This window comes from Melanostigma gelatinosum, assembly GCF_949748355.1.
Source record: "Melanostigma gelatinosum genome assembly, chromosome: 3".
NCBI lineage: Eukaryota > Metazoa > Chordata > Actinopteri > Perciformes > Zoarcidae > Melanostigma > Melanostigma gelatinosum.
Genome location: NC_136636.1, coordinates 19,998,040 through 20,142,218, shown reverse-complemented (window position 1 = coordinate 20,142,218; position 144,179 = coordinate 19,998,040). Strand labels below are relative to the sequence as shown.

Below are 144,179 nucleotides of genomic sequence, written 5' to 3'. Positions count from 1 at the left end.
TTTGAACACGACGCTCAATGTCCAGCAGGTACTGTGTTTCCTCCAGAGCTGCTGCGATCCTCTTTGTCTCCGCTCTCTGTTCATCTAGCTGGGCTTGATAGGAAGCCTTGGCTTGAGACAAAGCCTCAGCTTGATAGAGAGACTTCTCCTTTTGCCATGGTAGTTGACCATTTGTCAGCTCCTGCCTGGCCTTGTCAAGATCCTCTATGAGCTTACTGCTGACATCAAATTGTTCATCAAGAGTAGCCTGACAGAGGTACAGGTCCTCCTTGGTGGTAGTTTGAATGAGACACTCAGTCTCCAGCAGGTCCTGTGTTTTTTCCAGAGCTGCTGCGATCCTGCTTGTCTCCGCTCTCTGTTCGGCCATCTGGGCTTTATAGAAAGCCTTGGCTTGACAGAAAGCCTTGGCGTGATAGAGAGACTTCTCCTTTTGCCATTGTAGTTGACCATTTGTCAGCTCCTGCCTGGCCTTGTCAAGAGCCTCCTTGAGCTGAAATACCTCCATCTCCTCCTTGGTGGTAGTTTTAGGTGGTAGTTGGTGGTAGTTAGTGGCAGTTTTAGGCTGACGCTCAGACTCCAGCTTCTTATGATGATCCTTCACCAACTGTTTGTTTCTTCTCATTTGTTCCATTGCAATTGTCAAATTGTTTCTGAACCAACTTGATGAGTGCTGTGAAAACTGTGAGAGTGTGAGAGTTTTCAATGTAACTGTCAAGTGTGACTGTTAATGTCTGCTCTCAAATGTGTGAAGGTGTGTGAGGGACAAACTGGCATAACACCAAAGCCACAGAATATCGTGATGTCTATTCTGATGATGAATTCAGGAATTCAATGACATCACGAATTCTATCCATGGAGTCCTCCATGGCATGGTTACTATGGATACCAGATTGAATGTTTATCTTTGAATTTATGAATATAATGATTTCTCATGATCCTTAAAATATGGCAAAGAAATGAAACTATATGTAACCATATATATATATAAAAAATAAAAAATATAAATCCTCTTAAAATACTGATATAAATGATCGTGTAATGTTTTATGTAGTGGGGCAGATAGTAGATTAATCGTGCAATTTATGATACAAGCATGACATTTGGTGGAGTTGTTCTGCAGAGGTATCTGGTTAAACCTGCCTGATTGGCCATTAAAAAATCCAAGATGGCCGCTAATTGGGCCTCCCGAAAATTTGTTTTCTTAATAAAACTTTGTATTTTCCCGATTTGAATGATCTTGGTGTCTATTTGTAGGTAATACAAGATGCAAGAAACCAGTGGCCCAGTCATTCCAAGTCATTCGCTGAACATCGTTTTCCGCAGATTAAATCTGTTCTTCACATTTACAAGTGTATTTTTTCCACATGAAACAAATATTTTGACACCTAAATGCCATGGATAATAATCCTATTTGTCCTAGTAATTAATGCGGTACTGTAGTTTACTTTTAACAGACACTGCCTTTCGCAGGAGCGAGCTGCATTCACAACTTGGAGAGATTTATATTTAAAAATCTTGTGAGGATTTATACGCAGTTGTGTGCTGCACCAAATGATACAAAAGGGTTCCTCCCCCTTGAGTGAAAAATGAAGATGAAAGAAAATTGCAGTGCTTTCCAGGTGCCCAAAGTACTTTACTCTCATCTGTAGCTCCTTCTGGACTCAAACAAACCTGTTCCCCATTTCTAAGCACATCACAATTAACCTCAAGTAAAACCAGGTCAGAACAAAGTCATTTCAGTCATTTCTACAACTCTGATGATGCCACTGCCCCTAATTCTTCCTGAAAACCCACTCTGTGATTGGTTCAGCCAAAAGCTAGATTAATGTGTGTTTATAGCCACAGGCGAGCAAACGTAATTGCAAAAAGAAATGTACAAACGCAAATCACCACTACAGCCCAGTATTATATCCCGCGCAAGGACGTGTGTGTCCAAGATGAAAAGGTGAAAACTAAGATTGTGTTCATCAATGGTTAGCCATAATCCTGAATTGTGTTTGCTATGCACAGAAGTTCTTGACGCAGCACGTTTCTATAGCCTGTGTTAATTTCCAAGGCAGATTAATTGACTTTCCCACTCTGAATTATCCAAATGAACTACGCGTGAGACAGTGAACGCATTTGGAGGATATATTATACTTTACTGTATAGTACGGTGGCCCTGTGAGCTCAACATACTGTAAGTTAAGAAAACAGATGCAGGTGTATATATATATATATATATATATATATATATATATATATTGGGTTTTATTTTTTTATTTTTTGTGTATTTTTTACTATTTACTATTTTTCTGGCCGGACAACCAATTGAAACCCACTTACATGCATACATGAACATCCATATGCACACATACTTACCTGTTTTTCATTTTTTAATTTATTTTTTTTTGGTTTGTTGTGTTTTTTTAATTTATTTTTTATTATTATTATTATTTTTATATATTTTTCCCTCCATCTCAAAAGGCTCAAGGACATTCTCACACACCCACACACACACACACACACACACACACACACACACACACTCACTGACTACATGATATTTGTTGGCTTTTATCCCACTGTTCTTGTCATCCTCTTGTTGTTATGTCTATGTATTGTCTTAATATTGTCTCGTGTCTTTCAATAAAAAACTTATAAAAAAACCAAAACAAAAAAAAAAGAAAACAGATGCAACAGAAGCCAATGAAGAAACATCCTCCCACCTTGACGACACACGTGCAGCATTCAGAAAAAGCATTCAGAAGCTCACAACACGACGGAAACTGTTGTTAGTATTAGTACACTTTGTTATTTGAAGGATCACTGGAGAAGGATCCTAAAGATGTGATCATTAAGTATTTACTGACTTACAGATGAACAAGATGAACTTCTAAAAAGCTCAAAACAGGAACAAGAATCCCTTCTTCAAAGCCTGACCGCTGCAGAGCAGCACTCTAAAGACACGGAGGTGAGTGCGTTCACATTCTTGCCATTTTCACTGAAACTTGGCTCTCTCGTGCGTTATCTGCTTTGATTAAAAATGAGTCTCGTCCCTCAGAAAAATGGTGAAGCTATTGCTGCGATGCTGGCCCAAAGCAAAGAAGAATATGGACAGATGATTGAAAACAAAGACCTGAGCTTGCAGGAGCTCACTAGAGTTAAACACCAGCAAGCAGACAAGCTGGAGGAGATTCAGACAACCCTTCAGGAGCTCCAGAGTCCACAAGCAGCAGAGATACAGAGGTAGAAATAACTCGAGTCAATTCAGAGCATTTTACTGACCAAACAGTTTCTCCTCATACCACTTTGTTGCTGTCATGACCCACCTTAAAGGACCAAAGACCTGGAGGAGAATCTTACGGCAAGCAACAAAGAACTTGAGAGGAGAAACACTTTTAGGTAAGCCTCACTGAGGGAAGTGTGTAGATATTTTATTTGCTGCTCTTTCACGCTAATAAATACACTAATACTATATAAACATGTTTTCCTCAACAGGAGAGAGCCGAGAGCAGAGTGCAGACAAAGATGAGCAGATCAAAATCCTTGAAGATAAACTGGTAGGGTGGATTTTAGTTTGTTTCTCAACCAGTCGTCATAGCTCCAACACAAAGGACGAGAACTTGAAGGCACTCATCGTACGCTTTCCTTGTTCTTAGGAGAGAGAATCCAAATCCGTTGAGTCCATGAAGGCTACGAATGAAACCACTGAACTCAGAGTGGAGGAACTCACAGCTGAGCTGTCGAGGAGAACTGAAGAAGTCCAGCTCTTTAAGGTGATACACATAGATCGCTCATCTCAGAAGGAAAAGTTATGTTCAGTCTAATACAGAAGCCCGAGGTATCATTTTTTGTCTGTAAAGGTTGAAGCAGAGATTGAGAACGCTGAACTGGATCGACTGAAGAAGACCTTAGAAGCTGCTGAAAACGCACAAGAGGATTTAAAGAAGAAGGCCACAGTGACAGAGGCTTTTATTTGGTTTACTTCTCATCATGTTTGTTTGTATGGAGGCGTGGCTTCAAATCTCACTTCTGACTGCCAGTGATTTTAATTCACTGCCGCTGTTATTCTATATACTGCCTCTGAACAGCAGATCAACCACTATACTAATTGAGTCACAATTGTATGTGTATATATATATATATATATATATATATATATATATATATATATATATATATATATATATATATATATATATATATATATACACAGTATATGATACCTAAGTTTTTAAATCTACGTATGTAAACATAAATGTATAAATAAACACAGTAATCAATAAATACATGAAATACACAAATGAATAAATACAGATACAAGGATCTGAATTTTTCCGTCCCTATACCGATAATGAAACCTGGGTTTTGTGTATCGGCCGATACCGAGTACCGATCTGATACCGGTGTTATTAATTAACTGTATGCCTCACTGTGGAAGTTCCTATGATCATTATTTTATGTCTGAGGTAAAATCAGGCTTGACTTAAACATTGCTTTCCTAACTTTTAAAAACAAAATTAGACAAATAAATACATGGATGAAAATGTACTGAATTGTTATTTATTTAAATATTGGTATCCAACACCGGATCTGCATGTCGTCACCGATAGCTGATTCAGCTATTTGAGTCAGTTTTGGACTGATATCAGAAATATGTTTCGGTATCGATGCATCTGAATAAATAAATAATATTAACGATAATTAATGCAATACAAGTGTTGGCGCTCTGTGCAGCAGCGTGGGCGGGGCTTCAGGTCTCTTCAGACAGTTGATGATGTCGTCAGCGGGTCTTTACAGCCCTCTGCTCACTTCTGCTGCTGGATGCTGGATATATTAACCTTTCTAATGCATTTGCTTGCAATAAAACCTTGAATTGCAGCTGTGTTTGAAAGGTGCTGTGACATCAAATGAATCTTCTTGCCTTAAGTTCTCAAGTCACTTTAGACTCGTACTAAACCAGCAAAATGTTGCAGAAAGTAATGTTCAGGTGTTTTTAATTGAATTATTGTCTTCAGATGACCAACTCACCACCAGGTGGTGATCAGTTGACAGCTCTGCTCCTCTCTTCGCCCGAGTGTCCAAGACATACGGCCGCAAATCAAATGATACGATTACAAAGTCGATCATTGATCTCCGGCCTAAGGTGTTCTGGTACCAGGTACACTTATGAGCCACCTTATGTTCGAACATAGTGTTCGTTATGGCAAAACCGTGGCAAGCACAGAAGTCCAATAACGAAACACCATTCGGGTTCAGATCGGGCAAGCCATTCCTCCCAATTACCCCCCGCCAGGTTTCTCCGTCATTGCCCACGTGCGCGTTGAAGTCCACCAGGAGAACTATGGAGTCGGTAGGCGGCGCCCTTTCCAGGACCCCTCCCACCGACTCCAAGAAGGCCGGATACTCCGAACTGCTGTTTGGTGCATAAGCACAAACCACAGTCAGAGCCTTGCTCCCCGCAACCCGTAGGCGCATGGAGGCGACCCTCTCGTTCTCCGGGGAGAACTCCAACACAGTGGCGCTCAGCCGGGAGCTCGTGAGTATCCCCACTCCCGCCCGGCGCCTCTCACCCTGGGCAACTCCGGAAAAGGACAAAGTCCAACCCCTCTCCAGGAACTTGGTTCCAGGGCCAACGCTGTGTGTGGAGGTGAGTCCAACTATATCTAGCTGGTATCGCTCCAGCTCCTGCACCAGCTCCGGCTCTTTCCCCGCCAGCGAGGTGACGTTCCACGTCCCTAGAGCTAGTCTATGCTGCCGGCGATCGGCATGCCCAGGCCTCCCGCCTGACCCGCCTCCCGGTCTGCATTGCACCCGACCCCGATGCTTGTCCCTGCGGGTGGTGGGTCCACAGGGTGACTGCTCCATGCTGTTTATTCGGGCTGAGCATTCTGATTACATCACGAATTCTATCCATGGAGTCTTCCATGGCTTCGTTACTATGGATACCAGATTGAATGTTTATCTTTGAATTTATGAATGTAATGATTTCTCATGATCCTTAAAATATGGAAAAGAAATGAAACTATATGTAACCATATATAGATATAAAAAATATAAATCCTCTTAAAATACTGATATAAATGATCGTGTCATGTTTTATGTAGTGGGGCAGATAGTAGATTAATCGTGCAATTTATGATACAAGCATGAAATTTGGTGGAGTTGTTCTGCAGAGGTATCTGGTTAAACCTGCCTGATTGGCCATTCAAAACCAAACCGCACATCTAACAGGGTTTTGTGAGCATCTTTAACTTCTCACTGACATTTTAAAATGAAAGAAAGCTAAATTTATAGACACACAAATGATAAAAAATAACATTTGCAGTCCAATTGTAATCCATACAGGAATATTAGATTAGAGTGTTCATTGTGTAGAGGTAAAAAACAATCACTGTCAGACATGTACATTTTACATATCCTTTATTATAACATAAGAACATACAGAAAAATAGGTGGGTGCTCCATGCTGTTTATTCGGGCTGAGCCCGACCGGGCCCCATGGGCGAAGGCCCGGCCACCAGACACTCGCCTACGAGCTCCCCTCCTGGGTCTGGCTCCGGGAGGGTGCCCCGGTTTCCCTGGTCCGGGCGAGGTGGCTGAAGTCCGTGGGCTACTTCTCATAAGGGTCGTTTTGAACCGCTCTTAGTCTGGGCTCTCCCCTGAAACCTGTTTGCCATGGGAGACCCTACCAGGGGCTAATGCCCCGGACAACATAGCTCCCAGGATCACTGAGCCACTCAAACTCCTCCACCACGTTAAGGTGGCGATTCGCGGAGGAGGTGGATCAGTGTGTCAGTGTGTCTGTGTGTCTGTGTCAGTGTGTCTGTGTGCGTGTCTGTGTCAGTGTGTCTGTGTGCGTGTCAGTGTGTCTGTGTGCGTGTGTCTGTGTCTGTGTGTGTGTGTGTGTGTGTGTGTGTGTGTGCGGGGGGGAGGGGGGGGGGGATAGGGTAGAAGTGTGTGTGTGTGTGTGTGTGTGTGTGTGTGTATGTGCATCAGTGTTTTACTGTCTGTTTTGACAGTAGGGAGCCGGGCATTAGAAGAATTTGAACCATTTTTTCTTCTTCTGCTTGTTCTTTATCTGGCTCTGAAGATCTTTTTCAGTGACCTGAAGTTCTTCGGTGGCCTGAAGGAGGGAAGACTTCTCCTGATGCCAAAGAAAACGTTCAGTTTCTGACAGATCTTCTGTCTTTTTCCGGGCTGCTTTGATCCGGTTTATCTCAGTTCTCTGTTCCTCCAGCTGGGCTTGGGACACCTGGTTTATTTTGACGATGGAAGATTTCTCCTCTTGCCACAGTAGGTGTCTGTTCTTCAGCTCATTCTCAGCCTTGAGAAAGGCTGCCTTGAGCTTACTATTGACATCCAACTGTTCGTCAACTGTAGCTTGACAGAGATTCTTAAGTGTCTCCATCTCCTCCTTGGTGGTAGTTTGAACGTGACGCTCAGTGTCCAGCAGGTCCTGTGTTACTTTCAGAGCTGCTGCGATCCTGTTAGTCTCCGCTCTCTGTTCTTCCATCTGGGCTTCATGGAAAGCCTGGGCTTTTTCCAGCGTCTGTTTTGCTGCTTGCTGGTCATGTGCTCGATAGGAAGTGATGAGACGCCCCTGTGATTGAAGATATTCACGGGCTTTTTGCTGGCGTGCTTTGAGGGAGGACCTCTCCTCTTGCCATTGTAGATTCCCATTTTTCAGCTCCCTTTCGGCCTTATGAAGAGCCTCCTTGAGCTTACTGCGGAAACATAACTGTTTATCAAGAGTAGCCTCACAGCGGTGCAGCTGCTCCTGGGTGGTAGTTTGAACACGACGCTCAATGTCCAGCAGGTACTGTGTTTCCTCCAGAGCTGCTGCGATCCTCTTTGTCTCCGCTCTCTGTTCATCTAGCTGGGCTTGATAGGAAGCCTTGGCTTGAGACAAAGCCTCAGCTTGATAGAGAGACTTCTCCTTTTGCCATGGTAGTTGACCATTTGTCAGCTCCTGCCTGGCCTTGTCAAGATCCTCTATGAGCTTACTGCTGACATCAAATTGTTCATCAAGAGTAGCCTGACAGAGGTACAGGTCCTCCTTGGTGGTAGTTTGAATGAGACACTCAGTCTCCAGCAGGTCCTGTGTTTTTTCCAGAGCTGCTGCGATCCTGCTTGTCTCCGCTCTCTGTTCGGCCATCTGGGCTTTATAGAAAGCCTTGGCTTGACAGAAAGCCTTGGCGTGATAGAGAGACTTCTCCTTTTGCCATTGTAGTTGACCATTTGTCAGCTCCTGCCTGGCCTTGTCAAGAGCCTCCTTGAGCTGAAATACCTCCATCTCCTCCTTGGTGGTAGTTTTAGGTGGTAGTTGGTGGTAGTTAGTGGCAGTTTTAGGCTGACGCTCAGACTCCAGCTTCTTATGATGATCCTTCACCAACTGTTTGTTTCTTCTCATTTGTTCCATTGCAATTGTCAAATTGTTTCTGAACCAACTTGATGAGTGCTGTGAAAACTGTGAGAGTGTGAGAGTTTTCAATGTAACTGTCAAGTGTGACTGTTAATGTCTGCTCTCAAATGTGTGAAGGTGTGTGAGGGACAAACTGGCATAACACCAAAGCCACAGAATATCGTGATGTCTATTCTGATGATGAATTCAGGAATTCAATGACATCACGAATTCTATCCATGGAGTCCTCCATGGCATGGTTACTATGGATACCAGATTGAATGTTTATCTTTGAATTTATGAATATAATGATTTCTCATGATCCTTAAAATATGGCAAAGAAATGAAACTATATGTAACCATATATATATATAAAAAATAAAAAATATAAATCCTCTTAAAATACTGATATAAATGATCGTGTAATGTTTTATGTAGTGGGGCAGATAGTAGATTAATCGTGCAATTTATGATACAAGCATGACATTTGGTGGAGTTGTTCTGCAGAGGTATCTGGTTAAACCTGCCTGATTGGCCATTAAAAAATCCAAGATGGCCGCTAATTGGGCCTCCCGAAAATTTGTTTTCTTAATAAAACTTTGTATTTTCCCGATTTGAATGATCTTGGTGTCTATTTGTAGGTAATACAAGATGCTTTAATAATTACCCACAACTATAACACTGGAATAATGAATGTGCTGATGTCATTGGACATTTAGTGGAAAAATTAACGAATATATGTGTCAATTAATAATTCAACTCTTTTATTAAAATCATTTCCTTCAACTATGTTCAAATTGAACATGACAAGAATATGATGTCAAACTGGACAAAACAAACTGTATGGCACTGGACACTTAATTCATCTAACAATAATACATTTGATATTAAAGATAAATGTGTAACTTATCAGTCAGCATGGACGGTACAAAAGTTGTAACTCATTCAATAAATGAAACAACTGTACTTCACATTTTCAACATTGTAAAAGATGCTACATTTTCATGTAAGATCGACAATATTATTCTAAAGACGAAATCAAAGCAGCTAAATTCACATGTACAACATTATAAGACTAGTTGCTAGGATATATCTGCACCGTTGGAAAGTAGTTGAGATTCTTTATGGAGATTATAACTATACATAACATATGAAACATTGCTAGACTAGTCAATTTGGACGGAAACTAATTATCTTACAGCACTAGATTCTGAACTGATATGAAAATCAACAATTTTGCAGTTGCCATGAAGTGATTATAACCAATTGTAACAAACATTCTTTTTTGGTTTTATCATTTTTCAGTTCTTTAAATGCAATTTTACTTCCAATTGCTGAGGACTTAGCCTCAAACTAATATGTCGCACCATTTGTAGGTGCATTAATGTCAATGTCACTGTTCAGGGGGTATCATTTCGATCTGAATGTCTGCAGTAACTCCGCACAAAGGTACGGTCATCGGGCACATTCATCTTCCAACTGCTACTGCTCACATATGCAGCTGCAGAGTGCTGTCCATGGAAGTCCCAACTGAAAGCACTTGCACCTCCCATGGCTACTTTTCTTCCAGGAACACTTGGCCAGTTCCTGACAGCTGGCTGCGATGGGGGATAACGTCGACCAACATACCTGCCATTTCTCTCCTTTCTGTGTCCAACCCCAATCAGTAGGACTGCCGATGTCTGGCCTGGAGATAGTTGTCTGGCCCCAGATGATCCCAGCCTGATAAGCAGCACGCTTTGCATGTTCTCTCAGGGCTGCCTGAGTTGGTGGAATCGAGTTGTGGGGCCTTTGTTTGCAGGCAAAGATATCCAGTCTTGCTTCATCCACACCAGTAACTGCACTTGATCTATCGTACATGAGGACAACAAATCTCTCTAACTGTTGCAGGTCCAGGTCACTCATTGATGTTGGATGCTGGCTGAGAATGGTCAAGGTTTCAGAAACTTCATCACAAATGTTCCAAGTCTGCCATGCTGTCTTCTTCCCTTTCCCATGAAATGCAGACGCAATGTGTGACAGGAAATGTGGTTGTGCTAGTACATTTCTACTGTGATTTAGTTTATGTGCCTTACTCACTCGCACAACTATATATGTGACATATGATTGTAAACTAGGAGAGTGGTAACAGGACCATATGGGTTATCTCTGCCTTTGCTTTGATAAGGGGAAGTAACCAAATGGGAGTTGCAGTTTAACCAGAGAATGTTGAGGTGTGAAGATTCCCAGAGATAATCAAAGGTAATAAAGACACATGTCTTCATGTGACAAGGCTCAGAAGAGGAAGGGAATGACTGGAGGGGTCAATTGGGAGCTTGAAACTGCTGATCTATTGTTGTAATGTAAATGCCTGATGCCCCCCCCCCCCTGCTGTGTGCTGAGATGTTTAAGAGCAGGAGACAAACTGAACTCTTGGATCATCCTCTGCGGACTGTGTTGCAGTCAGTATGATGGTGAAGCCTTCTCTGCGCAGAGAATAAATACTTTAAAGACAAACTTCTTCTCTCAATGTTTCTTGTTTCAGTATTATAGGACTCACTCGGTACTATTGAATAGTTTTTCCACCACAAACTTGCCATCACGAACAGGATCCCTTGAAAGATCATCGGGAACCGACTGCAGATGGGGACTGATCATCCAGGAGGCTTCTCCTCCTGCCTCTGTGCCTCCACACATTCTGGAGAGGACCGTTCAGTTGATCCTGAGCATCTTCACTGGGATCCTAAAGGACCTGATTGAGTCCAGATAGACTTCTAAACATCCGGTGAGATACTGAAATTTGGAAGATTGACTCTGAAGGTTTGTTTTGGGTTTTTGGGGGTTTTTGTTCAATTAATGTCAAATTGGGATTTTAAAAGTGCACTGATTTTAGGAAATTGAATATTTTTGTTGTCAATATTCATATTAGCATTTAACATGTGTGGATATTTGTTGACATCTCATATAAATGCTGTTGTTCGTGAAAGGTTGGGTAGATACGGCAGATACACCAGAAGTGGACGAGGACCATGAACAGTCATTGCCCACGTGAGCGTTGAAGTCCCCCAGGAGAACTATGGAGTCGGTAGGCGGCGCCCTTTCCAGGACCCCTCCCACCGACTCCAAGAAGGCCGGATACTCCGAACTGCTGTTTGGTGCATAAGCACAAACCACAGTCAGAGCCTTGCTCCCCGCAACCCGTAGGCGCATGGAGGCGACCCTCTCGTTCTCCGGGGAGAACTCCAACACAGTGGCGCTCAGCCGGGAGCTCGTGAGTATCCCCACTCCCGCCCGGCGCCTCTCACCCTGGGCAACTCCGGAAAAGGACAAAGTCCAACCCCTCTCCAGGAACTTGGTTCCAGGGCCAACGCTGTGTGTGGAGGTGAGTCCAACTATATCTAGCTGGTATCGCTCCAGCTCCTGCACCAGCTCCGGCTCTTTCCCCGCCAGCGAGGTGACGTTCCACGTCCCTAGAGCTAGTCTATGCTGCCGGCGATCGGCATGCCCAGGCCTCCCGCCTGACCCGCCTCCCGGTCTGCATTGCACCCGACCCCGATGCTTGTCCCTGCGGGTGGTGGGTCCACAGGGTGACTGCTCCATGCTGTTTATTCGGGCTGAGCATTCTGATGACATCACGAATTCTATCCATGGAGTCTTCCATGGCTTCGTTACTATGGATACCAGATTGAATGTTTATCTTTGAATTTATGAATGTAATGATTTCTCATGATCCTTAAAATATGGAAAAGAAATGAAACTATATGTAACCATATATAGATATAAAAAATATAAATCCTCTTAAAATACTGATATAAATGATCGTGTCATGTTTTATGTAGTGGGGCAGATAGTAGATTAATCGTGCAATTTATGATACAAGCATGAAATTTGGTGGAGTTGTTCTGCAGAGGTATCTGGTTAAACCTGCCTGATTGGCCATTCAAAACCAAACCGCACATCTAACAGGGTTTTGTGAGCATCTTTAACTTCTCACTGACATTTTAAAATGAAAGAAAGCTAAATTTATAGACACACAAATGATAAAAAATAACATTTGCAGTCCAATTGTAATCCATACAGGAATATTAGATTAGAGTGTTCATTGTGTAGAGGTAAAAAACAATCACTGTCAGACATGTACATTTTACATATCCTTTATTATAACATAAGAACATACAGAAAAATAGGTGGGTGCTCCATGCTGTTTATTCGGGCTGAGCCCGACCGGGCCCCATGGGCGAAGGCCCGGCCACCAGACACTCGCCTACGAGCTCCCCTCCTGGGTCTGGCTCCGGGAGGGTGCCCCGGTTTCCCTGGTCCGGGCGAGGTGGCTGAAGTCCGTGGGCTACTTCTCATAAGGGTCGTTTTGAACCGCTCTTAGTCTGGGCTCTCCCCTGAAACCTGTTTGCCATGGGAGACCCTACCAGGGGCTAATGCCCCGGACAACATAGCTCCCAGGATCACTGAGCCACTCAAACTCCTCCACCACGTTAAGGTGGCGATTCACGGAGGAGGTGGATCAGTGTGTCAGTGTGTCTGTGTGTCTGTGTCAGTGTGTCTGTGTGCGTGTCTGTGTCAGTGTGTCTGTGTGCGTGTCAGTGTGTCTGTGTGCGTGTGTCTGTGTCTGTGTGTGTGTGTGTGTGTGTGTGTGCGGGGGGGAGGGGGGGGGGGGATAGGGTAGAAGTGTGTGTGTGTGTGTGTGTGTGTATGTGCATCAGTGTTTTACTGTCTGTTTTGACAGTAGGGAGCCGGGCATTAGAAGAATTTGAACCATTTTTTCTTCTTCTGCTTGTTCTTTATCTGGCTCTGAAGATCTTTTTCAGTGACCTGAAGTTCTTCGGTGGCCTGAAGGAGGGAAGACTTCTCCTGATGCCAAAGAAAACGTTCAGTTTCTGACAGATCTTCTGTCTTTTTCCGGGCTGCTTTGATCCGGTTTATCTCAGTTCTCTGTTCCTCCAGCTGGGCTTGGGACACCTGGTTTATTTTGACGATGGAAGATTTCTCCTCTTGCCACAGTAGGTGTCTGTTCTTCAGCTCATTCTCAGCCTTGAGAAAGGCTGCCTTGAGCTTACTATTGACATCCAACTGTTCGTCAACTGTAGCTTGACAGAGATTCTTAAGTGTCTCCATCTCCTCCTTGGTGGTAGTTTGAACGTGACGCTCAGTGTCCAGCAGGTCCTGTGTTACTTTCAGAGCTGCTGCGATCCTGTTAGTCTCCGCTCTCTGTTCTTCCATCTGGGCTTCATGGAAAGCCTGGGCTTTTTCCAGCGTCTGTTTTGCTGCTTGCTGGTCATGTGCTCGATAGGAAGTGATGAGACGCCCCTGTGATTGAAGATATTCACGGGCTTTTTGCTGGCGTGCTTTGAGGGAGGACCTCTCCTCTTGCCATTGTAGATTCCCATTTTTCAGCTCCCTTTCGGCCTTATGAAGAGCCTCCTTGAGCTTACTGCGGAAACATAACTGTTTATCAAGAGTAGCCTCACAGCGGTGCAGCTGCTCCTGGGTGGTAGTTTGAACACGACGCTCAATGTCCAGCAGGTACTGTGTTTCCTCCAGAGCTGCTGCGATCCTCTTTGTCTCCGCTCTCTGTTCATCTAGCTGGGCTTGATAGGAAGCCTTGGCTTGAGACAAAGCCTCAGCTTGATAGAGAGACTTCTCCTTTTGCCATGGTAGTTGACCATTTGTCAGCTCCTGCCTGGCCTTGTCAAGATCCTCTATGAGCTTACTGCTGACATCAAATTGTTCATCAAGAGTAGCCTGACAGAGGTACAGGTCCTCCTTGGTGGTAGTTTGAATGAGACACTCAGTCTCCAGCAGGTCCTGTGTTTTTTCCAGAGCTGCTGCGATCCTGCTTGTCTCCGCTCTCTGTTCGGCCATCTGGGCTTTATAGAAAGCCTTGGCTTGACAGAAAGCCTTGGCGTGATAGAGAGACTTCTCCTTTTGCCATTGTAGTTGACCATTTGTCAGCTCCTGCCTGGCCTTGTCAAGAGCCTCCTTGAGCTGAAATACCTCCATCTCCTCCTTGGTGGTAGTTTTAGGTGGTAGTTGGTGGTAGTTAGTGGCAGTTTTAGGCTGACGCTCAGACTCCAGCTTCCTATGATGATCCTTCACCAACTGTTTGTTTCTTCTCATTTGTTCCATTGCAATTGTCAAATTGTTTCTGAACCAACTTGATGAGTGCTGTGAAAACTGTGAGAGTGTGAGAGTTTTCAATGTAACTGTCAAGTGTGACTGTTAATGTCTGCTCTCAAATGTGTGAAGGTGTGTGAGGGACAAACTGGCATAACACCAAAGCCACAGAATATCGTGATGTCTATTCTGATGATGAATTCAGGAATTCAATGACATCACGAATTCTATCCATGGAGTCCTCCATGGCATGGTTACTATGGATACCAGATTGAATGTTTATCTTTGAATTTATGAATATAATGATTTCTCATGATCCTTAAAATATGGCAAAGAAATGAAACTATATGTAACCATATATATATATAAAAAATAAAAAATATAAATCCTCTTAAAATACTGATATAAATGATCGTGTAATGTTTTATGTAGTGGGGCAGATAGTAGATTAATCGTGCAATTTATGATACAAGCATGACATTTGGTGGAGTTGTTCTGCAGAGGTATCTGGTTAAACCTGCCTGATTGGCCATTAAAAAATCCAAGATGGCCGCTAATTGGGCCTCCCGAAAATTTGTTTTCTTAATAAAACTTTGTATTTTCCCGATTTGAATGATCTTGGTGTCTATTTGTAGGTAATACAAGATGCTTTAATAATTACCCACAACTATAACACTGGAATAATGAATGTGCTGATGTCATTGGACATTTAGTGGAAAAATTAACGAATATATGTGTCAATTAATAATTCAACTCTTTTATTAAAATCATTTCCTTCAACTATGTTCAAATTGAACATGACAAGAATATGATGTCAAACTGGACAAAACAAACTGTATGGCACTGGACACTTAATTCATCTAACAATAATACATTTGATATTAAAGATAAATGTGTAACTTATCAGTCAGCATGGACGGTACAAAAGTTGTAACTCATTCAATAAATGAAACAACTGTACTTCACATTTTCAACATTGTAAAAGATGCTACATTTTCATGTAAGATCGACAATATTATTCTAAAGACGAAATCAAAGCAGCTAAATTCACATGTACAACATTATAAGACTAGTTGCTAGGATATATCTGCACCGTTGGAAAGTAGTTGAGATTCTTTATGGAGATTATAACTATACATAACATATGAAACATTGCTAGACTAGTCAATTTGGACGGAAACTAATTATCTTACAGCACTAGATTCTGAACTGATATGAAAATCAACAATTTTGCAGTTGCCATGAAGTGATTATAACCAATTGTAACAAACATTCTTTTTTGGTTTTATCATTTTTCAGTTCTTTAAATGCAATTTTACTTCCAATTGCTGAGGACTTAGCCTCAAACTAATATGTCGCACCATTTGTAGGTGCATTAATGTCAATGTCACTGTTCAGGGGGTATCATTTCGATCTGAATGTCTGCAGTAACTCCGCACAAAGGTACGGTCATCGGGCACATTCATCTTCCAACTGCTACTGCTCACATATGCAGCTGCAGAGTGCTGTCCATGGAAGTCCCAACTGAAAGCACTTGCACCTCCCATGGCTACTTTTCTTCCAGGAACACTTGGCCAGTTCCTGACAGCTGGCTGCGATGGGGGATAACGTCGACCAACATACCTGCCATTTCTCTCCTTTCTGTGTCCAACCCCAATCAGTAGGACTGCCGATGTCTGGCCTGGAGATAGTTGTCTGGCCCCAGATGATCCCAGCCTGATAAGCAGCACGCTTTGCATGTTCTCTCAGGGCTGCCTGAGTTGGTGGAATCGAGTTGTGGGGCCTTTGTTTGCAGGCAAAGATATCCAGTCTTGCTTCATCCACACCAGTAACTGCACTTGATCTATCGTACATGAGGACAACAAATCTCTCTAACTGTTGCAGGTCCAGGTCACTCATTGATGTTGGATGCTGGCTGAGATTGGTCAAGGTTTCAGAAACTTCATCACAAATGTTCCAAGTCTGCCATGCTGTCTTCTTCCCTTTCCCATGAAATGCAGACGCAATGTGTGACAGGAAATGTGGTTGTGCTAGTACATTTCTACTGTGATTTAGTTTGTGTGCCTTACTCACTAGCACAACTATGTGACATATGATTGTAAACTAGGAGAGTGGTAACAGGACCATATGGGTTATCTCTGCCTTTGCTTTGATAAGGGGAAGTAACCAAATGGGAGTTGCAGTTTAACCAGAGAATGTTGAATGTGAAGATTCCCAGAGATAATCAAAGGTAATAAAGACACATGTCTTCATGTGACAAGGCTCAGAAGAGGAAGGGGATGACTGGAGGGTTCAATGGGGAGCTTGAAACTGTTGTAATGTAAATACCTGATGCCCCCCCCCCTGCTGTGTGCTGAGATGTTAGATAGACTTCTAAACATCCGGTGAGATACTGAAATTTGGAAGATTGACTCTGAAGGTTTGTTTTGGGTTTTTTGTTTAATTAATGTCAAATTGGGATTTCAAAAGTGCACTGATTTAGGAAATTTTATATTTTTGTCAATATTCATATTAGCATTTAACATGTGTGGATATTTGTTGACATCTCATATAAATGCTGTTGTTCGTGAAAGGTTGGGTGGATACGGTAATATAGGATACTACTTTTAGGAGTGTTCGAAGAATATTGCTGAGTAAAGGAGGACGGGGAGAAAAGGGTGAGTGTTTGATTGTCACGTTAAATGCCTTAAAGGTTGAATATCTGACAGGTAGACATTAAACACTGGAGTCCTTTAACCTAAGACGAAGAATCCGTAAGGAGACTGGAAAGAAAAAGATTAGACTTAGACTTTGAATCTGTAAGGATAAATCTATCTCGGTAACTGCTTAACTTTGATTGTGCCCTAAACTAATCCAGAGACTCACGGTGACGACTGTATTTAAAGTATAAGTGTACACTGACTGTGCCTCAAAATGGGTGCACAGGGAAGTAACCAGGTTCCTCCACCTGAAGGGCCTAATGTCATTTTCATGAAGAAAAAGTATGGTGAAGTGAGTTGTTAACATCTGAATGAATGGGTTAATGAATGTGGGTTTCCTCAAGGAGGATCATTTAACAGATCAGGTTAACAAAGTTACAGAAATGATAGAAAGTCACAAAAGAACTTTGAAAATGTGGAAGGACGAATCTGAAAGTAGGGAAAGAAAGAAACAGTGTAAAAAGATGTCTAAAGTAGACAAACCACATGAGAAAGAGGCAGATAAAGCTTCTCAGAAATCTTCTTCTCTCTATCCCTCACTGCACAGGGTGGATCCTGAACTGGACGCATGTCCTCCCCCACCTCCACCATATGTGGCCCCTCCACCCGGTCCAGCAGCACAGCAAGGCCCGCCCACACCAAGACAGTCTGACTTCGACCCATCTCCAACCAGCACTCCTGCCAGCAACCTCACGAGCACGATCTCCTCCGTCGCCAACCTCATGCAGCAGGCCATGGCCCAACTAGGCAGCCCAGCCAAGTCACATGAGGACCTGGGAACAACTGGAGACGCAGTGAGAGGTTCCTACAACCACTCGTGTGACACCAGAAGTGGACGAGGACCATGAACCGACGACGACGAGGAAAGACCTGAACTCTCATTCCCGATGATCCAAGTGGCAGGTCCAGATGGAGCAATGATGGTCCACAGACCCTGGACTGACAGAGACATGACCGACGCCCTGGCACATCTGCCTGACCCCCAAGCATCAGGCACAAAGTTTGGTGATGAAGTTATCGTATTCTGCCGTGAGTTTAGCCCCACTGAAGGAGAACTCAGACGCCTCCTCATGAAGAAGCTTTGCCCAGCCAACTATGCCAAGGTTCAAGCAGCCTGTCAAGGAAATGCCAGACAGATACAAACCAACTGGGATCACGCTGACAACGCTGCATATCGAGAGATGATTACCTACTGGTTACAGCTTTGACAATTGCTTTCCCGCCGAGAATCAACATGACAAAAATAACATCATGCAAGCAAAAGCCTGGTGAAACTGTAGCAGACTATTACGCCAGACTCCATGCTATTTTCAAGCGGTCTAAGGGATAAGAAGCACCTGCAAATGGAAATATAGTTATAAATAAATAATAATATATATATATATATATATATATTATTATATTATACTGAATTGCTTGTGAGGGGGACAAAAATACGATGGCCTGATGTGTCCTGATGTGTTTGTTTAAGTGTTAAGTGTTATTTACTGCTTTCTTTCATGTTGGAATAAATGTTAAATATTTAACTGCAAAGTAGTAATGCGTGTTTGATACCTTCATTTTTTTGCATTAAATCATTCTGGTATGTTTGCTGAAATTGATTGGATGTGGCACAGCCCTACCTCGAACATTTTCCACCAGCCGCCACTGCAGGGGATACTAGAAAGTGATGATCGAAATGTGTCATCAAATTGATCAACAGGACAGAACATCGGTCACTGACCGGTCTGACAGAGGACTTTTCAAAGGCCTCTCTCCTGGATCCAGTTTTGCTGTTGCCGCACATTGTGAGAATCTGTGCCTTTTTACAGCTGTCCAAATTTTCAGAAAGAAAGAGACCACGGCAAGGCCTTCAAATAAAGGTCCATGGTTCAAGTACTAGAAGTACATGGTACTAGAACCATGGACTTCGAATGGTTTACTGCTGTAGGCCTCTAAATATTAGCCACACCGTTCTGCCACGTTAAGGTATGAAAGTAATAGGAGACTTGAACAAATTTCAGGCACCATTTGAGGCTTTCCTCCTAATGTATTCAAATTGAATCAACTTTGACTCTTTGACTCCACTCAGTGTCTTCACCGATGCTTGCAGAATTAATTTTAGTTCACCTTGCATCACCTCCAAATTCTAAAGCTGATCTGAGGTACAGCCATGTTACTCATGTTGCACAATATTTGTCTAAAAATGTGCAAAATTATCAAATAGTACAGATTGTAGCCTAGTATGGAGCCTCTTTCACAACATACAATTTACAGATTCAATTAAAGAGAAAGAAGGAATTAAGGAGAAGTCAATTAATTTTAAAAACAAGGACAAGTGTACAATTGGACCAATGTAAAAGCCATTAAGAGTACAAAGTTATGAAGTCATTTAAATGTCAAAGAAAACAAGTGCCTTTTTAAGATGCCTTTAAAAGATCTTCGCTGATCTGCTTCTCTCAGCCTTTGCAAGAGGCTGTTCCAATGTCGAGGGTATGTTTCCTCAAACCCCACTGCCTGGCATGAATCCTAATGAACATGGCTCCCCACACAGTAAACAAATATTGCCTTTACAAGAAAAACGTTAGTTGATGATTTTCAGCATGGCATGTTTTTAAATCATCAGCACACCAGTACATGAACGTTTCTTGGTTTAAATTGTTCACATAAAGGGTTCTCGTGCTCATAAGAGACTAAAAATACATTTAACTGCAGGCATTCTTTGTTTTTCCCACATCGGTAGCTGGAACCCATCCAGGGTGGGAATGACGCTTTTGCCAGTTTAAATTACCAACAAATGCAGCATGAACTTTTGTACTGTAATTTTACGCGTAAATATCTTGTTTAATTAGGGAAACGCAACCTATAATTTGCATTGCATTTGACATAATAAGCCAAAGGAATGAGGACGACCCCACGGTACAAACATTTAAATGTACCCAGCGGAGCATAAAAGTGTGAACAAGACAATGGTGTGTCCTCCCTGCTGGGAAAGGAGCAGGCAGGCAAGGTAAGGCTGACTGAACACTGACAGAAGTAATCATATCTGGATCTCTTGTCTCTGTAAGTGATTCTACTTCACAGAAACTTCACTGAAGACTGCTTTCAAATATTTTTTTTCAAGCATGTCTTACATGCTTGGTAAGACCATTGAGAAACTATGGACATAGTCTCCGGCCATCACCATCCTGGCAGTGACGACACTCCCAGCTAATCCAAAAATTGGCAAAGAGGTGGTGAGGCAGACCCGAGTGACAGTGGAGCAGTGAGCAACCTGAGAGGGCACCCACCTGTCACTTAAAGAGACCACACCCTTAATCAGGCAATCCATCAAAATAACAGCTACAATCTGCATTGTAGACACTTAAAAGCTTCGAAATTCATGAGACTGGTATCTACTGATGTATTTTTTATCGAACATATCTGAAGCTGGTGTTAACCATAGACTTTATTTCAGAGATTTCACCAAAAACCGATGAAAAAACAGCCATTGACTTTGAGACGAGGGAGCCGGAAGTGCAAAAAAACACGAACTCTCTTGGGGTGCGACAGCCATAATACCGTGTTTCTGAACTGGAGTGGATCAATGAGCGTGCTGGTGCACAAATCATAGAGCCGCACAGGCTTACAAAAAGCTTGCCGAGGACAGAGTGTGTGCTGCTCTGGACTAACACAAATACCCATTCAACTTCTCTGGCAGATTCAGCTGTGCTGGGCGGGCACCAGGGGGTGTGCATCTTTGCCGAATGCCGTCCCTCCATGGAGCACAAACATAGTTTGTTTTGGGCCTGGCATGGCGCTTTGGGGCTCGATGGTGAGATGTCTTAATATATATTGATAATCATACACTGATGGTAATGATAATAAACCACATTTGTCACAGCACTCACGCTCAGGAGAGTAGGATGGATTAGCCCGGGTATTTTTTTCCCCTTTCTTAGCCATATTTCACTGCTGCTCTGAAACACCAAGCCAAGTTCATTGCATGTTGTTGCAAAGCACATATGGTGTTGTATTGAGATTTGGAGGTAAATCCAGAGTTATGAAGCGGCAGGAGCAGCACTTGGAGGCCCAATGCAGCAAAACAACTTAATGTCAGTCACTAATCTAGTTGCAGGTGTTCAGAAGAGCAGAGCGCAATTAAATCAAATTGGCTTTCACACAGTTATTCAAATTAATTTAGAAATCAAACGCTCAAAAACTACACATGCTTACCTGGGCAGAATCGCTTCACTTCAACTCCCTCATTGCTCCCATACCAAGACGCTGTCGAGGGGGGGAGCTGAAACAAAACTCAATTTACATGTAAATCAGCTTGGAAGCGGAACAAAAATGTGATCAGGGTCCAAGCTTTTCCCTCTGCCTTCATCAAAGTTTTGATGCGATGACTCACAACCCGCGGGAAGTTGCCTGGCTAGTATCTCAAGAGAGGGCCATGGTAATAAGCTATTAATGTACTGCCCCACGCTGCAATTAAGCACCAATTAAAACCACAGGTTGTGTGTCTGACATACAATTAGAGTCTGTTAAAGGTCCTCCTGGATTCCAGTTCACTTCTACCTGAGTCTCATCAAGTACATGTCATGTCCTGGTTCAAAACGAGTGAAGGGTATATGCGTGTGTCTCGGACTCCAAAAAAACAATTAAAAGAACACACAAAGTTTTGCGTTTTCTTCAATTATTTTGCTTCTAATATAGAGAGACTCAAACAAACCCTCCTTATTAAAAACATTTCAAGTTTATCCAGAAAGTTCATCAGTCATTGCTTCTGTGCAATCTAGCATCGGTACAATGATGCTGCTATCCAGGACCATGTGTGTATCTGCTGTGTGTGTTGATCTAGATGGCAGGCTGCCTGACAGCGCTAAATAAATAGTTGTATTAGAGTTAATGACCGTGTGGGGGCATGAGTTGTTTTGATTTGGAGCTATCGGTAAATTATCGGTATTATTGTTGTAAATTAGCTGTCACTTTTCTTTGAATGGAATAATGTAAATTTGGCGAAAAGTCTTCATTGCTGGTATGATTATTTATTCCTGGAGACAAAATCATCAGTCTTCTCCTGTGGTTGACTCTGCAAAATGCTGAGCAAGCCTCTGCATCGCAAACAACAGCAGCTGCTTTGTAAATCGTAATTGCAAGATTCATATATTTCTCTCGGACTAAAGAAAAATGGAACATGATTAAGTGGATGGGTTGAATTAATAACATCAGTTCAAAATAGTTGAGTCCAGATTTGTTGGCTGGTGAGTTATTGCCACTGACTTTCATTCAAAACACAACCGATCAGTGAGATACAGTAGTTTCTTTCAGTAGATTCAGCCATCAAAGTACACAACAAAAGTGTGTTACCATAGATGTTAAGAATACTGTATTTCCACTGTAAAGATGTTCTTACGGTGAGGACGACACAATAGGACGTTTGATAATGTATAGCTGAGTCTGACAACCTGAATCTGAGATGTCAGCCTCCCGTTTTTTAGTTCCTCCTCAATTTTTAAACTCCCTTCAAATGTTCTCTCCCTTTCGCCATATGCCTTCATTTTCATCTTGTTATCTTACTTTTCTCTTCCTGTCTGTCTGTGTATCTCACTGGTCCAGTGGAGTGGAGGATCGGTCAAACTCCTCAATTCCCTTCATATGAATCCGGGTCTATTCTCCCTCCATATCATCTCTCTGTGTGTTGTCTTCCCTATATCAGCAGAGTCTCTGGTGGACTGAAAGCAGGTCAGTCAATCACACTATCACATCTCATCCCGGTCCAATCGGACAATTTTTCTGACTGATGTTTTTATTAAGTCCGTCTTGTTTTGTCCATGTGATTGTGTGTGTGTGTGTGTGTGTGTGTGTGTGTGTGTGTGTGTGTGTGTGTGTACGTTCGAGCCAGTCTTTCCATCCTTCTCTTTGTGTGTCTTTCTCTGTTTCTCCGGTCCAGTACATGGGGATCAGTCAAATCCAGTGGGAAGTGAGCAAGCATGTTAACAGAGCTCAAAGCATCCGTTGGAATCGTGGCCAGGGATGGAAGGCCAGTTGAGGCTAAGTGAGAGTGCCACTGAGGACTTGGGGGAGAAAAGGGCCGGTCTTCCGCTCAGTCAGGAACTCACACCCGAGGGTCCTGACAAAATGTGAAGGAAATAAGGGCCAGTGGGGCGGTTGAGACAAAAGAGATGTAACGTGCGTTAATAAGTAGTTCCTGAATAACTCCAAAATCGATGACTATAGAGCGGCGAAAGGTGGTTAAGATGGGTCCAGTGCAGAATATCATGACGGGGCCTATTGCACCTTATACCAGTTATGAAACACACACATAACATTGTATCGCCTCGTCACATGATCAGATAGAGACTGGAAATTGGACAACATCAACATTCCTATTACCAGGCAGTCATGATTTTGTTATCTCTGACTATTCAAACAAAACAAAACACAAAAGACATGATGAGATGGGTTTTCCTTTTTGCCGGCATATTTAACAAATGGCACCATTTTAAGTTTTTAGCGATGATCCATATGATGCAGCCCACGGGGCCAAAGTGCAACCGCACAGTCTACTACGCCCCTGACTATATATTAGATAATGATGAGTGAGAACAAACTGGGAGATACTATATTACTGTAATGAATCATTAGGTAATGATTAGTTCATAAATATATGTAAATCGACTTTCTTCATGAGTCATTCCTGATGAACTATGAATGAGCTGCTGAGCGGCACAAAACTATGAACAACTCATTAATTACTTATTACTTAGAGGTGCAAGATTCCAAATTCAAAGCATTTATACAGCAGCAAACAACTGTTTGCTGTATAAAGATGTAGTGGAGTAATGGCGTCCTGAGCAGTGTGTTCAGTTTCAATCATCAATCTTCAATCATTAGTTACTGTTTGTGTGCCCCCTCAAGTAAAGTGATTCATCATACTGACTAGTTACTAAATACACACTAAATGGATTTCACCAGTTCCTCCTTATTCTGCTTGATGGTTTTTATTTTGCATTAGCGCCACCAACTGGTATTGTGGATCTGACCCTCAATGTGAGGCACAAACACTAATAATGAATCAAATAAAAATAAAGTAAAAAGAACCAAGAGTACGACGTTATCAAATCCTGTCAATCACATTCATTCTCCTCAGATAATAAAACCAAAATAGATAATATTCATCTCCTGAACGTCTTTGGAAAATATCACGTCTATCAAAGTTCCATTCGATCTCCGTATCTTGGAAAATGAAATCATTACATATTCTTGAGTGTTTTTTCTTACAGGAAGTCACATCTTCCTGTATTGTGTTAAAGAATATGCTGTTTACCATATATCAATCAGGATATCAGTGTCTCCTCTCCTGCTCCTTCCTGTGCTTCTCATCCCTCAGACTTTTCTTTCAATTCTATGAACCATCACTCCGTTCTCTCTTCCTCCCACCGCTTCTGGCACCTTATCTTCAATCTGGGCACGCATTACACTCTTCATTTATATATTACGAAAGTTATCCATCAATTTTTTTTTTTCATTTGTGTTTTTTTTATCTTCATACTGCACTGCATAATGGCAGTGGCTGCTTTTAAAAAGGTATCTGCTTATTCATGTCCTTCTATTCCAGTAGGTGCTGGTATCCATAGAAATAGCACACTCAGTCCCATCATTTCAGTGCTGTATGGCTGTTGCTATCTAGAGATGAACATGAATTTGAACAACAACTTCTCTCAGTGTGGTCTGAATGCAATTTTATCTGCGCCCCATTCTCTTCCAACCAGACATCTTAGTGCCTGCAGATGTGCAAAACAGAACAGAGAAATAAAGCTTTGCATATTGGGAGAATTTGCAAGAAAACAGAGGATTCTGGATGAAAATTGTCTGTCCCTGGAAGTGATTACAGGATAGGAGGATGTGGAAAGACTAACATGGAGTATTCAAGTAGAGGTGGGGAGGATAGGGATACTGTTAAAAACAATAAATTGTCAGAGATTACAAAGTCTGTCGCTGTTTCTGGAATCACCGAGCTTTTCAGTCAGGCCTTCTAATCCACCTCCTCTTCACGGTTATGGCACAGAAAAATGTGGCAAGTGTGGCGATCACAAATGTGAAGGTTGTGAAGATGAAGAAAATTCAAGTGGAGATTCAAGTGTGAGAACAGGAAGTAACAAAAGCAATGCAGAGGCAGTGAAGATTTAGCATCGACATGGAGAGTCAGAGGACAGAGATCAACTGATGTGGTGTGGGTAAACGGATTCATTGCTCGTGTATGTAATTCTACAGATCAAAACTCAAAACAGAGGAAACTAAACACATAACTGTAAAAGGAGCTGAGAAATTGATTGAGATTAAATTTATTCTATCCTCGGAGAAAAATCAGCAAAAGGCCACAGATAGGAAACCTGGAGTCATGGGAGAAAGGACCTACAGTCATGATTGTTCTTCAGTGGAATCCAAGCGGTTTAGCCAGGAGTTTACTCAAGGATTTATTAAATACCTAAGGAAAAAAAACAAGATTTCATTCAAGAAATTTTACAGCATGAAAAAACGTAAAAGTTTTCGGGTTGTGGTTGAACAGAAGAATAGCATGGGCTGTTCAACCACAAGGTTATTGACAAATGTAAGAAAGTGATGAAGCTATTGTCTGGTTGGGAGTAAATGGGTAAACAATGTATTGACGACCATCTTTATCATATTCATTAATTCTGTATCACATTATGTGCGTGTGGTGTTGCTGCAAGTACATCTCTCAAAAAGTGCACAGTCAGCATCAGGCTTTGGGATCAATTTAAACATTAGTTTAAATTGGAAGAAATGCTGCTCGAAATAAGACGGATTCACAAAGCTTTCACTCAATTGCACACTAAGCTGCGAAAAGGAGAGAGGAAGAAAAAGCTTTGGAATGATCTCAAATAAACATAAATCCTATTCCATTAGCAGCAATACAACCTGATCCAGACTGTAGATTTGACAAATAATCAAAAAGAAGGCAAGGAGTTTATTTTGAATTCACAAACAGTAAAGACCAACACAAAAAGTCACCATCGTTATATATTCAAATACAAACGCTTCAAAGACTTCAGTCAATCAAATTGGAATTGAATTCTCCGTTCCAGAGTTTAACCTGAAGGTGGAGGAGAAAGCCGTTGTGGTTCATCAAGCGAAGAAAGGCTTGCATTCTTGTTAGCATTACACAGGTTTGAAGACACCATCGAGAGCAGTTGTTTGTTCAGATTCAAGTCAGTTTGGGATACAGACATTCAACAAGCAAACCAGACATTTTGAGAGAATTACAACTGACGTTGCACAGAATTCAAATGATGGGACTGAGCGAGCTATCTCCACGGATGCCGGCACATGTTGGAATCAAAGGAAATGAATTAGCGGATACATTTGAAGAAGAAGCCACTGCAATTATGCAATGCAGTAAAAAAAAGTTTAAAAAAAAAACAACTTCTTGTGGAGCACAACTATGTAAACAACCTCTCATTTATTATTTAGCCCGGAGACATGGTTCATCACACGGCTTGGAGGTAACACATGATAGTGAAAGATAATCTTTGAGTAACTTTGCTTCAGATCTTTTGCCAAAAGAGCAAGGCTGCTGTGTATGCCATCCATGAAACAAGCAGTTTCTGTCTGGTAGAGTATCCCGTATTATGAAGAAACCTTGGACCTCAAGCAGCTTTGCTTATTAGTGTTCCCTTGGTGGCTTTTCATCAGCAATGTTCTGATAATACAACCGCGTTACCCTTACAGCCAACATAATACCAGCGCTTCGTTCTATGAACCTTGATGCATTTTCTAAGGGACAGAGTAATACTGTCCTTTTTTTCTGTCCTTTTTTTCTTTGACTACATTTGAACTGCAAAGAGGTGAATATGATATCTGAAATTCAGATTGTATTGCTTCAAGACCAAGCTTTTGTGCAAGGATGCTGGAAAGTGAAGAAACTAAACTCAGTCGCATGAAGTTTGACTATTTACTGAACATGTATATATCTCTGGGGTATTTGTTTCATTACAGATCGAGCAGATTAAGTTCCAAAAACCTCCGAACTTTGCACACTAAACTAAAAGCATTTGTGCATTGATGGGAGAAGTGACACCTTTATTGTTTAACAAAATCCTTAAAACTGGACGAAAAAGGTGGACATGTAGTATGAGTTATTCATAGTGGGAAATGCTGATTCCATCGCCTGCTCTTGCTCTTTCACTGACGGGAAACATTTTCAAAACGGGCCTGTTTGGTGTCGTGGAACTTCATGTTTCCACTCTTTGCCATGGACATTGTTTACATTGCATATGAAGTAAGTTATTCTTTCGTTTTCATTTGATAGGATGAGTATGTATTTCTCAGTCCACTCATCCCGAAATGGTTTTAACAACACGACGTTGAGCTTGTTCACAGTGGCTACCAACAGCTGAAAGATGTTCATGGTACTGGTGTGTCAGTCAGGTTCCATTTAAACTTTGACCCTCTGGTCCAGTGTCTGAACTCACCGGTAGATATTTTATGTTCTGACTGGAACAGCCAATGTTCTTTATCTACTAGGGAGCAAAGACAGCAGTGTTGAATTGTATCATCTTTTTCTATAATTTTCTATAATAAGTTTATACTCTGTCAAGAAGTGTTGATTGGTTTTGTCTTGCTGCGCCGGTCTGTTCACTGCCAGTGTCAGAGCTCATCACGTTGTCTGGTAATAAGCACATGTTTACCGGGTACTGCCTTGAGCGGCTTCACAGACACGGCTGCTGTGTCGTCTTTCTTGTAGTTTTAAAACGTGCGGCTGGCTTTGCTGCAAGCGTTTTATCCCTTCACATTCCCTGCAGCCCTCACTGATCACTGCTGTTTCAATGGTGCCGTTTCCGCCCACAGTCTCATCAGTTCTGCTAGAGACAGTAAAGAAACCACATAATGTACAGTGCGTGTGATTTGATTTTGGGGGGGGGGGGGGGGGGGCTTGTTAGTTTTATTGCAGGGTCACACCAGCTGAAGCACTGACAGTAACACAAAGCCACCCGACATGATAGATTAGACAGTCCACTCTGTCGGATATTAACATTTTTCTGCAATGCCTCTTGTTGTCCAGCTCTCGCTCAGCCGGGTGCTTGAATCCTATAAATACTGAGAGTGGCACCCTTTTAAAGTTTGCTCAATTTTAACACTTCGTCTTGACAGTGCATTTTTGGATGTTTTTTTTTTTCCCTCCCTGCAGACAGCGCAGTTTGCATTGGAGCTGGTCTTGTGACAGGGACACATTCATCATGTAATAAAGTGATGCAAGCGGTTACAAAATGTCAAAATGCAACTCAGCGAGTGTACAGTGGTGAAGAGGAATTGTAGCTATTTCAGGGTTGTTTATTTGGCTTCAATGCCAATGACGTCCTATTAGAGACTGTGATAAACTCATGTTGTCTCTGTGAGAAAGAGAGCGAGCAGTGTAGCAAAGATAAGCATTTGTTGTAATGATGGTGGAGAGGATTTCTTGTCACGCATTATGTATAAAAAATTCCTACAGAACAGCAGCTCTAAAAATGGTATGTTGATTATTCCCATGAGCTGCGTTTATGTGCACGTGTCAACATTAGCTTTTCTACAAATACGTCTTGTAGCAGCATTACAAGTTTACATGTTAATCATTTCTGCTAAGCTTAATGCTCTCTGCCTATGGAGGCCCATATGAAAAATACAAACAGACAGTTTAACTCCGTGTATATTTGCAGAAACCTTTTATTGGAAGGCACTGCTCTCCCTGCTGGTATTTCTTACATTGTGTGTGTGTGTGTGTGTGTGTGTAAAATTAAGGCAAGAATGGGCGAATACATTCAAACAAGTTTTATTCCGTTTAAACAAGCTGCAAAAATGATAACTATCATGTCATTTCTCTGTAAGCTCTTTAACAGTGTTTTACTGCCACCTATTGTTGAACAACAGGACAACTGTTACTTACAAGGATGGTTGAACAAATGCAGAAAAGCAAGTTTTAAAACAAAACCACGACGTCTGAAGCAGGAAATGTTCAAACTTCCGTCAACACAAAGTGGCATCAAAACAAATACACAGCAGAATTTGTGGGAAAGACCAAAAACAACGGGGATGTATATATGAAAACGCAAGAGAACTACAAAGCATTCATAAAACTCAAAGTGAAATGGACCACTGCATTATCTCAGTAACTTTTGTGGAGAGCCTTCCTAGTCCAACATGAATTAAAAGTGATTACAGTTTAGGTATTGCAACCAACAGACCAGGACTGTGAAGGCAACGACGCACCTCTCTACAACGGCTTTCAGAAGTCACGATGATCAAAGTTTAGAAGGTTGTTGGTCTCGGACCAAGCAGCATGCTGCGCCCCATCCATCTCTGAGGCGACTCGGTTGCCACCAGCCAGTGTGTGATTGGCCCCACCAATAGTAGCTTCACAATCGGTGCAGCGTCTGCTCTCCGTAGCCCCTCCACACTCAGTTATAACGTAGACATGGCCATTGGGACATTTGTACCAGTGTCCAGGCTGCATTTTCAGAGCAGATACGATCATCTTTCGCTCCTCGTCATTGATCCCCAAGCCTGTGGGCGGGAACTTCTCGTCGAGTTCCTTCATGGCGTCGGTCACTCGTTGTTGATCATGCTCAGTGAATTGGCCGCATTTTTCCAAAAGCTCCGTTATCGTTTGTACCTCGGATCGTATTTTGTCACTTTGTCCTCTCATGTCTGCCTGACTGCAACGGGCGTCGAGTTCAATCAGGAGGGTGATTCTCTGCAGCTCTCTCTGCAAATCAAAGACCTGCTGGTCTGTGAATTTTTGGCCCCGGTCATTTAGCCAGCGCACAAACTGCTCGACATTATCTTCCAATGTCGACCTTTGAATCCCCCGCAGTTTATCCCTTAGGATCTCCTTCAGCTTTGCAACTCTTATTAGAAAATCCATCTTGTTTTCCAGGGTCCATAGGTCCTTCGCTGTGAGGTGGCTTTTTTCCAGTTGGTAATTGACTTGCATGTAGTCCATTTGGCAATGCGTTTCAACGAGGAGAAGGTTGTCCGCCCACTGTTTGTGAAGGGTCTCCCTATGCTCATCAATGTCTGCCTGACATCCATTTATCTTGACCTTTACCATCTCAATCTCAGCAAGACAGCGGTTGATGTGAGATCCGTAGCGCAGATTCTTGCGGATTGGAACTGTACACTTGGGACATTCCTTCAGCTTAATGGCCTCGTCCTCGCCTTCATTTGCCTGCTGGTTGGCATCCATGTAGCGGTCCATGGCTGTGTATTCAAAGAAGTGTTTACAGTCCTCCAGCTGAATGAAGTAAGCCTCAGGCTCATCCTCTGTGCCAAAGATAATCTCTGTGACCTCGTCGGGATTACAAACGCGACATTTGCTCGGACATTTGTCTCCACACAGACCTATGCATCGGTGGCCGCAATCCAGGGTCTTGGCACAGGGCTGGTCGCATGGCAGACGATCGCATGGCTCGTGGCAGAGCATGCTGCAGCTTTGGTGAGGGCACTGCCAAGCGCAGGGCTCAACGCACGGAGCGCAGGGCTGTCCGCAAGGCTTCGTACAGTTGCTGTGCACGCAGCAGTTCTCACACGGTCTCTGACAGGGGGGGCAATCACGAGTGCAGGGCGCCGGGCATATGTGAGAGCAAATCAGGAGACGCTTACAGGGGTGAAGACATGGGGAATGGAACCGGCCCTGAAAACACCGGCTACAGCTACCGCGACAGGCGTGGCCACATTTAAGCTGCTCCTCACAAGGGGTCCTACATTCAGGCTCCTGTGTGTGCGTTTTGTAAAAGCACGAATCCTGTTGGCTGTGGCCACACTTCAGTGCGATGGGGACCTTCACATTGCACCGACTGAGGGTGCATGCTTCTCCACACAGTGATTCACATGGGTGTCCGCAGTGAAGCAGCTTCGTGCATGGCTCCCGGCATGTAAATGTCTGCGGGTCCTGGTGGCAAGGAACCGCCTGTGCGTGTTGACACTGGGGTATGATCTTCTCAACAGTCACTGAACATTCCGCTGGGCATTCTTTGAAGCACACAAGTGGGCACCTGTGTCCCAGATCGCATAAAGTCTTCTGGCACTTCTTGAGGCACTGGTACTCCTTGTGCTCGGGGTCGTAAGGGTGGCAGACGCGAGCGCAAACGTGGCCACAATCCAAACGGAACTCGCAGGGCTTCATGCAGCCTCCCTCGGGGGCTTGCTTGAAATCGTCGGCGTGAGCCGCTTTCACCCGTCGATCTGGATGATTCTGACAGCACAGCGTCAGAGCGTTTCCAATCTGGTCCTTCTCCCTCAAGGTGTGGAAGATGTTGCTCCACAGTTTGACTTTGCCCAGCATTTCACTGTTGCCAATGCAGTAGAGGCCTTTCTTGGCACGAGACAAGGCTACACAGACGCGATTGGGAATGTTCAAAAAGCCAACTTTACCCTGCAGGTTGCTGCGGACCAGAGACAACAAAACAATGTCATTCTCTTCTCCCTGGTATTTGTCCACTACGTGCACTTTGACCCCTGTGAACTGGTTGGCAGGCATAAGGTTGCGCAGGCAGTAGAGCTGCCCGGTATATGTTGTGAGGATGGTAATTTGCTCTGGTTTGTACCCCTGAAGGATAAGATAGCGGCAAAGAGAGACTACAAACATCGCCTCGTGTTGGTTCCGATGGCTTTTCCCGTCTTTGATCTGCTCTTCTAGGTGGTTGTGTTCCATGAAGAATAAATTGGTATCAAGGCCCTGTAAAACAGCATTTAATATATTATATTCCATGTCATTCTTTGATATTTACAACATACTTTTATCATATTTTTCTCAATCTTGCCCAACAGTGACTCACAATATCTATATGTATTCAAGTAACTATGCAGATGCTTTTTATCCATGCAAGAGAGTAAACTGATATCCACTGCTGGATGCGCAGCAGGAGAGAAAATAAAATATGCACCTTGATGTTATCGTAGTTCAACACAGACGGATGGTTTTCCAGCTCTGCGTAGATGTGTGGAGTCAGAAGACGGGCGATCTCTGGCCTCATACGATGCTGAAGAACAAACACAACACATAAGCACAGATAAACCCGTCATAGAGACTCAAACATACTTGGTCTTTCACTGAATAATCTCACCATGTCTACATTGGATTCATCGACAGATCCTTTAAGAAGATAAACAACTGAACGGATGCAGAAACACTGACCTGGTAGTCGAGTCTGACATAAGGAAGTTCCATCTTCACCAGCCGCTCAAACATGGACATCTCCAGGTTGAAGTTCTTAGCGAGGTCATAGACTGTGGCACTGGGGCGCAGCTAAAGGAAAAAAAAAAATTTTAAAAAGTGTTTACCATATGCTTTAAACTTCATGAATTATTACGGAACGGTTTCAAATAATGGCATCGTTTTTATTTCGTACAAACTGAGAACATGTGGTCTTCTTTTAGCCGAATGAATAAATCTTGTTCCATCCAGTGGTGATTACATCAATTCGGAAGGTTTACTGTCTTAAATTAGCATATTTAAGGAGCCCTAGATCATAACCATAGAAGTGAGGGATGACTGTCATGGACACATGTCTATGGTGATCAGACCTTTTACAGTTATGTAAATGCTAGTGAACACTTATTACACAGTTCCTAGACACAGGTGGAAGCACCCGTCTATACAGTGGTAAGCCTGGACGGGATTAACAATATTCTGCTACGAGTTTCTGTTTCAGGGTGGCTGGATGGGAATATAGGATGTATGCAAATGCACTCTAACTCTTTTCCTCTCCCGTCGAGGTTTTTTTTTCACCGTTTTGACTGTGCAGAAAATGTGAGTTTGTGTGTGTGTGTGTGTGCGCGCGCAAGTGTCCGTGTGTGTGTGCAAACCTAATTTAGCTCGAGGACAGAGTGTGATTGTGCATGTATGTGGGAGGGGTGTGGGGGAGGCAAGACAAATTCTCGTATAAATGAGATGCATTGTGTTCTGCGCGATGCAACACCAAACCTGTGATTAATGAACAGCACAACAACGCCAAAGCTTATTTTACTCGGAAAGTGTGATGCATCCACCTCAGTTACATGCACGGATTCAAGTTTGGGTTACGCAAAAAAACAAAAGCGCCGAACACTTGGGTCATAGAATCAAAATAAAATGTCATCAAAATGGCTATAAACCCATGAAACAAACCAACTACACATAATTGTGCCGTCAGAATACTTCATCTTGGTGGCTTTGTTTACATTTTTTTTTTTAAATCACACCTGTACTAATTTAATTGTTCTGTCGTTTAAATTGATAATTCAGATATAGTTTAACATTGATTCATTCATTTTCCACATTAAATTGCACTTTGTGTGAAACAGTGAAGGGAGCCTCCGGTGCAGTGGTGAATTACTTTTATAATAATAATAATAATAATAATAATAATAATAATAATAATAATAATCTAAAAATGACTATGGATTTCCAAGCCCGGGTTACAATAAATGCAATTTTCAAGTCAACTTCCATTTTGAATTCCATTCTTGTACTCGCTAAACTTTCAGTGCAAACTGTAAAGAAGTCGGGTTTGTTTGTAGATTCAAATGCCTTCATAAAGCCATGCATAAACATAGCACAACAAGCAAATATTAGAGAAAGAGCAGACAGAAGTTACACAGCAACAAGAGACCAGGACAGAATATTGAGACGGTGCGAGAGAATTGTGTGCAGCGCAGATTGCTAGACAGGCTGCCCGGCCATATGTCCTTGGCAGGCCTCGACAAGTTGTCGTAATAGTCTACTGATGTCCAGCATATCACTCTTCTCTATATCTTTTGTAATGTTTTTTTTTTTGTTCGCCATTTCCCTCAAGGCGACACGCACAAACATACTGACAACGAAATCCCTCTGAACAGGTTTCTCCTGTACATTTTAGTCAGAAGAAGATGGTGTAATAAAACACACCAGTGCACAAATTGTTTAATGAGACGACACCCGAGAGTTTAGGAATAGCTGCCCTGTTCGTCCGCGTGGGTCCGTACCTGCTGGTGGTCTCCGATGAGGATGAGGTGCTGGCAGGCTTTGCTCAGCGTCGTGATGGTGTGAGCCTCGAGAACCTCGGCAGCTTCTTCCACAATCACCAGACGTGGACACACAATCTGCAGAACTCTACGGAACTTGGCTGCCCCTGTTGTAGTCATGCCAATAACCTGCCGGGACGCACATTAAATATCAAGCTGCAGCCAAGAACTGTATTTTAGCACAAACACTGGGAACAGGAGGAAACGGCTTCTCCAAAAAAAAAAAAAAAAAAAAAAGGGAACAAAATCTGCCTAAAGCTTGCTAATTGCACACGTTATATGTTGTTTGTTTAAATCAGCAGAAAAACTGAAAGTGTAGAAGTGACGGGTTGCAGTTTTATGGGGGGGGGGGGGGGGGTCGGGGAATTCAGCGCCGGAGTATTTATTGGACGGGCGCAGTAGTCTCCCCTGACTGGGTGGCAGCCTCACCTTAGTGTCATTAATACCATCGTTCACAGTGATCCACAGAGGCCCTACTGAAATGTTTTTGCTTCCGTCTACTAGTTTGCGCATTGCGTGCAGTAAACACGAGTCCGGACTTGTAAATATATGAAATATTTAAAGAGTATCTTTCAGGCAACAAGAACAACTTAGATAGTAAGTGGAAGTAAAGCAATGTGCTTCATTATCCTCTCCGCATATTAAGCTGAAGGCTACATAAAGCTGATAACCTATAAATTCAAGAAGTGTTTTACTTAAAGTTTTGTCTAAATCTACAAAAAGAAATACATTCAGACTATACAATCCTGCACGTATACCGTACCGTGGCTTTCTTGAGGAGACTGAGGTTCTGATGACGTTTTACGTCAGCCAATCTGTCCACGGCGTTCTGATAGTCCTCTTCAGAATGTTGGATTATGGTGCGAAGTTCTACTCTGTAGCGTGCCACCCACAACCTGCAGGCACAAATTATTAATAGCAAAACATTGGGACAACTGACAGTCTGGAGACCGGAACACTCATTATTTGCTCAGCATCTAAAACTCAAAAAACAACAACAATGCTGTGGTACGTGTTACTAGTGGATAAGCAATTACAGGGAGACGTATCATATCAGTTTTGGAAAGAAATTGCCCCATTTGTCAGTTTAAATAATAATTACGACTATATCAACAAGAGTCCTGGTAGCCCTGTTAGGTTGTTATGTCTTGGCTCTCTGAGGTGAGAAGATCCTCTGGGAGACATTTTCCTGGTGATTAGTGGATTTAATTACACACACTGGGAATAGACTACTTCTACCAGGCTGAGGTTGCTTGGGGGATGAGAGGAAGAGAAATGTAAGACGGGTACCAGGAGAAGTGATGGGGAAGAAAAAAGGCACATCGTTAGTGAAACAAAGATGCAGACGTACCGATAGAGTCTCCATCTGTCTCGCTGGCTCAGGGTCCAAACATCCAAGACAGCATCTTCCTCCGTTTTAGTCATGGCCGAGCTCTTCCGCAGCTCGGTCCTGATTCGGTTCTTCAACTTTCTCTTCTGGTGCCGTTGTAGCTGCACAGATCAGAACCTCAATTTATGAACGGTTTGGTATCCTACCCAATGTGGTAACATTTTGTTGCTCTTTAATTGACGTCAAAATGACCATTTAAGTGTAAGCTGTAGCTTAATGGAGGGTGAAGTGTGACAACTGGACAGCATGACACAGAAGAAGTGTATTCAGCCATGTTGTAAAGAAACCGTTTGAAAAGGTATAAAGATATAGATCTATGGCAGAGAAATGCACTCAGCACAGTCGTTAGACCCCCAAGGACACCCACATGATGCATTTTCGTAAGAAATAGTGAATGTAAAACCAGAGGGTAAGTGTAGTGCAGCACCTGATACGGTTCCATTGGACAGCTCTTAGATATACTACTATACTGTATGTACTCCTCTTAAACTACAAGTAATTGCATTGATAATCAAGTTGTGTGATTGAACCGGAATTGCAAAAACACTCATGAAATGTTAAATCCATTCCAATCACCACATGAGAAACGTTACCTGAAAGCCTTCCTCGCTCTGCTCAGCCTGTACTTCGTCGGTCTCCAGGTTCATAGCCAGCATCAGTTCCCCGACTGCTCGGACAGCCTCATCCATGTTTCCGTTCTTCTTGCCATCTCTGTGATCAACGCTGTCTTCGATAAAGCGCTCTTCCAGGATCAGATCTGCTTCCTCTGCGATGACAATGAGGTCGTCCCCGTCATCCGACTCCAACAGTTCCTCTGCTGCTGCATCCGACACATTGGAGTAAGAATCGGTGTTTCATTCACCGGTACAATAAATGAGCTGCATTTTAGTTTTCATTGACGATTTATAAAGTTGCATGGAATCGTAATAACACACAAGAAAAGGTCGTAAAATAAAAAATAAAAAAAAAAGGACAACATGAGTCGATAAATGGTAGAAGTTGATGGTTTATATAATTCCCAGAGACTGGTCTGTCTGAACTGGGTTCTGGATTATTTATTATTGTTAAACTACAAAATCCAGCTGGAGCCGTTGAGGGTTAAGAATTTGATCGTCATTTTGCCATTTTTAAAGCGCTTAAGTTGTCATGTCAGCTGGCTTGGAGACTGCCGGCATGGCGCTGCACAGGCTATCTGGCTCAGTGGCTGGTGTTCATACACGATGCTGTGGACTGGGAGGGAAACCAAAGAAAGTTACTTCATGACTCGGGCAGCGATCACATCAATTTACTTTGAAGAAGAGGGACACTTAAGAGTAAGAGCTTCCGTTTCCCTGAAGTCACATTTTCCATCTCAGCACATAATTACAGAAATCATTTTCCTTGAGGTCATTTCAAAACATTTCAGTTGAATATTATAAGTGGAATCCATTTGTTCTGCTCTCTCAGCCATATCTGTGATGGTTGAGTGCAAGTCAACAGGTGAGGACAGTACAGGTCTTACGTGTCTGATGGTTGAAAATCCCTTTGACGGCGTTACTTAAAAATAATGTGATGCGTTTACAAGGCAAGGTTAGACGGCTAATGCAGCCGTGTGAATGTGAGCAGTGCTATACTAGTCTTCACTTGTTTCATGGGAAAATGTGACGGCCTCTGTGGAGGGAATCTTGTAATGCTAAAAGTATCAGTTCTGAGGTGCCGTTAACAAACAGTCAGTGAAAAGGAAGCAACTGTCAGATCCTCTTGAATCGGTTTCAGTGGAGTGCTCATTGCATTGAAAGCCTTACCGTCATGTCTATTTGCATTCTCTGTCGCCCTCTGCAGGAAGACGGTGGAACCCAAACCCAACCAATCCATCATCAGGCTGGACTTCTTCTCGCCCGAGGTCGAAAAATCTCCCCATGTCTACAAATCATTGCACGAACAGGAACCGATGAGTTTTGCATCAGTCTACACATGGACACAGAATGTTTCTGTTTCATTTCCTCACATGCGGTCGCTGGTGCAGACTGTCCCAGTGTCCGTTTGAGATGACGTTCTGTAAGAAGGTTTCCCGCAGGACGCCTTTCAGACAACACTCCAGCTTCATGCTCTGGCTCTGGATGGCCCTCTCCTCCTCACACAGCTGCCTGAAAACCTGAGTAACAGGTTATGGAGACAGTGATTAGGTGGCAACATCACAAAAGAATGCGATACACCGACTATGACGGGAGGCCCTGCATGTGCCGTATTGTTCAGTTTGTTTTTGTTCTCTCTCTGGTGCTCTCCCTCCCCTCTAGCTGCATTCGGCTGTAGGAGTGGAGCACCTGAAATCAATGACTCATCAAAAGGAAGGAGAAGGACCAGAGGAGCAAAGTGTGCAGCAGAGACACGCAGGTCGGCGACACCGTTTTTGGAGACTTGTTTCTCCTGAATGTTTTGCCCCAGCATGACTTGGAGTGTCTCTAGTTTGGGAGAACACCAGAAGTTCAGTTAGTGGCTTTTGAAAAAACTATGTTTTTGCCTCCCCTTAAACGAGCAGTATGGTTACTTTACTTTTTGTGTTTGTTTGTTCTATTTGTCTCAGCCCTGTAAAGCGTCTTTGGGTATCTTGAAAAGCGCTATAGAAAATTGATTTATTATTATTATTATTATTTACAATAAAGCTGGTTGTTTTTCTCCAAGTAAATCTCGGTTTCCTTGTGTTTTGGTTTCCATTAGAGCCTTTGTCAGACAAAGATGAGATCAGAAATGTGCATAACACAACAACATGACAGACAACATGATAAACGCAAGACTTTTTACAGAATCTCAAAAAGGCAAAAATGATTAGGAATTACGTAAACACGTTCTATCCTTTCATATATTCTCAACATGTTGCTGTGCATGAGAGAAATAAGTGTGGAGGAATTCGAAGCATCAAGTTCACGCTGCAGGTGAGGCAGCTCACCTGACTGTGTGCACGCTGCAGGTCAGACGGCAGCGTTCGTTTGAAGTCAGGCGAGTGGGTCAGCTCCCTGAGATTGAAACGCCTCAGGATCTCACTGTTGCTGCGCCCTCCTACCCTCACTAATCCCTCTGGCAGAAAGGTATGAATACCTTTAGAAGCAGAGGCAAAACAAGAGCTTATTAGTCTTACATTGCCCATTCAAGGTCAGTTTGTAAAGATAAATAATCAAATAAAATGTGAAACAGGCGCATTAGCAAAGGTTTCAGCATTTGTTTTACAAATAAACTTCTTTGTTTTAAATCCAAAACCACTCAAACAACATGTCAACTAGATTTGATCATATTGGCACCACTGCTTACCCTCCAGGAACTGATCCAGGGCATGGTTAGTGTAACACACTACCAGCATTGGAGCTGCGTCACGGCCATCTCTCCAAAGTTCCTGATTGGTCAACAGAGCCTGAGCAATCTTAAGGCCAACGTAGGTTTTTCCTGAGAAAATGGAAGATGCCGGATTTGTGTGCGTTAATTGAAGACACATTTCACATCAGTGAAGTCCTCCTTCCAACAATGTCTCACCAGTGCCAGGAGGTCCCTGTATGATGGTGAGCTCATTTGTGAGGGCCAGCTGGAAGGCTCTCATCTGAGACTCATCCAGCCCCAGCGCCTCCTTCCTCGGCCAGGCCCGTGCCACCAGGCTGTGAAAGGGCTTAACCTTGGGCTTATGGTCAGGGTGAGCAACAGATGACAGGTCATATTTATCTCTTCTTCGCAGATAAGCCGGGGGTTCCACATCTGTGCTGCACTCCACGATGTACCTGGACACAGTGTGGATAGGAGGATTACTCTTTGCATCTACCATCTGTGTGAAAGGAGGATGTAGAGACTTCTCAGTAATAGACAATTGGCCGATATGCAAATTCAGAACCCAGTGGTTATCGTCTGACAATGATTTCGCAAAGTAAGGCTTTAGCTGCAAAACCAGGGTGTACTGAATTCAACAAAAAGTGCATTTTGTCGGCTATTTAAACTTCTCATTTGTAAGAGGAAGAGTGTGCTTTTCTACATGGTCTTTAAATACAAGCGCAAAAGCAGCATGTGTTTAGTTTGGAGGGGTGAAGGAGAACAGTGGGAGAGCTGCAGAATTGATCTTCAGCTGAAGTAGAGGCACTGTTTACACCACCGACACAAATTAGCATCCAACATCAGGCAAAAAAAAAGAAGGAAAATGTGAGATAGAAAGAAGAACTGTTTTTAATATATACACCCATGTTCGTGATCAGTCCCATGGTGCACCTCTGAAGGCAAAACAGTCATTTCAGGTGTTCACAAAAGAGAGTCCCGTATCAACAAAGCGTCTCATGTCATACATGACTTTGTGGTAACTGTGGAGGGCACTGGGAGTAGAGACAAAAACCAAACCTTAGAGCTTATTCATGCATGATCGCTTTTTGGAAAACTGTGGCGATATAATTAAATCATACCTAACCCCCCCCAGCTTCTCTTTGAAAAAACAACTTTGAACTGTTTTTTTTTGAAGTGCTGTGGGATTATATCAAAACTATGACCTTGGCTGTAGAATGTAAAAACTGCAACACAAACACACACACACACACACACACACACACACACACACACACACACACACACACACACACACTACCTCTGAAAGGGCAGGTCGTCCTCCTTCTGCTCCTTTAGGCCCTCTAGAACATACCGATAGGCCTCAAAGTAGGCAGTGGTCTCAATCATCAGGAACGACTGATCTTTCTGTGAGAAAAAAATAACGTTTAGTTTTTTTTGCACGTCAGTTTCATAAAAAAGGCATAAATCCCCCCCCCCTCCCCCATACTGCATGTTAGGAAGTTAGTCTTTACAATGTGTTGATTCACCTTGTTTTGCAGGCTTTGTGGTGCCATACAGTTATACTAGGAGGGGTGTTAAATATTTTGTCCACCTCTTGTGTATCAGTGAAGACTGGACTTATTAGAAACCCCTCTCAGTGTTTTAGCTAAATGTACCCAATCATTTCAGCGATAGCTTTTTGCAGAAGACGTGGCTGATATTAGACCGCAACTCCATGCATCCTGCTCACACACACTTCACTGCCCACCTCAATTCTGGCCAACTTGCTTCTGCTCTCTTCAGTAAAGGCAATCTGGACCAGTCCCTGCTCTAAGGTTTTGGGATCCCGATCAGACACTGTGGCAAACAGGAAGCTCTCAAAGTTATCACACGACAAGCACACCAGGGAACCGAAGATCAGCCTCTTGGAGTTCTGCCAGCGCACGAACTGTACGACAGATGGAGCAAAGATTCATATACGTGTTAATATATGCATTTTTCAATTTGCCATTCAACAAGCAAAATACTGTATCGCTTAAAATATGTAAGAGCGCGAGACTAACCTTGAGTGGCTGAATGTCAAACTGCACTACGTAGGCAATGCCAGCCGGCGTGCACCTGGGCACCACCAGTTTGGTGTCAAAATACACTCGGATGTCATCAAATTGCTTCGTCTTCAGATGATTTTGGCTCCCATCGTCGCCCCCTCCTTTTTCCGCTTGGAATCGAAGCAGTTGCTGGATCCCCTCACGGAGTGGCCGCACAAAGTCCTCTCTCAGCAGCCGGAAGTGCGTGTCGAGGTAGAGGTGGGTGTTCGTGTAGCGCTGAGAGGTGAGGTTGGCTCTAAGGAAGGGCCTCTGCTCCAGCTGGAGCTCCTCAGGCGTTGGGTAGATGGGTATGGTCCGGAAATCCGGTTGCATATCTTCATCTGGGTATCATAAATCACATGAATATGACATTGAGCGGCAATCGTTAAAAACTAAAATATTTTCTGCAGTGTTGAAAAAACAGCATTTGTAGTAAAGAGATGTATAAGAGGCCCTGATCTGGGTTATCACCTGCTGTGGGTAGAAGGGCATACGTGTCCTTGTCCGAGCGCAGGGTTCTGTCCCTGGATTTCTCCTGGAGGTGCTTGATCAGGACCTCGATGTTCTCCACGCTCTCCTCCGTCTGAGGCTGGATGTCCACCCCTAAGGCCCTCAGTTTGTCGATGGAGGCTTTAAGCATCGTCAGTATCAGACTCACAGCCTGGGTCGAGCTGGCAGGGAAGATGCTGAGGACCTAGTGAGCATAATATTGAGGATAAATAGTTTAAGTATATTCAACTACAAGAGTTTCAATTACTAATTCAACAATTGTTGATAGAAAAAAAAAGAAGAAGCATAATCAGGCAAAAACAAGGAACACAACATTGTTTGCTGGACTTTGTTTGCGTCCGTCGTTGAAGGCAGCTCTTCTGGGTCCATTTAATTAGTTTAATGCAAACTCACTGAGTGTTTTTCATGCATTACTTAATTTATCCTTTAGCTGAATTAACGGATTGGTTCGTCCATTCATTCTTTCCACTATTTACCTGTGACAGAATGGTCAAGATGTTTTCCATGTGCAAAGGGTAGTCCGCCCTGCGGACGGGGTTGAACTCTGACACCATGCCCCCCAGATAGTGGGGCAGGACGGTGCGGAAGAACCCTGAATCTTTTATGATGCCGGCCAGGTGCTGCAGGGTGCACCTGTCTGCGTGAGATTTGTAGGCTTTACTCAGCACCAGGCAGAGGAGTTCAATAAGGTCCTGCCTCATATCTGTGCAATGCAGGACCTCTTTCAGGGCAGGGTGAGCGGACAGGGTGATGGCCACTGCAGACGGATCTTTTCCAGAGAGTTCTTTCAGTGTTTTATAGCTCAGCCCACGACCCTGTGGTGGCCCGACTCTGCTTGTAGAATTTGACCTGCCTTCATTCCTCTCCTGCCTGTCTCCAACACCATCTCTTTTCTCACCCCAACGTCCTCCTCTTCCATCCAAACTATGTCCTCCTCTCAATACACTCATTTCAGTCATCCCCCTAACTCCTCCTCTGCTTGCCGCTCCTCCTCTTCCTCTGCCTGCTGCTGCTCCTTCTCCTCCTCTTCTTCCCCAGCCTGCTGCTCCTCCTTCTCCTCTGCCCCAGCCTGCTGCTCCTCCTCCTCCTCCCCAGCCTGCTGCTGCTGCTGCTGCTCCTCCTCTTCTTCCACAGCCTGCTGCTCCTCCTCCTCCTCCTCTTCTTCCACAGCCTGCTCCTCCTCCTCCTCCTGCTCCTCCCCAGCCTGCTGCTGCTCCTCCTCCTCCTCTTCCCCTGCCTGCTGCTCCTCCTCCTCCTCTTCCCCTGCCTGCTGCTCCTCCTCCTCCTCCTCTGCCCCAGCCTGCTGCTCCTCCTCCTCCCCAGCCTGCTGCTGCTGCTGCTGCTCCTCCTCCTCCTCCTCTTCTTCCACAGCCTGCTGCTCCTCCTCCTCCTCCTCCTCTTCTTCCACAGCCTGCTCCTCCTCCTCCTCCTCCTGCTCCTCCCCAGCCTGCTGCTGCTCCTCCTCCTCCTCCTCTTCCCCTGCCTGCTGCTCCTCCTCCTCCTCCTCCTCTTCCCCTGCCTGCTGCTCCTCCTCCTCCTCCTCCTCTTCCCCTGCCTGCTGCTCCTCCTCCTCCTCCTCCTCTTCCCCTGCCTGCTGCTCCATCTGCTCCTCTTCCTCGCACCCCTTCACCTGCCCCACCTGTCTTCTCCCTTCCTTCTTTCCTCGCACCTTTTTCACTCCCTTGTCCTGAGTCTGTGGGGGGGGGGGGGGGGGGGGGGGGGGGGGAGATAAGAAGGAAGATAAGAAGACAGTAAGATACTTACACCTTTAAAATAAACACCATGGCTGAATTTCTACTCAAGAGTTGTGCTTGATTGCCTCTACTGTAGCCTGCATTTACCAGTTAGGACATCACCTACCAGTTGTTAAAGTTGGCCTTTCCATGCTTGCTGGAATTTAGGTTGGCAACACTGATGTTTTCTGTGGCAAGACATTGAACGTAAATACATCACATTTGAGCATGAACACGCACACATTGTTAAGGGTGCGTAGTATATACAAGCAGTAAAGTTAGGTACTAGTGGAAGAAGCCATAATACAAGAGCTCGCTGCTAACGATGCTAACAGCGCTAACACCGGGAGAAGTGCTGGGAGGGCAAACTGTGTTCACCTGGTGGGGGAACGGGAGGGGTGGGCGCCACCACGACGCGACGAGACCGGCGGTCTGAACGGATTTATCAACAGTCACCTCCGTATGAGAGCAGTGCAGACGGGCCCCCGTGAGCTAGCTAGTGGGGCGCGCTCACGTGCACGTACATGCACCAATAGCACGCGAGGCCGGCCTGACTATGACACCAAAGACCGGAGAAACTCAGATTACAGCACATCCAGAGGGAGTGGGGCTTGGGAAGGGGGACAATATAACACCGTAACATAGCAAATAGTTGTTTGCAGCTATATTAATGCTCTGGATGTCGAATAAGTCTCCTCATGTAAAGAGTAGTAATGCCAAATACTTGCATTTTAGTCGTACTTATTCTACAGGGTTTAATTCATATCAATATGTCACAGTGTACTAATCGATTTATATGTTGTGTTAATGATCTGACTCTAAAGTTACTAGTAAAGCTGTGAAATAATTATGGTTGAGTAAAAAGTAAGATATTTGCCTCAAAAATGTAACGTGAAAGGAGTAGAAGTATAATGGAAATAAAGTACAAGAACCTCAGAATTGTACTTAAGTACACAGTACTTTAATGTACTTCGTCACTTCCCACCACAGCATAAACATCCACAAGTGTGCACTCTGTTCTATCCATTTTTCAAACTATTATAAATAGGATTTTCAAGGTCAGATAAGAAGGGTTGATTACAATACAACTTCTGAGGAGATCGACGCAACCAGTCCGTGTGCTTGCCTGTCTCTTCATTCTCATGAAAAACAGGATATTTTGTGTGGCATTGGCTTTAATTGTAATTTGTGACATTTTTTTCATTTGAAAGCATATCGTACGCCACTGCCTTTATGAGAGTGGACTTTGCTTGCAAGTGCAATGACTTAACTTAAAGTAAGAGTGTGCCCTCTGCTGGATCTTATAAGATAGGTTTCTTTTCTCCAGAAACCGGATGAGACGTTATAAACCACATCACACGTCTTTCCTTCACGGATCTGCTAATACGTATTTACCTTCTGTACCGCTTATGTTGACTGAGTTTTTTTAATTTCACACCGGATCTCTATTTTTCTCAGTCCTACAATGTATTCACATTTCCTCATACTTTAGCCAGCTGCATCGACCTTCCACCCCTCGTAACAAACGCAACATAACGAATAAAAGAGAGAACTCACCTAGACTATCCACTTGACATGAATACTTCCGCATACATCAAGCTTTACAAGGTAATCAAGCCCATTCGCTAGCATCACAGAGCCTATAGCCTCCTCAGTCGCAAGTCTCTTCTGTCTCAGCTGCGTCTGCTGCTCACACTGCTCAGTTAAGGAAGCTGCTATTTAAATGCCCTGTCATTTTCGTTTTCGTTTCATCACAACAAACACACCCCACCTAGAAGTCAATATGTAACACACACGTAAGCAAGAAGCAAGTGTTTAGCATCAATGCATTCAACAAATTATGCCCAACAGGTTATTTTCACTGCAATTTAACATGTAACTAGACTCAGGTGTAATTAATCAAAAATAATTATGGTCCTGTTCCATTTAGGTCGGCCAAGGCCCTGGTATTGTGAATGAATGCTTGGGTGTGACACACTAAATAGAATGAGTATTATCGATAACGTAGGCCTATTGGCTCCTATTACTGCATTAACGTGTGTAAGGAGCATTGTTGTGGTGTAGCTGGTTTATAAAGTTTTGTATGTAAAACGTTAATCTGCAAACTATGCCTATTGCTGTCAAATACACCAAATGTAGTACAAAGTGCAATGTTTACCTCTTGAATGTAAAAGAGTGGAAGTAGTCCAATTAAGTAGGGATAAAATAAGTAAATGCTAAATTAAGGTTTATGAATCAGTCAATCAATAGATTAATCAACCAACTAACAAGAAAACGATATAATTAAATCAAAGACATGGTTAAATAATAAACATATTAATATAAATAAATATAATAACACTATAATTATTATTATATTTGAGTTAGTCTTTTTTTTAATAGTCATTATTATTTGATAAACTCAGAAGGTGGACTCCTCCTCCTCGTCGCCTCCATCGACGTTTGGTCGCCTCACATCATCTTGTCCCTACGTCATCATTCAGTGTGAGCGCGGAGGCTAGCTAAAGCTATCCCATTGGTCGCTTCCGTCAATGTAAACATGTAGCCGGTTCACCAGTCTAGGGTGTAACCCGCGGTTCCTAATGCTCAACACGTTTGTCAGTAGCACGGATAATGATGGATGTGTCGCTGAAAATAGCAGTTTCGGAACCGGGGCAATGTAGTGTTAGCTCGATAACTAGCTAACACTGACTGGCTAGCGTTAGTTAGCTTAACTATCGGGCCGTGATTGTATTGGCTGGCCTTGCTAATTAGACAGCTAGCTCCCAGTTGGCAGCCATAAAGGTCTAAATTGAGCGTAGCCAAGCAAAGGAGGATGGCAAGTAATGTAATCTGACAAGGACACACCAAGAAGCGGAGACAAAAAAATGAGTAAATCCAGAGGTGCTGGTGCCTCGTCACCGGTTAACGGAAAACAAGGTAACGGTAGTTTTGACATGTCGCTAAGGTTGTTAACCGCTAGCGCTAGTTAGCTGTCTTCGTGTAGGGGCATTTCAGCAGCAAAACCAGTCCCCAAATACTCTTCAATCTTATAAACGTGCTCACGTTTGATGGTGCTGAAGTTGGCTCTCCATAACCTCCGCAAATGTTTTAAGTTAACGTACGTTAACTGTTACCTGCACGTACAAGTAACGTTAACTTTCCCAAGATAAAAGTTAGCACTTGCTTGAACACTGCGTTTGTTTATCTGTCTCAGACTGGGACACCAAGCGGAACAGGAAAATTGCGGACATCGCACATGCCCTCAGTGCGAGTCCAGTGGACGTGGCTGCTTTGAGGAGGATGGCCATCAGTGAAGGTGGTCTGCTGACTGATGAGCTACGCTGTCAAGTGTGGCCTCGGCTCCTCAACGTCCCTCCTCATGTCTTGGAACAAGAGCCAGGTATCACGTGGGAATAGCACCATTACGCACAAGCTGAGCAATATAGGTTACATATCTATACGCCATCACACATGCCTTCCCTCTCCCCCTATGACAAATGGGAACACACAGAGTTCACGCAGGTTAAAAATGTCCCACATCCATTAGTGTGTGGTAATGCTGACTTTTGACATGTCTTGTCCAGAAACGGTAGAACGGGAGGATAACAAGGACTACAACCAGGTGCTACTGGATGTCCAGCGTTCGCTGCGGAGGTTCCCGCCTGGTGAGCAGAACTCCTACCAGTTTAGAGAACGGGTTCATGACGCCGAGCTGTGTATACTGTACACAATAACTCACACACCTATAGATAAACACACTGCCAGGCTGTGCACTAATCCTGAGCATCAAATCTCGAGATTTGGACTCATAAGTTAATGTTAGAAATACAATGTAATGCAACTTACAATTTGTAAATCATAGGGTTTCGAACCAGACAGAAAGCAACATATTTGCTCGGGGGTACAGGGGTTAGTTTTCATTTGGAACTTGTTGATGATCAATGTTACATTGAGTTCAATACCAATGACAAATGCTACTAATTTGACATGTAAATAGAGTAATTTCAGCTCTTTCATGAAAGTAAAAAGGTACCTTTTCACTTGCCTTGTCAAATACTGAAATTTCATTCACTTAAGAAAAATCTACACGTTATCCTACTGACCAACGCAATGTCAAAGCTTTGCCATTACTGCTTCTCTACTAGACACATGTCTGATCTCACTGTGACGTCCGTCAGTGATCAGGTGGAAGTCAAGGGGTTCTGCCTTCAAAACAAAACTGTAAAATGTACTGTTGTTACTTTTGGAGGGGGGGGGGAAACAAACTTCATACACTGTAGTTTTCAATCGGTATCCTTTAAAAAAATGTAATGTTCAATTTTATTCAGATCACAGCAGAATTTGTACTTTTAAGCTTCATCCCAGAATAACAGAAATGTATTATTTGTTTGTCTGTTCATCCTTCTGCTGGGGTTGACTGGTAGGTGAAAGCCTATATAAACTAATGGCTGTATGTTTCTCTGGCTGGTCTTGTACAGGTATGCCAGATGAGCAGAGGGAGGGTCTCCAGGAAGAACTAATTGACATCATCCTTGTAGTTCTCAAACGCAATCCCCAGCTGCACTACTATCAAGGATACCATGACATTGTTGTCACCTTCTTATTGGTCCTGGGAGAGCGCCTCGCAACTGCTCTTGTGGAAAAGCTCTCCACTCACCACCTCAGGTACTCGCCACATGCGTAATCTGCAACACCACCACCACTACTTCCTCTCTTCATCAATGGTCTATTGTGCACTCTAAAACGACTCTCTGTTTTGTCTTTTTCAGGGACTTCATGGATCCTACCATGGACAACACGAAACACATTCTCAACTATTTGATGCCCATCATTGAGCGGGTCAACCCTGAAGTGCATGACTTCATGCAACAGTAAGACTCTCTGTTTCAGTGGTAACACGCCAAACCAAATTATTAGAGGTTACTTGTGGGACATGAAACCTCCCACAATGAGAAATCAGTCCTCGCTCTATATGCAGTTTGAAGATAATTTGCAAGCTAGTTCAGCCCTAATTAAGGCAGAACAGAAACAAATATTAAAAGCCCTCATACTCTACATGACTTTCCCTAAGGCTATGAAATGTAATACCATTTATATCTACTCTATAAATAGTTTCCACTGGTGTCTGCTGTAATAAATGAGTGTTTTCTTTAACACGTGAATTTAGTTTATTTCTGTCTGAAGCAGTTTTGTTCTATATGAACTTTGCCATCACTGTCAATATCTTGTCCCAGGTGTTTTTAAAACGGTTAATGTTAAACCTCAGCACGCTCAAATACAAAGATGACGTCATTGTTGAGTAAGTGAAGGAGAGGGGTGACTTTCAGCGTACTAGATCCTATTATGACAGCTCGAGTTCAGTCTGTAAAGATTTAACACGGCAGGTCATTAAGTCTTCTGCTCGGAGGGCTAACATCGCGCTGCCCTCTATGTCTTTCAGTTCCAGATACCATAGCATAACTCATTTTTCATAACGGATGCTTAGTATACAGGGTCCCTGAAGTGCAGCGTCGGCACACGTTTCAGTGTTGTGCGCCAATGTAAGTTGATCTCTGCCATTCATTGATTGATCCTTAGGGCTGAGGTGGGGACAGTCTTCGCTCTCAGTTGGCTGATCACCTGGTTTGGTCACGTCCTGTCAGACTTCCGCCATGTGGTCCGGTTGTATGACTTTTTCCTGGCCTGCCATCCGTTGATGCCCATCTACTTTGCTGCTGTGGTAAGTTCATGACCTATAATCGGCTCTCCTAGTTTTGCCATTTAGAATCAGTTACATGCAAGAACATTATTGTGAGCTACATTTCTTGATGTTGGGATTCAGAGGCCAAACGTTACATTTTGGGGAGGTGTTCTCTGCATACCTCTCGAGGTAACCCGAGAGGCCTCAGTGTCCTTCACACCAAACACACTTTGTGTGAGGAGGCTCTGGGCATCCTTGAAGATGTCCCAGCTCCAGTGATAAGCAAGCATGGGAGCTGGTCTTGACCAGAGGATACAGACACGATGTCTACCTTGTCACATGATGTCATTTTTTTACTCGAAAAAATATCAAGCTTTTATTGGTATGACTGTGTCCATGCATACAAGTTGTACCAATATCTTCTCTGACATCAGATTTGTGTTCAATAAACTTCAAGGAAGGATAACTAAGGCTCATCGAGTTTATTCTGGTATTCATCAAAGTGTAGAGTGACCTAAAGTACAGGTTTGTACCTGTTCAGTCATCAATGTGTCAATAACTAACGCGGTGGTGTGTGTTTGTTGTGTTGCAGATTGTGCTGTACAGAGAAGAGGAGGTGTTGGAGTGCGAGTGCGATATGGCCATGGTTCATCACCTGCTGTCTCAGATCCCCCAGGATCTGCCGTATGAGATGCTCATCAGCCGGGCGGGAGACCTCTTTGTCCAGTTCCCTCCCTCTGAACTGGCCAGAGAGGCTGCCGCACATGACAGGTACTGAACTCCCTCTGGTTCCCACAGACGCTTACCACTTTCTTCTACTTCTCAACTCCAGTTGCTCCCTGTTCTTTCATTAACACTTTCCTTTTCCGTCTGTCTCGATCTCTCTGTGTCTCTTTTTCTCCTAAGCATGGCCGCCTCTACCTTTAAGGACTTTGACCTTGCGTCCACTCAACAGCGACCAGACTCTGTTCTCCGTCGCCGACGCAGACAGAAACAGGCTGCACTGGAGAGGTCGGCGGCCAACGCGGTAGTGACGGTGGCCCAGCCTTCGACGACGCGCCGATTGGTCCGACTGGCCATCATGGGCCTCACGGTGGCTTTAGGGGCAGCTGCTTTCGCTGTGGTCAACTCGGCCCTGCAGTGGGCCCCCAAACTGGACTTGTTTCCTTGAACTGCTCCTCTTTTACTCCCACGCTCCAGCAGATCTGTCCTTGAATGCTGGTGGGTCTGCTTCCAAGAACCCTTTTTTAAATTAGTGAAACCACAAACCGTGCAGTCGAACACTGTCTGGAGTGCACTCTCGATACTGAACCAGTTAACGCTCCTCTTTTCGTCTTCCAGGATGTGTCTTAACGTCCTGTGTGGCCTCTACGGCTCTAGCTGGAGGTCCTTCCTCCTGAAGAGTAAAACAGCTGCAACGGCTGGTGTTGTGAAATGAAGGCCCATCCTGTTCTAATGAAGAGACTGTTTTTATAAGAACCATTACTGATGGTGTCATTGTTAAAGTTTATTTATATTTGGTATTGGGATACTCTGAGATTGAGTTATGCGCACAGACATTAATGCTGAAAGCTTGGTGGACTCATTACACTTGAAACTGCTGCCGATTGATAGAGCTTGTGTGTGTGTGTGTGTGTGTCCGCGTGTTCGCAACCCATGTGATACCTGGACTAAGACCAATAGAGGATTGTTAGAGTCCTTTGTATTATCTACTGTGTCTTAATTTATAGGTATATAAGAGAGGCGGTCATGACACACAGGCACCTTGTTAAGGTCACCATTTTATTTTGGTCTAGGTAATTTTGTCCATTTTCGTGTCTTTAAAAAGTATTATCCTTTCTGGTTACGGAGTATCTTTAAAACAGTTTCATTTTAATTCTGGCTCATGGTTGGGGGTCAGCTAAACATATGTTAGCAGTTTTAAACACATTCCTATTGGTGTTTTCCAAGTAGATGTGTTGCAGCCTGCTGGAAGTGTACTTTTGTACCTCTAAAGGATTAGGCCCCAGATTGGAGCACAGCGTTCACGGTCCAGGAAGTAAAAAAGAATCCACCATAATAAACTAGTTTTACTTGAGCTTTCCTTTTTATTCACGCACCGAATTGTTTGGTTGCACAACCTTAAGAGTGTCTGTGTTTCATGGCCTCGAATAAATAGGGTTCGCTTTCTGCGTCACTTTCTCTGGAGTAGATGATTCAATCTCTCCTTCTAGTTTAGTAACGCACTCACTCACTCTGGGTAACAGACAATATCAGAGCTGAGATCAAATGAAGTGGATATTCTGTGGTCTTTGGGCTGGCACACTGACTGCGAGTTTTGTAAAATCACTTTCAAATTGGTTTGATGGGTGCTTTTCTCACACTTGTCCTCAAAGGGTGGTCCTCTCAGAAGAAAGAAAGCGTCCACGCCTTTTTTGTTACAAACATGAATTTAGCTTTAACACTTAACATTAACTAAGTTGGATTGCTTTGAGTGTAGCATTTGCATTTCAGAGGCAGTCGATCTCATTCCAATGTTCCAGTCATTCAGTCACATGTTTAGGGGTGAGCCACTTCCCCGAATAGCCGAGTCTCATCAGAAAATACATTGCAAATAGTTTGTCACAGCACTTCCTTCCAAGATGGTGAGTTTGGCTTGTCTGTAATCTTTATGATGTAGTTTGCGTAACAGAAAAATGTATGAATTATTGACTTCAGGTCACATGTATTGTGCTGCACAACAACCAGTCGACTAAAACGTTTCGCTTCTGTTGAAGGTGTTGAAGTGACATGAAGAGAGAAGTTGTTTTTGCTGTATTAGGAGCTGAATACTTCCCCATCTCCATCCCTGTGTTATGGTTGAGTGGTGTGCTGCCTTTGTAGTGAACCACTGATTCAGCTGTTACGGGATCTACAGACTGAAGGTGACCTGGAACATGTCCGGGGATGCACGGTGGTGCCTGAGAGCTCAGCTGTATTGTAACCACCATGTATCTGCACTCTGCGGCTGTCATTAATTATCATTGCACTAAAGAATGGATCTGCCTTTTTGTTTATTTTGTTATGACACTGTACTAATGTAAAGTTGTACAACTGAATGCTAATAAACTAGAGTGAAAATGTTCAATGTTGAGTCAATTTATGTTGACAATGGAGCATGTGGAGGAAATGCTTTTGATAAATGTTTTTCTCTCTTTGCACCCAGAGATCATTTTTACGGAGGCCTTTTGCACGCCCACAGCCTGCTAACAGGATTTGTTTTTTCTTAACGGTCACCTCGCCTTCAACTCTCCGCTCTCTTATCACACACCTGCTCGTCCTCCTCCAGACGTTCTGTTCCTGAGAAGAAAGCATCTCTACTCCCTTTCCTTACTGTCGCTACACACCAACAGACTGTCTAGGAACCATTTGTATTTTCTCTCTCTGAAACGTCTTTGATTCTGCATACACGGCTGCTGTGTATGTGCGTAATCCCCGGCTGAGAATTATTACTTATTATATTCTCCGTCTGAATGAATGAGCAATTTTAAGACATCTCAGACGTAGAACTTGTACATTGAGGCTCAACGCCTTGTTGGCACTTTGTTGTTCCGTTGGGCTTAATGTCAACACATTTCATTGTTCCAATAATGCTAACACACCACTGTATGCTTGCAGTTCCAGTTTATTAAGGTTGAGGCCTGTCACTTTAAAAAAAACGTGGAGGTGGAGCCAAACAAACGTCATGGATACAAGACATAAACAACACTTAAGTACTCCAGTTGAAGTCCCAAATGCCTGACAAAGGTACAGCATCGTTATCTGTCCACAGCGCCATGTTTCGGCGGCTGCAGCTCGTTCGGCACAGCGGGTGTTGATTTAACCACAAGGTTGACAGTTTGATCCCTGGCCCCTACTGTCTGTGTGTCCAAGTGTGCTTGAGCGAGACCCCGAGCGCTTTACAGCAGCCTACTGCTGCTCAATACTTGGCATGGGATGAATGCACAGGATTAAATGTATTATCAAGTGCGGCAGACTAGCTTTGAACACATTCATTTAATGTAAACAACTTCCTTCTCATTAGTCGATAAAGTAAATCTATTGCTCTTATAGTGCAGATAACACAGCAAATACACCCTGGTTACAACTTAAAGATAAACCTTTTGGTCAGTTTACTTCGGAAAGGCACTTTGGTAAACAGCAATCGTAACACTCTTGTCTGTAGATTTGGTATAGACTAAACGATGAGTGGCAACAAATAGTCAAATTATTCGTGTGAAAAAATGACGTGAATTAATTATTTGTTTTTTTTCTTATTTTATGAATTTGAGTATTTGCCTTTTTGTTTTACATATTTATAGATGGAAAAAAAGTCCCTTTCAGAGCTTTATCCTGTCAAAGTTTAGAATTAAACTGGTAGCAATGTGATTGCTGGCTCATCAAACCTTTTTGCTGTGAAAGCAGTCGCCAGAGGTCAACATGTACATTAATAAGCATTCATAAATCACAACAACAAAGTATTATTTTATCAGAAGATCCCACTAGTCTCACACTGACACTTAGAATCCTCAGCGGAGGAGAAGTGGAATATATAGCTTAAAAGTTTGCATAGCTTGTATGAAGCATTTACATTGCATCCGTTTTACAGCGCAACAAAGAAAGTTGTGCCTCAATGACAAGACAACTCCTGTACAGCATCTTGAACACGTTCACGTAGCCAGCATTAAGTGAATCTGCTTTCCCTCTGCGTCTTCATTAGTGTGCTTCCCTCAGTGGCAATTTTGGCAGTTGGGATGGCAAGGCTGATTATTGACTCGGCATCTGCAGCCCCCAGATGTGTCGGCATTACCCTGTAAGAGACAACAACAAAAGGAAAAGTCATATTTTCTTGAATACGAAGCCAACACTGAAGAAGTGGTTTTCTACTTTGCGTGTGAGTGAATATTATTATTTTTTTTTTTACATTTGGTCCCCAGCGAGCTTGTTTGGTGACCCAGCAGATTTCTGTCTTGCACATCAAACAGCAGATCCAATCACAGCCATCTTTTTTCTGGATGATGATGTCACACCGGGGACATTTCATGGCCTCCCCATTCTGTAGCAGGCTCTATATTGAAATACGGTGGAGTAAAATCAAATCAGAATGCAGAGGGTGAGAAATGCACAATACAACGCTGAATTACACAAGTATGCAATTCAAGATGGTGATTTAAAAAAAGAAAAAAGTACATATTACAATATAAAGTGGACAACTAAGACTTAGTGTAACTAAGTCAGGGTCAGTACAGAACTTGTAAAACAAATGAGTTGGGCATTTGAAGTCGAGTGCAGACAGTAAGCCTTCTCTTTATCCATGATTCATCATAGAATCATTTCATACCAGGTAGGTTGACCCTACCTCCAGCATCTTCTTAGTTTGCTGAGCCGCCAGGTCGTTCTCTGCTCGGGTGCGCAGGTCATCCTGGTAGTCCTTGCAGTTCATGTCATCATGGATGGCCTGCAAAAACACACACAACTCCCTTGATGTCTGGTGCTTCTGCGGTTACTACACGGCGAGAAAATCCCGGGTCAGTTAACATTGTGAATGTCCAAAAGAATCTACGCACCCTGCAGAGAATGCAGTTGGTCTCATCGCAGATTTCACAGTGGAACTCATTGACTTCATCCTCGTAGATGCACCACCCTCGACAGTTGGGAGTCTGACAGTGGAAGCTGTGCTCGGAACGGCTTTCTGCGATGCTCAGACGCAACTCCAGAAAGCGCTGGTGCTCCTCTTCTGTGAGCAGCTGTATCCAGGATCATACAGTGGGGAGAGAGAGAGGGGGGGAGAGAGAGAGAGAGAGAGAGAGAGAGTAAGAGTGTGCATACTGTCGGGTTGTCATCTTAGAGAACTTGAGTTTTCTTCTCCCAGCAAGAGTTTTGAATGATGGATTTACCACTATAACTCCGCCCCCACTGACTGACTTGCTAGATCTCCCATTTTCTGTTGCTTTTATAATTAACAAGAATTTCTTTAAAAAAAAATCAAGATGAACAATGAGCTTCCCACACATGCCTTTATGTTGCGTGGTCCTTTATGGATAACTTATATTCCACGCACAGTTCTTACATTTTACAGGTAGGTTTGAAGAAGAAGAAACCACCGTTTTCTTTTACTCAGTCTGACAAAGCAGTGCAGACGCACATAAACAGTGAAATATTACATTAGGTCTACAAAGCTAATGGGCTCATTTTAACCATACACAGTACATTTTCTTCATCATTGACCAGATTGTCATTTCAGTTGTTTAAGTGGACAGAACACAGTCACAAAACCCTTTGAGTTCTTATTGTTTTTCACATGTTACTGTTTCCCATCAGCTTTGAGATGGAGCTGGTGTTTTAGATTTTCTGCACACGGATTTAAGGCAACAAACTTTATGAACAGGACAAACTTTTCAACGCCTTCGTCAGACTCCAACAGCACAGAAGTTCTCATTCTCTGACCTGCTCTAATCAGGAACTGATTCAGCACAGGCTGGAAAAATAGGGCCAATTTTTCCAACCTGTGCTGAATCAGTTCCTAATTACAGGAGGTTATTTAAGAGAATCTAAATCTCTGTACCGTTTAACGCTGATGCAGACCCTCTTGGCATCGAAACGGTCGTCCGCTCATAAAGTGTGTTGCCTCGCGTCCGTGTGCTGCAGCTTTGTCCGTGCACTTTGAATCAAACCTTTGAAGTGTCTCCCCTGAGAGCACTGGAGAGGCCTGCTTTTCCGAGTGAGGCGGTCCTACCTCCTCCAGAAACCTTCAAGAAGTTTCTCGTTCTCCAGTCTGACACTCACCGCTTTGATCTCTCGGTCCAGCAGCTTGCTGTCACATTTCTCAGGACAGGACACCTCAGCATCTTGACTGTTCACTATTGTCGCTTTTAGACAATCACTAAACGAGGACAACACAAATACGGATGAATAAACGCTTAAAATACTAACATTTGCCCATTTTTGCAGATAATGGCATGCATGTGGCCATTGTAGACTGTTAGAAATCACTTTAAGCTTCTTTTTTTTTTTACGACATATGACTAAGCAACTAAATCATTCAGTGTGTCAGACCTGCAGAAGGTGTGTAGACACTCTCTGAGCACGACGCCCTCCTCTGCCGCCAGGGGAGAGAAGCAGATGGGACAGTCTACCTCTGTGGTGTTGGGGATAAGGTTCTTGTCTTCTGTTGCCAACAAATGCAGGAAGTTCCTCTGTCGCTCCTCCTGCTGAGCCTTCGTCACCCGGAAAAGGGAGGGAAGCAATAACAACAGAGAGATTCACGACAAATTACAAAACCCTATTCTCCTCCATTTCCAGAAAACGGAAAGTGAAACCGCTGGAGACCGTTGAAACAACAAGCTCTTGGCATCCGCTTTAAAGGTTTCCACGAGGACGTCACTCTGTTACGTTACTTCCCCTTTTATCTATTTGGCTCTGTAAGTGCACAAGGGCCATCTATTGGTTCTGCATTTATCATGCATAAAAAGAATGTTGGTTCAAAATTGGAATCTTGATAAAAAATGTGTCACAGAACAAAATGTAGAAATCTTTTAAGCTGGCGGACCATGTGATTAAAGCTGACAAAAAAACAACACTCACTACTCACCAGAGGCTACTTTTTCTGTGTAAATAAGTACAACCTAGTGCACACCAATACGACTGTTCAGCCATTACATTTACTTGGGCGATGCCTATATTGTCCAGTTTTGTTCAACACTGTCATAGAGTTATTAATTCCATTATATGTTCTAGCATTGAGGCCATGATGACGGTGCTGCTCTGGATTGCATTATATGGAGAGGTGTTTCTGATATTTGTGTATGTAGCTGCAAAGACAACTCCTGCTAAAAATTTTTTTCATAAACAGCACTGTTACCTGTTCGTACTGCAACATGGCCAGGCTTTCCTGCTGAATTCGAAGAACCTCCTGCTGGTCCGGCTGGTAGATGTCAGGCACCTGGTAACCCTCCGGCCGATCTCCTCCACACATCTCACAGCCGGGACGCGTTGGTTTGTTCAAGAACGTACATATAGGGCAGGGCCAGCCAAACTACATACAAACACAGATATACGTAACCACAGTTATGGAGTCACAATGCAGACATGACGTCTAATGCATAGGTTGTATTCTGACCTGAGGTTTAGCCGGCACCGCTGGTTTACGAGGAGGAGGAGGAATGTGTGGAGTCTCGGGAGGAGCAGCTGTCTTCTCACCACCACGACCTCCTCTGCCCAGCCCTCTGGGTAAAAGTTGCATGGACTCCATGATGCCTAAGAATAAAGAATGTCATTGAACTTAAATAGAACTTGTAAGTTCCACCTGTAATCAAGGCGGGTATTGAACCTATATAAATGTGTCTGCATCAAATCAAAAACACATTGTTTGGATCGTATGATGCACCAGTTTGTTTGGTTTGTTGATTCATTAATTAGGCATTGTCTGATCAAATGAAGTCAAAGGGTATTAAATTGGCACTGTTGTTGAAATAAAAGCAAAGGAAAGACATTCGTTAATCAGTGCATTCCACACTTTAAGAGTCAGGATTCAATCGTCAATATTTTTGACAGACTAATTGCTAAAAAAATGAACTGAACCGCTAACTGACGAAGAAAAGAACTGTTAAAAGCAGCCTCGATCTCTTTGCGTGCGTGTTTGTTACTGACCCTCTATGCGTTGTTGCTCCTGGTCATGCTTGTGCTGATGCAGTGTGAGTTGAACAGAATTGGCACACAGGATGAACAGGAAGGCCTGGTCTCCGTCCTGACGGACACCGTGGCTGTACAACGTCTCCTGGTCTTGAGCCAACCGCTTCCCGATCACCCAGCGCTGCAGCGAGGGGTGGAACCCAAAGTCATTGCTTATCTGTGAACACAAAAACGAGGGACAGACAGGTCATTCAATGACATTTTCATTTGAAAATTTGTTCCAGAAAGCGTGTGCGCAATGTGCAGTATTTGCGTGCATTGAACATAAAGCTGGAAGCGTTTGCTGTCACGTTAGTACCTTTTCTTTAAGTTGTGCAATTGTCATGTCGGTAGAAACCACAGCCGTCACTGGGATTTCGGTATCTGACTGAGCATCCTCCACTCCGACCCGCAACCTATGGAATCAAACACAATGGAACCAGCTTTTCCTTGATTTGTCTGTGAAATATGCATCCAAACCCCACTGAGTTTCACATTTCTAACAAGCAACAGACACATACGGTACATGCGCACACACACTTCCACCATTCTTTACCTTCTTTCTCATATACTTAGTCATTACGTAATCCCAATTCAAAACAGAATCCACTCTAAAAATGAAACACTGCCATTGGAATTGCAAATTATTTCCCACGGGGAACAAGGTTCATGTTTTCCTTTTTTTACGTTTTGGAAACTATGGGCAAAATAAGGAAGTCCACGCACACAAACACATGCATACACACGGTTGTGTCCCACCTTATGGAGTCCTGAGGGTAGGCTTCACTGTTGACGCTGACGGACACTGAGACGGGGAGTTGGGACAGTTTCTGGCAAAGTTGGACCGCTTCCTGTCCGTCCCCACTGTTGAGGGCTTCACTCAGGGAGAGGGCCAGTTCTTCCGCTGCACAGGGAGCAAGGAAAGAGTTCTTATCTTCAAGTGGCTTATTGTCAACACACTACATTTCTCCTCAGTGACGGATGTTACTGTTGGATGGCACTGCCGGTGGTGCACTGTGTGGTGCATTGTCTATACTCTCCTCTCTGTCACATGGTATAGCTTTAGTATGTGTTGAGTGTTTCAGCTGTAAGAATATTACATTGTTACATTTGATTGTCGGGGAGGCTTGGGGCAATTGTACTACACGCATTTCCTCAAATCAGAAAACCTTGGCAGAATTTAAAATATATATATATAAATACATGATTTTGAGGGATGAAAGTTACTCTTTGGATGTACGGTATTTTTCGTCTGCTGTCTAAAGTTAAGATGGCTGCGAATTCAAACTATCTCTGATCACACCAACAACACCAACAACCGATGAAAACATAGGTGTTGCTAGCATAGAGATGTTATCATGGCTGCAAGATAGATGGCCAAATGTAAGCACCTGTGCTCATAAGCACCATTTGCATGTGTGGGCATATTTTCCTGTAAAAAAAAAAAATGTATTTCCATTATTCTAAATGTATTCCACATTTTAAAAGGGTGTATCAAAATAAATCTGTATGTTATAGGGATAGGGTTAGTTACTATAATATGTAAATTATATTATGAATTAGTGCACATGTGTGTTTCTTGTATCAAAATATGACTGGTGTATTTTAAGCAGCCTGTGAGTTATGAAGGAACATTTGGAGAATTATTACATTTGCCCCCGGTCTCCCCTACTTTCATTTGTTGGTACTTTCTATAATTAGATTAGAGAATGTAAGTTCATGACGAGAACAAATTACACACTTTCACTTTCCTCTACAACACGTAGCCTAGTTATGAAACATACGTTTTACATATTTGTCATATATTGGGAATAGGATGTTGTGACATGACATTAGATCAGAAACCTCAGAACACAATCGAAACCAAGTGGAGCCGCTCACCCTCTTTCAAATCGACTCTCGGTGTAACTTCAGAGGCCATAATTACACCTGAAACGAGGAGTGGAACAACATGTACGGCGTAAACATCGCAGTTATGACAAACACAGCTGTCGTTACAGACATGTTGATGGCCAACCTTATCTGGTCGCGTTGCCCGCTGCACTGTCCGCATCAGACACTCACTTCCTCAAAGTGGACTACAGGTAACACGTTTGAAGTTTGTAGCTCCGGCCAGATGAAGACCAAACTGCTTGCTGACGGTGACCAGCTCTGACTTGTCAGCAGGGAGAAAGTGAAACTTACTGAAGATCAGGAAGAGGAAATGACACCGGGCTGCTCTGGAATCGCTGTGGTCCGCCCCTTGACTGCTGCTCCTGGAACTTCAAAAAAGTTATGATGATGATGATATAAACAACCTTGTAAAAAACAAAGAAGAAGAAAAACAATGAAACAGTGTAGGCTGTCTGGTTGTTGACACTGTCGTTTTATTATCAGCCCGCTTTAGACCACTACACCAATTAGGCATTCCGCTCAAAGGCACGAGTGCAATTCTATTATTCATAACATTCTTAAAAAGGAATGAGCCTAAATGCAATGTAAGAACAAATGTAATGGAATATAATCACAATGGATTCTATTTTTAAGGAAAAATATCAAAACACCGACTCCCAGCATCCAGCAGATGGCAGTGTCTGATAAAAGTGAGTCTCGTGGAATTTTACAGCTCAAAGTTGTTTTGTCATGAATGTATCAAACATTTCATGTATCATTGGTGCTGATGAAGTTAACGCTCTGGTCCAGATGCCCGGCTCAGATAAACGAGCCAATCACAGCGGCTCCAGCAGGAGGAGGGGGGGGGGGGGGGGGGGGGGGGGGGGGCTGTGATTGGCTGGCAGCTCCGCTCAGGCAGCTCCGCACAAAGTTGCAGAGCATCTCCGAGTCCCCGCCCGCTCTTTGCCTTCACTTGGTATCTGTCTCACCTGCAGCCTGCCTGCCTCTCCTCCAGACACAATACCGCCGCTACTTTACGTCCGCCTTCCCCCCGTCAACAGTTTAGAGCGATCCGCCCGATCGAGGTTTGTCTCTGAAGATGCTGGCTTGTACGGAGATGATCACAATGTGCCTGCAGTCGGCCAAACAGAAGCAGCTTCTGGCTCAGCAGCAGCAGCAGCAGCAGCACAGCGCCGGACAAGGGCTTACTATCTTCCATGATGTGAGTGCATCGCCTCTCTTACTCTGTTGCCTGCATCACCGCACAAAGTGACGTTTGTCCATCAAATTATTACATCAGCTATTTACTGTTGTCATTGCTATTCTCCGTGTCCTGTCAAATAGGCTGACTGTGTAGAGTGGGTAGAGTGGTAATACCTACTTTTTTATTTTATTTTTATTCCATAAAAGTAAAAACGGAAATGTTTTATCAATCGTTTTTCTCATGTGTGTGTGTGTGTGTGTGTGTGTGTGTGTGTGTGTGTGTGTGTGTGTGTGTGTGTGTGTGCGTGTGTGCGTGCCTGCCAGAGGAAGAGCTGCAGCTGCTGCTTCTGCATGATAAATTAAGCTCTCACAGTCGGACAGGTTTAGGGACTGCTGGGGGTTCTCCTCTTTATGTTGCACACAGACATGCTGCACAAACACTTCTCAAAAGTGTTATGCAACAACAGATGCCACACACACAGACACACACACACACACACGCACACAGACAGAATTTTATTTTTTTTTGTTTCATCAAATGAATCACATTAATATTTCTCACAAGGCAGGGCTGGGCAGTATATCAATATGATATATTGTGATGTGAATATCGTCTTAGATTTGGGACATGGTATTATCACATACGTGTCGTACTTTCCTGGTTTTCCAGGCCGCAGCATCATTGGCCATTTGAGGAACCGCAGTTTTTGTCACTTCCTCGTTAGCATCATCTTTCAGCACCTTATTAAGGTTGTCGCTTGGCTGCATTCCAGTAAAGTGATGTAATTCTCTGAACTTACCAGACTGCTCTCACTCCATCAGTTGCCTTTTCCCACTTTGTCATTATATCCACGTTACTGATGCTTTTTTAAAAATCCTTGTGGAAATATGTATCAAAAGCACCAATAGATAACCCGTATAATATCGATACCAACATTTTTGGTTGTAAATATTGTGATATTTGATGTTTCCCATATTGCCCAGCCCTATCCCGAGGTACGCACTCACACAGACACACCTATCCCAATTGGAGTTTAAATTAACAACACCCACTGCCTGATTCACCTGCAGCACTGCAGCAGAAACTTTCCATCACCACAGTAATTATCCATACTGTCATGTCCATGGGTTAGTAGGCCAATGATGTGTCCAAATCAGAGCCTAGCTGACACCTCTCTGTCTACTCTGTCACTAACGCTGCAGTACGCAGACAGCCTTGTCTAAGCGAGTACACATCATGTTTGGCAGAATTGTCCGTGAAAGCTGTCCCTGAACAGTGTGCAGCACCGAAGTGCCGCCTCATTTAGTCTTCAACCTTGAGTTGTTTTTGTTGTTGTTGATTTTAGCCTGAGCATATGGCATCTGCATGGTATTTCCACCAGTCCCCACAGTGTGAGGTAAGCTCAATTAATCAGCTGACAGCTGATACACTAAAAAATGAATATGTTGTGTGCCAGGAGCAAAAGGTGTAAAGCAGATCAATGGTGATTGAGTTTCACAGATAATGCCACTGGATGAACTTCATTATTGCAGTGCACACATTGATTTTCAATAGTCTACTTGAGATTACCTTTAAAAAACGACACACAATTACTGAGTAGATGGGGATGTCAGTTCATGTAAAACATATTGTAATTGTTTGAAATCATCAGACCAACCAATTATAACATGCATGCAACAGAGACAGAGAGAGAGAGAGAGAGAGAGAGAGAGAGAGAGATCAATGCATGAACAGGGGGTTGATATTGAGTCCTTTAATGAGCCAGTGAGTAATGTTAGAGATGCAGAGATTCACCCAGATTCAGAGATTCATCTCCCAGAGTGAGTGTCAAAGCAATGCCTTAAAAGAATATCCTGTTCAAAGCAGGCCAGGGACAATTAATGATGCCGGTCATTGAAGGTGGTTTTATCATCCGCATTGTTGTTGCTTTTTTTCTTCTGTGTTTGCTTTGTGCATCCACTGGCTCTGCATTTCTGAGGCTTACTCCATCATACGCACTCTCTCAGATTTTCTCGCATTGCTGTCCTCCCTCTTATCTTTTCTCCCTCTGCTCTTGCTTTGCTGCTTTTGAGCTGGAGAAACAACCCCCCCCCCCCCCCCCCCAACAAAAAAAACCCCACAAAAAACATGGCATGTGAGGAAACAGAAGGAAAGATTCATCTCAGTGAATCACTTAGAATCTCCGAGAAAAATGGCACGTAGAACATACTCAATAAAATATGATCATGAGCGCCTGTTTCAAAAGCTCAGCAGAGCCTGAGAGAACCCTCTGTCTTAACACTGGCCACCACCACATCAGAACAGCAGCACACTGGGAAGTATGGTGTGACCTTTTTTTGGGCTCACTGTAAATGATGATGTATTGTAAGTGTCCACTCAATCAAGCAGGAGAGGGGCGACATGCAGCTTAGATGTGTTGCAGTGTTGAGGAGGGGAAAGAAAAATACTCCTGCTAGATTTATGCAGTGAACATGGTGGGTCAGAATGTTCTGCCCTCATGCTTTTATAAGCAGCATTTCACTTTATTTCAAAACACAGACGGTAATTTGCAGCTTTAAATTCACCTTGGAGTCTAGACAGACGAATCAAAAACAGAGCAATGAGTGTGTTGTGATGTGGTTTTCCAAATGACCTGACTCTGGTTGTTAGTCAGGACTGCAGCTGTGGAGAGACAGACATTGACAGACAGAGGGCAGAAGTGCCCACCGTGAGCTGGTTGACCTATATGGGAAATGAAAGTGAGGGGCAGGTTCTGCTGCTATTAATAACCTGTAGGTCAAAGCTGACAAGCACATCAGTCCTGACCGCTACCTAACACTGGAAATATAATCAATAGGATAGAACAGATCACACTTCTTTATGGAAAAGCTTCCTTGCAAAAATCTATGATGAAGTTAGCTTTAATAATGCAGGAATTGGGTAGGACGAGAGAACGGGTAGGACGAGAGAATGGTTGAGAGAACGGGTAGGACGAGAGAACGGGCAGGACGAGAGAACGGGTAGGACGAGAGAACAGGCAGGACGAGAGAACGGGTACAGGTAGGACGGGAGAATGCAGGACGAGAGAATTGGTAGGATGAGAGAACGGGTAGGACGAGAGAACGGGTAGGACGAGACAATGCAGGACGAGAGAATGGTTAGGATGAGAGAACGGGTAGGACGAGAGAACGGGTGAGAGAACGGGTAGGACGAGAGAACGGGTAGGACGAGAGAATGCAGGACGAGAGAACGGGCGGGACGAGAGAATGGTTAGGATGAGAGAATGCAGGACGAGATAATGGGTAGGACGAGAGAACGGGCAGGACGAGAGAACGGGTAGGACGAGATAATGGTTAGGATGAGAGAATGCAGGACAAGAGAATGGGTAGGACGAGAGAATGCAGGACAAGAGAATGGGCAGGACGAGATAATGGGTAGGATGAGAGAATGGGCAGGACGAGATAATGGGTAGGATGAGAGAATGGGCAGGACGAGAGAATGGTTAGGATGAGAGAATGGGCAGGACGAGATAATGGGTAGGACGAGAGAATGGGCAGGACGAGAGAATGGGTAGGATGAGAGAATGGGCAGGACGAGATAATGGGTAGGACGAGAGAATGGGCAGGATGAGAGAATGGTTAGGATGAGAGAATGCAGGACGAGATAATGGTTAGGATGAGAGAATGGGCAGGACGAGATAATGGGTAAGATGAGAGAATGGGCAGGACGAGATAATGGGTAGGATGAGAGAATGGGCAGGACGAGATAATGGGTAGGACGAGAGAATGGGCAGGACGAGATAATGGTTAGGATGAGAGAATGGGCAGGACGAGATAATGGGTAGGACGAGAGAATGGGCAGGACGAGAGAATGGGTAGGATGAGAGAATGGGCAGGACGAGATAATGGGTAGGACGAGAGAATGGGCAGGACGAGAGAATGGTTAGGATGAGAGAATGCAGGACGAGATAATGGTTAGGATGAGAGAATGGGCAGGACGAGATAATGGGTAAGATGAGAGAATGGGCAGGACGAGATAATGGGTAGGATGAGAGAATGGGCAGGACGAGATAATGGGTAGGACGAGAGAATGGGCAGGACGAGATAATGGTTAGGATGAGAGAATGGGCAGGACGAGATAATGGGTAGGACGAGAGAATGGGCAGGACGAGAGAATGGTTAGGATGAGAGAATGCAGGACGAGATAATGGTTAGGATGAGAGAATGGGCAGGACGAGATAATGGTTAGGATGAGAGAATGGGCAGGACGAGATAATGGGTAGGACGAGAGAATGGGTAGGACGAGAGAATGCAGGACGAGAGAATGGGTAGGACGAGAGAATGCAGGACGAGAGAATGCAGGACGAGAGAATGGGCAGGACGAGAGAATGGGCCGGACAAGAGAATGGGCCGGACGAGATAATGGTTAGGATGAGAGAATGGGCGGGACGAGATAATGGGCAGGACGAGAGAATGCAGGACGAGATAATGGGCAGGACGAGAGAATGGTTAGGATGAGAGAATGGGTAGGACGAGAGAATGCAGGACGAGAGAATGGGTAGGATGAGAGAATGGTTAGGATGAGAGAATGCAGGACGAGATAATGGGTAGGACGAGAGAATGCAGGACGAGATAATGGGTAGGACGAGATAATGGGTCGGATGAGAGAATGGGTAGGACGAGAGAATGGGTAGGACGAGAGAATGCAGGACGAGAGAATGCAGGATGAGAGAATGCAGGACGAGATAATGGGCAGGACGAGAGAATGCAGGACGAGAGAATGGGTAGGACGAGAGAATGCAGGACGAGAGAATGCAGGACGAGAGAATGCAGGACGAGAGAATGGGTAGGACGAGAGAATGCAGGACGAGAGAATGCAGGACGAGAGAATGGGCAGGACGAGAGAATGGGCGGGACGAGATAATGGGTCGGATGAGAGAATGGGCGGGACGAGATAATGGGTAGGACGAGAGAATGCAGGACGAGAGAATGCAGGATGAGAGAATGCAGGCCGAGATAATGGGCAGGACGAGATAATGGGTAGGACGAGAGAATGCAGGACGAGAGAATGCAGGATGAGAGAATGGGCAGGACGAGAGAATGGGCGGGACGAGATAATGGGTCGGATGAGAGAATGGGCGGGACGAGATAATGGGTAGGACGAGAGAATGCAGGACTAGAGAATGCAGGATGAGAGAATGCAGGACGAGATAATGGGCAGGACGAGATAATGGGTAGGACGAGAGAATGGGCGGGACGAGATAATGGGTCGGATGAGAGAATGGGCGGGACGAGATAATGGGTAGGATGAGAGAATGCAGGACGAGAGAATGCAGGATGAGAGAATGCAGGACGAGATAATGCAGGACGAGATAATGCAGGACGAGATAATGGGCGGGACGAGATAATGGGTTGGACGAGATAATGGGTCGGATGAGAGAATGGGCAGGACGAGAGAATGGGTAGGATGAGAGAATGCAGGACGAGAGAATGCAGGACGAGAGAATGGGCAAGACATGGGTAGGACATTCTCTCGTTTTTTTTGTAAAAAAAAGAAGTATAAATGAATAGGTTGAAACTAAACAGTGGCTAAAAGTCTCGTTTTAGATTCAGTTTTTTTTTAATTGTGTTTTTTTCCTTCTCTTTATTTTCATAATTTTAGCCATCGACAACAATGTAGTCACCAGCTTTATTGTTGCCACATTGGGTCACAGGGACTCCAGTTGACAGTGATTCATAATGGAGCAGGTTTCGTCGCTTTAGTCCAATTATCTAATCCACTTATTGAGCATGAAAACAAAGCTGGTTGTTAAAACCGTCCCCCAAACTGTCAACTGTAAACATCTATTTGGTTTTCAAGAGCTTCTCCACCGTACTTTAGTTACCTGTGTGCCCATTTAACAATCCACTGGATGATTATAATAGGACTTTTGGGTGCACTGACCGTTTTTTTTATCAGTCTAGGTTTCGTGATTATGGTTACACTGGGGACTTATTTAAAAGCTGCAGGATATATATATATATATATATATATATATATATATATATATATATATATATATATATATATATATATATATATATATATATATATCAACTCAGTTTTTCTTTCTTTAAACTACATTCATGTATTTTAAATTGGAAACTGGAACTTTCTGCTGTTCACCAGGAGGCAGCCCGTTTTAAAAGGCTGGCTAACACCCCCTCATATGGTCAGCAATAAGCCATATTGTACGGCTTTGTGTCTTTTTCATGTCAGCCAACAAATTGCTCTTCCGGTGTTAGTCACTCGCCCATACTGAAGTCATTCTGTTGTTGATCTCAGCCAATCTGTGTCAATGTGCACCTTTTACACTAAGCATAACACACAACCTGACTTTAAAGTATTTGCACACTATATGTATGACATAAAAAGAGCTTTGCTTTCATTGCAATTTAATCTTGCGGTAGTTTTTGAGGTGGTAGTTGTATGTCTAAGTGTCCATTTTTCATTCAGAAACATCTTCATCACACTTGTTATTATCACAAATGGCAACCGTCTTCAGTGTTGCAGCCTCCCCTGCTAATCATCTCAGAAACCGGCCGGTGAGAATAGAGGGACAGGAGCCGGACCTAATAGTGATTCTACATCTGTCAATAAATGTGAACAGCACACAAACGACACATTGATGTCATTACAAGTTTAGTATATCAAATAACAGCAGGTTGCAGCAGCAGTAGTTTAAATAGACCTTTTTAACTGCACATTCTAAGAGTTGTCAAAGCAGGAAGAGCACATGTGTGAATAATAGCACTAACGATGCCTCTGTTGAATTGAACTAAATGAGCCAGCATGCATGGTAGCACAGCACGTGACTGTTATCCCCCCCCCCCCCCCCCCCCATCGTTAATGTTATCACTTGCACCTGTGCTTTCCCCCCCCTATGTCATGTGAACATGTCTTTGGTGAAAATGGTCTGTTGAGTCCCATATGGGTGAAGCCTGGAGAGGTGGGTGTTTTGTTTTGTTTCATCTTGCAGTTGCAGCCGCTGGCCAGCGAATGCAGTTAGCTGTAACAGGAGTCCAAAGCAGCAGCTGTACTATAGGGACTGATGCTTGGAGTCAAGCTTTTAAATAGACTGCTCTGCTGGGAGGTGGTTTGTGCTCGGAGACACCAGCTGGCCTCGTGTTCCTGCCTGAATCCATACTCTGGGGCATTATCGATGACTCAGCTGGTGGCCATTGCTCCACTGTTAATTGTTTATTTTGATCCCCAGCTCAATAGAATTCAATCAAACCAAACATCTTAATTCCAAACATCTCAGTTTGTTTTGCTTTTCCTCTGAGCCGCTTTCATGACTGAGTTCCCCTGCAAGATACTGACTATGAAGCCTCTTTGCTATTCGACAGCAAATTGCTGTTCACTCCAGAGGTGATAATTAAAGCTGTTTTACAACTGACACGTACTATAAACTGGCATTCAACCTTGCATGACATCCAGAGTATTTGTGAGTGCACATGTTTCCGTTTGGTGCCGCAGAATGATTTGCCTTCATCAGCAGACCTCAAACATCCATAATGTTTTTGTTTTTTTCATCATTCTTAATAACCCATACCAAGTTATTGCAAGAAGCTCATTAGTGATGCTTGGGCTAAAGGTAATAACCATCTCCGCCCTCTTCTTTTTCAGATTTTCCGCCGAGCAGACAAAAACGGTGAGTAAACACTTTTTGTTTTTGTTGATGAATAATTTGTGAGAAAACATGCTTGTTGTTCCCCCACATTCTTCTACTTGTTATTATGCCTCAGATAATCTGGGCGGAGAAATAAAGGATTTGCATGAATGACTCATCAAGTAAAGCTCCTTTCCACCTCACGCACCAAAGAGTTTCTCCGCCCAATTAAAAATGATGCTAAGATGCTGGATTGTAGCCATGACTGGAAGAATGTGTCGCACAAATGAAGCAGCTCTCTGTCAGTGTCGACACAGATGACTGGGTCACAAATGAATAGGAGTCATGTTAAAGCAGGATGAGCCAAGTTATTAACTGTGAATCACTAATAATATCGCTTTATTTGCCAATATAAACAAAACGCATCTTGTTGTAAAGTATATACTTTGAGTAATTCCAGCACAATTTTCCTTAAATTCATGCTTATGTTTAGTACCTTAAAGCAGGTTTGTGGGAGGATTGGCATTTATGGACTGTGCAATTTTTGGTTGTCAGATCAAAACAGGGTAATTATTGAAAACAAAAACTGAAACAAAACTGAAAATAAGCCATAAAAAGTATTGTTAGCAATCTGAAATCTATTCTAAATCTAAAAACTATTAAAAAAACGAAGATTAAACTGAAATGATATTGCCTGGTTACAAAACGAATAACAATAAAGACTACTGTAAAACTAATCATTAATATATGAAAACTAAATACAACTAAACTTAAATGACTAGTGAATGAAAAGTAATCGAAAATTCTAAAACAATTACACCCTATTTATATGTCGTGGAGAAAGGATGGTGGGGAGAGGAGGAGTGTTACTATGAAAGGAAAACACAAAGAAGTTATATGCTGCGCTACATTCACTGCTCTTCATCTTTTAGGCATTAACACCACTGAGATTATAAACTAAGTAATGTGATATTAACAAAATAAAGACAAGGTCCATAGCACTGAAATGTGTCATCAGGATTTACAAAGCCATTTGCCATTAAACTTTGTTGTGATCATTTGTCAGTGTCGAGTTAAGAGGTTGTTCCACTGACCTCAAGTGGCCAAATGAAATGAATTATTAACGGCATAAAACTTCATTCTTGACCAACCAATCCAATTGATTTTTGTACTAATCTGGTCAGTAAACCCCTGAACTACTTCATATTCACCAACCTTTTGAGATGTGCGATTTGGGCAGTATAAGTCAAATTGACTTTACTTCTGGAGCTTGCATGTCTACAAAACCAATTCCATTTCAACTGAGCGAACTCCATCCACTGACGAAGACAGATTGAACGCTGTGGAAGACGCTAGTGAGCGGACATTGAGTAAGATAAGAGCCGATTGTGAAGAATTAAATTAAACCCAGTTCATGTTCATCGCCATTTTGTGGTCCAAGCGTATGCTTTTAATGGTTTAAGACCAAATATTAGGATAATGAGCCACCCTACATAACCGTCACAACCTAATTGGCAAAATGGTCACTGATCAGCAATCCTGTTTGAAATTGTTTTGTAGATTTAAAGTTTAGTTTTAAAAAAGCAGGTCAATCGATACAAAAATAAACTTCAAATTTAGTGGGGAAATTACATTCTATTATGATAGTATTATCCTGATATTCATATTTCCCATAAATATAGAACACCCTTTCCAGTGTGACAGCGTTTCTCCTCAGCTTTTAATGAAGCTCGCTTCTCGCCTGACAGCAGCTCCAACTTCTTTTTATAGCGAGCTTCAGTGAGGTGGAGAATCGAGAAGCAGTATGATAATGCGATCTGAAAGCAGCGTCGAGGCTGAAATCAGGATATGGATATGCAGAGGCAGCTTATATCACAGATTTCCTCACAGATGGCCTGGTGGAACACATCTTAAGTAGAGCATCAGTCATGTGAATACCAGAATCTGCAGTGGTCTGTAGAAAGAAACGAGACCCAACTCTCTCAGCAATGCTGGTTGCTTTTGAAGCTGTGATGCATTTATGGGAATTTATAAACCACTTAGGAGAGGCAGCAACGGGACTGACCTTTGGAGAGATAAGAGCGCGGCCTACTTTGTGCCCTACTTTACAGGACTTACTCACTTACTCATTTGGTTCCTGTTTACTCTGGTCTTGTGAGCACTTTGTTGAGAGTATTTACTTTATTTCTAAAGGAGAAAAGGCCACATACGAGCTGTCTGTGTCCTGCTGTGTTGCAGAATAAGCACATTTCACCAGCCTAAGTCTGTCCATGGAAACATTTTTCTCACCTTGAAATTCTTCAGTAATTTCTTTTTCTGCCTGAGTATTAAAAAGCAATCCATGCACATTGCTTTTGGCTTAAGTATGATTTATAGCTACTTTTATTTTGCTGTATTAATATAATTGCCTGTGAAGCGATTTGTTGTATGAAGCTTTGACTACTTCGATTTTGGTTCCATTTAAAGGAGGATGTCACACAGTTAGAAGATGCCTTCCTTGCTGTGCACATGTTCTCTTCTGTGCTCTACGTACTGGCGGTTTGTTGTTTCTTAGATGAAACAACTGCTCCAGTGATAAATGGTTATGGTTTGGTTTTAAGTCATTTTTATTTACTGCTTTGGATTGTACCCCGTCGTCAAGGTGTCGTGTTTGAATTATTTCTTGATCCTATGAATCACTAAACATGCAAAATGATTTATTCTTTAGCCTTTGAGCTTTTTCTTTTTTCTTTTTTTTAGCATTTTCAGTCAAACATTCTATTAAAAACAAAAACGGCGCTTGATAACATGACAAATTAACAGCAGATAAAAAGAATAGTTTTTGGTTTAATTTTCAATGAACAAGACATACGAAGGTGTTTTGTTTGTTCAAGTAGCTCCTGTTTCCTTTCAAACCAGGTCAATGACATTTGCTGATGCAGAGATATGATTCATTTGCCGACTATGATTGAGTTATTTACAAGGACACTTGCTTTATTCCCTGAAAATGGTTCAGGAATAGCTTCACATTAACTGGGAACACGACAGGAGCAATGCTTCAAAGGTTATGTCATAATATACATAATGTGTATATTAGGAGTGTTATTGGAAACTGTGATCTACTTAGGGAACCCATGTGTGTTCCTCTTTGCTGGGCATGAATGATTTATCAATCTCGAGGCATCAGCTGGCATTTCGGTCGGGAATCTGTTTAGTAACTGATTACTGTGGCTGCTCTGACTGTCGCAGGATGAATAAATGTAGTGATACGTTTGAGACAAATACAGTTTAAAATGCAAACGCTACATGACATTCTCCAAGTGTATATGCAAGCTGTGAGGGAGAGAAAGAGAGCTTATGAACTGTTTAATTTTGCCAGGTTTTGCTTCAAGAAATGTTTAAGTATATCAAAATATCAATTCTAGAAATCTCCCTTGACTCTTTCTGCTTATCAAGTGACCTCGTATGCGCTGCATCAATTCCTTCATCCTCCCATCCTCCCTTTTGTCATCAAAAGAGATGTGTGTGTGTGTGATTTGAAGTGAGGCTGCATACACTGGGGTCGAGAAGAGGCCAACAGGTATGGGTCTTGATGTAGCAAAAGCATAATCCACTCATCTGACTGTGGATCTTCCAGTTTCTGATGCTTTTAATGCCATCCGCCTCTCACCATCATCCCTGCAGGATCTGGGTGAGATTAAAAGCAGGATTGCTGTTTGACATTTAAAGGACCAGCGTGTCGGATTTAGAGGCGTCCTGCGGTGAGGTCGCAGATTGCAAACAACTGAATACCCCTTTGCTGGAAGGGGCAAACAAACCCGGGACTTTTACTCAGGGGACCTGCGTTGGTGTCCAGTGCGAAACCAAAAAAAGGGACTTTTACTGACTACGTTATGTCATGTGACGCTGTAGGTCACTGAGTCACATGACGTTAAGTCTGAAGTTTAGGTTATGTTACAAGCGCACTTATTTCTTTCTAACTCAAGTGGTTGCGTTGCCTAAACCCAACCGCCACCATTTCACAACGTTAACCACGTGCAAGCCCGGAGTGTTGAATACTGCGCAAAAAGGGCTTCCCCTGGTGACAAGGCCCCTTAGAGTGACAAGTATAGGGATCATAGAACTTTCTAATGATAGAGGAAGTAAGACACATAGATGCCCAGGGCAGGCCTGTGTATTTGTTGCGGCCATCCCCTGTCATGAGGAAGACATCTGACCCAGAACTGTCAAAGTGAATATCGAAGAGACTGCTGGTACTCATCAGTCATCCATCAAACTGATTATCAAGAATGTCACTTCTGAGCATAACTGCTGCCTTGTCACCCCAAATTTAGGAATCCTTCCAAATACAACACTCTGAGAAAGGACAAATATGTGGAGGGGTTTTCAGTCTCAGATCCACAAACTAACTACAGATGGCATCAAAATTAAACTGCATCAACGAAGTATAAAAGGCATAAAAAAGTATGATATTATTGTATGAATATAACTTTTTCCAAAAAGTCTTGTTATAAAATATACTGATAGGATGCATTAGAGCCATTTATATAATGGATAAATACATTTAGTTGTATTTTCTTATAGTGCTTATCGTGCATAATATTGCTTTTTGGGTTTTGCTGCCATTTCAGTAAACGATTGAAGCAAAGCACGTGGACCAAAGAGTTTCAGCACGTGTTAACCATATACTTGTCCTCCCGGGCTAAAGTGGACATTTTCCAGAAAAAGATGGAGCCACACGAACAGGATTGCCTTCAACTTTAGAATGAACATAATGTTCTCCTTGTGACCCAGGACAGTTCAGTCTGTTCCCAGCATGCACAAAAGAAATAAAATACAAATCATTCGCTGTGAACTTTATAGTCTGTGAACACGTGTTTATATTTATTTTAAAGGACGTGCATTGAAAATTAGTTGTAACTATTAAATGCTCCACTTTATTGGACAATTGTTGTGCAGTTATCTATGTTTATTGCATCCGTCCCTTTCAAATAAACAATAAATGAAAATGGAAAAGACGATCTGAAAAATAGAGAAAATATGCCAAAGTGCCAGCACTTTACACATTCAGAGGTCGGCGGTGATGATGAGTGGCGTCTCAGAGGCTCCAGCTGAACAGATGGTCTTCAAGCTTGCCCTTGAATTTTCAGCTCTGCTGAGTCAGCCGACTGGCGCTCCATGGCATGTTAAACCGCTCTCATTTTACCTCGTCTTTGTGTAGACAGGGTCATTATTTGGGTAGATTGCTCAAGTCAACAGTGAAGCGTGACGCCAACAGTCGTCCTGCACTCAGAGGGCAGAACACGAGAGGTGATGGGTCCTTAATGGGTGCAATGACATGGCTGGAGGACTTGTTCTGTCTTAGAGACAGCTACTGAGACCCTCTGTGTGTGTCTGATTCAGTACAGTCCTACTCATTTGTCTGTGTGTCATCTTGATTCCACTTTATCACTCTGAGCATTCACGAATTGACTGACTGAGTGTCCAACTCTCTGGTTGGTGTGGACTCTCTTATGAGGACTGAAACATCTAGCAGTTTCTCTCTGCCAGACTTAGGCCATATCCACACTAGTCCAGTTTTCCTACGTTTACACTGAGCAGCCACACCACGCCGGAGTTTTGGAGCAGCCTTAACGGAGGAACCTGAAAACTCCGCCGAGGTTGGAGGTATTTGAGAACTCCGGGGTTTTGGTTCAGTGTAGACGTCGGATACGGATGTCTGTTAGAAAAAATGAGGCCACACCCGTGCACGCTACTGGATTGGTTATTACCAGCCATGACGTCTCCGTCCCTGATTCGTCACACTCACTGTCACGTGACCCGTACCCGGAAGAAAACAAAACACCCGGGCGACCAGCAGCGATTCATTCCAACATGGATAACGAATGGCAAGCCTTGCTTGCTTTGTTGTCTGTAGTAGCAGCTATTGTGGAGTTAAATTCGTCATTTTACAATGCTGCTAATGCCTACATGCGGAGGAGGCGAGCTGTTCTTCGAGCGATGAGCGAGCTGCTTGACCATCGGCGATCAGCCCCCACGGAGCGGCTGTCTGAAGCTACAGTTAGCAATAAATGCTATTCAGAGCTACAGCTACAAACAGACAACACAGAGGAAACCAGTGATCGACGCTGATTCGTTTTACTTTTTCCGTTTGGTAGCATTGAGAGACCTTAGTCTGCAAGTATTTCTTTATGAAAATATGTACGAAGATATATTATATTCGCTAATGCTTATCGCGGTTAGCATTTCCCCATTGGCGGTAATGTTAAAATTAGCTTAGAAGCTAGCGAGTCGGAGCTGTTGCATGATGTTGTGCCCTAAAAGATGGAGCAAATGCCCTAAAGAATTGTAGAGGGCGAAGATGATGTCCCTGTTTTTTCTGCTGGGTGACCCAGCTTATCCCCTGATGCCGTATCTCATGAAGGAATACCCCAATGGAGCTAACGTTACATTCATCAGCCCCCACGACAACAACACATGGAAGCGAGTGATCGACGTGTGTTGACCACATTTATGGACCATAATCGAGTAAACGTTTCCGTGTAAGTGTTGATTTTAAAGTAAAGTTGATGTGAGATATATATATATATATATATATATATATTTATATATATATGTATATATGAGACACAGGCAGACCCGCAGCGCTGTAACTACGTCTGAAAAATAAAACTTTCCACGAACTGTGTCTGTTTGAGTTTATAGAGGAAGATCTTAAGTATCAAATACAACCTTTCATTATTAAAGACTATTTTATTACTCTGTCATATTTTTTTTTAACTAAGCAAGCAATCCACTTCCTGTTTACACCATCACGTGCATGCCCAGTGTACGTTAATGGTCACGTGCTGTCCGCCTTCGAAGGCTGCCGTGTGGATGCTCCACTAATGCTGAAAACTCCCGTGTGGACGGAGATCGGTTCTATTTGAGAACTCTGCATCCAACGAGACACGGCCTAGTGTGGATATGGCCTAACTGCTGACTGATCTATAATCTTTGCCAGTAGACAGACTGATAAAGTCGGAGGCTCGCAAAGGAGCACTTCTTCACAGACGACAACCGAGCTATTCATCTTCTGCTGCTGATTTTTCTGCGCCACAACAAGCTGTACTCACGGCTAACTAGTTTGAATAGAGGGAGAAAAAAAACTCCAATCTGCTGACAATATGAGGCCTCTTCCATTTTAAAGTTATAGTTTGTGGAATGTTTCTGCACAGTTGTTGTAGTTATACAATTTCAGTGATACGGGATGTCATTATCTTATACATCCAGCATAATAAAATAAGAATACATTTTTTTAATTCTGTACTTTGAATGTTGATGGGTTAATTGTTATAACCAAGACATAAATGTCAAACTCACTCTGGTTCCAGCGCCTCCATATGGGATCATTTACTGGTTTTGGGTCTTTTTATGTGATTGTAAATTGAAAACATGATTCCCATGAATTTTAAAGATCAAGGGCCGATTATTAGGACTTTACGATCTAGAGGCCACACACTTATGTTACACCCTTATAATTAGTATTGTTTATAGTAATTTCTGTCCTGATGTAGGCCTGTTCTCGTGTTGTACTCCGTGTTTCAGATGATGGCAAGCTGTCATTTGAGGAGTTCAATACTTACTTTGCGGATGGAATCCTGACTACCGAGGAGCTGCAGGAGCTTTTCTTCTCCATAGATGGCCGACAAAATAAGTGAGTTTTTGTTATTCAAAATGAGCCCTGGTTTCAATCCCTCATGGTGAAAAATGCAGAATAGTTGTTTTGTTCTTTTATTTCCACAAGTGCTATATTAAATGTGTGCCCTTCACAGTTAGAAAGAAGCAGAAAAAAAGACTGAACAGCAAGTGTCTGAGGCTCAAAGCCACAGTTAATGTGTTCCTTTCAAGTCATCAGTTACAGGCTAAATGTCTCACAGCTGGAGGGAGTCTTCAGTAAAGAATGAGCCCTGCAGCCAAACTCCAGCAGACTGAATGAATGTTTACCCCCTTCCTTTGGACATAAAAGACTGTGGACTGTACCAGCCACTTTAAAACCTGCTCGCCTGCAATTGCAATCAGAGAAATGCGCCTGAGGGTTGCTTTTGAAATCACTGGTCTGCAGAGAATGTTTAACTCACTGCAGCCACAAAGGAAAAGACCATTTCTCCCCTGTCGTGGTATAAGTGATGCCAATTGCTATCCTTTCTTTAAAGCCAGTTCTTCTGTCATCTTTGGGAGATTCAAGATTTGTATCCATGAGACATTTGCAACCTTTTTTTTCTTCATCATATGCTTCTTTATATGGACCAATGCTGAAAGACGAAGCAAGACTTTGTAACTGTCAAATCCTGTGAAATAATAAATTCACTGTGATCGTCAAGTCTCTTGTGTTCCAGGACGGCACTTGCCAGCATAAACAAACCCACGCACCAGCACATTGAGATGCATCGATTAGCTTACTTTGTATGTTTTTATTTTGTACGCCTAATCAATTAGAGTGAGGATAGTGTCTGGCTACAACAACAACTCTGCTTTTAATGCTTTTAATGGTTTGTTGTGGCGCCAGTTCTTCCATCACTGTGTGATAAATCGCTTTTGGACATGCTGTTACGCTGGGACCGATGGGACACGCCGGCCCTCGGACCTCTGTGACCATGCTCCAAGCTTTGAGGCGATTGGCATGAACAGAGCTCTGATGCCGAATTAAAGGACACTCTTGTGCTGAATAACAGTATTTTTAATTCTATAATATCACTTCTGAGACAAAAAAAAGTCACATAGCACAGACAATATACCCCTCTCCATTGAAAATATATTGTCTGTGCTCACCGTAATGATAGCCTGCAACAGAGATGTGTGGACACTCATTACTGTCAAAATGGAACTTTACAACCAAAAAAAAGAACAAGCATTTTTTTTTACCACAGAGGCTGTGTGAGCTTTCTAATAACACAAGCCGTTACACTGCTTCACTTATCGTCTGCATCTGATGGGGAAAATTACCCATACAGTGCCAGTAAAGCAACAGGGGAATTTTTCATATCTGCACTCCAATGTAGACATGGTAGACAAAGGATGTCTCTACCATGGATATCAATGTTTTTATGACTGTGGAGTGAGTTCAAAAGAAAATGCAATTTGTTGATACATGGCCTTCACGTTTTCATGTTTTTATATAATGGAGAAAAATCTCTAGGCCACAGACACCAAGTTCAAAATACTGCAAATATATAAATAGGATAATACTTTCATCAATGGCGATCGATAGTGACTCAACAGATATTTATTTCAATAAAAATCTTCGAGATTGCTTTAACATGCAGTGTTTCTATCAAGAACACTATATTCTAAGCTGTTCATACTACACACGTGGTTTTAGCACCGGAGTCTTTTCCGTGTCCTTCTTGGGCTAATATTGTAACATTCACACAGCTTGGAGCCACACAGTTTATCTAGCAGACGTTGAATTTCACGAATTAATTTTCTCAATACCTTTATCTCCTCTTGTGTTACAGCAATCTGGATACTGACAAGCTATCAGGTTGGTGGGAAGTGCTTTGTCTGATTAATAAGTTGTACTTTAATTTCTGTAAAACCGCTCTCTTTAAAATTCGCCAACATCAGTGATTTTTGTCTTATTGTGGGTCCATATTTTTAAGTGAGCATGGAAAAACTTTAAAGCAATACTTTCACATTTTGGGAAATGCGCTTATTAAAGGCTTTCTTGCTAAGAGCTTGATGAGAAAATCGACTGTAGAACGTTGGATTAGCTTAGCATAATTACTGGAAACAGATGGGGACGGCTCAACAGTGCAATGCGTTGTTCTCACACTTGACTTTTGCGCGAATTAAACAAATGAGACAGCCATCCATCCATCCATCCATCCACTATCCGGAACCGCTTATCCTTTTCACGGTCACGGGGGGCTGAAGCCGTTGCAGCTGAAATTGGGCGAAGGCAGCTTACACCCTGGACAGGTCCCAGACAAACGCAGGGCCAAATGAGGCATAACGTGTATTTGTACGTTTTTACTCGGGTTACACTGTCGTCGAAAGCTGATCAGAATGGCCACACGACATAAGCCATCATAGAGATATGGGAGATATCGGAAAGGTGTCAGGAGGGGAGGTTTCCGAAGCTATCAACTATCACACAGACGCAGTACTTTCGTCCAGGAGAGCGCTGTTTGTGTCCAGCGTGAAAACTAAACGTTAACTTTTCGGTCACACGAGTCGCTAGTCACATGATTCACGTGAGTGGTTTGTCACGTGACTCATAGTAAATTGTGAGTCAGTCAAGTTAACGTCAATCGCACTCTTTCCAAACCAAACTTCGTGGTTTTGTTGCCTAACCTAACTTCATTCATTTTGGGAAGACAGTCACGTCACAATTATATATTGACGGCAGACGGGTACGTAGAGCATGATAGTTTGAAGTTTAGGGCCACTGACCAAGCTGTGGTATTTGATGCATTGGGGTGAGAATGTGTTGCACAGACACAAGAGTGGTATCACTTGTCTCATTCAACTCCTCTCTTCTCTGCTTTTAGATATTTCGGGAGTTGAAAAAGTACTATAATACACTGCAACCAACAACACCACCACCATCCACAGCTCTGATTTTAATCCGAAAAAAAATGGCACAGATCTATTGGCCTATTTTTTAGCAACTTAAAAATGCATGTGAGTGTCAGATGGCCTCAATGAAGCGAACAAATGGGGCAGAGACCCGTTAATACCAATAGTACCCAGAATAAAACCTCTGCATCATTTATTGAATGGAAATGGCATCTTTTCCATCTGACGTCAATAGAAGTTGACTGTTTTCCATGACGGAATGTTCCGCTTGTCTCAGATTTAGTCCACTAGTCGTGGCGTGGTCTTCTTCTTTTGACTGAGTGATTCTAAGAGGAGTTGAATTCAGGTGGACAGCTTAATTGAATCTGAGTGAGAGCAGGGTAAAAGGTGCTGCTGATCCATTAACCTTCTGGTGAGTGCACTCTTTGGTTGAAGTAAAATTAGGTTTTTAATTAAGAACTATCTAAGATCTAAGTCGTTCTCTGCTTTCCTGGTTTGGTTTTAAGCACTTCCACCACACGGTTACCTTGATTATTTAAATTAATATTAATGGCATGTGGAGGAGTTTCTTTATCAGTTGTTTGTTTTTGGTATCAAATGAATCCTTAAAGCTCCTCTCACCAACTGTACGTGGCCGAGCTACTGTCAGAGCACTAGGTGATTAATATGATGGTTAATCAACACAGTATCCACTTCATGGGGAGCATTGAGAGTTAATGACACATAGGCATGTGAACATGAAATGCTTCCAACTCGACTTGTTAATTCAACTAAAGATGGCTATTTTTACCCATGTCTCCGACATCCTCGCTGCCTTTGGCTTCTTTTAATTGGAATCCGTCATGGCAACAGAGAAGAGCTTGTCTCCAAACTGTCATGACTGTTCTGACATTACAATGACACTGACAGCTTGTTTTCTGTCTCCTATTAGAGTATTTCTCTGAGCACCTGGGGGAGTATCTCAATGTTCTTTCATCTCTGGAGAGCCTGAATGTTGCTATTTTGAAGGCCATGGATAAAACTAAAGAGGTAAGTTTTTTTATTTTTTATTTTTTTAGGAATTTGCTTAAAATCAAGCTTCTGTAGTACAAAAGCACACATGCACACAGTCGGGGGTCTGTGCTACAAATATGCTTAGTTTTGTGCTGAGAGGAAACAGCACAGATGGAGCCAATGCTGCGCCAAGTTTCCCAAAAGTGATGAGTTCACAAAAGAGGAATAAAAAACACTTCAGTCACACACACTTCCATTACGTTACCAGGGCATTATGCTTCATTTTACAGGAATAGTCCAACATTGTGGGATATATGCAAATTCAGTCTCTTGCCGAGAGTTACAGGAGATTCCACAGCTGGCCTCGCTCTGTCCAATGGTAAAGAAATCTGCCGATCTATTACCTATCTTGTTCGTTTACATACGACACATAACGTGTTATTAAGTAGCTAAATTGGACTGAGCCAGGCAAGCTGTCTCCCACTGTTTGCAGATGTTGTGCTAAGCTAAGCTAACAGTTAAGAGAGTGGTATCAATCTTCTCATCTAACTCTCGGCGAGAAGGTAAATTGGCATATTTCCCAAAATGTAGGACTATTCCTATAAGAGTCATTGGATATGTCTTAGTAGGATAAAGATAAAGAACATGTGTCACAGTTGGTCCAAAAAGAGGTATTCTTTGAAATGTTATCTCTCTGATTTTTGCGAATGTTGGTTTGCTGATAGTGTTGGAGAGACTTGCCAGCTCTGTATTTTGACATTATATGAATTTGAATCATGTTGCTACTGCAGAAAACTAATCAATTGATATTCCAGTGTGGTTACAACTCTAAAGATGCCTAACATTTTGCTTCCCAGTAAATACATCATTTTGTTTTTAAATCGCCTGGGGGCTTTTTTTAAGGTAACAGCTTTGAATCAGGGATTTCAATCGCAATACCACAGGAAAAAAAGCAACGCTTGTTAAACGAGAAGAGGAGAGGAGTGCTGAATAATTATGCATCCCGTCTTAATTAGATCACCTTGTTCCTCTGTTCTGGCTCCTTTTTAAAGCTGTCAGATTGGGGAAATCCATCGAGCATTCTGCAAACGCTAGTTAGCAGCTGTGGTCTGTCACGGAGTGCTCTGGATCATAATCACATGACGCATTTTCAGTTGAGGCTGCTTGTCATTATAAGTTTGAACAAAGAGCTACTGCAATGTTACTTCATCAGCACATTGCATGAATAAGACTCCTTTGAGAGTGCGTAATCACGTTGGTGTTTGGGGAATCGAGCAGCAATTCTGCTGAAGTTCCTCTACCTTGGAATTTGGATGTGTGGTACTGAATAATTAATGCGTTCAGATAAATAATTAGTCCATTTAATTGCAGCTGTTACACATTTCACAAGTAGGTCTACCTGTTGTTTTGGAGAAGCTACCAAACTCTCTCCCTCTCCCCATCTCTGCGGTCTGTCTTGTCTCTGACATGCTTTTACATTCTTGTTGCTTCCGTTTGAGCATCATGTGCTTTAACCTCTCCTTCTGTGTGTCTCTCAGGAGTACCAGGGTTCCAGTGTGTTGGGCCAGTTTGTCACCAGGTTCATGCTAAGAGAGACGTCCAGTCAGCTACAGTCCCTACAGAGGTCCCTGCAGTGTGCCATGGAGGCTGTGGAAGAGCAGAGCAGCCCTGCCCCGTCAGTACTGCAATATATGACACGTCTGTACTGTGCGTTACATATACAGATTACAAGATATTATCTATACTACACTATGGTCTTCAACGATACCCTAATGAAGGCCTTAATAAAGAGGATTGACATAAAGAGGATTTTTCAAGTTAGCTGACAAGATTCTGATTGGCTATTAGGTCTGTAGGTTACAATAATGAACCAGGACAAAATAAGACCTGTGTGTACATTCAATGCCAAAGCAGGAAGTAATGTGACGTTAAAAAAGCAGTTAATTGTGTTTTCCTGTAACGATGAAGGTGCTTCAACTTCAACAAACCTCAAAGAAAGACCACGTCCTTCCTCATAAACCCACATTTTACTTTATAATACCCATTGGGGATTAAGTATACCAGAAAATGTCTGAGTGTGGCAACTACACAATAAAACCTCTTGTTTTTTTATTATCATTTATTCAACAAGAAAGGTCCTATTGTGATTCAACATCCCTTCTGCCAGGGAATCCTGCTCAAGATGGGCAGCAAGAAAAAAGTTTTATGTTGGGCTACATACCAAAACAGGAATCAGAGGCTAAAATACATTTTTTCTTAAAATATTTCTAAACATGAAAAGAGAGGGTAAAGATTTACCCAGCTCTGTTTGAATGATTGGGACGGCGAGGAGAATTTTATTTTTGTTACCTAATGTTGTGGCGCCTGGAGTAATGTGTTTTAAAACAGGATATATATTCAAGTATCATTTTTCGTTGTTTTCTATGAAGTATAAAAACAAGAGGAAATGGCACTCTACATACGGCATGTAACACTGTAAGCAGTAGCTAAGACACAACACGGTGTCCACATACACAAAAACGATGGAGGTGAGGACGGATGGAGAGAACAGTCAATTAGTTTGAATGACTTATATGGAAATCATCCATAGCTTTGCCAGACCACTATCAGCAAAGCAAAGCACTTTGCTAAATATACTCTACTTTGTTCCTTTACCATTCTATCAAAAGCATTGCAGGAAAGCAGCCGTATAAAGCATAGCAGCACCACTACTATGCTGTTAAAAATGAAAATGTTGTCAGTGAAGTCAGTCTTGGTCTAAGCAGAAAGGAACTAATCAGTGATCCCAGGAACCTTTTGTTTACATTCTCACAGTATTCAAACAGTCGCCTCACTAACAGGCAGACTGCTTTAAATTCAATATTTCTGTCAGAGAGCTTCACTTTCAAGAAATGTAAATGGAGCTCATGCAAAAAGAAAGCAGATCTAAATTGCTGCCACCAATTTGGGATTTGGTAAACCACTGCGCGAAGGGACACAGTCCGTGTGGGAAATTAAAAAAACATGCACTTTATATTTTTCTCTATACGTTGTGGTTCATCGAAGACCTCGGCATTGGCCCCCGCATTTCTTTGATGCATCGCCTATTAAAGAAATTCAATGCAGAAGATGCTCAGAGGAGCAATCCGTCAAGGACCTTTTGATGAGTAGAAATCTATCTCACCACAGGTCAATACCATGACCAGTGGCTTTCACACACTTTCAACTGGCTGTTGACTAATTTGAATAACAAAGATGCTTCCTCCACTTTCTGCGGCCACCCAATTTGCTGAACTTGCAGCTGAGGTTGTCTGTTCCGCTGCGTGTGTCTCTCTCCCCTCTGGGTGCCACACTGGTATTATTATTGGAAATAATGGAGTGAGTGTAGCCAAGGTGAATTATTGAGATGGGACTGCGGGAGGCAGAGGGGGAGCAGAATGTGAAAGGATGATACAGAACAAGTGAGTCATAGAGAAAGAGAAAGCAAAAGAAAGGTGAATACAAAAATGAAATGAATGTCATATAAAAGGAGAGAGAGAGAGAGGGGGTGTACACAAGGACACGATGAGGATCTTTTTGTCTACAAATAACTCTTAAGATTGTATAAACGGGTATAGATGTTGGAAAGAGAAAGGGGGAGTGTGGCAGGCCGGCAGGGGCTGAATTAGAGCCATATTCAGTTGGCAACAAACAGCTTATTTCTCTCCCCTCTGCTTCCCTGCAGTGGATGTATAGGGCTGTTGCAGTGGCCTTTGGGCTCCAGGCTGTTCTCAGCATGCAAACCTCCTAGCAATGCGCTCCCTCTGCGCCGTCAGCATGACGCTGCACACACATACAGAGAGGGGCACGGAACATGAAAAAACAAATGTGTGGGGGCATTTCGAGACATTGAAACACACACGAGTGAAATACACACACAGACACACACACACACACACACACGGTGTGAGTGTGTCTCAAAGGTCACACTCTCATAACTGCCCTCGACACTCTGCATTTACAGGCAGCAAACACCTTCCATGTACGACAGAGCTGTGTGTGTGTGTGTGTGTAGGAGGGTTTTACCTGGCTTGTGGGGACATTAATCAGATTACATCGTCACATTGTGGGGACTCGCTCTTTTTTTGGACAAAATGGGGACTTGCTTGTACCCATAACATTAATTATAACATTTTAGGGAGAAGACTTGGTTTAAGGTTAGGGTAAGGATTAGGATAAGCTAGGTAGTGGTTAAAGCTATAAATCTCCTAGGAAATAAATGTAAGTCAATGTAATGCCCCCAAAATTGATGAAAGTGTTGGTGTGTATGTGTTTGTGTGTGAATATTCGAGTGGGTAAGTGCAAGGGCTCATCCTCCTTAACACCTAGCCTGTGTGTTAATAAGCAGTGGTGTGTATCTGGCCTTTCTCTAAATGTTTTCACCTCTATTCTGGACACTTCGTCTCTGGTTCTTGTGTGTCTGCACCATTGACTTCTCTCTCTCTCTCTCAGACTTTAACCTATCTCCGTATCTGATTTGAATCAATTATTAATACGTCCTTCCTTACCTCTCTCTGCTCTTCTCTTGCACCCTCTCTCCCTCTCTCCTCTCTTTCCTACTTTTTTTCCTCTTCTTTAGTCCCTTGTGTGGCTACCTCTGTCCACCCTATCTTCAATTTCTGTTTTTATTTTAATTTTTTACCACACATCCCTCTGACAGCTGCTGTCTTTCTCTCTGATGTTTGTCTCCCTGGGTATCTGCCGCTCTCATTGCAGAAGAGAGGTAAAGGCACCGGAGCTGACAGCAGTACAGAAGAATGGCAGGCGGTGTGGTCGCAGGATCCATAATAACCTGTGCATGTCCCCATCAGATCCCCGCTCCAGCATCCTGACCACAGGTACTATCATATTATATAAAACCATTTTTCATCATTTTAACTATCCTTAACAAATGCCATAAAACCAAAAGTTAATTTAGCCCCTTACATATTACATGTGCAGCGTTGTATTAAAATCCCAAAGGAGGCAGTGAACTCACCATAGACGTGTCCAGGGGACGCACCCGATTTTATCCCATGATGTTGCAACTTTGTGAACACCAAATCCGTAAAAGCAAACAAAAGAAACCTTGCTGTCAAAAAAGAAACAACTCACCGACCGGTCACCATTTTCTTACCTTGTGAGCGTCGCTCTTATGCAGACTAGAACCCATGTTCTTAGTCTCAATCGTTCCGAGAGAGACAATGCCCTTTCTGGGTTATAACCCGCCAACAGTGAGTCCACATCGATGCTGACTTAACCAGCTGCACTTACCAAACATTTGCAACGCCGTTTTGTGTTTATCATGGAACACATGAAAAACACATCAAATATAAAATGTAGTTCCGTAGGATTTTCCGTAAACAGTTATACTCGTAAACTGACACATAAGTAACATTAGCTCGCTAACGGCTCACTTTTCCCATCCCATCATGCTTTTAGTTATTAACTGCACCCCTGGTAGACATAGGGTGCTAAAATAATCCTTTGACATGTAGAAATCTGATATTTTTAGTTAGATACTTCGGACTTTTCAGTGCTTGGTTGCATATTGTGGAGGCGATTGTTTTCCCCTCTGGTGGGCGTGATTTCCACCGTGTGACGGGGTTTCGCTGTAACTTTATTGTGTCAATTTCTGCCTGCTCGGACAAATGACACCATTCTATAAATCGACATTTCAAACACCATGATGACATTCTCACCAAAGCACATCAACAATGAAATGTACTGATTGTCACCCCTTGGGGAAACGTGTTCAGTGGTGTACATGAATCATTCGCATCACTGTCATTACAAGTATTGGGCATAATTAGACGCGTCTGTAAGCTCTCTCTGAGGGCTCTTTTCCCTTGCTAAGATCATATTGACATTTTCTAAAGACAAATATTTCATGTTGAGCCTCATTTATTTTCTTCTTCACTTCACTCTTGAGGGACTGAACATCAAATATTGAGCCCGCAAGGAAAAGGAGTAAACCCTCACCGTAAAAAAACTTTAAAAGTCATTTTCACTAAACTGTATCAGGAGTTGGATGTATTTTTGTATACATGATAACAAGTCAGCAATTGTACATTTTTTTTTATAGGTGAGTGATTTTAGTTTCTTTCACAATAATTGTTTCCCCTGAATCCTTCAAACGATTTTATTTCTAAATGGGAATTTATTTGGACAAGAAGGCATTTTCACACACATACACACACATTTATTGTCCTTGAGCTGATGGAAGCCATCTGTTTTGACAAGACTGAATGGGGTCTTTTGACATCAATCAAATGATGAACACAGAAAGGAAACTCTCAGCACTGTCTTCTTCGTCCAAAGTATATATCAATAGTAAAACGCAAACTGTTTTATGTACCACTACTCAAATCCAGTCAGTAATTGTTGTCGGACATTCTGATGATTAAGTGTTGTGGTGTCTGCAGGTGTGTGCATGGAAGATGGAGATAACTGGTGCTCTCAAATCAACAGGCTGCAGCAACTGCTGGATAAACTGGAGTGCCAGGTATGAAGTGGTTCCTTCTGTATATTTTATAAGATCAAAAGGTTAATTTAAGAACCTCCACTGGCTCCCCGTCCCACAACAGATCCAATACAAAACCCTTCTCCTCACTCACAAAGCCCTCCACAATCAGGCCCCCTCCTACCTCACCGACCTGCTTCACCACCACACTCCATCCCGCCGGCTCCGCTCCTCTGATGCCAACCTCCTGTCCCTTCCGCTCAGGACCAAGCACCGGACATGGGGCGACAGAGCCTTCTCCACAGCCGCACCCTCCCTCTGGAACTCTCTCCCCAAAAACATCCGAGATTGCACTGACCTTACTATATAAATAAAATGTATTATTATTATTATTATTAATTTATTGTCATTGTACAACACGGTTGCGCCACGACATTTAGTTTGTAGTCCCTACATAAGAAAACCACGGAAAAAAAACGACATCATATGGATGGTGGAGAATACATTCAGGAGTCTGCTCCTATGCTGCTCAGAAATGTAGCAGGTATGGCAGCAGGGTGAACCGGCTTTGGCCGGGGTGGGTATTGTCTTTTTATGTCCTTTGGGCTCTTTGCAGGCACCTCTTGTCACCAATATCACTGATGCTCGGTAGATGGGTACCAATGATGTTTTGATCACCCGCTATACAGCCCTCCTGTCCTGCGCCATGCATATCCCCTGCCAGTTTGTAATGTCTCCAGTGAGGATGCTTTCTATTTAAAGCAGAATACAGATTTTCTGTTTGCTGCTGCCTTTAATTGAACCACATTCAATTAATATATTAATCAATTTCCTGCATTTCTGCATTTTACTATTGCATTTTATTTCTTACACTGTTCTTAATTGCTGTTAAATCTCCTTTTCGCCTTATGTTTTGATGCTTTTAATGGTTTTAAAAGGACTGCACAATATATCGCCATTTCCTCCGGGACCGAGTTCGTGCAAGGCGTACACTATAAAACGCAGATCGGCAGAGATCTTTTCCTGACGTGGTTTGTGTGCGAGTAATTGCAGAATTGCGGCAGTGTATGGTTGATTGCGTGCAGCGTAATGTCTCAGGGAGACATGTGAAAATTACCTTATCAAGACATCAAGTCTCCGGACACCAGGATTGTGGGTAGCGTCCAGTGAAAAAACATGATATCTCTGCTTAGAGTATCCTCGACGGAGTTTCTGTACGAGAGCGCAAATCTTGAGTTAACAGATGAATCGTTGATAACGGGCGAAGTTTAAAAGAAAGTAGCAGAGGACAGGTCCAGAGCAGAGGCCTTGGCTACTTCAATTATTGTTTCAATGTATGTTTTAAATCTCCTCTACTTTTTATGACTGAATTTGATTTCTTACACTGTTTCTTTAATTGTTTTTAAATCTCCTTTTCTTTTGCCTTATGTTTTGATGCTTTTAATGGTTTTATGTGAAGCACTTTGAATTACCTTGTTGTTGAAATGTGCTATACAAATAAACTTGCCTTGCCTTGCCTTGCCTTGCCTTGAAAGGTTTTTTGCACATATGAGCGCAAAGCTTTAATATTTTGACCCTCTGGTCCCCCATAGATTTATGGCATAAATGTTCCATGAATACAAATACAGTGTGTAGCAGCCATCAACATTAACATTATTAAGTTTGCTGAACAGGTCATGGAATCAATTTAATAGGAAATAACAGAAAAACGTGGGCCAAATTATGGAGAGAATATGCAAAACAGTAACGCCAAATGCATTAGCACAGAATTATTAATATGTTGAGAACAATGAGAAGTACGTTGGGCTACACACACAGCGCTGCAGGTTGTGCACATCTCTACCTGTAAACCTGCCTGCAAAACTACAAGATTACTTAGGACACTTGGATTTCACTTGAATGCTTCGTGTTTGCATTAAAATGTCCGGGACAAGGTGTCAGCTTAGTGCTTCAATGGTTTCAGCCGTGATGTGGAAAACGACAAGCCTGCTTGAACAGACCTACTGTGTTTTCAGTTCTTTAGGTCTTTACTGTCTATTATGTCAAATAATGTTCATTGTTATTCAACTTCACACTGGTAGCGTAATTCAGAGCATGTCTTTGTATGTTTGTGATGATCAAAAAGAGCGAAGGGTGCAGTGGAAGTTCAGAGTTCAGCAGATCTGCGTATCTGTCAAGCACAGTCACCTCTCTACCTCTCATTTCTCATTCTGTATCCTGTGACCCATCCATTCTTGCTACTACGTCTCAAAACCTCTTCACACTCCTGCCACATCTTCTGCTCCGTCTCGTTCTCTCTCTGCCAGTTGTTTTCTTTATTAACTCCTAGTTAGTCCCATCTTTTGATGTTCACTCTTCCTCTCCTTTCAGTCGCTCTCAAGGCAATTTTCTCTCTCTAGCCCTCCGTTCCACCACCCCAGAGGGACTCAGAGTGCAATATCGAAAGCAATTCATAACCTGCAGCATGTTCTGAGTGCAATATCCATCCCCACACTTCAACCCCAGCATCACACACACCTTCTGTCCACTTTTCTCCCTTTCTCTGCTCTCTCAAATGCTTCAGAATGACTTTTCAGCCTCAAAGGTTATGTTCTCTGTGTAAAACACACACACACACACACACACACACAAATGCCAAATCATGTCCAAATTAAGTGAAATATGTATGAAGGAAAATGCTGGTGTTTACCAAATTGCTTTTGTCATGACTTTCAAAACAATACTGATTCAATTCGAAAATGTGAACTGTGCTATAGAAAGAAAATGATGCCCATACCTCTTGCATCACCAGATGTTTAACAGAGACAAGAAGTTCTTCTCATATTTGTTACCTTCTTGTTTCAGGGTCCCAAGTTGGAGCCACTGAAAGAGGACACACTGGCCAGCACGTACAAGTCTGTAAGTCAGCACTGATACAAGAATTTGACCTGGAATACTGGCCGAAGTAAAAAAAAAAAGCAACGACTAAACATTTTATGTTTAGGCAGGTAGTATTTATTGAGCATGAAGCTTTTCGTCATTAAAGTAGAATTTGTAAAAAGTAAATGATTGCTTAAGTGCGAGGATCAGACCGTAGGCTTCCACATGCAGGGTGTTATTAAAGCGAGGTGTGAAAAGGTTGCTAATTACACCGAATTTATTCTTATTTTGACATTTTACAGGATAATTAGGGTTCTACAGCCACACACACACTCACTGAAGAAGAAAAAAACATTATCCAAACTAAATTATACCGACAGCATTTTAGAGCAATCAACCACAGTGAGGCCTTTGCATTGTAATGTTAAAATGTGACACGTATCTCCCTGTGTTATGATATAGAACAATGCTCTCTTTATCAGAATAAACAGTGGCTTGATTACAATGATTGTGAATCACTGTGCAAAATAAGTAGAACACACTGAAACTTTTTTTTATTAATTATTTTTCATTGTATAATTCCCCTTGAACTACATATTTTACTCCATTAACACCCCGTCACTCCACTTTTTGCTCTTTCTGACTGTGTACACCTCCAGTAGTTTCAATATATTCCAAATAGCTCACAGTATATTGTTCAAAACTCCTTTTCAGCCGCACTCGGAAATGATTCTCTCTAGAAACTGGATTTTGCTCATTCAGTTTGTTCACTGTTCCCATTCTGAATGTCAAGCAGCACACCTGTTTCCCTCTCAAACCAAATGACACCATAACAGCAGATAGCTGTCACATTTGCACACATTCTAGCTCTTCCAGCTATGAAAATCAATATATGACAAGCCTCAAGATGAAATGGTGTTCCACATGAAGCAAGCAAGGGACACGTTTTGACAAAGCTCACCTTGAGACAAGAGAGGGTAAATGATTATTGTTCTGAATTTGTGTCTGAGTGTCTTTGACATGTTCACACACGGAAAAAAAGAAGTCAGACAGGTGAGAGTGCCAGTAAACTGTATTGTTAGGGGGAACTATGGTGACACTTATGTCAAAGTATTTATAACAGCCATAGCAAAGTGAAGTCTGTTTTCACAAGTTTCAGTACTCGACAAAAGGAAAATGATGGAAAGAGCAATGTTTGTCCTTCTCTGTTTATTCCAGGATTTTAGAATAAGCCTTCCAAAATAAAACCCCAAAAAAAGCAAACAATATTTGAATAAGGGCAAAATACACACAGGATCCATCCATGAACCGCTGTCCTTTTCACTGTGTTTGCATGCACAGTAAAATCCACAGGATCCAATGGTAGATTTATTTACTTAGATCACAAAACCACATATGTTGTCACTCACCTTTAGCGGAGTCGGTTTTTTTATCTGCTGAGGTTTTGAAAGATGCACTTATAAGGTTTCTGCCACTGCAATACAATTGAGCCGAATGTAATTTACTTTGCTCCTCTGAACACTGGCAAACTGCACTTTTTGTAGGTACTATTTTCAAAGAAGTTCAATGACATCTCTTTGAAGATAGGTCTGTGGGTAATGCCGTTCATTAATATAATTTTAAATGCCATTAGCGTCACTAATGAAATTCCATCCTCCTCCTTTGTATTGGAGTGGTGACAACATTCTGAAGAGATTTCAACGATTGGTACCTCAACACTAAACTTAGCAGATACAACCAAAAATGTATATTTTTGTAATGAAGACCTTTGTGGAAACGCAGCGTACACGTTTCCCTTCATACTGGTTTCAGTGGTGACTCACTCCTGCATTGAATTGTTGAGAAAGTAAAAGAGGGCATCAGGTTAACATTGTGCATCGGGGACTTTAGTTCAAGCCCAATTTCCCAGAGGAGGACGCTGAATCGTGGCCCGCTGTGAGGATGTTGCTCGTTAGATGGGTACACCAATCGATAAAGTAACATATTTCAAAGTGTCTTATCTTTTCCTACGTCTGGATTGGTGGACAGCAGGTGTTTGCGTTAGTTGATACATTGAGTGAGCTGTCACTACTTCACCAGTGAACTTCAAGGAACAACTGTAGGAAAGAAAACTATTTGCGACACTGACTGTCACATTCACATTTAATTTCGACGGAAAACACACACACACACACACACACAGAGCAGCATGTTCTTCTTCTGAGCAGCCAATGTGTCATCTCTTCACATCCCCCTCTCTGTCTCTTGTCTTGTTAACAGAACATCCTGTTGGTTCAGAGGCAGATGTCGGTGACCGATGAAGATCTGGACAACTTCCGGAAAGTTCTGAAGAGCTACATCGATGCCACCGCAGCCCACTCTGACAACCTGCAGTGAGAGTTTTGCTTGTTTTTCCGACAAAGTAATATATCTGTGTCAGGCTCTGCTGCTGAGGAAAATTGAGGCCATGTTGAATCAGGGTTTTGAAGTGTCGACTGTGCCAAAAACGAATACGTAAACTCGGTGGAAAGGATGGAAACTGTACTGTTAATGTAAAGTTCCCAACGGCATATTATCATCTATCATCCTTATAGCTTATATATATTATAGCAGCTCGAAGAGAAACAACCAATCAGAGCCGAGGAGCCTCTAACGCAGCTGTCCATCACAGCTTGTGAAGCGCTGAGCAGATTAATAATCAATATTCTGTGACTGTATTGCCTCATTTGTCCCTCAAAGGTTTTCAGAAAGATATGTTAGTGTTCTGTTTAGCTGTGGAATGAGAATGTTTTCTCCGGTCAGTGGGTTTTTCTTGGTTTTGGTTTCGCTGTTTTCAACATGGCCACCAGGACAAACTTTCTCATTTTACAGCTTACTTAAATAAGTATTATCAGCTAAATGTACTTGATGAGTATCATGTTTTTGGATCAATATAACTGCTAGGTTGTATTTTACTGATGTAGCTGTTTAGGGTCGTGCTAATATTACTTTATGCTGTTGGGTGGTTTAAGCAACAGCAATGCATCACATTCCATAAGATCACCATCATGTCTGTAACGTCCCTGTCCTGCGAGAAACAACTTGTCACTTAAAAGTCAACTTTTCATGAGCTCAGAAAACAGCCTTCAGCTTTGTGACGATGCATCCAGCTGATTCAAGATGGTTTTAAAATAGTATATTTAGTTCAGGAGAATTTTCTCAACATGTAAAGGAGGACTACATCCTTGCAGACATGGTTTTCACTTCACAGGAAGGGGGTGAACAAAATGTATTCTAAAAAGTAACGAAAGGTGTCAGACAATTGTGGTGGAGTAAAAAGTACAATATTTGCCTCTGAGATGAAATGGGGGAGAAGTATAAAGTTGCATAAAAGGAAAATACAAGAACCTGTACAAGTACTATATCCTCTTTTTCTTCTTCTTCTTCTTCTTCTTCTTCTTCTTCTTCTTCTTCTTCTTCTTCTTCTTCTCCATCCTGCTGTCAGTGTGTCTGTTCAGAAGCTCCCGGGAAAGCTGTGTTACATAATGTACGAGTTCTGGCAAGACCGCATCTCCTGGATGAGGTCAGTAGTGTGTGTGTGTGTGTGTGTGTGTGCGTGTGTGCGTGTGTCCGTCTGTTTGTGCGTGTTGTTGTGTATCGGATATTGGCAGACATTTTGGCAATCCTAACTTTTTGATGGAAATGTTCTCCATCAGGGAAGATGAGCAGATGGCCCATCTCTCAGTTCACACACACACACACACACACACACACACACACACACACGGATATAGCTTAAATGGTTTTAAATAGCATCTATACACATATCTGTGGATAAATTAATCTGCACAGAATTGATTTTAAAAAAACAATTAAGGTTTACAATTACAAGTTATGAACAATTACAAGTTTGATGAACTAATTAAAGGTCCAGTGTGTAGGAGTTAGTGGTGTGGTTGTAGATTGCAATGTGGAAGTGCTTTAAACTTGCTTCTCTGGTTGCAGTTTCAAGCCTGATTGAATAGAAGTCTATGAGAAAATGACCCTACTTTTCACTTGATTTAACACCTTAACATGAGTTAATGGTCTCAATCACCAGTTTCAAGTCGTCTTCAAAACAGCATGGTTCCATTTAGAGTCAAATAGATGCTCAACTCATCTCTTTTTACACCTATTTTGCTCCTTCGTTGTCTTCTCTACAGCTACCTGCAGTCCAACAGCAGTAAAGATTTCCAGCGCTGCGCTATTGACATGTTGGAGGATGCGGAACTAGTTTCTACCATGTTGCTGCCAGGTATGTCTATATATATATAGTATGCATGAACATTTAACAGTGTTAATGTTATTAAATGAACATTAAAACCAGTTCTGCAAACCCTGCTTGGAGTGAGATCAACCAACACATGTAGGATTTGGACAAACCTCCAGAATTGGTCAAGTAATTTATGAAAACAGTGAGATCTGCTTGTGGCACAGAGTAGATGTGACATTTACTTTAACTTGAACTTGCCAATTAACTTGCTCAGTCTATCTTTGGTCGTCTTAGGCCATGCTGCAAAATCGGTGATTGGTTGAACACCCAGTTGTGCCTGAATGCTCTTACTTTTCGTTCGATATCGTACAAACTTTGGACAATTGCGTATGTCGACGGTCGAAATTGAAGCGTTTTTTATGCACACTAAATTCAAAACTTTAATGAGTGGGTTTGTGTCACTTTTCAAGTGAGAACACATTGCTTAGTCACAACGTCCTAAGTGTGTAATATGGAATTGGGACACAGGTGTAGATCGTGTTTTGCCTAACAACTTTTTTCACATTGGCCAAGATGAGTGAATGTGGTAATCGCTCCGTGTGTCACAGTCAGCTGTTGCATTAGTACATTAGGCCTAGATGTGTTATGATATGATGTACTAAAATCTCCCATCTGTGGAAACCGGGGGTGCGTCCAGAACTTCTGGGCCTCCTGACAATAAATCAGTTTAAGAATTTGGTTTAAGGTATAAATGTTTTCAAATCTGGGATTTACTGTGAAAATATTGAATGTTTCTGAATAAATAAATATCCAAGTGGGGATATTCTCTCCAAACACCCTGGGCTATGTTGACGCTGACTGTTTAAAGTGAGCCGGTTCTTATGTTTTGCTCACATGGCACAGATCCCATATGTGTGTTGTAAAGGTGTAAACAGGGCAAAAACACAGAATAACAAATATTTGATTGCGTTCTTTCGGACACATTTGCATGTGGAAAATGTTTTCCAGAAGGCAGACTTATACTCGGCATTGCTATTTCCATCCGACGCACGTTTCTTATTTTCTCATCGCAACGTCGTCAACTCCTCAGCAGGCTCAACACGTGGCAGAGTAGCACTAGTCACTGCCACCCCAGTCCAGGCCGCAATCACGACTCTCCTTTTGACATTTGAGTCATTTGTTGCGGGCCTCAAAGTACGCTTCAGAAAGCAACAGGATTGATTGTTATTTCTGCCTCTTTGCTTCCATTGCAGAGAGTTGTTTAGCTGTGTGGGCTGCACGGGCTGCGCTCGTTGCTAGGTTACTGTATGTGGTTGTTTACTTCCACATCTGTGACTCGCATGTGACGATGCATGCTGACTGTGTCAGACATAAATAAACAGTTTATGACAGAGTCACTTTTAAAACAGAGGAAAAACAACCCGAACAGGGACTCAGAAGTTCAGTACTTTATTTAAGAGAACTACACGTGTGTGTGTGTGTGTGTGTGCGCGTGCGTATGCGCGTGTGTGTAATCCAAAATAAACCTGAACTAGATTTCCAGAATGAAAAGTAATTACAATTACAGTTTTAAATATATATTGTCAATATTTGATTAAATTAGACTGACTGAACTGCCAATAAAATCATGAACACAAAGATAAACTTGAAAATGCGACACAAAAATAATCATATTTACTTGTTTCGTAGTATTAATTGAGGGTTTGTCTTCTCAACACCATATGTGTTTGCTTTGAGTGACTTTGCCTGTTTTTTCTCAAAGACAGATATCATTAGTATGGGTTACTGTGAGTTTGGCTGCTGGGGATACAAGTGAGTACACAATGCGCTGATTGGGAGAAAGAGTGAAAGCACGTCAGAAGCGCAGGAAGGAGTTGACTCTGGAATCAATAATAGAAAAAATGAATAAAACGCGACACTCGGCTGCTCCTAGCAGAGGCTATTATTGTCTGTGTCAGCAACAGTCACACTCCTTTCTCTTGTTTTTTCCAGGAGGAGTTTTGCACACGGTTACTTTCTTTGAATACGAGCATCTCTTTGACTGAAAAATGTTAAACATGGTGTAAAATCATTTGCTTTGTATCCGGCCTGTGTTTGCTGGACACTGACTGTCACATTTAATAAGTTGTAAACACTTTGAAAACAGCAGAACAAATGTGCACACAATGACCCTCTCCTGCATCTATACAGCTGAGAATTCCCAATTAATTGTTTGAATTGGCGCCATCTCCAAATTATGTAAATAATTTACACAATTGTTATTTTGCTGATGGAAGCGGTCAGCTGAAAATATGTGAAAAATGAGAGCTTACTCAAGTGTAAACTAGATCAAAGATGGCACCCCGACGTGTCCCTCCCTGAGTTATATTGGTGTGTGGTGACCCAACTCTGTGTGTGTTCCCTCAGCTTCCTGGTGGATTATGACTAACAACTAGCAACTGAATCCAGAATGTCACATCTACTGCCTACACGATCACACGGACAAAGACCCATCACCCACACACATAAACACACACGTACACGCACGAGAATTCAGAAGGCATCCATGTGTTTAAAAAGCAACAGGAGACAGAGACACCGCCGTCATCCAGCGCTCTCCAGCAGCATTTTGAAATGTCCGTCTGTCTTCGACTGCTCATTATCATGCCGCTTATATCAAAAGGGATAGATGCATCCCTATAGCCAATCGAATGACTTGAACGTGTTTGATTCTCTGCAATGCAAAAGCCTTTTCTTGTATCATAACCCTGTCTCTCACTTGGCCTCCTCTCTCTTGCGGTGTTTGTCTGATATTATGCCAGTGGAGAACAACCAAAAGAGACGCTAGAATAGGCTACTGGAACAAATCCAATTGAATGAAACTCCCCATGCCAGTATAGTTATCGTGCTTTTGATGAGTTGTTTAGAGTTGAATACAATGAAATATGAGATGAAAGGTTTCTTCAGCCTCAACATGCATGCTGGCTACTGTGGCCAAGGGCTTTCAGTCATATAGTTCCTTTAAACCCTGGCTGTATATGCTGTATATGTTTTTCTTTCATTTAGCTATTCTACTGTCGTGTGCACAGAATGCTAAAAAGCTACTCCTGCTCTGGCAGCTGTCTATTGATATACTACTTATTTATGTTAGTTACATCTCCTCTGAGACACTCTCTTTGTTTCAAAAGTATCTCCAAAAGTGTGATTATCCAACAGATGTAACACTTTGTGGGAAGATTTCATTGTATCACGAAGTTATGAAGAGAAAATTTATTGAATGTGTGATGTATTTATTTTGAGTTTATTCCATCTGTACACATGTAACTCAGATATATTCATGTTGTGTTTTGGTTCTGTAATCTACACCACAAAATGTAAAGAAACTGAAACTCGACTTCAACACCAATAAGATTAAAGCTATTCATTGTTTTGACAAGTGAAAATGCCTCTGAATCTTCAGTTCTCTACAGAAATGTTTCCTCTAATAATGCAACTTTTAATTCATTTGATCTCAATTCTCAATCTTACTCCGTGGCAGATTATTAGTTTATGAAGTCGTTATGGCCGACATTTAGCAAACGTCGATATTCAGCAGACACAAAGTAACAACTCAGGGCTCACATTTTCCTTTTGCACTGGTTTCAACCAATAAATATGTCAGGATCCACAGATTATTCGGTTTTCATAACCAGGAAGTTGCCAACTTGTCTCTCTGTCATTAGGTGTCAGGAGGTAATTTACAACTACGGTTTATTAGAGTGTTTTTGTTCTCATACTCAACCATGAAATGAAGATTTAAACAATCTAAAGAGGATAAAATAGCCCATGCGTGTGTCACCAGCAACTCTTCTCACATTCCATTTGGTCATTTAATTCAATGCTAACACCACAAATATGAACCGATGGTGCTTTGAGTGGAATCAGCATCGTATCCTATTTGATACCAGATAAATCTGAACTTAATTGGAGTAAGGTGTAGAAAGCAATCTGAAAAAAATAATTTGCCTGAAGTCTGGTTCATATTTAGGGATCATAGAAATAAAAATCAGTTTCCTGTGAGCTATAAATTCCCCATATTGCCTTGAAATAATGACACTTTCCTGACTAAGATTATTGAAGTGTGTTAGCAGAATGCAGAAGAATTAATGGAGGGTCCGTGTCTAAACCCGTGTTGCTACACAAAAGCTCAAAAGAAGTCCTTGTGCATCTTTTTCATTTTCCCTTAGCAATCAATGTTTTACAAGCTCTGAATAGCAATGCAATGTGCAGAACCCTTCTTGCTTCTTAATGCTGAGATTCTTTGTGCCACAAGTGTGTGCACAGTCACAGAGGCTGGCACATCATTGCACTGATTGCTGGGGCTGTAATATTTGATTGCTTGATTACTGGCAAATTGAAGCCCTCTCATCTTCGGCCTCTTGTCAGGCTGGCAGTCTGCTGGCAAGACGGAATGAACAGCGGCGATCGGGGCAGCCGTGAAGATGTGTACCCACACCTCCTGTTCCGCACCTGTTCCTCGGATCACTAAGGGACAAGTGTCACCATTTCACCTTTTACCAACGTTGGAGAAGAGACTTCTAAGTTTCAGCGAATTATGGGCAATAGAAATAAAGGCTGTCGATGTTTGAAGAGGAGTATTTCAGGTAGATGTCACAGGCCGATGAAGTAAGAAAATGAACTTGGACTTGGACAGTACATTTTATACATCATTATGTACATCATTTGTTCCTGTTTCCAACTCCCAAAAGCAACGCATGTAACATTTGGAAAATGTTTTTCTCGATGAAAAGATCAAAACCCAATGAGGCTCCCTTAATCCCTTGTGCGTAGGTCATTTGAATCCGGCGCGGGGGTGGCGGACCCAGCCACAGCAATGAAAAAACACCATTCACAAATTGGGTTTGATTTGATGAAAATCTTAATTAAGGATTATAAATGAAAAGATATTAGACGGCTGGTTCTGAAAAATCAACTCCATGTCAGAGTCTCTAACAAAATGTATCTGGCTCCTAGTCACCGCCGACTATTATGACAGAAATTCATCCCTTGCTATAACTGATGTTCTCCAAGCCAACTAAAGAAACAGTGTTCTCCCTGTTTTATATCTTGGAGGTACAGCAAGGATTTACTTTTCTCCTGCTGCCGCTGCTGGATGAGATAACCGTGGATACTGAAACCACTGCGGAATGCATTATTCTCTCAAAATACAACCCGGGAGTCTCAGGAGATTGCAGTTATTCCAATGAGACACTGAAACAACACAAGCACCTGCTGGCTCATTTGAGTCTATCGAGTTTCAATTGGATAGCAGTCTGATGTGAGCTATAGTTTAATACATTGGTTTCAAAAGAAATAAAAAAATAGCCACCGGCACATTTCCGTACTCATTCATTCCTTATGAAACGATATTTTCCCGTGATTCATTTCCTGGTCTTGAAACATGCTGTTCTGTGTGGTGAAAGGGATGCGGTACACGATGAATAGCCAAAGTGAAGTCATTTGAATACCACTCTGCAGCTCCCCTTCAGCAGGAGATTTATATATTCAGGTAGGTGCCCTTGGCTCTGATGTACAGCTCATCACTTCAGAGGGCCAAGGGCCGGAGCTAAGGTTACCAAACAACATCTGCTGTCCTGTTTCATTCCTCCCCATTGTTTATTTCCTCGACGATGCTTACTTTATTGTGCAGAAGGCAACGCAGAAGACATCTAAAGTCAAAGCCTGTGTTTGTTGTTTCTGTTGGAAGAACACAAGTTGTAATTGAAGTTATCCTTGAAGAATGTCAACACAAAAGCAAAGATACTTTAAAATCTGATCTGTCCGTGTGTTGCAGACACAATTAAACCAACGTATACGAGGTCAAAGCAGCAAAATAAAAATGCAAATAAAAAGAGACAATTCATCTGAATTAATAAGGACACCAGATGAGTCGTGTCTGACATGTTCAAGTGCAACTTATCTTCACAGAAATCCAAAGGCTGGGGGCCCAAAGGTGATAAAGCAACAGCTGTTGTCCTATTTCATGCCTCAGAATCTTCATTTCTTTCTGCCTGGAAACTTGACTGCGTGGGAGGAAACATGTTCGGAAGGTGTCTCGCCTCTGGAAGTCAAACTCACTCATCCGCTTTGATTTAGAGACTTCTCACACGGACTTGTTGTTTGCCAGAAACAACAATTTAGTATCCCATTTCAGTATGTAGCATTTCGGGGGAACTATTGGCAGAAATTGAATGTGATATTAACAATTATGTTTACTTTATATGATCACCTGAAAATAAGAATCGTGTTTTTGTTACCATTGAATGAACCGTTTATTCCTCTATATGGAGCAGGTCCTCTTCACAGAGTACGCTTTGTTGCACCACCATCTCCGAACACATTCTCATCCCAAAGCGTGAAATACGGCGATAGTATACGATAGTAACCCAGAGCGGACGAGCGAGCCAAACATTGGCTCTCGATTGGGCCTTTTGAGATTTCGCTCCAGCCACCATAATTCTGCTACACACTTGGCACACTGGAGAAGTTTCAGTTGGTTGCAGTCTGCTACCTCGCCACTAGATGCCGCTAAATCCTACACACTGCACCTTTAAGATCGAATAGTTTACACACAAATTGTTCTTGTAAATGTTTCTGTATTGATCGTTTAATAGAAGCGTTAGAGCGTACATACAAAAGCAACATTTCATGCAGCGTCTTTGTTTCCATATAGGTCCAGCACAGCAGTAGTAACGTACAAAACACAGTCTCAAAATCAATTGCTGCGTCACTCCTGTCCTTGAAGAACACCAAGTGGTCATAGTAACGTTCTGGCAAAGAACATTTGCAATTGTACAGAGGAGCAGACAGGGTGAGAGAGGAAAGGGAACGAAAAATGTCTGTAAAAGAGATGTGAAGATGTGAAAAAGACAGATGGGCACAGAACATTTTATCATCCTCAAAATTGATTTTGTTTTTGTCATTTGAGGTCCAGTAGGGCAGTAAGATCAACTCCAATGTCCTCTTGGCCTCCCTGGGATGATGAACTGTGACAGACCTCCAATGCCATTCTGTCATTTACGCATCAGGCTGAGCAGAGGTGACAGACCAAACGTTACTTTTTTATCCTTGTGTGGGAATGGTGTTTATCTCTTGTTCAAATAATCCCCAAATGTACTACGCTACCTTTTTTTAAGCCATGCTTATTTACAGGGGTACAGATATCAATGTACCCCTGACTTGTGAAAAATATAGTGATCCCTAGACTTTTTATCGACCCTCAGATCTGCGTTTTCAATTGTTCAGTACTTTGGTTTATGACCAAACCAGCAAAACTAATGACATTCCCATCAGCCCTGCACTTGAGTGCTAATTCAGCATCACCATTGGTAGCACGTTAGCATGGTACTGTTAGCATTAAGCTCAAGGTACGGCAATGCCTTAGTACAGCCTCAAAGCGCTGCTAGCTTGTCTGTAGACTTGTAACCTTGTTTCTGTTGTGTACTGTATGTTTCTCACCGTATCTCCTCATGAACAGCACACTAGAGCAGGTGGATTTTATTTTATTTTTTAGAGGGAAACATTGTACTTTTATCCACTATTTATTTGACGGCTGCAGGTACTAGATACTTTACAGATTAAGAATAGCATTACTTATCCAACAGCTATAAAGTTGTTCGACTTAAATTGAACTTGTAAATTGCTACTTACACTTTTATGTATCAACAGCAAGAATTTATTCATATATTATATGCTTTGTAAGGGCCTGAGGGGCAGGGTAGTGGCTGGCATCTACATTCCAGGCAGAAGGCTCCACCCACTCCTTCAGGAGAGCATCAGGTGTGGGAAGAGACACACCTGATGCTGATCTCCTCATCAGGGAGGGGAACAAAAGGCAAGGAGGGAGCTGGAGCAGAGAGGAGAGGTGGAAGAAGATTAAGCCCGGTAAGTCGGCTAGCGGCCCGGCTGATTTAGTTTAGTTGTATAGTTAAGTGATCGAGCTCTGGACTGAGCTACGTTTTCTGTTGGTTGAGGTTTGTTTGATTAAAAACCCTTAAAAATATTGATGTTACGAGATGTGCCGACGCTTCGAAGCGTGTGTCGAGTAATGGAGGGGGCGTTTCCTCGAAGCGCGTATCGAGGCTTGCTTCATTTAGGGGAGGAGCCAAGAATGATGACGTCCGAAGCCTCGCTGCCCGGCTGTACCACGTGACTGCTTCGGGAAGTGGTACAGATTTTGCCGGGAGGTTTGACAGCAATATAAACCCCTCAGGCTCCATTCAAAATGTGGGTTGTTGGTGGAGAGTTGCGGTCAGTTGAGAGTTTGGATAGTTTGGAGAGTTTAGAGAGAGAGAGATAGTTTGGAGAGTGAGGAGAGAAGGATAGGTGATAAGATGGAGCCAGCTAGGAAGAGGAGGATTTCCCCTGTGTGGGAACACTTTGATTTGATAACTCCTAATAAGGTAAGCTAAATCTAACTCTGTTTCAGACACACTAGGTTTGCTTATCAAGAACTGTATTTTTCACAGTTTCTTATTTTATTCAAAGGTGAGGTGTTTATTGTGCTCCAAGGAGTTGGGGTACAATAACAACACCTCATCCATGCTAAGGCATCACCGTGCCTTGCATGAGAATAAGGAGGAAACTGGAGCTTCACCCAGCCATGGTAAGTCATTACAATATTACAAATGCACCATCACAATTTTTCCCTGTTCACTTTTGTTTATTGTGCAAATAAAGACAGGTAACAGACACTGTATTTATTCTCTTTTAACCAGCCACCAGAAAACAAGAGCTGGATGAAGCCCTCGTCTCCATGACAGTGAAGGACACACAGCCCTTCAGTATTAGTTTGGTGTATCGTTTAGACACCAGCGTCATGGAGGCACGGAAGACTCAAAATGTAACAGCAGATGCCACTGTGGAGGTCCAGCCCTACTTTTCCGAGCCAAATATAAGCAGGCTGGAAAAGCCTCTGGAGTACTGGGAGAGGCAAAAATTCCTGTATCAAAATTTAGATAGACTTGTGTATTTGTGCACGCCAGCATCTTGTGTACCCTGTGAATGGGTGTTTTCAAAGGCCGGAGAGGTTGTGTCAAAAAAAAGGAATCGTTTAAAACCAAAAACTGTTGAGAAACTGTTATTTCTGAATTAAAATGTCCCGTGTCCTGTACATCACTGTCCAAGTTACACAAGCATATTCAGTCCCCTCTTCCTAGTTCCACAAGCACTTTCACTGTCCTCTGCCTGCTTAAGCCCATGCCATTTTCCTAAAGTGACAATATATCATTATTACACAACCTGCCATATGATACTACCATTTTGGGAAAATTTACACACAGAATACATTAAAAAAATATTTTATTATGCACGTGTGATAATTTATGTACAGACATTATTTGGTCATACATTTTTGTAATTCATAGTCATTCCCAACAGCCATAACAGACACAAATTCAATGCATCTTCTGTTTTTCATCACAGAACTTTTCGTCTGGTCACCCACAGGATCTTCTAACGTTTAGAAGCAAAGACATTTCTTAAACTATCTTATACTGCCACCTTGTGGCAACATACACTATTACATATCTACTGCATTTTGGCCTCTTTTTTGAATTGTTATTTAGCTTCTTTTGATGTAAAACACAATGACTAAAGTCACTGTTGAAGCGACCGTGGTTCCTTTTTGAATACAGACCTTCAGTATGAACTGACTTGGTGGAAAACATTATACATGAGACTCCAACCGCTTCAGTGCAATTCACTCTCGAGAGGAGCCTCCCCATTACTTCAGACCTGAATTCAGAGATGCCACTTGCATATTTCATCAGGAGTCACTGAATATTTCACATTAAGGAGACAAAGAGGTGCACAAATTAAAGACTTGTGGCTATTTTTAGAAGAACCTTTGTGCAGTAAAATAAGTTTATTTAGGAAGCAATTGTCTATAATGTTTAAGGTATTAAGATCTTTTTAAACATGTTCAATGAAGTTATACAGAAATATAAGGAATATATAGTGTTTTGAAGCTCTTATATCAATTTATTTTGGAAGGAACATGTTCTGGTTCAATATAACGCTGGTTTGTAATGAAACTTACTTTATCTTCAGAGTGTCATTTGTTCAGCTCTGCACAAAACACAAAATATCTGAAATAGTAAGTACACTGTTGAAAGTAGCCCAAAATGAAAGCAACAATGCTCTTCATATTAAAGAATAGACTAATAATACAGAATAGAAAATGTAATTATATGTAGTTTTTAAATATGTAGTCTTGAGTTTCTGATCGACTATATAAAGCAGATGATTATAATATTTGATGAGTACGTCAACTCTGACAGTTTATAAGACATTTTAATTCCATTTCAGATGATAATCTATATTCATGGACAGATGTTTTGTTTCACACGTCTCCCAATACTGTGATTAATGATCGTATAGTTAACCTTTATTTCATCCTATGACCTTAATATTGGGAACAATCAGACAAAAGACAATACAAAGAAACTATTGAGGTAATTCTATTTCTTTATTTCATACTTCATGTCAAGATATCTTTTTTTCCATATGAAGTTATGCCTCATAACAAAAGAAAAGTGTTTAAAGAACGAAGAAAATCGTGGCTCACAAAATAAAGGCAGTCTCTCATAATATTCTTTACAAAGTAATCTTACAACAAACGGAAAAATAAAACAAGAACAACATCTCAGTTGTAACAGCAGAGTCACTCACTCAACTTTTGACTTGAACCCAACTGCGACAAAAGAACAACAAGAACAGAATGATCTGTACATACAAACACAGTTTAGCTGCCTCCTGAGATTCTCCGTGGGACGGAGTCGCTGCTCTCAACCTGCACCGCGGCGACGTGAGCACCAGTGAGGATTCTCTCCCTTTTGATGATCTCAAATTAAGTAAAACACATTTCACCCCCCCGATGCAAACATTGCAATGGCGGAAGCTTTGGAGCAACGTCCGAGCCCCGCCATACACACCTGGTGACGCCAGCAAGTGGCAAAATGAAACTGCAACCGGAGTAACTTCACCTTCCTGTGCTTACTTGAACCAATCACCATCACCCGTCTCTCTGTTCTGTGAAGACGCCCGATCACTAATTAAAAGACAGTCACCGGCGTTCCTAGTTCAGCTCTTTATAAAAGTAGATATGATGTGGGGTTAGTGTATAATTATCTCTCGTTCACAAGACATTTACAGGCGACGACTGTCTCTCTCTCTCTCTAGCGACCGAAAACTTTGGCGATGCAGAAAACCGGCGTGAGATACCTGAACACTTCACTTTTAATATTGCTTTGACAAAAGTTATCATATGCTGTACAATATTCACTGACTGCACGACCGTTTGACACGTACGCATTCACACACACACGCGAAAACCTGACAAGAAGTTGGCGAGCAAATATTTCTGTATACAGGAGGAGCTTATGTGGTCTCCTGTCAGATTTTCCAGACAGGAAGAAGACAGATGCTTTATGGCTGGTAATATTACACTGTTTCCATTTCCCACCGCCACCACCTCGCTATCTTAAATCTATACACAAACAAGTGAGAACATTGGTGTGAGGGGGGGGGGAGGCGCCTTTATATATCTTCTTTTTTTTATCGCCTCTGTCTTTTCTCATGCCTTCTTTCATAACTTCCAGAGATAAAACGCAGTTTTTTTTTCCCCGCCCCTTGCAGATCCAAGATTTGGGAGTTCTGGACAAAGACAAACACGTTTCCATCTGTTCATCCAATAGATGCATTCGAGACGTTCCCTTCTGTTCTTTGCCAAAGCCAAAATCCCAGTTGACATATCACTCAAACAGTCACCCATAATCTGCCATTTGTTTTCTGCCAAAGAGTGTGATGATAAATCTGTTACCCTAAATTAACCCACAAATAGTTCCCTCTTGCTGCTGATTCACTTCTTCCCCAGTAAGGAAGAGGATAGGCGACACGTTCGCCGCCGATGCCCTTCGCCTCCTAGTGTCCGTTGGTTTCGGTGGCGGAGGCGGGGGTGGAAGGGGTGGAGGAGCGAGAAGCGACCGAAGCCTTGTCTCCACCGGGACTGGACACCGAAGGGACGCCGTCGAGGGTCTTGACCCCGACCAGACCTACAGGAGACACCCCGGCTGCTGCTGCTGCCGCTGCCCTGCTTGCGGTGATGGCAGAAATGGGTTTGGGTTGCGCCTGAAGTCCTGGGCTGCAGATGAGGTGATGCCTCTCCCAGTCCTTGTGCTGGCAGAAGGAGCCGCAGTAGCGTGCGGCGTTGCAGCCGCTGCACGTCTCGCTGGCTTTGCGGCCACAGTTCCAGCAACACTGAGGGAAAAAAAAAAGACACGAGGCGACTGTAAGTCTTCACAGGAATGTCTCTCGTGCAGATTTGAGTCTCTATTTGAGTCAGCAGAAACTCAACATCGACATATTGTCCCCCTGATAATCGCGTTGCTGGCAAATTTTCTCTTTTCTTTTCTCCACCAGCCCCTGAGGGAAATATCTAGCCCTTCAGCTGCTAAACGCTCCACTATGTCTTTGTGTCGTTGATGTTTGGTGCTGTACAAATAGCAAACCGTGGAGATTTGGATCTTTTTTTCCACTGAAAACAACTACCTGCATCACGATACTGAGGAGAGAAATAACAGTGAACATAAACACTGAGCTAAAAGATGCTGGTTGTGTGTTCGATGTAGTCTTTTTAATCCAATTATAATGTGAAAAAAAATGTTGATTATAGCAGCTGTAAGTATGACTGTGTACATCTAAATTGAAAAAAGTGAATTTGATGCGCTTGTGTGTAGAATCACTTATTACTTCATGGAATCTCGTCAATCTAGTTTCCTGCTCACCTCACTGGAGTCCTCCTGTTCATTGATGACCATGACGGCATCCTCTTTAGCCTTCTTCTTGGCATCCGTCAGCGTCTTCTCCATCTTAGCCCTCTCGGAAGCGATCATCTCGAAAGCCTTCTGCTCGGCCTCCGCTACCGCCTTCTGAACCTCGTCCATGGCCTGACGCTTGACCTCATTCACCGCTTCTTCTGTACATCAGGGGAGACGTCAACCAATCATGAATTCATTCAATCTGCGCTCCAAACATTCTTCCTCTGGGATCTTGAATAAAATGCTGGATTACCTTTTGTATCCAACTACACATATTAAATCCTTTTTTTAAATCACACATCAGTAATTCAACTTGATTGTGTTCTCACCAGCTTTCCTCCAGATCTCATCTGTAACGTATGCCGAGCCTGGCCGTGGAGCAAAGTCGCGCTGGGAGTCTGCGGGGAAGCAGAGACAGAAGGGATTAGCACCTGCCAAGGCTTATAAAGATATCAAGATGATTCATTGTTGAAATAATGGCCGACTTTGTGACCGACGGCTCAATGGAGGTAAAGGGCGCTGACAAAGAAAGGCCACAGAGGCAGACAGCGATACTATCTTTGTCATCTGGTCTTTTTAATTTGTCCGCATATCTTTCTCGGCCACACAACCAACGTAATTGTTGTTTATCAGAGTCTTGGACTGATCTGAGATCTGACAGCTTTGGAAAGGAATGTGTTTGGCTTGGAGGGAATTGCAGACCAACAAGCTGTGTCAACATTCTGTCTGTTCCCTCAAATCTCTCTCTCTCTCTCTGACTCCCTGCATCTCAATTCATTTCTGTGTCGCTACTGGGCTCTGCCTCTCCAACACTGCCACCTGGCTCATCTCCTCTTTCCCCATATTCTACATCCTCCATCTCACCATCGCCTTCTCTCCTTTCCTTCATTTACATCCACTCTCTTCAACCACGCCTGCATTCACCCTCCCTGTCGCCATTTCCACCCCCACTACAGTCTTCCTCAGCTCGAGCCCAGGCAGGCAGGCAGGCTGGCGGGCTTCCCGGCTGGGGGCCCAGATGGCGCTCAGGCGAGTCAGCCAGCTCTGCGTCTCTGAGCCTGCAGGACGGCAGGACGGCCCTTCTGTGGCCGATATGGCCGAGGCCTGTCCTGGCACCTGGCTGTGACGATGGACCAGCAGGGGGGGGAGGCGAGGCTGGCACTCGGAAAGAACTGTGCCAGTACACAGCAGACTGGGGGACTAACTGTGGAGGGATGCAATAACGCCTTGACTTAGCTGCACTTCTATAATTGACCACTAGATGGCAGAAATGGAAGCGAGGCTGTCCCTGGTTGGTGTTCAGACCTTTCAGTATCTAATATTGGGCCATATTAAAAAAACGGACTTGACCATCATGTAAAGCAAGTACAGCTCAGGGTGTTCAAATCATAAGATATAATTATTAAGAATACAATTGCCATTTAAATTCAGGTTTTGTTACTGACTTGTATGTATAACCTCCGTATGTAGTGACACTTTCCTGCCAAGACACATCTGTTCCTACATGAGACTGATGCTCATGATGCTCATTCTAATTTAACAGGATCAGGATAAAGGATCAGTTCAGCCAACTCAACATACTAAACTCTTATCAAAAAATCCTCTGCTCTGCTGCTCTGTAGCAGAAATTGGTAGATAATGCTATGTTTGGCACAATGTTTGTGTCTGTAATTTGGGTGAACCGGTCCTTTAAGCCCAACAACAAACTTTCCCAAACATTTCCATTGGTCTGGCTTCATCCGATTGTTCGTGAGGCAATCGTGTTGTGTAGGAAAACAAGAGGCTCCAATCACAGAAATGACTGGGTTCTGCGGTACACTGACGCAATTGAATTGTAAACAGCGGTACCCACCCGACTCTGCAGAGTGGGGGCTGTGCGTCTTCGAGAAGGGAGCGGAGCCCGAGCCTCCTTTGCGCGGGTCCTCCTGCTCGCTCGAACGCCGTCTCCAGTAGTTGAGCTCCTCGCGATCCGACTCCTGGCATCGTCTGAGCACGCTCACTGACCTCCGTGTCTTTTCCACCATGTCAACGATGCAGTTCAACACCTACAGGGTGAAGAAGGACACGCACAAATTGATCGTTTGCTTTAGCTATTTATAGATCATTTTATCTAAAGCTTATGTGTTTAGGGGTGATTGTTCCATCTATTAGCAAGACACTAATTCCCCATTTCAAGGTATAACACCCAGATGTGAAATAGATGCTGTGAGATTTTTTTTTTTTTAACTCCTTAGCGTAGGACCCCAGAAGACAAATTACGTTTTACATTCTTTGTATATCAGAAGCCATTAGCAGCAGTGGTGCCTGTCTGCAGACTTACATGGTCCAGATGCCTCCATTCATCAGCCCACTCTCTGTCTGTCAGTCTGTGGTCCACCGGCTCCTCTCGGTAGCCCCCGTTAGTGCCTGATTAAAGCACACAAGACAGACCACAGGCCGATGTGATTAACATTATTTTTAACTGTAAGAGAAGCCACAAGTGACAGTAAGTGAGGGAAAGGTGTGTGCGTGTGCGTGTGTGGAGAATCTTTTTTTTTAAGGTGACAAAAAACAACAACACTTGACCTGACCTTGAAATTTGAGCTACAGTAGCTAAATTATTTCATCACAAGATCTCGTGATGATCATACATTGTGATAAAGTATTTATCACAATGCAGCATCTTCTTACATACAGAGTGACGGCAAATAAATGGGGAGCGAAAAAAGAAAAAAAAAGATGCGAGATGTACCGGGGGGGGGGGGGGGGGGGGGGTGTGGTATGTGAGTCAGAGAGGTGGGGTGAAAGAGAAGAGGAGAAGCCTGTGATGCAGAACAGACTTCCAGCACCCAGAGCCTGCACACATCTGGAAGTCAGCTGTCAACCACACACACACACACACACACACACACACACACACACACACACACACACACACACACACTGGAGCTCACAGCATTCCAGTAGGGAGACACTCAGGCTGAGTGGAGTGGCTCCACTTCTAAACACAACCAGCCGGTCTGACACTCACTGTGGACCATTACAACCATGCACACACACACACACACACACACACACACATTTAGTGAACTATCTGATTCCAATTCAGTTGTTACACAACACTATGAATTAAACAACATCTAATTGTGCATTTAACAGCAATAATGGTTTGCATACACAAAGCTTGTGCTCATGCAGAGCCCAGAAACTTCTTGATACGTCTCCATGTAAAGAGACAAACTGACTACAAAGACATAGCAAACCACAATCGCTTCAGATTGAGTAACAAACAGCCAGCGAGAGGCCACATGCACACTAGGCCTGCTGAGAAGGATAACTATTCCCTCATGTACAGAGACACACACACACACTCTCTCCCTCTCTAGCCTTCCCCTCAACCTCTTCTCTACTCCTGTTTCCCATCAGTGTTCATCAGTTCAAAGCCACGAGTGTGCGGACTGATGTGTTTATGCGTGTGTGCGCGTTTGTGTGCTTTTGAGTCAAGTGGCGGCAGGCGGGCGGGAGGCTGTCAGACAAGGGACTAAGGCCTCGTAAACACAGCACCTCTACCATGAACATAACCAGGTATGTTTCTGCGCGTGTGTCTGTGAGCTACTGCCGTTTCCACTGCATGCTGACAAGCCCCAAATGGAGTGTAGATATACAGCAGAGTAGATCCGACCCTCCCTGCCTGGACACTCCAGAGATATATACGGGGGCGGCTACACAGACACGCAGACCACCCGTTACCTGCGGCAGATTTTATGTGCGTGTCTGCTTTCATGCAAAATGTGTTCATTTTAGATGCATCGGCTACTTGCATTCACTCTGCTGTGAGGAACAAGAAGGAAGTAAAAGTTCTTGGCATTTAAGTATTTAGCAGGAATTCCAAGTGTACATGATGTACACTTGGATGCCTTTAATCATTGACTGAAATTAGAGGAAGTAATGTCGGATGCCGTTTGTTCAATGAACTGAACTTCTCCAGTACGAGCAGCCATGACTGGGACTCTCTTGAGGAATAAATTAAATGTCAGTAGTCATTGACTTCAAATCTCGAGATGCAAAATGACTCTCGGAAACCTGAACCATAAAAATGAGCATCACGTACCAGGGAGTCTGGGCCTGTCTTTGAGCTCGCGGATCTCCAACATGCGTTGGCTGTGCTCGCGGTGTAGGATGTGCGGCGCTGCGATGTCATCCAGGGCGTAGTGCTGCAAGGGCGGAGGGGTCGGGTGAAGCTGGGCGCTGAGGGGCAGCGGGTGGGCGGGGCTGTGTCGGGGAGCGGGGCTGATGGTGCAAATTCGTTTGGCGGTGGGCTCCATGGCTGGGGGTGGACGCTCACGCTCGTGGAAACCGTTCTCTTTAGCTCTGAAGGAGAGAGAGGAAAGAGGGCAATTCAATTTAAATAAAGTATGAAGGCCGTGTATGTACACGTCCACTAACGTGTACTTTCAGCTCACCTGTTGGGGCTGTGTCTCTTGGAGACGGCCTCTGGAGGCTCCATCAGCAGCTCCGAGGAGTCTGGAGAGGAGGCCATGGTGGTGCTCAGCAGGAGATGCTCGTGCTGGGACAAGTACTGGGCTGGGGTCTGCTTGGCTGCCCGTGCACAGTGGAGCAGCTCTCTCTGCAGAAGGGGCAGGTTTGCCTGGCAAGAAAGAAGGAATTTTGTGAGGTTGCATTCTGATTTGCAGAGTAGTCGATAAACTGGGAGGACGACAATTTTGAAATCTCTATTTTTTTTTTATATGATTGAGCATTGCTGTACCGGGTTAAATGTCAGCCACATGTCAAGTCATACATCACATACACATTCAGAGGCATAGAGAGACCATCAGAAAATAAGAAGTCACAAGTCAGCTTGTCATTAAAGTAGTGGAGGAGAGATCTGAGTGTCCTAGCAGAGACCACCAGCACACAGCGCTAAGAGACACACTGCTCATATGTCTCCTGGGGAGGACGTCGTAGTGGGAGGAAGGGGGTTGTAAATGGGGGAGGGGGGGGGGGGCACTGACTCCTTGAGGTCTGGCTGGAAGGTTCAATTTGGGCCTGGGTGTTGTTCTGTGGCTGCCTCCATGGCGGCTGCGGCTTCCCTCGCTCAAATGAAAATGTTTTCTAAGCTGCTGCTGGAGTCGGTTGCTAAGCACGATACTTTTGGTCACAGTATCCATATGCACGATGTTGCAGGGGCTTATGAACTTAGAAACATGTCATAACAAACGATACACAGACCCCGCGTCTGCCTCATTCCTCACCGTTGCTCTGTTTCTGAATATTTATCTGTGACTGTCTCTGTCCTCCTATCTTCCATCTCGCTTTTTTTGTTTCCCGGCATTTCCCTAATTGGGAACAGACTCCGGTGTGTTTGCAATTACGCCGCTTCCTCACTCCCTCATTCCCCCTTCGTCTTGAGCAACAAACTAAAGAACCATGCCGTTCTCGTTTTGTGGCTCTGACCTCCTATCACGCAGCTCTTTTGGCCATTACCGAGCAGATTCTAGGAAAGCTTCCTCCACGAATCTGACCTTTTGTCTCCACTGGCTTACTCTTCCTAGCATCGATGATACCTCTGCTTTGTAGTCTCCTCTCTGTAACACCCCTGTGCTCTCTTTTTTTGTTGTGCACGTCTCCCATGCTCCCCTGCCTCCCTTATTTCCCTGGAGCCCCGAGCTAGCGGACACATGTGCTGTGTGTTGGTACAGAAGAGGGCTCTCTGGGGTTCAGTGGGGCGGATGCTAGATCGGCGGCGCCTCGGCAGCTGAATGCTCTTTTAACGGCACAGCGGCTCCATATGGCACATGGAAGCCCATAAAAAAGGGAAGGCAACGCTTTATAGGCATGTTTCACACTTTTCCCTCTCTCCTCCTCACCCACTTCTCTCTCTTTTCCACTTCCTCACTCCCTGACTTTGTCCCATCTGTCGGTTTCTGCCCTACTTTCGCGCTTCCTCTCTCTTTCTTGAGACGGGCTCAAGGAGTTGGAATTAAGTCGTGGGGACCCCACCCGCTCGTAATAAATTGGTAGAGTGAGGGGAACAGAGGTTTCTTGTCTCAGCGCTCTCAGGCAGGCAGATGGAGGGGCTCCAAAGGTGAGTAAGAGGTAAGTGTGGAAAAAGAGCACATTTCGACCACTTGAAGTTACAGCGGCACAACTGACTGAAGATTTATGGGCTGCTTTACCGAGGGGAGCTCTTAAAAAGTATACTCTTGCAGACTCCACTGGTTACAAAGGGGCACGAGAGGCTGTTTAACACACACATCTGTTGCATGTCAAGTCAAATCTTGATACAGATCACTTTGAACCGCGGAGAAGCTGTTTATTTCATTACAAAACCTACAGAGTTGCCTATTTATAGACTACTTCAATGTATCCTGGACACACAAATAAATTACAATCACGAATCACAGGCTGCGGTGTGATCGGCCACAGATTACTCAGACCATCCTGAACGAGGGTTACGTTGATGTCAAGGACTTTCTCTTAATCACGTGTTAACCTGCGATTAATCAGGTTTCCAGCGGGCGAGAAGATTCTGACGGGCAAACAGGCTTACCATATTGTGTCAGGTTTAAAACGTAAACTGAGAAAGGGGGGAAGAAAAACACTGCTGCAGAGACAAAAAAGGAAGTAGTCCAACAGAATAATGCAAAGCAAATATGGGAAGACGGAGGAGAGGTTGGAGATGCGTTTACCTTGAGAAAGGGAATAACAAAGGGCCGTAAAGGGAAGTTTGTGGCCTCTTGAAGCCGCGAATGGAACTCCTCAATGGTGACTGTCGAATTCTAGGAGAGGGGGAAAGTGACGTTCGAGAAGCCAGTCAATCCAAGTCACAATTAGAGGATGAAATGCCGGATATATATCTTTTACCAGACATTATCTTTGACACAAGAACTTACCACGAGGGCCAGAACGAGGCTTCGGACGCTGTCTCCGATCTCAGGAGAGATGTCGTTGCCGAACTGCTGCAGCGTGGTCAGGAAACGCTTCAGCTTGCTCAGCTGGCGAGCCCCGCACGTGGCTGGCAGCTGCTGGTTGGCCAGCGATGAGGAAGAGGAAGAGGACGGTCCGTTGCTGTAGCGCTGCGGTGGAGACGGCACTGCATTCAGGGTTGGCGGGGAATGATGATTCCCATTGGTCACTGAGGAGTAAAGGTGAAGAGGGGGGGGGGATTAAGATAATGGAGTGGACCCATGCTTTCAAGCCGCTTATAAGACAAATCTACCAAATGAACACGAAAGTTTGAGGAGGAAACGTCAGGAGACGTAATATCACAGGCTTGCCGGAGAATAGAATTAAAGAAACTAATTCATAAAGAAGATAATGTGAGAATGACCCTTACATGCTGTGGTGGAAAAGGAGGCCGGGCGAGGGCCGCTGTGGTTGACTGAAGGCAGGGGTGGCATAGTGGAGCTGCTGCTGGGGGCTGATCTAGAATGAGTCTTAGCATCCACAGGAGAACCGGGCATGGCAGGGCTCTTCTTCTCTCTACTGTCTGCAGAGAGCGAGAGAGAGAGAGAGAGAGCGAGAGAGAGAGCGAGAGAGCGAGAGAGGTCAGCAGTCGGTCCAAAACCAGAACACTTTAAAAAAAAATGTTATTTTCACATTGTACATTTTCTTTTTATAAAATGAACACACACACACACACATCCAACAAAAGGGTTTAAAAAGATAAACATCTGATTGAAAACCATAAAAAGAAATTGAATTCATTAAAGCGTCCACATGACAAATAAACAAGCAAACAAAAAGAGCACTTGTGCTTTCCCTATGAGCTCAATAGTTTAAATCAATTCAAAAGATTCAGGTCCATAGCCACAAAAGAAAACAAAAATGGGCCTGCCCCCCCCCCCCCACTTCACATCATACAACACTTACTGCCGGGACATCAACCCCCCCCCCCCCACCCCCCATCAAAGAGCCAGATGTCTAAAGTTTAGCCCCTCACTCCCAACCATTCAGATCAATAACAGAAGAAACGCTGAAGAAGTCCATTGTGTGGGAGAAGAATGCCCCGTTATTGAGCTCCCCGGCTGGGGGGGGGGGGGGGGGGGGAGAGACAGAGAGAGAAAGGGACGGGGTTATTTCACGCTTTACTAACAAGATCGGCAGAGCTTTTGAATGTTAAACGCAACTTCTCAATATGCTATTGAATGAGACCACCAGATAAGGAGTATTGAGAAAGTGAAATGGGGGGCGGGGGGGGTGTATGGCGGTGGGGCGATGTGGGATCAGAAGGCGTCTTTGTCTCCCGGAGATCCATGAAGGCCGGGTCCCGTCTCCATTTAGAGTGGATCAGACTTTTCTAACTGCTTCAAGAATGGACGATTAATAGACAAGCACGGCCTCGCGGGTCATGGGTCGGCAGAGAGCAGCTTTTTAAATGTGGTTTCAGGACTTTGGCTTCAATGGCACCCTTTATATCTTTTTCACAGCTATGAACTCTGCATGGCCTTGAGCCACAGGGACCCAGTTTATAAAGGAAGGTTTAAGCCGTCAGTAGGTAACTCATGAGAACTCGGAAAGGAGGAATAACACCCATTGGATGAACAGAAAGCATTTTAGATTTTGTGAATGCGAAACAAATACTGTATGTAAAAACAAACCAGAAATCAATACCTTAACAATTCAGAGTTAAACGTTAAATTACACAAGCATGCACAAATAAAAGAAACTTTGGCAACGAATCTCTCAGCCCTGATTGCCTTTCCTAGAGTCTGCACACGTTCTCAATCTGCCCTGTGAAACTCATCTGTCATGCCTGCAACTCATTATACAGCTTTGACTGCTCTTCCTTCTGTTTTGCAGTCCACTGCGACCCGCTCTCTCGTTCTTTCTCAGCCCTGTGGCCTGCCTGCCATCGCTCCACCTGTTCACCAACATGGGGGGGGGGGGGGGGGGGCACAGGAAGGAGGGATCAACGCAGACATTTGGACTGTTGTACCCACCACACACGCGGCCTGCCAGTGCACCGCAGGAAGCAGCCCGCAGCACACACACACACACACACACACACACACACACACACACACCGGTTCCAAAGCAGCTCCGCACACTCCGTCCGTATGGCCAGGAAATTAGACTGACATCTCAATAACAGAACCAACGGGGCATATGGCCTTTAGTGTCAAGACGGTTACCACGTAAACAACTTCATATGATGTTGCATGGGGATGTATGCACATTGTTGACACATTATCAACAGCTCTCCATTGGCAGCGACCGGTTGTGTCCAAATTGACGGTCATCCTCGTAAAGCTTCTTGTAGGCCTGTTGTGTTTGACCGACGGATCCACACGACGCCACAGAACACAAAGATAATGTCTTAATAACGCACCCCGTGTCCGTATACAACTGACAAATTAGGTCACAGCCATGTTGGAGCAATCTTCAGATGCGGCAAGGTGCGTCGACTCGTTTGCCGTGCCAGAGGCAATGGCCAATATGGGAGACATCAGGTGTGTGTGTGTGTGTGTGTGTGTGTGCATGTAGTGCGCTGACAGCCCACAGAGAATTGCCTCTGCTTGTCAATTAAGGCAGCGTACATAGCTGGATGACTTCATCTGGCTGACGAGCACCTGAGTCCATCTAATGTGGTCACAGGAGGCAGCTGTTAGAGCAGCCACAAAGCACACACACAGTGTACAAAGTGGTCTAATGTCAACTCAGGTGAACGTTGGCTCAGAGGCGGATATGGGGTGTGGGGTGCTTTTGGTCTAAATGCCACCTGTCATCTTTGCTCAAATGAAACAAAGGCTTGTCACTACACATCAACAGGATTACCTGGAAATGCCACGATGCCCAGACAACACTTTGAAGGAAAGCTGGAAAGACCGACGCATACGGAATACAATGCCGAGAACCAGAAGTCTTCATCTACTCTCTTTAAAAAAAAAAAAAGAAACGGAAAATAAGTCTAAACTCTGCTCACCGTTTCATGCTGCAGCTCTTCCTGTTGTCTTCTCAAAAAATGTGAAATAGACCTAAATAACAACGTCTAATCTTCAGCTTTCTGAGTTGCTTTTTACAGCAGTTGTTGCTGCGCCGATGGGGAAGCAGTGTGCATCTGTGGGGATGACTGCCGTTGCTAGCCAGGTGTTCCTTGTTTGTTCAGCTTCAGGTGACGCTCGTCTGCATTAAAACATTTAATCGGCTTTAATTGCCTCTGCCTCTGCAGGTGTTGATTTAGAATGAGGCTCATGACGACACGGAGAGAGATCAGAAATAGAAAAACAGAAGAGGGATATTCCCACCGTGCTACAACTGTGACTGAAGGCAATCTATTCAAAAATGATATCTGAAGCAAGACATGAAGATGGATAGCCTACTTTCAATCGGTGCAAATAAGTTACTCTCGATGTGTTGTACAAATAAATGTGTTGAGTGTTGGGTTTTATTAAGCTCCTGGTTTAACTCTGAAGTTGAAACTCTCCGGCGGCTGTGAGTCACGAGGAAAGTGTGTGCAAGGGTGTGTGGCGGTGTAGGCCTGTGCGTGCTGCTATCTCTCTCCTGTCACTGTAGAGGAGGCGAGAGAAGACGTAACACAGGCCTGACTCATTTATCAGGGAGCCAAAAAGACAATTGGGAGCAATGCGCAACGCTACAACTATGCGGGCCCAGTTAACACCCACAGACACGCACAGCGAAGGAATACCGCTGAATGGAAGACGGAGCATGTTTAGTCATAGCTTAGCACAAACACTGGAACAAGAAGGAAAACCAAACTAAGTTACGAACCTAGTTAATAGGTTAATAAAAATAAAAAAGATGGTACACAGAAACTCCAAAGCTCTCATAAAAAACATGTAACTTGCATTTTTTAAACATTATTAAAGAAAACTGAACTTGTGGGTTTAGTGAGCTAGCTTACGCACTGTAGCTTTTTCACAAACATCAGTACGAACGCAGCAACTCAGAAGTAATGGCCTCACTTTCCCAACCCTCAACAAAAGCATGGGTGTTTCGGTGGGTAGCTTGACGGCTACCGAGCCAACACATGTAAGTGATTTAGCTTTGCTGCAGGCTTGTTTCCCCTTCTTTTAGGGGTTGGTTAGCTTTCTTCATCCGCTTTCTACTCTTTGTGTCAAGCTAGGCTAAATGTCCTGGACCATGAGTGTACAGAGATTCAAATGAATCAACTTTGTAACTCTTTGTAACTCTCAAGCATCAACAGAAGTCGGTGTATTCCTTGGACGTATGAAAGAATTATCCATAAACCCCAAACTCACACCATTTGAATCAAACAAAACAATAATCCCTCATTTTAAACGGAGCCCTCAAATTATCAGCAAAGAAGACACCATCTCCGCTAAAACAGCAGAGAGCAGACCAACGGCAATAGATCTGAGAATGAACTCGGGGGAGCAACATTAAGACTCTCGAGCAAACAGAAAGTAATGGTGAGATATGGAGTGAAAAAAAATGATTAAGTGGAAAAGATTAAAAAAAATAAAAACATACGAGGATTGTTTTGAAGCTAAGGGCAAAAAAGGGACAAGCTAGCAGCTCCCTTAGCACCCATGCAACTGATGAGCACTTCTCTCTCCTCCTCCTCCTCCTCCTGTACCATATGGATCTAATCGGCCAAGAGCTGGCCAGCTGGGACCTCCAACAGTCACCTGTGAGGGAGGAGGAGGGGGGTGCAGAAGGGACGGCTGGAGCCTCCTCCGCTAAGCCAAGGCTGCCCCTCCTCCACACACACACACACACACACACACACACACACACACACAGAGACACACATTTCTGCCTTCCCTCCAAGGAGTGGAGGAGGACGTGGAGGGGAGGGGTGGGGAGGCACGAGGCGGCTTAATGCAAGCGAGTGGACTTAAATGCCAGGGAGACAAAGGCTGCACCTGGTCCCCGTCCGTCCACGCACACCACCACAATACAGCACACATCTGTTCCTCTATCCTGTGCTCCATCCTGACCTCCACCCACCCACTCACACAACATCCACTTATAAAAGAGATTATTCAACATGGTGTCTCTCAAGTGTCAGGTTGTCGTTATAACCTCATAACGAAAGGACAGGTTCAAGGGCTTTCAGTATTTTAGAGACTTTTCGGTGTGTGCATGGTGTCAAATGTCTGCAAATTGGGACACGCGTGTCCCGTCTACTTATTTCAATCAACTTAATTCATACTATTGCTCTCTTGGGGCTGACGCCTCCTCAACTGTTGCCACAACACAGTTGACTCACTTCCACGTAAGCATCACCGGATGCTTTTTAGAATATAATGACACGCTACATGTCACAAATCTATGTTTTGCGTGTTGTTTAAAAACTTGCATTATTTTTTGATTTACTTCTTTGTTAAATTGAAGACAAAATCTTTGACTGACCATGCAAGAGTGTTAAACAAGCTTTGCCTTTAATAAGAAATCAGTCTGAGGCGCCAGAGGCTGAGAAGGAGGGATGCGCGCAGAGGGAGAGGGACGGGAGGAAGGGAGGGAATAACAAGGAGAGAAAATACTTTTTTCATTTGGTTTCATCAGAAAGACAAGCCTAGTTGTCAGACTCGGAGCCGGGCTGTTTTTCTTGGCTCTCCTTACCACCGTCCAGCTCCGTAGACATATTTGGACAAAACCCAATGTCAACACTCTGCTCCTCACTCTGCTAGGGAGGGCAGAGATGGGGGAGGTGGCAAGGGTTGACTGTAAAAAGGGGGGGGGGGGGCCAAGAGAAAGACGTATACATAGAACTGGAGAAGATGGAGGGAGAGAAATGTGTCGGTGAAGGAACATGTGAGGAGACACACACACACATGTTCCTGAAGTGAACCCTGTGACAGCGAGAGACGAAATTACTTTGTCACTAAGTACAATAACATGCCGTGAAAAGAAGGGACCCGGCGATGGAAATGTACTTAGTGGCCGAGCGAGAGAGAGAGAGAGAGAGAGAGAGAGAGAGAGAGAGAGAGAGAGAGAGGCAGACATCTCCCATAAAAACTAAGAATGAGAAGTAAAAGAGGCGCAGTGATGTGATGCTGGAAGCAGAGGAGGGAGAAGAGGTTTGGCAGACGCTGGACAGCCAGAAGGGAACAGTGTCCACGTGTGCATGAGGTCAGGAGAATATACTGGATGTGATTCTAAGTTAGTGACTTTATTCTCCAAAACACAAAAGTCAAAGATAAGTCATCTCTGCACGCTCCGTTGCTGCTGCTGCTATTGTAAGAATTGTAACCATAACATAGAGCTACATTGTAAAGGATTAGAGAAAATAAATAGCAACCAACAGCAGCGCATCCAAGTTGTCAACTCGTATTACTTACTATTAGATCCATTCTATGTCCCAACGTAACATTATAAGCAGGCAAGAAGGCCCATGTGTAGAGTAAATTCAAAGAAAATGAAGTAAAATTGCACGTGTTTGACAACGTGTCGAGCTGTAGTCGGCCTCCGTCACAGGCTCCACCGTCACCGGGTCAAACGGATGTGTGTTATTCAGAGTGGCACAAACTTTAAATCCAGACGCACACCTGCGTCACACACAGCTGAGCCACGAGGGATAGAGCTGGAAGTGGATGTGTGTCATCGTGTGTGTGTGTGTGTGTGTGTGTGTGTGTGCTGGCCTTGTGTACCAGGTGTTGGGTTTGTCATCGGCTTAGTGGAGTGAGGCCTGAAGTGACACACACACCTGTGTGAAATGGCCAGCCTAAGGCACGTGTACACACACACCCACACAAATAACAACTGTGGCAAAACGGAGACAATTCAAATATGTCAATCATCAACTCGACTCACAAAAGCTGAGACACACACACACACACACACACACACACACACACACACTTCAGCAGACTCTCCCACACCCCCTTCTCCGAGGGGCAGTCGATTATGTGCCTATCTGGTTACAACCCTTCTCACCTCTCCGTAACTAATTGTTAGCCTGCCCATCAATCATCCTGAGCCTGCTGAGTCTTTAAACCCAAGACTGCAAAGAGAAAAACAATCAACTGTTTGGGAACATGACAGCATTAAAACTAAGTTGCGTTGCCCTTGTTCCCCCCCTCCCCCTCGGCATGTTTACTCTCAGGGTGAAACAGAATTATATGATGACAGAACAGACTTATACAGCTCCCCTGACGAGCAGTGAAGATGTAGCTCCTCGTGTGTGTCTGGAGGATTACGTCTGGATAGCTCCTATCCATTATAAACCCAGACAATCAACCGAACCGGCAGCCAGGCAAAACACTGTTTCTCCTCGGCTCCGTACTTCGGTGTCATACATACGCGCAGGCACACACTCTGAACCAGTAAGTTACGGTAGTCCATAAAACTAAATACGAGCTCTGGACATGACAAAACAAAGCGAGCATTAAGAACGGCCTGTTTCAGACCAGGTGTCAGAGGCTTCGAAAGCCAAACGGCCCGGGCTCGGGTCCAACCAGATGTTGCTATCACCACGGGCCATGCTGAAGACATTTACACAGCCTTGCTTGACCCACACTGAGTGCGTTGGTGCAAAAGACTGCCAATGAACATGTGGGCCGAGGGTCGAGGTTTCTAGACATGAAGCATGGCGGTGCATGGACGTACACAAGTTGTTTTGGAGATCTTCCGTTTCAGGTTTGAGACCACAAAAGAAATAGATGAATAGGCTTTCCAGGAGTCACACTGAGCACATAAAGCTGGAACTACAAGCCTTACTGTATTGTAGTAAGTTCTCATCCTTTCCCCATGCATGCGACTCAGGTTTTGGGGATGCAGTGAATCAAAGCTGAGCAGTGGACACAGAATGGTCCACGGAGTCCATTAAACGGAGCTGTGTGTAAGCTAAGCCCAAAGCTGCATGCAAGACCCAGAACTCAGCAACCACTGATAGGGACAGATCAGTCACACAAAGACGCCAGCTGTGCACAAAACAATGAGGAGTGAGACGGAGATAGCTGTGTGTGAGGATGAGTGTATGTTTGTGAACGTGTGGGCAGAGGCCTGTTGCGCACATTGTATGGCTTTGAGCGCACGTGTGTTTAATTAAGAACACAGTGTTTATTACACACACACACAATTCTTCTTGATAGCAAAGTAGGATTATAATGTTGGTCCAACATAAAACGGTCGACAAGAAAGTGTCAATGAGTGTGTGTGTGTGTGTGAGTTTTTAGTCTCTTTTTTTGTAATAAACAAAAACATTTGAATCCAGGCTTTCCCAGAAGGAGAAAGAGGGAAAGGAAGAGAGAAAATGATGACTATGACAGACAGTTCATGCAGAGAGGCTGCAACACCCATTTCTTACCCGCCCACACACTTAACAGCACAAAGCGTGTACAATTGTTTTGTGGCTCTTGCACGTCCTCAGAAGTATCAACTCTTGCCTTTTGGGTTTTTCCAATTGGAAAATGACAGTCTTTCCAGGAAAGTCTGAATGCATCCTGTTGCCTCGGCTTTTCACAGATACTCACAAAACGCCAATGTCCCTTCTGTTTATCTGTGTCTCCTTGGTTAAATATTGGAAAATTCAAGTTAACGACATCCTGACATAATATTTGTGATATTAACATTCAAATAACTCCGTGTAGCGTCTAGTACCGCTGAACAAACTGAGAAACAACACAATCTGGTACCTCTGTGCAGACTGCAAGTTACATCTCACTCCCTTTTCTTTTCACAACTTCGAGCCAACAAGTCTAGACAAACCAAATATATGCAACAAATAAATGAAGAAAGTTGTACTGGCTCGCAGGCTTAAGACACAGATGTTTTTTTCCTCGGGAACCGGTGCACTAAACATAAGCTAAAAGGCGAACATTGGGCATGGGGGCGCAACATGTTGATCCGTGTCAGCTGGATGAGTGAGTATCGGCAAACGTTAGCCAACATGTCAGCAGCTGTGTTTTTGTGAGATTGTTATTTTGAAAAGAAAAAGCTTCATGCAGCTTTAAGAGATCAAGTTAAACGTTAAAATGTTCCCATATTTTGTATTATTCTTATTAGATTATATAGTTATAGATAATATTATTATTCTTGCATTTACACAGAATTTAAGACCTTGAATCAATTTGTTTGACGAATTCGACTGAGGTCATTTTAGAGGCGTTTAACAATGCGCTGGTACTCTTCCCTTCTCAGACCACACAAGCCCAGTAAAAAAAAAAGAAAAAAGAGTTCTTGTCTTGGGTCACTGAGCGGCTCTCCCAGGCCAGTAGAGAGGCACTAGACCCCGGAAAGAGACCTTTACTCATGCACTCAGCACAAGGAGAGGGGATTCCACAATGTCAATGGGGTTACAATAAAAGAGATGGGGGGGGGGGGGGGGGGGGGCGCAGGTGGTTAGTGCTCATTGACACAGATACGCGTCTGCACACTCGCAAACACACACACACACGCATTACACACAGCCATTTATACTGTCAGGAGATGGTCCTAGTGATGAAATAATCTTTCATTACGCTACTTGTAGTGACTGAGCCGTGGCTGTTGAGTAACTGACCCGACCCATTCATGTCCACACATAAGCGAGCGTACACATTTAAAAACACACAACCTCTCATTGAACCCCTGGGGCCAGATATCACAGCCCTCACCACTGGAACTAATAGAGCACTTCCTGCATCTTGACACAGCTGCTCTATTCTGTGTGCATGTGCGTGTTGAAAAAAGAAATGGGGGGGGGTTGGGGGGTATTCTGTGCATGAATTCTTAAGATAATAGCACGGCGAGCAAGGGTCACGGTGGTCTGTTTCTCCCATTTATTACTAAACTTTGAGTTGATAAACACACAGCTGAGAGGGAGGTCAGAAAGAAAAGGGGGAAAGCAACCTTGCACTTCGGGCAGACACAATGTCTCCAAGACACCTGGCACACACGTGCACACGCTGCCTTAGACTCAACCACGCACATATCAAGTGCGCTATCGAAAACTTCAAAGCCACAAGAGTCCACGACAAACACAGCCGCTGCCCGACAAGGAACGAGCGGAGGCGAAACACAATTTAGGAGCAAGATAAATGTCACATCCTCGATCGTCGCCGCAATCACACAAGACTCGCACACGGATGCAGAACAGCGGCTGCTGTCAGGAGCGTGACAGTGTCCAGCAGAGCAGACAGGAGTCTCTGGTTTGAGACTGTGCAGCCGACACAGTTAGTCGCTCCTATCTCCCCGATGGAGTCTGGTCTGGCCCGGCGAAACACTAGCCAGGTCTCTCTGCCTTCTCTCTGTCTGCTGCTCCCTCACACACCTCCTTCCCTCCGCGCACAAAAAAAACAAGATTTTTCTCATGGTAAAGAAAAAAAGAAAGTTACCTATATTACAAAAAGGTGTTTTAACATTGGAGCTCCAGTTACTTATACACGACATACACAGTGCAACAATGTGGCGTTTGCACTGTGTTAGGATCCACATTCCCACTGATGTCTGTGTTGTGTACTGTGTAGGCACAGCGTGAAAGGCAGAGACAGCACTTCCAACATCCTCTTCCCATATGTCGGGGCTACTGTACAACAGATGCACACGTCTTCTTTACCCATTTTTCTTTCCGCTGCTATGCTCGCCATCTGGAAAAAAAACAGATTACTATCCGAGCAAATGGACAGCTGAACGAGATGACGTATATTACATAGAAGGATTGCTTTTGGGAGAATAAAAAAAGGGGGTCTGTTCCCTCATATCATAAATCATAATCATTCCAGGTGGATTTGACGTTTCTGCTGCTTGGCGCACATGGAAGCAAATGGTGGGGGGGGGGGGGGGGGGGGGATTAGGGGCAAGATGAAAAATAAAGGAACAACAGATGGCTCCATGTTTTGGCTGCTAAACCTGGGAATGTATCTGCTTTGGTGTTCACGAAAAGATGAGAAGGGTAAAAATAAATAATAAAACCTCAGCATCCTTATTGAAGAAGAAAATCTGCTACTGATGTTACCACATTATGCCAAATTCCGCAGAGTATTAATGAGTTGATTGAGAAACAGAAAAGGGAAGTAAAACATTTAGACTATACCTCCATGCAGAGAATTTCATCTCAAAGGAAATGACCATTTAAAAGCACCCACAACAAGAGCAATCAGTATTTTGTCCACATGGCAACAGACGGGGGTCTGGTTAAGTCCACTGGTAAAGGAAGCAGGCAGGCAAATGCATCCCTCCTACCTCAGTAGATAAGGATGAAGAGATAAGAGGAAAGGATGAGGCACCATCTGTACAGCAGTACAGAACAGCTCTGGGAATTAGGCTGCAACACACACACACACACACACTTAAATGCACCGTTTGCAAAAGCAGACACACACACTCACTCACTCACTCACTCACGAATAGAAATAAAGGAAAATACAGACAGAAAAATGCTGACACAAATTCCACGTTGAGATCCCCTCTGCTTTCTCCTACCTCCACTCTAGTAGAGTCCACTCCTCAGTCCTTGGAGAAAGTCAGCTGCTTTCTTATCCTTTCCTTTTTGTCTCTGTCTGTGACTCCACGCCTTCATATGTCAGGCATGTGTTTGCATTCCCACATATGTGAGCTCCAGTGTGGCGAAGGCCAGAGCCAGAGACACAGATGGCACCCAGATGGAGACGGATCACCGAGTAGACCAGCGCAAACGCTGCCACGACTCTCTCTTACTTTCTGTCTGTGTCTTTGTTGTTTCTCTTTCTCTCGCCTGAAAGCTCTCTCTGCCTCACTCTCTCTTGCCCTCAATCTGCCTTCCGCTGCTGTGTTTGTTTTCTTCAAATCTCTTCTCTCTCTGTGAATTTGCGTCCGCCCTTGTGCTCTCTCTCTCAAGCTCTGAGCCTCCTACCCTCTCTCTCTCTCGCTCTCTCTCTCTCACTCTCTCTCTCTGCTCTAGCTCCTCCCCCGTTTTCCCCCCACACACTGTCCTCTCCTCTGTTTTCATGGGGCGGGTGCACCGGCGACGTCACAAGCCCACACCGCCTCTCTCCCCTCCTCTCTCCCCCCCCCCCCCTGTGGATCCAGGCCAATCATCCGCTGCTGACAGGCTCTATTCAACCTGCATTCACCGGCAATGGCCCCTACAATTAACATAACTAATTGCTTTGGCACCTAAAGGCTAAACAAGAGGCCGTGCCAAGAGAGACAAAAGTGTGTGCGTGTGTGTGTGTGTGTGAGGGATGGGGGGGGTCCTCTGCAACCTCACTCCCTATCAACCTCCCCTCTGCCCCTTGAAGAGAAGAGAGGATCTCCCTTTAAAATGTTTGCATACTATCTACCCCCCCCCCCCCCCCCCCCCCCCCCCCTCCTTCTCTCCTCTTTCATTGATGCCCTCTTTTGTCTCAGCTCCTTAAGACAATGGTGCCCTGGCTGAAATCGGGCGACCTGCATGCTTTCTTCACTCCGACACTTTACTTCCAGAAAGTAAAGATGATGCTGCTCAGTTCAGTATACATGCCTGGGGTAAATAAGGCATTCATCTGTTTTTAATTAGACAACCGACAATTAAGAGAACATGATCAACGTGTGAGAATCCACGGGCACTTGACTGCGTAAACAAACGAGCAAATGGCGTCGGATGAAAACAAACAGTTCATTAGGAGAAGGTGCTGCCCCTTATCTTTGCCCTTTACACGAATGAACAGCACTGGATGACTTAAAGGCAAATTCCATTTTTCGCTCTGCCCTCAAGGAACATGTCAAATCCACAACAATGGGATATCTAATTGTTTGTGAGCACACAGAGAATAGCTTATTGTGGGATGCTGTATTTCTATGGGTCGTAATCTAGATATAGACTGAGTAATCACCCATAATAACCTCTAGTTCCCCTCCTCTCTCCTTGCAGGCCTGCTTTATTCAGGGTGCATCTGGTCAGCCAGCAGGCTCAGAGGCAGGGCCAGGTGGCTGTGAGGGAGGGAGGGAGGGAGGGAGGGAGGGAGGAAAGATGGAGAAATGAGGAAGGCCTCGCTCATACTGTAACCCACATGCTATTGTAGCACATGAGCTGCAACTGACACTACTGATGGACAAAGGCTACGAGCAGATTTAGTTTAAAACCCAGGTGTGATTTCAGGCAGGTGGCAGATCAGTGAGCACGCTCAGTGCAATCCTTTCGTAGGCTGAAAGCATAAGTTAAATCCTGTCTGATTGGACCTTTTTCCTTTCTACACAATATGTGACACGGTTTCAATGTATCATTCAATAGCTTTAGAAGATGAGCAAAATCATTGTTGCTCGACCACAGCATTCATTCACCAACAGTCTTCCCTTAAGTACCGTCATTTCATCGAATTGTGCACCCCCAGCTGTCACGTGTTGGTTTCAAACCATCTTATTTTGAAACAAAGCAAATCGGCCGTATGATCAACGACACCGAGGGTGCAACTAAGAAATAGTTTACAGTTCGTGACGATCAACAAATCTCTCTTCATTGTTCAGTCTAAATGCTGTCAAAACGTGTTTAAAGGCTTAGCAGGCGTCCGCTAAGCCTTTAAACGCATTAATCTATTACTTCGACTGAACTTCCTGGATCGTATTTCACATGTCTCACCGCCGCTACCTGAGGCCACACAACACGCCCCCAGCAACGCAGCCCCGTGCACTGCTTTAGCAGTGTTCTCAATCTCTGCTTACACTTAAAGGAAATGCGAGCAGCTGGTTGTCATTAGCAGAGTTTCCATTCAATCGGCAAGAGAATCCGAACTTTTAAATGTTGCACAAAAAAAAAACTTGCAAATTAGGCACGTTCCTATCAACTGGCTTGTGGCGAACAAACCCGGCTACAGCAGAGTCTGGTCACAAGTTGGCAGTCTCGGCTGCGCATGGCTGGAATCCACCGGTAAACAGAATAGAAGAAGTAGAGGTCGCGTACCAGAAAACAAACCGCCTTGGCCGGTCTGCAAGAGAAAAATGGGGATGTCTTAAGGTATTTGCTTCAATTGGTCAGAGTTTTAATTGCTCTAAGCAACCTTTATTTCTTTCCCAAATGTGATCATCAGAAAGGTATAAGGCCACTTTCACATATTCAAGGGTCTCTTGCAGCACTTTGAAGCTTGGCCTTAATGTCTGAGCTGCTTCTGTCAAGATGGTTCCCAAACGTAAACAATACCCTGCATACAATACTACGTATGCATGCTGTATGGATTCCTTTTTACTGTAGCTGCTGAAGCCTCACGCAGCTGTTTGCCATTGTGTGTATGTGAGCGAGATAAAGAGCGGGAGAGAGAGAGTGCGAGAGAGAGAGAGAGAGAGAGAGAGAGAGAGAGAGAGAGAGAGAGAGAGAGTCTACAGCATCTGGTTCTGTTCACACGCTCCCTCGCCAAACTTCCACTTTTAGAAAAAGTAAACAGCATTTTTTAGAGAGGACAGAAAACAAAACAAAACGAGAGAAGGACAAGAAGGAATAGGGGATGTTAAGACTTGGGGATTGAGTAAAGGAGATATAGGAATCACCAAAGTCAGAGCATGAGTTTTACAGGTTTCTAGGTTCAGTGTATTGTGTGTGGATCTCCCCATTTAAATGCATTTGAATTGATTTGTCCACTATGTAATTTGTGTAAAATGTGAGCACCGCTCAATGTTATTTCGTTTTTTTCATACCAGTAAGTAAAAAGTATAGTGGCCTCAGCCTAATGATATTTCACGCAACAAAAAACCTAAATTTGAATTGACAACAAACTTACCACTGTCTTTACACTCCTGAATCTCTGGATGCACATGTGCCTCTAGTTAAATCTGTGTTTTCTAAGGGACCATTATCATGACAATGGACCCTGCCCATGGCTGCTTGAGCGGCACACAGAAGTGTTGCATATGCCGAGAATGGGAGTTGCCTCTGTAAAAAGGGGGTGTCATTAACTCTGGATAGCTTGGGCTTCCACACCAACAACAGCAACACAGCAAAACAACAACAAGGGGCTCTACTGACGTGGGCGTGTTGCAACAGGTAAACAGGATAAATTAGCAACAAGTAATTAACCAACGCAAAATGAATCACAAGCGCCAAGGGAAGCAGCAAATCCTCGCAATAAAAATAAGGTACACGTTTCAAGGGTTTTTGGGTATACTTTGTATGCATGCAAATATTAGATTGGGTAACATCATGCATTCCCGGATGACTGCAAAAACCGCAGAGTTTCTACTCTGCCAACTGGTCCACTGAAAACGAACCCTGAGTTTATGGCCGACACTGTCGGGGTTTCACAATCTACCCCGATGAGGCTGGTCCCGTCCGGACATCTCAATCCAAGCGCGATATTTTCATCAGCAGTCCTGGAAATCAGGAAGCGTGAGATATCCTCTGATGAAACTCGGTCTCCTTGGCAAAAGGCCACATCATATGGCAACACAACTCACACATGGCGAGAGAGAGAGTTTCAGTGTAAAACGATGACGGAGATCTAAAACAAATCCTGTGCTGCTGCTTTTGTATTCTTTTCCCAGCCACAGCTTTTCCACAGTCAGGAGCTTTCCCACTTCACTCAGTTGAGTCAATCTTTGTGACATTTTGTGAATGCGGCCTTATCAGCTGTCAAGCTTCTCTATGGTCTTACAGTGTTGAAAGGGAGCCAGAACAGCTAATTCTGGTCCAACTCTCCCTCCGACCTCGATTTCACTGCACTGGCCACAGATCTCTAGAGGATCCGCCGAGCTCAGAGAACTAGCACACATAAAGACAGACTTGGCTTTGTATTGCCTCACGATCACCTATGTTTTATGATAAAGTTGAAACCACCACAAAGACAAATGATGGCGAGATGGTTGCCACATGTGTATGCATGGAGAAAATGTAGAGCCGAAAAATATGAAGAAACCGCACCAAATGGGTTGAATCAGTTTTGCTGGGTTTAACAACCAATGAAATTGCTGAATAGGATAAATGGCTGGCAATAAATGCAGACTGGAGTCAACAGTGGCAGACGCACAGCAATACATATCGCTTCCGGTGCCTGGAAATACAGAAAAATGGCAAAACAACATTGGTTTCGTGTGTCAGGGCCCCTTATAATATTGTCACTTACCCGGGCGCTTCTCTCCCACTCTCTATCTGACCATCGAATAGAAAGTTCTCGATTGGTTAATTATCCACGTTTTTGCTATTATTCCCACCAAGGCCCCCCCTCTTCTAACCATCTTACCAGCATGGCTCCCCTCCTTCTCCTTCCCCGCATCGCTGTTCAGACTCCTGATGTTCCCTAATCTGATGCAGCCATAGATCTCCCTGTCTGATCATGCATGGCCACATTTTCCATTATATCTTCTACAGCAGATTTATCTGATAGGGACTCGTCATATTCCAGGTCCATGTCTGTCTGAAGGACCGTTTACTGTAAAAAACTAAAAAAATAAAAACGACTTAAAATTGGTCAAATGAGATGCTTCTCGGTAGCGATGAGGGCTATTTTCTCTCTGCAGGGTCAGATAAATGATAGGCCATATAGGCCAAAAGCGGTTTTACTGTATGTGTTGCTTCTGGACAGTGGACTTTAAAAAGCATTACTGGCGGATGGCGGGGGGGAAATATGAGGTTTCCTAGAACATGACCCACCCACACTTCTTCTTCATCGTTCTGAAATAGCAAAGTAAAAGTAATATTTAAATCAATTTTTCCTTCTTCAACTTTCATTCAAAGCGGCCTTGTGGAGTTCGCTTGTAAACAAACAAAAGTTGCACACGATAAAAGAAATTGGGAACCGCTCGTCAAAAAAAAAAAAAACAGCTCCGTAGAGCTACTGGAGGTCGAAAACTCCACAGGGAATCTTTTAAAAGCAGTCGGCAAACCACGAAATGGTTCTGGTGAGCAGTGTGGCTGAATGGATAAACAGATCTCACAAACATGCCTGCTGACACAGGCTTAGTTTTCAGGGTGAAGCCTCTAATTCTGGGCCTCTTTCTGTCTGTGGTTCAAAGTAGCCAATCATGGGTGTGTTGAGAAATACGACAAGATGCATCTATGGCGCTGCATTAATATACATTTGCATTACCTTGTGTAATCCTGCGACGTAAAAATAAACACAGACATGGATGGAGACGGCAGGAGGTTCGCTTCTTAAGGGAAATCCACACCGCCAGTGTTTTCTGTTTTGACATTGGTCTCCAGAAATAATTATGGAGAAAACACACCTGAGCGGTGGCGATGCGGCGGCCTGTGTTACAAAGAATTCCTTCCTATAAACACATGAACACGCCTCCAGACTGCAGAAAAATGTAAACATTGAAGCAAGCCACACTTGGGCCGCTGCCTGTTGTGTATCAGTGTCACGCTTCCAGTTCTAGCTGATGTTCCAGCCAGTTATGGTGATGATGTTGAACAAATTGATGCTCATGCACCACTGATGGCTCACGTAGTCGTGTGTGTTTTTGGGTAAAACATTTGCGCGATTCTTTTGAATATTTAAGCTGCTGCCATTCCACATTTCATGGCACATCAAAGCCACAAACTGTACAAATAATGCAGCACAAGAACGAGAACAAAACAGGCTCATCAAAACGCGAGTAGTCGCAAAAGAATGTTACTGAGGTGACGGATGATAGTACGCCAGCCATGATTCCCTTGTTATGGCACATCCTACACGACACATGTTTTTGTTGCTCAACAACGCTTACGTACGGTAGTTAAGATGGAGGTCCATAAAGCAGGAAAAACACATTTAAATCATTTGCATATGTTTGGACATGGCCTCAGTTCAAACCTTCACTAATTTCTTCAAGACTCTTTCACAACTCATTCTAAGGACAAAAACAAATGGGTGGCTGGCCAGAGGCGGGTCCCCACGGTGCTCTGACACAAAACAACCACTGACTGGTACTTTACCCCCCCCTCCTGACATCCCACTAGCCCAAAGACGCCTCTCGCCTCCCCTCCCCTCCCCTCTTTCCCCACAGTCCACCGACCCGCCCTTGCACCCCTCCGTCCATCCATTCCACGACTATTGTGCCCTCCTTTTCAGGCATCCTCATATCACCCAAAACAAATGGGTCCCGTCTTTTCCCTTCTCTCCTCCTCCTCCTCCCCCCCCCCCTTTCACTCTCGTATTTACTCCCTCTCTTTCTCTCCCTCAACTCTGTGCCGATGAAAGGCAGGCATTGAGCCGGCGGTGGCATTCCAAAACCTCAGGCCTCGGCTCCAGTGTGTCTGGCTATTCAACACTGCTGGGAGCCATTAGTTTAAGCAAGGTCTGACCCGCCTACTCACCCACGGAAAACCCTCAGATCTCCTGTTACACTCGGCGCACAGAGGGGAGACACACGGCTGCTCTCGGGGCGCAGCGAGTGTGTGTATGTGTGTAAACACAAGACAGGGACAAATAGAGACCAGTAAATATAAGAAGGAGAGAGAGAGAGAGAGAGAGAGAGAGAGAGAGAGAGAGAGAGAGAGAGAGAGAGAGAGGCTGCATGTGTGCTTTAAATTTATGAGCAGTGGGTCTCATGCTCACTTGGCTGCATCTCCCTAAAGTTTCCACACAGGGAGGCCAAGTGCGTAGCCAGACGCCAAACCCTCCTCACCAATAACTCCCCTTAAACGATATTCAACAACCAACGCACTTTTCAAAGTCCCTCCGGCTGCTCTCTCTTGTTTAACTTATGTACCAGATGTGTCAGGGATATCCATCTGTGGCACAAACAGTTTAAACCTTAAATGCTGCAATTTCACTAATTGGAAAATGATGGCGCGGATCAGAACTTGCCAGCCTCACCCGGTTGTTGGCACATAAAAAACGGATAGTGCTCATAAACAACTCGATGTTTTGGGAGAAGTTTCGTGTTGAAAGAGAGCGTGCTCGCTACGATGTGGACCAGCCCACACACATACAGTGAGTAACTACGCACTGGACATTCCTCTCAGTACAACAGGCTTTAATTTCATGACAGTAGGCCTACTGTGTATTGTTCCCAGCTGGCCAGTAAAAGAGTTGTGACTTTGCCACCTTTGTTATCGGGAATTAATCATAGTCCAAAACATGACATTTTAATGACATCACTTACATGTTATTCAAGTCTTAGAGGGTGTCACCTTATGAAGATAAGCCATAGACTGCATAAGAAGTGGACGTTGTCACCCATTGGTTCGTTGACTACGGTTTTGAGTCCTTGGGTTCGGCATTTTGGCCGTCATCCTCTTGGTTTTTGGCCGTCGCCATATTGTTTTTTTGCAACCTGAAGTGAGGTGAGAGGGTGGAGCTAAGTAGAATAAGACATTTTTAGGTGATCAAAATGTTACAATTAACTTTCATGAACTGAGATGAAAGGGTTAAAGTTCTCTGTTGAAAACACGGAGAAAACCCAAACCGGACAACGCCGTGATACCGACCTGTCAATCACAAGGTAGCCACGCCCCAGAGCATATCTTGCTTTATCGTCTATTTGACTCTAAATAGGATCATAATTTACTAAATGAACATCACGCTATATTGAAAAAGACTTGCGATTGAGACCATAAACTCACGTTTACAATGTGTATTAACGTAATAAATCAAGTGAGAAAAAGAGTAATTATCTCATCGACTTTTACACAATCAGACTTCTTTTTGCAACCTTAGGAGTCGCCCCCTGATGGCTATTTGAAAGAATGCAAGTTTAAAGCACATCCACATTGGCTTCACTTTTCATAACCAGAGAAATGCTCAATTTTAGCAGCTCGACTTCATGCGTCTCGCACTTATGGACAGAAAAGTCGAGCCTTAAAGAGTGGACCCATAAAAATAATTCATAGAACGCAATAGCATGTATGTCTTTCTAATTTCAATTTAGCTGTAATAACATGCTGCGTCAGGGTTTACAACAAAGCCCGCTCTTGTCAAAGCCATCACACCGAGCTGCTTCAAGGAAAAGCACATGTCCAGCAGGCTAAGAGAGGGAAAGTCGTCTTCACTGAACGGCAGGCGATGACAACACCACCTACGATATAATGTAACTTTATACTTTGTGCTTTTGCCTGTTGTGCGCGTGAAGCTTCATGCTACCAGCGGTTGGTTCTATATAAACCTTCCGAATCTCTTTGTTTTTCTCTCCCTGAGGCTGTAGGAGCAGCTGTGTTGTTCTCTTCCCTGACGATAGCCACACCTGTGATCTGCAGGTGGTTCATCTGGCAGCGGAGCCGGGAACACCTGGCCCGGCACAGACAGAGCCTCCAGGCTTTACTTGCTGTGTGTGTGTTTATGTGTGCGTGTAATACTTTCTGAGGTTTCTGAAGGGCTCAATTAAAGCTGAAGGAAGACAACGGCTGGATCTGCTCTCACACACACACACACGCACACACATTCTGAGGCATGTGTTGGCATTCCCAAGGTGAAGCCTCTGGGATGTTTGGGCTTGTCAATGTTGCAATACAATCCTCAATCTGTGTGTGATGGAGAAGGGGTGTATTTACAGTTTCACTTGTTCTGGTTCTTTTTCCATTTCAAGACATAACAAACCTCCTCCTTTCTTCAAAATGCTGTCCGTCTGGTTTTTAGCAGACAGAATCGTACAAAAACATCTCCAACCAGAACAACAGGAGACCGTGGCAGCACCTGCTTTGTTGTTGCTCTGCAGACCCACCACAGGCATGACATGCCGCTGCAGTCCTCTGCTGGAACAAACCAGGCAAAGACAACAAGCAGAGACACCAGCTGAGGACAAGACACATAAACAACAGCACACACAACACATTCCACCCTGGGAGCAAGAGCAGACGGGAGTGCAACGCGAGTTTATAGAGCAGGTCCCGTTCTGTGACAGCACGAGGCCCAGCAGGAGTGAAATCAGAGACGGGACAGATGAGGTGAACATGACAAGAGCCATAAAAATCATAAAACTGACTCTTGAGAGCCCGGGACTGATATTGGCTCAGGCACTGTGTGTTTGCGTTCGTCTGATAAAGCGAGACTAGGCCCAAGGCCACACATTACCTTCATTGTTATCTGTCAGGATGTGAAGCAGTCATTATCTGGGTCAGACTTTGCTGCTTGTTACATGTGCTTCACACAAACATGACGTGTGTTCCGGCTCATAATTAGAGAAATATTACTGGCAAAAGAAAAGGCAAACGGCATTTTTTAATAAGTGTGATATTGACTATATCTTGTTGAACCGTGAACTAAAACTCCTTTTACTGAGTCTTTGATAAGAGCTCGCATGCAGCTGGATGTCAGCTTTCCTCTGCACGCTGACCGGCCAGCTGCAGTTGGACTCTCGGCGTGAGCGGGGATGGAGAGAGAGGGTGTCCGGGGCGGCTGAATGGAGACGGGAAAGGAACGAGGCGGTGGGGGACAAAGAGGGATGGGCAGAGGGAGGCCGGACGTCAGACAGAAGCAGGAGGCCAGAAAGAAGCGCTTGAGAAACCGAAGGCGTGGAGAAAAGGGGGAACCAATGCTAACTCCTCTTTGTCTGAGCCAAGTGGGAAATGATGGAAGAGGGGGGGGGTGAGGGGGTGAAAGGCCCTTCTTTTTTTTTTTTGGCTGATCATTCTGATTCACTGTGAAGTGACTGGGCCCTTTTGTTCCCAGCCAATAACCCCTCCACTTAGAGTAGAAGACCGAATAAATGCCTGCACACAATCCTGGGACCTGCATGCCCCCATCCGGATAAAGGATACATGATTCTTTTTTTACTTTCCCCGTGATGATTTAAATGAAACACAGAAGAACACACAAAAGAGGCTTTTATCCCATTTGGCAGAATTTTTTCAAAAGCCATGTGACAAATATGCAAAACCACTCTCAAACCGTGCGAGACGCCTTTTTGGAATAGTCAAATGTGTCAAAGCGATGTTTACGCTTCCAACTGACACCTGAATACAGCGGCCAATGGCGGTGGCTGGCAGTGGGACTAAATGACAGCGTTAACAGCGCCGGGGAGCCGAGACCTGCAATCACGAGTGAAAAGCGCCGATCTGGGTTTATCTTTCCGAGGCGGGGAAGTGATGTTTTGTCAGGAGGTGGGCGAGAGCGGACACTCTAATAGCCCTCGTCTCCTGCACGGCTGGTATTTCTGAGGATTGCTTATTGGCGGGCGATCCTCGGCGCGAGATCACATCTGGATCCCATCCTCCCAGCCGCTCCGTGCAGTGCCGCACGGCAACAAGAAACAGCTGTGCAAAACTGGCTTCAATTAGCCTCACATTCTCCCTGACAGTTAATCCCTTTCTACTCCCCTTCTCTCACCCCCCCCCCCCCCCCCCCTTGAACTGTTCGGTCACTCGTCTCTTTTTTCTTTTAAAGCTTTGCTTCAGGTTGCCACACTGTCTGCAGTAACAGACAGGGGAACACTGTGTGCTGAATTAGAAACAGACAATGGGACAGAAAGCTCACGAAACACGTAACATGACAAATCCGATCTGTTTGAAACGACTGATGACGCTGTTTGCAGTGGTTTTGGGCTTCAACACCAGGGAGCTTGATAATAGGATGCCGAGATAATATATTTCCTCTTCCGGTCATTGGGTAGTAAACGTTTCATTACAATTAAGGGTTCGTTTAAATCTCAGACTTTCACAGCATGCAATCCTCAACAGAAGACGTGCGGCACATGCAGGCTGTTTAAATAGCCTCTTGGGTCACACATTACTATTACTCCAACAGAAGATGCCGGATTCTTTGTTGTGGTTCTCACATGTGGAGCACGGCAACAAAGTGACCCCGTCAATTCGGCACTAAAAGATCTCCTTTCCCAGTAAGACCACATTTTGCAAACTCTAAAGCGCTATCCATGCTATGCAATAAAAAAATGTTGTCGCTCCTGAGTCACAAATCAAACTCGGCTCAAACTGATTCATCGGCACACCGTCTTGACTCGGTTAAACTGCACCGAGGAGGTTGGTCCTTGGGAAATGGGAGCCTGGATCGAGGTAACGGGAGCCGATCTTGATGAGCAAATCTGGAAGGTTCTGCAGTCATTGTGGCCCTTGGGCCCCGAGTAAAACACTAACAGGTGGTAGTGCTGGTGGAAAAGACCCACGCAAAGACCAGAGGGAGCGAGAAGAACACTGGGCTTGCAGCCTGACGCACATAAAAACACACACGAGCGCGCGCATATTACAAAAACACAACCAAGAGCATGCATGACACGTATAGCTACGCACAGAGACAAGAAAAGAACTGTCAAACGGAGTACATTTTCAACAGACGTACCTGAAACGACATTTGACATGCATACACACATCCACGTACCCACCCACACACACACGCACACACACACACGCATTCCAAACAGCCCACAAAGACAAGAAACTGTGCCGGGATGACTCAGAGAAGATCTGCGGGCTCCTCTCCTCTCTACCTCCAGCACGGGCAAATTCTCCCACATGGCAAAACACAAAGGGCCCACGTCTGGCAGCGCTAACAGCCCACTCAAGCCAAAACCAATTAGATCTCTAATGCGAACCTGCAGGGCCCCTTTGTCGTTTATTTCCCCCTTTTAATGTCAGAGGATTGGAATCTGACTCCATAACCCACCCCAAAGAAAAGACGGGAAAAGGCGAAAGGGAAAATGATCGGGGCTTCCAAATTATCCACATGTTTTCGAGTGGGGCTAATTGAATCAGTGGTGAATGGAAATGATTAACTCGTGTGAGTAATGTTGAGCCGACATGCTCTTTAACACATTTTCTCCCAGTGTGTGTACACACATCATCTCAGCTTCCCAGAGGGCTATTTAGCTCTCTGCAAGGGCATCAAATTACCCCCGACTAAACAACGATTACGGTACAAACAGAGGAGCGCACATATTCCTTTTGCGGGTTGAAGTCGGAACCAAGTTTCCCAAATCAGGAATTGCTTTCAAACCCAGAATCCATCATGTTTACAGTTTCATATTACAGTAACACACTCTGCTGCTCCCTGGTGGCAACTGCAGCCCAATCATCATCACCACTATCATCATCATCAGCATTACAGTCTTTTGTCATGCGATTATGTATTCCTCTGTGGGGAATTGGGGACCGATTGGAGTCCCGAGGGGAGTCGCAGTGACACAGGGGGAGCCTGCAGTCGTGCACCCGGGCCCTGCTGACCCCACTTGTGTTGCAGGACTGTACTATTGAACCCCGATGTAAAGCAGGCAACAAAAACATGCAGACAAAAAGGGAGAAAACCTCCTCCTGGCATCAAGCAGCAGCTCCAGCCTGGTTTCACACCGCCTGGTGTTTTTGTCTTTAAACAAAAAAGTCCAGATGGTAGAGAGAGAGAGAGAGAGAAAGAGAGAGAGAGAGAAACTTTGCCTGGTGGATTAAGGGCTCCAAATCCTCTACTGAATAGACACACAAACCCGAAAGCTACTTTTCAATCAAATGGGAGCATAATAGCTGTCTTGTGGGGGCTATATACGGGATAATGCATCCAATAGAGTGTGTGCTATGCATAGTTTATTCTCACTCTTCAATGGGTCCTAATGAGCGTAGGATCTCAGCGGACAAAGGGATGGCTGCGTTTTTCTTTGGTCATTATAATGATTGGATATGATCTGAAGTAACACATTCAAAAGGTCTTCTCTGGGAGAGGAACCTGAATATAATGGAGTCCACATTATGTAGCCTACATCTATCTATAGGCTCATTACGAGCGCTTAACATTTAAAAACAAGAACGAGATCACGCGCATGTGTGTTGACTCAGCATGGTGCGTCGCTGCGTGCAGGTGCTAAGTTACATAGCCCACCTGTGCATACATGATGTCAGGTAAAAGCAACTCAAGTCGCTGTGATGCTTCATTTTACACAGCGTGTTAAGGCATAATGTAAAGTATACTTACAATTTGATAAAGCACTGGGCATTCCGACCATGCACCTCGTATTTATGAGTCGTCTTCCCTCTCTGCAGAATAATGGCTGACACGGTCTCTTTAATAACTCCTGCAGTTTCTCTCCGACAGGGTGGTTTGCAAGAAAAAACAAAAAACTTGTTAAAAAGTCTTTAGAAATGAATGGTTGGAATGGGTGGAGCAGGAATCTGCCCGAGACGATCGATCCGGTTCACCGCGAGGCATCAGGTAATCTGTTCTCTTTAGCGCGAGCGTGAATATTTGAGTGGGCGGTACTAATTGTCAGCATTTAAAGCGCCAATAACGCTCCGTGTACAGCAGGGAGACGTTGTCTCTGCGATGATTTACTCCGAGCGGCAACAATAGGACACCAGAGCTCAGCTCGCATAATCCTCACAGCAGACGCACTTCCATTGCCTTGAGCAAAGTCGTTTATGACCTCGACTTGTTGTCACCGTATTGATTTAGTTTCCCCCCCCCCCCCCCCCCCCCCCCGTAGCCTCAGTCTCCTGCAATTGTCATTGCGACAAAGCAAAGACGGGGAGAGCCCGTGAAACAAAAAAAATGATGGATTGAAGTTGAATTCGAGGCCAGGGGATACATTAGGATTTCACCCTCCTGTTACTTTTGGGGTCAATTTGACCCCATTCAATGTTTAACGTCTCTAAATAAATAATTGACGTAATTTTTTTTGCTTCATATTTAATGACTTTTCCTAATTTAACGGGGACAACTGGGTAAACATAAAATTAACATGATGATATGTTTTCAATGTCCTGTACACATGCTGTACGCATCGGTGTTCTTTGGGGTCAATTTGACCCCCGGCTGTTTTAGCTGTGTAAAACATATAAGGTCATCCACAGGTCAGACACAAAATCTGCAGGTGCAAGCACAAGTACTTGCACCTGAGACCTGAGGCTTCCTCCTCTGATGAGAATGAGACTCATTGTTGACCCTCCTGTTGTCTCTCAACCACCAGCAAACACTCTACCTTCCAAAAATGGAAAGTTATTGTGGTCCGTCTCCCCACTTGAACAACAGGGTAGACTTAGTGCTTCTAATGTCATCAAAATGGTTCCAGGTCCACCAGATACGCTGTCAGCCATGTCAATGACATAAAATCAGCATTTGAGCTCTTCATAACACCATCAATTGAAAAGGATATACTTGAGATGACAAATTTAGAGGGCAGGCGTGTGTATGGGAAGAGTTGGAAAGACTTGGATGTGACCGACTTGCAAGCCTACATTGGGTTGCTCATTTTGGCAGGAGTGTACAAGTCAAAAGGCGAAGCAACAGCAAGCCTTTGGGCTGCTGGCACTGGAAGGGCAATATTTCCAGCCACCATGTCTCTAAACACGTTCCATGTTTTCTCACATGTCATACGCTTTGATGACAGAGAAACAAGGCAGGGCCAACGAGAGCGTGACAAACTTGCAGCAATACGGGATGTATGGGACAAGTGGGTTCAAAGATTACCCTTTCTTTATAATCCAGGCCCCTACGTGACTGTGGATGAATGTCTGGTTGCATTTCGTGGCCGCTGTCCCTTCAGACAATACATTCCGAGCAAACCGGCCAAATATGGAATTCAAAATATGGGCAGCATGTGATGCACAGTCTAGCTATGCTTGGAATATGCAGGTGTACACTGGTAAATCCCCTGGAGAAGCACCTGAAAAAAATCAGGGCATGAGGGTGGTACTTGACATGGCTGAAGGACTGAATGGTCACAACATTACATGTGATCATTTTTTCACATCGTACACCCTGGGTGAAGAACTTCTCAAAAGGAAGATTACCATGTTGGGGACAGTGAGAAAAAACAAGCCGGAGCTTCCCACTGAGCTGCTTTTGATGAAGAACAGGAAGGTAACATCTTCAATTTTTGCCTTTACTGACAAAGCCACTGTCGTCTCCTACTGCCCCAAGAAAGGGAAACATGTCCTGCTGATGAGCACCATGCACAAAGATGCTGTCCTGAGCACCAGAGAAGACAAAAAAACACAAATGGTCTTGGACTACAACGAGACAAAGGGAGGTGTTGATAACCTGGACAAGGTCACAGCCACATACAGCTGCCGACGCATGACTGCCCGTTGGCCCCTTGTAATTTTCTTCAACATCATTGATGTGAGCGCCTACAATGCCTTTGTAATATGGAGGGAAATGAACAAGGACTGGAACAGCGGAAAACTGAGTCAAAGGAGGATTTTCCTGGAGCAACTGGGTTACGCGTTTGGTGAAACCTCATATCGAGAGAAGACGGTGCCTTCCGAGAGCATCAACAGCTGCTGCAACCGTTGTGAAGGACATCCAAACAGAGACATACACCCCAACTCCTCTAGTGGTTCAAACTGGAGGCAAGAAACGTGGCAGGTGCCAGGTCTGTCCCAACAGAAATGACTCCAAGACCAGCAACACCTGTGTGAAATGCAAGAAATGCATCTGCAAGGAACATGCATGCACTCTCTGCACATCATGTGTACAGTAGTGCAAACAACAGGCTGGAATGTACCTTCTGGTGGCCTGAAGGAAAAGTAACATACTGTTCATATTCTGTCAGTTCGTATTCTGTCAAACCAATTTTAGTGACCATGTAACTTTGTTTTTTACTATCTCGCACATACATATTCGCATGAGTAGCATAGAACAAACCCTGATGCACACGTCTTTTTTTGTATATACAGAAGTGTTATGTGTTCTTTACTGATGTTCTGATGATGATGATGTTCTTTAAAAAAAATAAAATCCTTCAAAATTTTGGAAATTGGTTTTGTTTTTCCTGGGGTCAAATTGACCCCGAACATAACGAATGTTACTAGTCTTAATAACAGAAATAGTTTTTCATTCCAAACTTTACAGATAACAAAAATATATACTTAGAGACAATATAAAGCCATTAAAACACCAACAAATTATCTCTTTTAAATGATATGTCAATCAGTGAGATTTTATTCTGATCTGCATATTTCTCCATCGTCGCTTAACAGGTATTCCCGGAATATACCTGTTTAAAGGGGTGGGTGTCTTTTTTTTAAATTGAATGCACTATTTAGGTAGTCAACAAACAAGCAAAAAGTTGCTAATACATAAACTTGGAGAAAAATTTGAATTATGATCATTTTCTGGAGGTTGAAATTGCTGGGGTCAAATTGACCCCAATAGTAAAATATGTTAGTAAGTTTGAAGGTAACAGGAGGGTTAAAATGTTGCACAATGTGACCACGCATGAACAAACAAAAGTTTAATATTTGGTGTCCTGCGTCATCTGTTGAGCTTCATAAACCAGAACCCCCCCCCCCCCCACACACACACACACACACACACACACGCATCTGGACTCCATCCAAGGCAGAGTCTCACGTGTTACTCTTCTTTACAAGCATAATATTTGGTCGCTGGCTGAGAAGATTGTGAGCTATACCACCCCCAACACACACATCCGCCATCATCTCCCCCCACACACATACATGCCACACGCTCCAGTCATCCCCTCCCCCTCCAGCCCCCCCCCCCCCCCCCCCCCATCCTCCACTCCTGCCAGGCTGCCACCTGCTCTCTGCAGCATGCCGCACAGCTGCTCTGCTACAATAACAAATTAAGGTCCACCGTGGCAGGCAGGAGTCATTACCTACTGCTCCTGCTGTAGAAGAGCCAAGGAGAGCCATCAGCTACCGCCTCTGTGCCTGTGGAGAACACGCCCCCCCCCCCCCCCTTCACCCCATTTTTTGGGGGTAAAGCTAGAGGACCAAGGGCCACTAATTGTTTTGATGTGGAGCACACGATCAGGGAGTGCTACAGTTTGGGGACACAGAAGCTAAAGAGTCATCACTTGCTGTGTCAGCGTCAGGAAGCAAGTCCCACGGTGCTGACTGTGCTGTTTTCACAATCAATGGACGAGGGAGATAATTAAACGATATTTCCAACAACACATGGTCAGGTACCTGCTTAAAACGGACTCATTTATTGATCATAATCCATTCTTGAGTGACTGTTTCAGCACTTAGAAACACCGATGCACATCCTCAAATTTAATTTGACAAGCAACAAATGACTAACCCTTCAAATTCATATTGTTTTCCTATGGGTTAGTTCTTTTGTCACATATGAAACAGGACTGGTTTTGAGGATTGAGCCCATCCCGGCTTTAATATCTTGCAATAAATGTATCGTCTTGAGCATTAATTGAAATGCAAAGCGTTTTGATTCGTCAGTGACTGGACAAAAAGTGTGAAGGTGCAATCCAGAGATGAGTATTAATGGAAGAAAAACATGTTACCGTTTTTTCTTTGGAGAAACATCCTGAAAATAGCCGTATGCAGTGACACTAGGGCTACTCTCTCCATGAAAGGAGGTTCCACAGAACTGTAGTTCTACAGATCAACCACCCACATAGTCTCCGGCAGGTGCAGGCAGTGCATTTACTGCCCGCACAGACACAACAAAGTGAGGGAGAGAATGTTACTGCGACACCTCGAATACGCTGTCATGACAGTTTAATCTCTATAATTGCACTGGCTTCCTGTCCAACAAAGAATTGACTTTAAAATCCTGCTGTTGGTTTACAAAGCACTGAATGGTTTGGGACCAAAATACATCTCTGATCTGCTGCTACCTTATGAACCATCCCGACCCCTCAGGTCGTCTGGGACCGGTCTACTTTCTGTTCCCACAGTCAGAACTAAACATGGAGAAGCAGCGTTCCGTTTTTCTGCTCCACATATCTGGAACAAAGTCCCAGAAAGCTGCAGGTCTGCTGAGACCCTCAGCTCATTTAAATCAAGATTGAAGACCTTTCTGTTTGCTGCTGCCTTTAATTGAACCACGTTCAATTAATATATTGATCAATTTCCTGCATTTCTGCATTTTACTGCTGTATTTTATTTCTTACTTTTTTTTTTTCATGTTTTAATGCAATGAATGTTCTTAATTGTTTTTAAATCTCCTTTTCTTTTGCCTTATGTTTTGATGCTTTTAATGGTTTTATGTGAAGCACTTTGAATTACCTTGTTGTTGAAATGTGCTGTACAAATAAACTTGCCTTCCCTTGCCTATAATAGAGGACACGCTACTTCATCAAGGTACCTCCAGAGCTTGGGACACAAAACGGTAAAATTAACAGAAAACATGCTGAAATCCCACATATTTAATGCAAGAGAAGGCTGTAGGAGTGTGGGGGCAGTTAAGGTACAAGCACAACAACAAATAACCAACAGGGGTGTATGCATGAAGAACAAACACCAGAACCTGTTTACATGGCTCACCTGGCTTGGAGTTACATTACGGTTTTACATAATTAGACAGTGTATAGAATGTGACTTTTAAATTACCTCTGTGGGCGCATAAACTACCAAAGCACTCTAATTCAGACCCAATTCTTACTTCAAATAACCATATTGTTTTGTATCACAGCATGATATATTTTATTTGTGTAAATCCATCAATCGGTGTAATTTAAATCTACATGTATTCATCCAATCGCTGATACAATGAATCAATCCAGACCAGACCTTTGATTGTGACAACAATGTCCCATCTAACTCATCGTGCCAACAAGCTCAGTGACAGGGTAACAAAGAGATGACTAGTCAGTGAGGAGGCTGAAGTCAAAGAAGAAACGGGCTCAGACGGTGGTGGGATTTTGCCCTGGCCATTATGGTCTCTCTGTGTGACAGCTGGCCATTGCCCCCCCCCCCCCCCCCCTTCAGCATCTTTGTCATAGCTCCTTTAATCACACACCAGCAGGACTCTTACGCAGCAAATCAGCTGACTTGACCTACTGGCTGACTGTGTGAACGTATAATCTTTTATTACAAGTTTTATTACAGATGTAACCCTCTCACATAATCCTCCAAGAATTCACACCATGCACTGACTGACGTGCAAGCTTTGAGTGATTTTCAAGCAAAAGTTCCGGCCATAATAACGGAAGATGTCCCGTGTATATGGAAAGACACTGGGCAACTACTTCTTCAAGAGGACAAATTGAAGCAGCTTTAATCCATTGTGAACCAGCTGCCCAGCACCCAACAGCCAGACAGACAAAGTTTGCAACTGTACGAAAACCAAAAACAGAGCTAAACAAAAAGTGAATATTGTATTTTGTTATCTGTGGAGAAACCTGCAGATCTTTCTACCCATCCACCGTGGGACTCCCCAGCCTCAGGAGGAACTGGCTACTCCTCCTCTCTGCTCAGTGTGTTGAGTTAATCGCTGCCTCGGAGAGATCCGCACGGTGCCAACAATACCGTGAAAAGATGCCATGAATACATGAGCCCACACATGTACCCTTTTGCGAGCTCGACGCGGCTCGCTTACCCTCTGCACCGTACCAGCGGTTTAACCCCACAGATTCTTAATCCCCACCAGGGAATGTTTTTCTCCCGTTATTTGCTCTTTCAAGAGGGGGCAACTCATTAGCTGGGACTGTTTACCCTACTTTCC

At 43.6% G+C, this 144,179-nt stretch overlaps 5 protein-coding genes and 1 long non-coding RNA gene across 9 annotated transcripts; 2 read left to right on the top strand and 4 right to left on the bottom strand.

Moving 5' to 3' along the window:
- Positions 1–28,971: 28,971 nt before the first annotated feature.
- znfx1 (zinc finger, NFX1-type containing 1) lies at positions 28,972–42,527 on the bottom strand. 2 transcript variants are annotated; one of them, XM_079295889.1, is made up of 17 exons: positions 41,931–42,527; positions 41,416–41,638; positions 40,921–41,285; positions 40,626–40,805; positions 40,176–40,282; positions 39,092–39,330; positions 38,873–39,004; positions 38,514–38,662; positions 37,575–37,721; positions 37,372–37,489; positions 36,181–36,407; positions 35,549–35,688; positions 34,961–35,093; positions 34,159–34,326; positions 32,351–32,461; positions 32,100–32,195; positions 28,972–31,891 (listed from the first exon to the last, which is right to left on the bottom strand). In XM_079295889.1, the coding sequence occupies exons 1-17, from the start codon at positions 42,411–42,413 to the stop codon at positions 29,441–29,443; spliced, it is 5,469 nt and encodes a 1,822-aa protein (XP_079152015.1). In that variant the 5' UTR covers positions 42,414–42,527; the 3' UTR covers positions 28,972–29,440. The 2 variants fall into 2 exon arrangements, with proteins under 2 accessions (XP_079152015.1, XP_079152016.1); XM_079295890.1 differs by having other exon boundaries at positions 36,181–36,404.
- Positions 42,528–43,039: 512 nt separating this feature from the next.
- On the bottom strand, positions 43,040–44,874 carry LOC306796841. The gene is made up of 3 exons (XR_013773075.1): positions 44,745–44,874; positions 43,315–43,375; positions 43,040–43,147 (listed from the first exon to the last, which is right to left on the bottom strand). It is a non-coding gene; the product is annotated as an uncharacterized lncRNA (long non-coding RNA).
- Positions 44,875–45,736: 862 nt separating this feature from the next.
- Positions 45,737–56,756, top strand: tbc1d20 (TBC1 domain family, member 20). Of its 3 annotated transcripts, none has more exons than XM_079265746.1 (8): positions 45,737–46,106; positions 46,384–46,569; positions 46,754–46,834; positions 47,648–47,834; positions 47,939–48,040; positions 48,747–48,888; positions 49,442–49,620; positions 56,699–56,756. In XM_079265746.1, the coding sequence occupies exons 1-8, from the start codon at positions 46,055–46,057 to the stop codon at positions 56,742–56,744; spliced, it is 975 nt and encodes a 324-aa protein (XP_079121872.1). In that variant the 5' UTR covers positions 45,737–46,054; the 3' UTR covers positions 56,745–56,756. The 3 variants fall into 3 exon arrangements, with proteins under 3 accessions (XP_079121872.1, XP_079121870.1, XP_079121871.1); XM_079265744.1 differs by lacking the exon at positions 56,699–56,756 and adding an exon at positions 49,756–51,918; XM_079265745.1 differs by lacking the exons at positions 45,737–46,106; positions 56,699–56,756 and adding exons at positions 46,117–46,287; positions 49,756–51,918.
- Positions 52,475–59,663, bottom strand: rbck1 (RanBP-type and C3HC4-type zinc finger containing 1). Its single transcript, XM_079265743.1, has 13 exons — positions 59,534–59,663; positions 59,398–59,445; positions 58,276–58,420; positions 57,836–57,932; positions 57,496–57,694; positions 56,966–57,102; positions 56,708–56,881; positions 55,903–56,063; positions 55,633–55,729; positions 54,414–54,593; positions 54,206–54,304; positions 53,771–53,914; positions 52,475–53,657 (listed from the first exon to the last, which is right to left on the bottom strand). Exons 2-13 carry the CDS (start codon positions 59,435–59,437, stop codon positions 53,577–53,579), a joined length of 1,554 nt encoding a protein of 517 aa, XP_079121869.1. The 5' UTR covers positions 59,438–59,445; positions 59,534–59,663; the 3' UTR covers positions 52,475–53,576.
- Positions 59,664–60,478: 815 nt separating this feature from the next.
- Positions 60,479–96,361, top strand: necab3 (N-terminal EF-hand calcium binding protein 3). Its single transcript, XM_079297107.1, has 13 exons — positions 60,479–60,610; positions 68,240–68,264; positions 75,789–75,897; positions 77,699–77,724; positions 79,693–79,790; positions 81,293–81,429; positions 84,489–84,610; positions 86,177–86,256; positions 89,059–89,112; positions 91,333–91,445; positions 92,537–92,614; positions 93,234–93,325; positions 95,690–96,361. The coding sequence occupies exons 1-13, from the start codon at positions 60,488–60,490 to the stop codon at positions 95,716–95,718; spliced, it is 1,086 nt and encodes a 361-aa protein (XP_079153233.1). The 5' UTR covers positions 60,479–60,487; the 3' UTR covers positions 95,719–96,361.
- A 7,387-nt stretch (positions 96,362–103,748) lies between these two features.
- On the bottom strand, positions 103,749–124,806 carry cbfa2t2 (CBFA2/RUNX1 partner transcriptional co-repressor 2). Its single transcript, XM_079266486.1, has 11 exons — positions 124,432–124,806; positions 113,438–113,590; positions 112,995–113,236; positions 112,791–112,880; positions 110,562–110,746; positions 110,210–110,469; positions 108,440–108,525; positions 107,972–108,164; positions 106,449–106,517; positions 106,087–106,277; positions 103,749–105,559 (listed from the first exon to the last, which is right to left on the bottom strand). Exons 2-11 carry the CDS (start codon positions 113,562–113,564, stop codon positions 105,224–105,226), a joined length of 1,779 nt encoding a protein of 592 aa, XP_079122612.1. The 5' UTR covers positions 113,565–113,590; positions 124,432–124,806; the 3' UTR covers positions 103,749–105,223.
- Positions 124,807–144,179: the final 19,373 nt, after the last annotated feature.

What these genes read in the sequence shown, in the direction of transcription:
- necab3 (XM_079297107.1), top strand. Translation starts at nt 60,488, where the DNA reads ATGCTGGCTTGTACGGAGATGATCACAATGTGCCTGCAGTCGGCCAAA. An exon ending in GGATACTGACAAGCTATCAG is followed by an intron (nt 77,725 to 79,692) that starts GTTGGTGGGAAG and finishes GTCTCCTATTAG; the next exon opens with AGTATTTCTCTGAGCACCTG. An exon ending in TGGCCAGCACGTACAAGTCT is followed by an intron (nt 89,113 to 91,332) that starts GTAAGTCAGCAC and finishes TCTTGTTAACAG; the next exon opens with AACATCCTGTTGGTTCAGAG.
- znfx1 (XM_079295889.1), bottom strand. Translation starts at nt 42,413, where the DNA reads ATGACTGAAATGAGTGTATTGAGAGGAGGACATAGTTTGGATGGAAGA. An exon ending in AGAGCGAGGAAGGCTTTCAG is followed by an intron (nt 35,689 to 36,180) that starts GTAACGTTTCTC and finishes TGATCTGTGCAG; the next exon opens with CTACAACGGCACCAGAAGAG. An exon ending in GTCTCCTCAAGAAAGCCACG is followed by an intron (nt 34,327 to 34,960) that starts GTACGGTATACG and finishes GCGTCCCGGCAG; the next exon opens with GTTATTGGCATGACTACAAC.
- cbfa2t2 (XM_079266486.1), bottom strand. Translation starts at nt 113,564, where the DNA reads ATGCCCGGTTCTCCTGTGGATGCTAAGACTCATTCTAGATCAGCCCCC. An exon ending in TTGTTATTCCCTTTCTCAAG is followed by an intron (nt 110,747 to 112,790) that starts GTAAACGCATCT and finishes CTTTCTTGCCAG; the next exon opens with GCAAACCTGCCCCTTCTGCA. An exon ending in AGACAGGCCCAGACTCCCTG is followed by an intron (nt 108,526 to 110,209) that starts GTACGTGATGCT and finishes TGCTTTAATCAG; the next exon opens with GCACTAACGGGGGCTACCGA.
- tbc1d20 (XM_079265744.1), top strand. Translation starts at nt 46,055, where the DNA reads ATGAGTAAATCCAGAGGTGCTGGTGCCTCGTCACCGGTTAACGGAAAA. An exon ending in GTGCATGACTTCATGCAACA is followed by an intron (nt 48,041 to 48,746) that starts GTAAGACTCTCT and finishes ATTGATCCTTAG; the next exon opens with GGCTGAGGTGGGGACAGTCT. An exon ending in GAGGCTGCCGCACATGACAG is followed by an intron (nt 49,621 to 49,755) that starts GTACTGAACTCC and finishes TTTTCTCCTAAG; the next exon opens with CATGGCCGCCTCTACCTTTA.
- rbck1 (XM_079265743.1), bottom strand. Translation starts at nt 59,437, where the DNA reads ATGGCCTCTGAAGTTACACCGAGAGTCGATTTGAAAGAGG. An exon ending in CGGTGCCGGCTAAACCTCAG is followed by an intron (nt 56,882 to 56,965) that starts GTCAGAATACAA and finishes GTTTGTATGTAG; the next exon opens with TTTGGCTGGCCCTGCCCTAT. An exon ending in TGTCTACACACCTTCTGCAG is followed by an intron (nt 55,730 to 55,902) that starts GTCTGACACACT and finishes GTCCTCGTTTAG; the next exon opens with TGATTGTCTAAAAGCGACAA.